The sequence below is a fragment of the Chrysemys picta genome, chromosome 3 (assembly GCF_011386835.1).
Source record: "Chrysemys picta bellii isolate R12L10 chromosome 3, ASM1138683v2, whole genome shotgun sequence".
NCBI classification, from domain to species: Eukaryota; Metazoa; Chordata; order Testudines; family Emydidae; genus Chrysemys; species Chrysemys picta.
In genome coordinates this window covers 172,411,778-172,555,956 of record NC_088793.1, presented here as the reverse complement: position 1 = coordinate 172,555,956, position 144,179 = coordinate 172,411,778, and the positions used below count along the sequence as shown (strand labels likewise).

Below are 144,179 nucleotides of genomic sequence, written 5' to 3'. Positions count from 1 at the left end.
TTCCAATTTTCCTTCTCCCTCAAACCAAGCTTGAACCAGCATTTCCTCCATTTCACTACTCCCTTGTAATGCCATTAAAGCCATCACCAACCTCATTCCCTTCATTGTATCACCCTCTAATCTCAATTTTACTTCTGGCCTGATTATCTGCCAGCCACCATTCCTTAACCAGTACTTATCATAGATAAATAGATAGCAGACCTTTCCCTGTCTCACTTAAAACGACAGTCTTCCAACAGCACAACCTCTCCCCTTTTTTTCTGAGGTCTGTCTCCGCTGACACTGGTTTTAAGCTCAACTTTTTGTTTCCAAGACCAGAAATCTTAGAATCAACTTTTGATAGCAAAATACACCTTCTTTGTTTGTTAGGGTGCCCATTGCAACATCCGAAACTTTGATTCTGCCCATGATGGAAATTCAGGGTCATGTCAGAGAGATTTTCCATTTCAGCTATTGCAATTCCATCTTGTGTGTCGTCCTAACCCGCTGCTCATTTCCTCCCAACTCATCCCAACGCTCCAGGAGCCCCTTCTCCCCATTGCCCACTGCAGTTGCATCTGGAGCACCTTCCTCACCCACTAGAGCACAAGATTCCTCTCTTCGCTTCTCCCGAACTTTATTTAATACATTTAAATTCTAAATGTAACATTTTAAATTTCCAAATATAGGTAAAGCAGTACAAAAACTGTGTGTGGACTAGTCCTAACTGACTTAAGCTAAACTTAAGCAGTAAGCCTGGTTTAAATTGAAATAAATGTCCACACAACCTTTTGTACCACCTTATCTAAATCAGTCTATCTGGTGTAAGTTGTAGACAAGGGCCGATATTTCAGGAATGTCTTTCCTTTTTTTTTTTTTTTCTGGAGGACTTCTTGGGTTAAATATGCTTTAGTTAAACACAAGTTATGGGACTCAGTACAATGGTAATTGGGTGAAATTCTATGTCCTGTGGTACTCAGTAGGTAAGACTAGATGATCTAATGTCTTGTCTAGCCTTCAGATCTATGAATCTCTGACTCAGAAATGTATATTGGGATCTTTTTCAAACCTTAATTGAGAGGAATTCTGAACCGAAAGCTTTTCTTCCTTTTGTTTATCTAAATAGTTGTTATCAGCAACCAAAATATTTTAAACAATCTGAATAAAAATTCATTTTCTTAACAACTTTCACTTCCATTGTACTTGTGATGTCATCACTGTACTGGCCCTCTGGTCAACCATAGAGTATTCCAGAGCAGAACATTTGGGAAGAGCCCTCTTCTGTTGGTCCTTTTTATTTTTTAGGGGTTGAAGGAAGCTTTCAAGTTTTCATTATGCATCATAAAAATAAAAAATAAAAAGCTAAAGAAAGGGAAAAATGAAGTGAACGTGCCATATTTTTCCTTTGGCTGTGACGTTGTGCATATCTCTCTATCAGTGTTATAGAGGGCGAACAATTTATGAGTTTGCCCTGCATAAGCTTTATACAGGGTAAAACGGATTTATCTGGGTTTAGACCCCATTGGGAGTTGGGCATCTGAGTGCTAAAGACAAGCACGCTACTGTGAGCTGTTTTCAGGTAAACTTGCAGCTTTGGAACAAGTGATTCAGACCCTGGATCTGTGTCTGGAGCCAAACAGGAGTGTCTGGCTCAGCAAGACAGGGTGCTGGAGTCCTGAGCTGGCAGGGAAAACAGAAGCAGGGGTAGTCTTTGCACATCGGGTGGCAGCTCCCAAGGGGGTTTCTGTGATCCAACCCGTCACAGCGATCACCTTTAAATATATAACTCTGCACTTGATTACCGTGAATGTTTAATTATTCTTTAGCTGCATATTTTTGAAAGGTTGAGACACTCATTGGCACTCAGTGAGACGTGTGCTTAAATAGCTTCCTGATCTGGGGTCTTAAGCCTGATCCAATGCCTATTGAAATCAATGGAAAGATTCCAAATGCCTGCAGTGGGCTTTGGTTCAAACCATTAGAGCGGTTTAAATCTGGGAAACAGGTCACACAAGGGAAATTCATTTGTTGCCATCTCATTTTAGTCCCCGCTCATCCTTATCATGAGCCTCCTCTATACACATGGGTTCAATTCTGCATGAGTGGCACTCTCTCTTCTCGAAAGGCCCGGGACTGGAATAGCAGGGACTGATGTAGTTCAGGACTGAGATTTAGTGGCTGAAATACATTTAGGAAGTTGGCTGGCACAGTGCCTGCCCTTGCCAAGCGTAGCTGAAGCCAGTGTTATCAGTCTCTTTCTTTCTCTCACTCGGACAGTTGAACACAATATATCTCAGAATCAAGAAGTAGCCCATCTGTGATATCATGTGGGATCCATGAGGGGAGCTCATGTGCCAGGTTCTGTTCTTGGTTACACTGATGTAAATCTGCAGGGGAATTCCTGCAGATTTATGGAGCGCAAAAGCTGACTCCATGTGATGACCTTACGCAGGAAACAAAAAAAGTCAATCGTAGTTCTAAAATTAATCTGGGATAACTACAATGGTTCCCCACTGCATCTGCCCTTTGTGCATGTCATGTTTTTATTAACTTTCCAACCGCAGGCTATTACCATTTTTCTGCTCTTCCTTTTGCTTAGTGGTTTAGAGTGGTCCCTTTATATCAGAACCTGCCTTCTTACTCAGTGATCTGCTAATTTGGTTTTAACCCTTTGTTCCCCTCTACTTTCCTTGAACAATCTTTCCCACCTTAGTGCCGCTGTATTTCATTTTTATCAATACAAGAAAGAGTAGTGAATGTGCTAACATGATGTAGCTGTGCCAGAGCAAAACCTTAGTGCAGATTTGCTGCACTTAGTGCAAAAAGTGACTTTGCTGGTGCAGTTTGTAAAGTGCTAAAAGACATACTGGCGCAAGTCACTTTTAAGTTAATGCAGCGTGTGTAGACTAGGATTTTGCACTGGTGAAGCTACTACATTGGTGTAGCTACACCAGTGCAAAACAAAAGCACCAGATAGATGTGCCCCAAGTCATACCCCTTATTGGAAACTCTACATTGGCTTTCCTCTGACCTCAGGTTTGTCATCCTCACATTCCAAGCCATGCATAATCCATCCCTGCCCTCATTTCCTCCTCCTCCCATTCCCACTGCATATGCTTCTCCCACCATGACTGCTGTAGTGCTCCTTTTGTTTCATTCTCCTACTTCGTGAGTTCATTCCTGTGTATCTCTGCCTTTGGAACTCCCTTCTTCTCCTCAGGTACCAAAGGCTCTTCCTCATCTATACTCCTCAAAACATGCATATTCCATGATGGCTCTTTATATAAATCCAGCAGTGTAAGAAGTTGTGTTATGGGCAGCTTTAAGCAGAAACTTAGCTGCCGCCATAATTATGAAGTGTCTGCAACCACTCCACAAATACAGGTATCTTCATTTAAAAATGCATATTTATGTCTACACTGCTTTCAGCAATCCAAAGCTGCAGATTCACCAGCCACTGGCTGCCTTTTGTGTTCAGAATGCCCTTTCAAACCCAATCTAGAGTTTAAGCTCATTGGCGTGGGGGCCATATCTTCATACTATATTAATAATTCAGCTACTGGTAGCATATACTATGGTAGCTGCTTCACACAAGTCCATGCATTCCCAAGTACAACCGATCTGATTCCCAGTTATGGAAATAGTTTAACTTGACAGAGTTACAAAATGTTATTTTGAGTATACACAAGTAGGGTGACCAGATGTCCCGATCTTATAGAGACAGTCCCGATTTTTGGGTCTTTTTCTTATATAGGCTCCTATTACTCCCCACCCCCTGTCCCGATTTTTCACATTTGCTGTCTGGTCACCCTATACACAAGGCATCAGCGTAGCTTTTTCACTTCTCTGGTTGTCATTTGAGCCGTTTGCTGCTGGGGTTCTGCTAGTGACCTTTCTGCATTAAACAACAATGCAGAAGGAATCACATTGTGTTAATCCAAGGCAAGCCAGAACATCACTATTAGAAATCTCTCAATTGTTCTGTTCCTGAGTACAGCTGTTTATTTAACCTTAGGGACAGTAGAATATTTTTCGGTGTGCTCTTTCCAATAACATGCGTAAAATAAAAACTCAAGTTAAGACTGAGCATGACACTTGAGAACCCAGTTCCAATGGTCTTTCCTTTCAATTCACTTTTGTAAATGAGAACCCAAGAAGCAAAGCAAACAAAAGCAGCATAAAGCCTCTCATCTTTTGTAGAACTGTGAAGCAGAAACCGCCAAATGCATGGAGCCCTCCTGTCCCTAAGAAAGGGATAGCGTCATGAATGGGTAAAGTGCTTTTTACAGTACAGGGTGTGAGTGATTCTCTGATTAATTCAGTCTTTTTGTTTCTTCCCAAACATAAATGGACACTTCTCAGCTTTCCTGGCTCCAATACTTAAAATAAGCAGCAAAATAAATTCTGTGGCTTATTTATTTGGCAATCCTACTATTAAAATAGGAACATTTAGAGAAGAGAAAGTTAGCAATGACAGTTTCACCAAGGGGCTTTTTTGCAGGGTAGATGTGTCACTGAAAGGGTAGGTAGCTATCTGTTTGCAACCACCGCTCAGTAGCTCACATTTACATTTGGTAGTGTCCGATCTTGAGCAATGCCGAGTGCCCACAGGTCTCTATGAAGTTAGTGGGAATTGAGGATGTTCAGCAACTGACAGGATCAGGCCCTACAGTGAATCATGGCATTGTGGTCGTCTCAGTTGAGATCAGTCAGCACCTTGCAGGATCATGCCCTTCTGCTGATAGTGATATCATCATTCTATTGGCCATATGTAGGTTCCCAGTCATTCTGTTTGGTCCAATTTTCACTTCCAGCTCTTTCTGTGTTGTTTATATTGAAGAGAAATTGCTTCTTATATTTAGCAGGCTTTCCCTTCTGCTTTTGTTCCCAAACTGATCCCTTGTAATGGCATGCCTGTGCCACTCCACAGTGTATAGTCCAGCCTTTAACAGGAGCTAACAGCTGCACACTTCAACCTTTATGGACTGTTTTAAGGAAAATGGGTGTATATGTGTGATGGGGTGTTCACCCCACACCAGCCATGAAGGGGTTAAGGTGGCTCAGAAGGGATTAGTTCACCTTATAGGTCACACCTAGGGGAGAGTCAGGCTTGAGGGAGCTGCTGCAGCTGGCCAGGGGAAGGTGTCTCTCCGGCCTCAGGCTGCTGCAGCAAGAGAGAGTTGGGGGGAGTCCCTCTTTTTCTCCACCACAGCCCTGGGGAAGCCTGCAATCCAAACCCTTCCGCCCCAGCCCCACCCCAGAGCCTGCACCCACAGCCAGAGCCCTCCCCTCCCCACACCCCAACGTTCTGCCCTAGCCCTGAGCCCTGTGGGTTCTCCTCCCACACTCCGAACCTCTTGGCCCCACCCCTGCCACACATCACCTCCACATTGGTGCACATAACAAAATTCATTCTGCACATGGATGTAAAATTTTAGAGGTAACATTGTGTGTACAGGAGGCAATTTGGGTCAATAGAAGGAAAAGTGAGGCAAGAGAGCTTTTCTATTAGCATGTCAAAGAACCTCAGAGCATCACAGAGAAATCCCCATGTATGTCACTAAAATCTGAAGAAGGAAAACAAGCACTTCTAGACCTTGCCTAAACTAGTCTACTTTTCTTTAAAATTTCCTACTGTTGCAACCACAGGTGGGAGCTGTGGCATAGATAAAGCATGGTATCCTCCAAGATTTTTGCTGCTGTGTCATCTAGATCTCCGAAGGCCTGGTGACAAAATGGCTGCTGCCTTGTCTATACTAGCACTCTTGTTGTTGCTACTGCCAGTGGATCTTTACTAGTGGTAGAATTTTTTCTTGGGGGAGGGGGGCAGTAGAGGGAGGAGCAGTCTAGACACAGCGGTAGGGAATATGGCTATTCTGCCTTGAAGATGGACCAGATGACCCAAGTGTTCTTTTCCACCTTAAAAATATCTGTGATCCACTGATTTTTTTTCCTCCGGTGCTATTGTTTATAACCTCATTCTGGAGATTTCCCTAACTAGAAAAGCAATCTTTTCCAGGCCAAAAGCAGTATCTTCTAATGTGATTAAAAGCTCAGTCCTGTTCTCATTAATGTCAACGGCAAAACTTCCATTGACATCAGTGAGAACAGGAAAGGTATCTACTGATATAAACAAGCTCTCTTAAACTCAGTCCTGTCTGTATTGTACCTCTCTGTATTGTATACATGCCCACATACTCCAAAATACTTTAAATCTTGCCAATCAGCTGCACAAGTTTCATTTTTAGTGAATATGGATGATAATGGGCACTGAAGCTAACCATTTCCTTATATGTGGGTGCAAAAAACCATTTTTTTTCCTTGAGAAGGATCTCATAACAAGGAAACACTAACTATAGCACTGCATCATTAGAGAAGTTTTCATATTTTCAGGTAAGCAGGCTGCTGCTGGGGAAAGAGGATAGCCCATTAACACCTTGGATCAAAACAGGCTAACTTCCTTTCAACACAGAATATATTTTTCATACAGGGCCTTGGTGCCTCTGCTGCATTCAGACTTGCTGTGTTTCAAACACTGTACTATAGATCGCCCTTTGTGAATGGGCTCGTAGGCTGTGCTGATGAGGTCACGAGTCTTGGATTTAAAATTCACTTTGCTCGCTCTCTCATCCACTGCCCTGTGAATTCTGCGGATGTAGGGGCAACGGGACCCCACATTTCAGGCTTAATGAAAGCAGGGCTTTTTTAGTTTCTAAAGCGCCACGTGTGTAACTTACAACTCTGAGAGCCTTTGGCAACACTTTATAAATGCTGTTAATTCACAGCTGGCATCTCATCCGTATGGGAAAGAATTTTTTTTTAAAAACAAACACCTCATAGAGCCATTGAGAGCATCCCAGCAGTGGGAAAAAGGGAAAAAAAATTATGCAAAAAGCCGTATTTGCCTCTGCAGAAGACTTGCCTGGAAGAATATTGAAAGCCCTTCTTTCTGCCACAGCACAGGGCTTCTCAAGGGTTTCAGGTGCCCAGCAACCACAGTTTGACTAGTGCAGCTACAGCAATGATAAATGCGGTGAGGTAGCAGCTGTGAGCACAGTTAGCACAGTAAAAATGATTGTGCTAGAGGTGAGAGGCCACAACTGCTGCACCACTAGAACCAAACCCAGGCCTTTGGAGGGACTTTCTGCAGCTAGATTTGTGGGGGTGCAACAACACACGCCATCTATGTCCTCTGCTGTAGTGGGGAGCCCAGTCAACTGGCGCACCCACCAAAGTGGGCAGGGTTAACTCTGGGGGTGCCGAGTCAAGCTAAGCTAGGGAGAGGGACTGATTCAGTCCATCCCCAGCAGCCTTGTCTGCATGATTACGTTAAAAATGCTAGTGACCGCCAATGTCTCAGCTATACTAGGACTCCCCTCATTGCTGTGACCATATCCTATGTTCTTGTACAGCCCCTAAAATGATTTATCTTTGAAAAGTGTGGGAGTACCTAGGAGCCCCAATCAAGGTTGGGGCTGATTGTATTGGGCACTGTTTAGTCACATTGTGAAGGTCAGGCCCTTTCTTAAAGAGCTTACTTTCTATTGCTGAGGTTCTAATTTTGATTAGAGCTTCTGGAAGCTACTGTACTAGAAATAATAAATGAATAATAGTAACCTAACTTCCTTGATCCCTTGTGGGCTAGCTGCATGCTCCAGTGGGCTTTGTAATAGATGTGGTATCACAGCAAAGCTGGTGCCAGCTGGCAGGACCTCAGAGGGCTTGTCTGTGTTCTTAAAGAAAATGTAATCTCCATTATGTACTGAATGCCATCTGCAAGAGGCTGTGGGGAAGAGAGGATGGTCTTGTGGGTGAAGCACTGGGCTGAGAGCAGGAGTTCTGGCGTCTCTTAGTAGCTTTGCCACTAACTTACTGCATGACCATAGGCAAGTCTTTTAATCTCTCTGCCTTAGTTTTGTCATTTGTAAGCTGAGAGGATTTTATAATATCTCAGACAGTGTAAATGCCAGGGAAGGAATATCAATAGCATGGCCTCAGTATGTACCCAGTGTTAGAGCTATGGTATTCTTGGCCTGAACTAGTCTGACTTTTGATGCTCAAGGAAGAGCACTGGCATCTCTCGTTAGAAAAATAAACCTGACTCATATTTGGCAAGGCTATGAACCATGGTGCCGGTGTCTGTTCTCATCAGGGACTCTTTTGTTGGCAGGCTGAGATGGGTTGTACAACAGAAGTGGGAGCTCTCTCATAATGGAAGGTAAGGGTAAACTGAAATTGCCCCCTTCCAAGTTTTGGATGCAGATTTGCAACACTGTTAATTTCTTGTGTATCATGCATTATTATCAGCTGTACTACAGCAGTGCCTGGAGGCTCCAACCAAGGTCAAGGCCACATTGTTCTAGGCTTTGTACAGACACAAAGGGACAGTTTCTGTTCTGAAGAGCTTATGCTCGAAATAGATAAGATTGACAAGTGTGCTAATGGACAAGAGTGCTAGTGGAAACAGGTGAAATGATTTGTCAAGGACGTACAGCAGATCAGTGGACAAACTAGGAATAGAACCTAAATCTCCTGATTCTGAAACCATTGCCCTGTCACTATTCCACACTGCCTCCCATAGAGCTTGAGTGAAACCCCCAAACGATTCTAGACGAATTTGCAGTAAGATTGTTGCGTAGCAAAACTCAGTACTGACTTTATTCCAGCAAACCCTATGGATTGGAACATAGAAATGCCATACTGGAATAAACCAGTAGTTCAAGTTATCCTGTGTCTGGCAATAGCCAGTATCAGATGCTACAGAAGCAAGTGCAAGAAACCCTGTAGTGGATTCTTATGGAATGACATCTCCCTAGGTGAAGTTTCTTCTTAATTCTGTTTTATGTCCTGAAGCATGAAGCTTTATATTCCTTCTAAAATGTCTTTGTTTTAACTGAACTAACATAACTCTGGATGTTTTTATTTCCCCATAAACATCTAATCCTTTCTGAATCCTACAGCTCTCTTGGCCTCAACGATATCTTGTGGTAGTGAGTTCCACAAGTTGGTTATACATTTTATTAAGAAGGGGTTCCTTATGTCAGTTTTAAATTAGTTCCCTTTCAATATCCTTTTATTCTTACATTATGAGAAAGGGCAAAAACATGTGTACAATTTGCCTTCTCAATGCCATTCATTATTTGGTGTGCCTTTATCATGTCCCGTTTTATTTTTTTTCCCTCTAAACTATCTTATTCCAATCTTTCCTTGCCTCTAATCATCTTCCCTGAAACCCCACTGTAGTTCTGCTACATCCTGTAAAGCACACCACCACCATCAGAGGATTTTTGCATTGACTCCATTCCCTGTGAAGGCTGTTTGAGAAAACCAGAATGGCTACTAATATCAGGACAGAACCGCCTTGAAGGAGAATCTATGGCCTTGTTAGCATTAATGAACTGAACCATTGCTAATAGCTGACCAGTATTCAGGAGTCGTTCAGCTTCAGCTGTTGTCAGTACTCGTTCCGTTTTGTAGTGCAGGTGACAAACTCACAAAAAGTAGGCATGCTATCCTTGCTGGCCATGGAATCAATACAATGGCTGCTGAACCTTTAGCCAGAGAAAACAGTCAAGCAGAAAGAAAATTCAAAGATGTTTTATAGAGTGTAGCCACTTGGACTATTTTGTTGCAGAATCTTGTGATACTTATTATTTTTCATAAAGTCGCAGCTCCTGGAGTCATGTGAATATATCAGAATCTCAAATTTAATAATAAAAAAAAGAAAGTAAGCTTCTAGCCCTCATGGTTGCAAAGAAAAGCTGGAAACAGAGCTCTAAAGGTTCAAACCAGAAGGCAAATAAAAGGATCCCCAAAGTTCTTGTTTTTTAAATCTCGTGATTTGTATGCATATCTCATGATTTTGGGGGCTTGATTCATGATTTTTGAAACCTTGGTTTTGGCAATACTGTTTACCCACCAAAAATACTCCCAAACAAACAAATTGAACCACATGTCCAAAAGAGGGATGTTAACAAAAGCCACACATAATAAGGAGACCGCAGCAACTCTTAGGGTATGTCTTCACCACAGAGAGAGCTCAGATAATTAGCATCCACGTTTGAGCACCTGCGTTTGCCTATCCAGGTGTGACCAGCCACTCTGCAAAGCCCCAATGGAGTTAATGTGTCCTCACTGACCCTGAGTGACTCATCTATGTATGTTGGCATATCTGGGAGCATATTCCATGATTCTCTGTGCTGTAGTAAGCTGGTCCACTCTATGATTCTTTCTAAGTTGACTGTGGGAGCACTTGTCTGTGTGTGCACATGGAGGAAGGCATGGACGGACTATCAACATTCAAATGATTTAACCTGCATGCTCACTGCAAGTGGGTGGGATAGCAGCCTGAGTGAAAGCATCACTTGGGTTTTAGCTTGTAATGCCAGAAGAGTCGGCTAGCCTTGGTTGAAGACACCACCAAACTTGGGTGAGACTTTTGTATCTGGACAGGAAGGGACTTGGGGTAAGATCCCTGGGCTAACTCTGCACTAATGTAAAGTGACTTGCACTTGTGCATCTCACCCAAATCTGAAATTGGGTTACCCCACACTAATGCAAGTTGCTTTTTACACCAATTCTACATATCTGCACTCGAGGCTTGCCTGAATGCAGCGACATTGCCACTCCAATACAAAAAGACGTCACGTACACAAGCCCTCGGTCATGCAGAATGTAGATGTCTGAATGAGCAGACTGGTGAGAAAATCCTTAATAAAAAGGTTTGAGATAAAGCAGAGGTTCTCAAACTCGGGGTGGTGACCCCTCAAGGGGTTGCAAGGCTATTATGTGGGGGTTGCGAGCTGTTAGCCTCCACGGCCAAGCCCCACTTCATCGTCAGTATTTATAATAGTGTTACATATTTTAAAAAGGGTTTTTAATTTATAAGGGGCGTCACTCTAAGGCTTGCTGTGTGAAAGGGGTCATCAATACAAAAGTCTGAGAACCACTGAGATAAAGGATCAAACGTCCAGAGAACTGTGCAGCACTGCAGAAAAGCAAACCACTAACATTAAAGTTGAATTGCAAAGAGAAAACAAATTGGGCTTGTGCCCTCTTTTGAGTTTATGAAGTACGTAAATAAGGCCTGAAAGGTAGACTTTTCCCTTCAAAGTAATTTTGGCCTGCTTATTTTAACATCTGAAAATCAGGTCTTATCTGTTCTGGAAGACTCTATGATTGGAGAACTAGTGAAATGGTGACACCACAAGAGTCAAGAGCACGAAAGTGGAACAACTAAAGGTACATATTTACTAGGAAAGAAGATGTATTATTAGCTAGTGAACACCTAGTAACTAATGAGAGGTAAACTGCTAGTGAAGACACAACAGCCTGTAGCTCTCACACCTGTTGGCAGGTTGAGATAAAGACTATGAGTGAGCCTAGGGTAGCATTAGTTTTCCTAGAGAAGACAAGGCTTCAGAAGGGAAGCGTTTTTTATTAGACTGTTTTTAAATGCTGTTCTTTGATAACACCTATTTTGCTTCAACAACTAATTAACATTTTGGATAAAGGCCATCTTTGTGAAAGATTCAATTCACCCACCTTACACTTCAGATATGATCACAGTAAAATAAATAAATACATAAATAACCCATTGACACATCCAGCTATTCCTCTAACAAAACCAGAGATGACTAGACTTGACCTTGCCAATGTTTTAAAGGCTAAAAACAAGTGTGTGTAGGGAGGGGGAATGACTTTAAAAAAAACAAACAAACTCTTTCTGGCTGCTTTTTTGGATGTATAAAGAACCCTCAATGGGCAAAGCCTATTTTTAAAAAAATAATCCTTTGCAAGTCACCTATGAAGTATCAGCATGCGTCTACCACCCCATAGCCACTCTGAATGAGTAGTAGCCTGGAATACCACTCCCAGTCTGTGCTGAGTAGGTGGTGTGTGCAGAATGATGGGCAGACTAGTGCTCCCCCTGTTTTCAGAATGTGAGAGCACACACTGAAATTACTCAACATACTCACACCCTCTTTAACAGTCTCAATGATATTACTATTTATTATTACTCCTTTTTTGCTGTCTCATATCTTTCACCCACATGTGCCAGCTGATATGGGAACTGTGACATACCACACCCCACAGGCAAGGAAGAGGGTCACATGACTTGCTCCCATTGAGAGCACTTTAAAGAAGACGATAAGCTCTATCTCTCCTTTAACTTGGCCTTTGGAAGATGTTTGTGGAAATTTCTGCAAAGGGGGTGACATCAGTTGTTGTCACAGCTGCTGAGAAAGTCTGCAAGACCATGCCTGTTGAGGGTGTGTGTGTAAACATATATTGTTAATAGATAAAATTTAAAACAAAAGGCAGCCCATATGCTGAAGGCTGGTATGTTTCATTGCTCAGGACTGATGCATATCAATAAAAACAAAACCTAATGCAACACTACAGTAAGTTAATTTGGAAAAAAAAAAAGATACTAGCTCTGGAGTGCTTAAATTTAATTTGAAACAAGACTTCTCCCAGGGGAATTCCAAGTGTTTAGCATGTGGGACATACTCCAGTTGCTAGCTGTACATACCTAAAATAAACTATGCAAAATTCCATATTCAGAGCCAGACTCTGCCAACTCTGAGAGTAAACCCAACTAGCTATCACAATCTTTTCACTTTGTCCCCCTTCCCCTCCACCTGGATTAGGATGGCAATAAGGAATTCTATTTGAAATAGACTCTCAAAGCTCAGTATTTTCCCTATGTGAGATCTAAAGCTTTTGTGTGTGTAATTCTCAAGAGCCTCTAAAGTGATACACACTTTTGTGTATAGTTACAAAGAATTCAGTAGGGAATTGTTCTTCTGCCTGTTGTAGGCATAGACAGGCTCCGACAAAAAGAATTAAAATGTAAAGAGTAGAGACAACAAAGGGTTAAAAAGACTAGTTCTAATATTTCAACCCTCGGTGACAATATCTCGGTACCCAGAGCACCATTGTAACCTGCTGATTTGCTCTGACAATCCAGCTACTTCTAAACTGTAGGATGAGACTATGGCGATGAGAGAATATTTCCCTTATTAAACCACAAACTTCAGAGGGACTCTGTTAAAACTGAAGAGAACCCTTTGGGCTTGCTGTTCAAATGGAAACATTTTAGATTGTGAATTTTTTCTTGACACCTTAAAGACACTTTATGTATAATTTGAAGCTACCAAATCTGCTATACCAAGAATCCAGAAACAGGACAATTGGAAGATGCACAAGTGTCAGTCCGACAACTAAACTGAGAATTGGGAAGGTCTTAACAAGTAGACAATAATGTTTGCCTTGTCTTGTGTTTTAGAGTCTGAATTAAAACTGTTTGGCTCACTAATAACTTTGTGAAAGTAATCTACTTTTGGATGGTGGGGGACGGAGAGGTGGGAAGGGTGGGAGGGTTAATGCAACCTATGTGAATCATTCCTGAATCTTTCTCGGCTTTCCTATGTGAAACTTTATTCATCCAGACTTCAGAATTTCTCTGCAATAAAACTTCCTGAACGACATACCACACAATGTTTAGGAATTTATTTAATACTAGTATTACTGTCAAAGCACAGAAGCCAAACTATACATACGGTCAGCTTGAAGAATGTGTAAGTAACGACATTACCCCAAGCATATATATATATACATATATATATATATATATATTTTCCAAACCAACAAGCTTTAACATCCAGAAATCTTTTATCAGGGTAGACTCTGCCCCACTATGGTTAGTTCTACACAATGCCTGAGATTACACTTCTGAACATATCCTGAATGCTTTGACAGAAGTATTTGTCACTCAAGGTATTTATAGTTCTAATGCTTTGGAAGACAGATAAATGCTTATTTTTACATGAAACAACAGCTTTGCGAGAGAGAGAAAGAGAGAGAGAGAGAGAATAATGGACTGACAAACCACCTTACTGTTGCCTAAATCCTTCATTTCACCATGATGACTGTATCATATTTTAGCTAATGACCATTTTGATTGGGACACTGCATCCCTGTTTTGTAGTCAGAACTCTCATTGTACTGTCAAGGTTGTATAAGAAATTCCAGTTTATATTATATTATATTATATTATATTTATTATATTATTCAGCAAGTAAAACAAAGATATAGAAAGAGAGAACATAAGGAATACACAAAAGGGGGCAGAGTTAGGGGTAAGCACTCAACTTTAACTTTTCAAATTTCCTGACTGTTGAGGATTTAATAACTCAACCTGAACATTGTATAACACTATTTTGGCATGGAATTTCCTTTAAAAATTAGGTTTAAAGAAAACCACTCGCAACATCAGCTTTTAGGCTCCCAGGAATTTACTGAATCTGGAGTTTTTCAGCTTGACACATCTGGAATGCAATCATCCTTAATGTAGGCCTGAATACTACATTGATTGGAACTATATGAATACCAGAGAGAAAAAGAGCTTTCCTGGTCTTAACCATCTGAAACCTTAGCTGTCTCAAAATCTTCAATCATCTCAAACCTAAATGGTTCAGCAGCCCCAGTGTTCTAAGCTTTTAAGGTTGATTTAAAAACAAAAGTGGATAGCAAAATTCTATTGCACTTGTTTGGAAAATTTCCCCATTTTGAATGCTCATAACTTGACATGATTATTTCTCAATAAGGTCTACAAATCAAGCCAGGGCTAATGATTCTGCCATTGTGGAGTTATCCATGGTTATCCATGTGCAAAAATGTTTGTTTGGAACATATGGAAGAGAATGGGGTGTTCTTCTGGCACACATAACTGGCAAATAGTTGGAACGGATTACACTCAAACTTTCAAGAACAAGCACCGCAAGAATCACCTCTGGGTTGAGATAAAACAAACATTTTCTCCCTAAGAATTAATTTAACACATTTTTGTGTAACTGAAAAAGGGAGGTTAAACTGAAGTTGGAACTCTTCCCTAACTACCAATCATCCTCCCTCCCCTCTCACTAATGGGGCCAGACTGTTCCTGACCCATGCATGAGTGTGCAGGGGTCCAAGGATTTAGACAGGCACAAGATACTTACTTTGTGTTTGTACAGGGCCTAACACAAGGGCCTGTTTTGGTCAGGGCTTCTAGGTGCTATTGTAATACTAATAATAACGAGCCTCTTCATCCTTGTGTTCCACACAAAGCTGTGGACAATAGCAGTTTACGTGCTTGGGGGAGTGCAGCCAGTGACCCCACAGGTAATGGGGAGCAGGTGTGGAGGTGGCCCTAACTCTTCCACAACACCATGTAGAGGGCAGGGGACTGGAATACACCATTTTAAAAGAGGAAGCAGTTTGCACACCTGGGACACCTCATGCTACAAACCTCCCCAGGTGCAGCTTGAATGCAGAGCTGTGTGTAAATGGCTTCATTTCTAGGCCATAATGATTCTTGTAGTTTAACCTCCATGTTAATGTCTGAATTTGTAATGGAAAATCTTGGAAGATTATAAACTAATGTTTCACAAGTTGTATTCATGACTGAGTTTGCTTGAGCTAGCAGTACCTCCACAGATCTAGTGCTTGCAAAAATTGAACCACCAGCCAAGCTAGAATTGTAGACTAGGAACAGCCATAGCTTCACCCGTGGTTCATGTATGCCACTACCTATGGCTGAGTCAGTACTACACATATCTCTTGTTTAGTGTGCCTCATTCTGTTTTTCTCTCCTTCTCTGCAGTTAGTATTTCATTATCAAGCAAAAAACCTAATACTTGCAAAAGTAGGATCAGTCGCTCAGTTGAGACAAGATGTTTGGGCTCCAGGCCTGGTGGTGTGAAAGGGCCTGTGCATTAATAGGAACTCTGCATTTTATCCAGGGAGACGATAGTGAGTGGGAGGGAGAGTATTGGTGGCTGGGATTGGAGGATAAAATGTTGGGAGTGTGAAATTTTGGGGTGGCTCTGCTAGCCATTTGCATTTAATCTACTTCTGCCATGTCGATTAGCTTTGCATTAAGGTCAAACTTAGAAAGAGGTACAATTGATGGTGAAAGAATGGAACTATGCTAGATAGACTATATATCTATGTTAAGTCTGAACCTGGGGAACACCTGTCTTCTTGTAGCTAAGGCCAGGTCTTCACTCCAAAGTTTTGTTGGCATAGCTGTGTCGGTCAGGGTGTGAATAGACCACACTCCCTAGCTGACATGGTAAAACAGCCAGCGTAGATGGAGCTATGCTGAGAGAAGAGTGCTTATGTCAACATGGTTAATATTGTTCAGGGAGGTGGTGTTAACATGCCGGCAGAAAAACTCCTCTTGTTGGCTTATGCTGCGTCTACACTAGGGGTCTCTGCCATATAGCTATACTGGCAAAGCAGCTGTAGTGTAGACAAGGTCTGAGGCAGAAGTTTTCCTCAACTCTTCTTAGTTTCTTGGGCCTGGCCTACATTGAAGATTTAGGTCAACATAGCTACAGCACTCAGTGGCGTGAAAAATCCACCCCTCTGAGTGCTGTAGCTATGCTGATCTAACCCCTGGTTAGGGTAGGTCAACAGAATAATGCTTCTGTCAACCTAGCTACCATTGCTTAGGGAGGTTGTGTTCCTAGAGTGATGGAGAAACCCTTTCCATCGCTGTAGGCTGCGTCTGCACTATGGGGTTATGCTGGCACAGCTATAACGCTGTAGATACGCCACTACGGTCCCCATAGTGTAGACATGGTCTTACCTGAAGATTTAAGCAGAAGAAGGTGGTTGGAGGACTGGAATATTTTTGAACGATGTTGCTAAGCTGTTGTGGTTGAATATTAATGATGATGAACAATAATACTTTGTGCTTTTATAGCACCTTCCATCTGAGATCTCAATGTTTTGCAAACATGAATGAATTCAGTGCCTCATGATACCTTTGTGATGAGACAGTATTGTTATTCCCATTTTACAGCAGGGAAAACAGATGCAGAGAGGCTAAGTGGGTTAAGCCCAAGGTCAATTGTTTTTTTTTATAATTAACTTCTCCTCACTTGTTAATTTCTATTGTACTGTGCCTAGGGTGACCAGATAGCAAGTGTGAAAAATCAGGACAGGGGGTGGGGGGTAATAGGAGCCTATATAAGAAAAAGCTCCAAAAATTGGGACTGTCCCTATAAAATTGGGACATCTAGTCACCCTAACTGTGCCATTCAGTATTTCCCTATACTTTTTTTGACTCATTAGTGTCATTATGAGTATTACAAATTCAGTTAAGCTGAACTGATGGGAGAATACTGTGTTGCACTGACCCAATAATACTGGAACGTGACTCATTATTCAGAGAGGAGCTCTGTACTGCAGAGAACTGATAAATGTAAGATCCTCTGTTTCTTTGTTCCTTCATAGTATCAGTGGCAACAGGCTGAGTAGATACTTGCCCTGATAACCCAGTTTTGCAGAAGACTGTCAACAATGGCTCCATCCTGCACACTCCAGCTTCCCTGGCATGGAGCATAAGAACAGCAGCCATACTGAGTCAGACCAAAGGTCCATCTAGCCCCGTATCCTGTCTTCTGACAGTTGCCAATGCCAGGTACTTCAGACAGAACAGGCAATCATTGAGTGATCCATCCCCTGTCACTCATTCCTTCTGCAAACAGAGGCTAGGGACACTCAGAGCATGGGGTTACATCCCTGATCATAGAGTCTGAGGCATCTGTGGCTCCTGGGGCTACTCCTACTGGTGAGTAGGAAGGATGCATACATCTAAAGACAGCTGAATACAGTTTATAGCCACCCAATTCCTCCCTCTTCCCACAAGCACAGCCTGGGACTCTTCCCCAGCTGACCTGGCAGATACAGTGCCTCTCTGATGCTGCAAAGGGGCACTGGCCTCTCCTTAGGGGACCACATCGCCTCACCACATCATCTTGGCAGTAGAGCTGATTGGAAATTTTTCCTCTAAATGTTTTTTTGGATGAAAAATGTCTTTTTGTTTAACTGGACACACTTTGAAAAATGTTGATTTTGATAAAAATTGCCACAGAAACAAATATTTTGAAACAAAAAATGTTTACAAACAATTGAGTGTTTGAGGATGCCGCATTATTTACACTTGTGGATTGTCATCAACTGAAATCCAGGGCAATCCATTTTGACTAACATTATATGAGAAAGAATGCTGGGAAAAGATTGGCCTCCGCAGCAAAGAGGGAAAGGAGACAATAAGGAATGGAGGCCTCAGCAAGACTGCCACATAGAGGCCTCTGAGGGTCTGCAGGGGGTAAAGGAATAACAGGATGACATCACCGTTGGCTCCTTGTGGGCAGTGGAGGACACTTCTCATCAGAATCAGCTGGGGAAATGTAGAGCTCCAGCAGGAGGAAAAAATAGAGAAGCCTGCTTTAGAAATCTTAATCCTGCTATAAATAACTGTTAAACCATAGGAGTTCCTAAAGAAACACAGCTTTTTTAGCCACTGTGTATTTAACCGTTTCCTTCCTGGGTGAAAGGTTTGCTGTCCCTTTCCTTGCTTAAGCCAGGGATGAGTGCATTTTTGGTACAGACGAGTGTTCATCATTGGCAATATAACATAAAAGGTACCAAATGGTTTAAAAAGTAGTTGTTAAACAGGTGTCCTCTAAACCAATCAAGAGCAAATCAGAGAGAGGGAAGAAGTTACAATCATGATTCATAGTTTCGTATGAAGAGAGGAAGGGTTATCCAGTGGTTAGGTTATTAGCCTAGGATTTGGGAGACATGGGTTCAGTTTCCTTCTCTGCCACAGACTTCCTGTGTGACTGTGCGCAAGTCACTTAGCCTTTCTGTGCCTCTGTTCCCCATTGGCAAAATGGGGATTATAGTATTTTCCTACCTCATAGGAGTGTTGTGGGAATAAATACATTCAAGACTGTGAGGTGCTCAGATACTCTGGTGAAGGGGGCCATACAAGTAGCTAGATGTCTGTTTATAGCTAAAAGTTTCCATTGGCTACCCTGGTGCTGTATGACTTGTTCCCTGGGTGCATTACTCAGGACACTCTTCTGGTGCTATTTCCGTCATAATCTGGCCCAATGTGCGTGTGGCTGCCTTTCAAAGCAAAGACTGTACACTTTTGATAAAAGATGCAGATGAAAAGAAAAATAATCGTTAACTTCTCGTATTTACAGAAAACTGCCAGCAGGATCTAACCACATTAAAATAAGTCTGTAATTTCTTGATGCATGTGGCTTAGGGAGTGAAAATTATAACTGGTATTAGAAAATGCTGTGGTCATTTCCAACTGTATCATAGATAAAATATAATGGATTACTTAGTACTGAAATGTAAAATTTTCCATTCCCCTTCGTCTGCTCTCCTCTGAGATCTGCAATCCACTAGTTAAGAAATGAAATGGAGTTATGTTTACTTTGTGCCACACAAGTCAAGGCTAAATTTCATAGAATGATTTAATTTTAGTATTGAGATGAGAGAGGCTGACTCAGATTCTCTGAGGGACAATTTTATCAGTACAGTCAGTCATGCAACTCTTGTTACAGTGACACACAGGAGCAAAAGAAGCCTTATGTGCTAGCTGAGATGAGCATAATACATCCCAGCTGAGTCTGGGATTGCTTGCTGTGTGTGAACTGAACCCCTGGCTTATTGGCTACGTTAACAAGACCCCCATACAGAGTTTGATACTGTGTGCTTCTGATTACCCTCTAGCAGCTGCCACTGAAGTCAGTGGCAGTGTGAGGTGCTCAACGCCTCTCCGGACTGGGCCCATGGGGGAAGGCCTTCACTTTGAATGATTCCACTCTAAATTAAATCAGATTTTGGCCCAGTGATTATTCCTTCTCTTTCTGAAGGGCTTATGTTTCACTGAGAGATAGTAAACACATAGTGGGAGAAACCCTGAGCTTGCGTAACAGGCAGCAAATTTCTATAGATAGCAGATTAGCATCTTGCTGAAACTTGAGGATGTGTTGAAAACTCCATTCCAATGTCCCTAAGTTATTTTCCTGACTATTCCTTTCAGCATTATAATTTCTCACTTTGTATATGCTTATCATATTTAACCATAGTTACGAATATGCAAACTGGTTCAGAGTGCAGAGTGTATGTCAGATCGAGTTAGAACTTGTTGTGAGTCTGTGAGTATTCTCCTCCTCCTTTTGCCTGTGGTGCTGACATGATGAGCCATTAGCCAAATAATAATATAAGCCAGCAGTTACTTAAATTTAAGGGTGCCGGTTGAGTTGTACCAATGCACAGTGTACAGCAGTCTGCCTATGCAGTGTAGTTCTAACTGTTGGTCCTAGGATGTTATAGAGACAAGGTGGGTGAGGTAATATATTTTATTGGAATAACTTCTGTTGGCGAGAGAGACAAGCTTTTGAGCCACATGGAGCTCTTCTTCAGGTCTGGGAAAGGTACTCCCAGAGTCACACCAAAATGCAAGGTGGATCAGATTGTTTAGCATAAGTAGTTAGCACATATTGTAAGGGACCATTCAAGGTAGAGTGGCCCATTAACACCTCTGCAGTCATAGGACAAAAAGAGGAGGTCAGTGGATTACAGATTGCTGTATTAAGTTATAAATACTGTGTCTCATTGTGAATCGCTCTCAATGAAGTCACATGGGATAATGATAAAAAGACCTGTGGGTGAATACTTTTTACAAAGCGAAAAGAACGAGTAGTACTTGTGGCAGCTTAGAGACTAACAAATTTATTTGAGAATAAGCTTTCGTGGGCTAAAACCCACTTCATCGGATGCATGCAGTGAAAAATACAGTAGGAAGATATATATACACAGAGAACATGAAAAAATGGGTGTTTGCCATACCAACTCTAACCAACTAATCTCGTTATAGTTGGTCTGGCAACACCCATTTTTTCATGTTCTCTGTGTATATTGTGACAAACCCAGACCAGTGGGGTACAGGAGTCTGGTAGAGGGCAAATATACTGGTCACTGGATGAGTAGTTTTCTGTTCCCTGAGTGACCAGAGAAGGGGCTGCACTAGAGTAATCAGGAACCTGCTAGAACCAGTTAAGGCAGGCAGGCTAATTAGGACACCTGGAGCCAATTAAGAAGAAACTGCTAGAATCAATTAAGGCAGGCTAATTAGGGCACCTGGGCTTTAAAAAGGAGCTGACTTCAGTTTGTGGTGTGAGTGTGAGGAGCTGGGAGCAAGAGGCGAGAGTGAGAGGGTGTGCTGCTGGAGGACTGAGGAGCACAAGCGTTATCAGACACCAGGAGGAAGGTTCTGTGATGAGACTAAGGGCTTGTCTATACTTACGCGCTGGTTCGGCGGCAGGCAATCAAACTTCTGGGTTCGATTTACCACGTCTTGTCTGGACGCGATAAATCGAACTCAGAAGTGCTCCCCGTCGACTCCGGTAATCCTGCTCGCTGCGAGGAGTACGCGGAGTCGACGGAGGAGCCTGCCTGCCGGGTCTGGACCGCGGTAAGTTCGAACTAAGGTACGTCAACTTCAGCTACGTTATTCACGTAGCTGAAGTTGCGTACCTTAGTTCGATTTGGGGGTTTAGTGTAGACCAAGCCTAAGGAAGGTGTTTGGAGGAGGCCATGGGGAAGTAGCCCAGGGAGTTGTAGCTGTCATGCAGCTGTTACAGGAGGCACTATATACAGCTGCAGTCCACAGGGCCCTGGGCTGGAACCCGGAGTAGAGGGCGGGCCCGGGTTCCCCTCAAACCTCCCAATTGACCTGGACTGTGGGTTCTTCCAGAGGGGAAGGTTTCTGGGCTGTTCCCCAACCCACATGGTGAATCTCTGAGGCAAGAAAATCTGCCAATAAGCGCAGGACCCACCAAGATAGCGGAGGAACATTGTCACAATATATATCTTCCTACTGTATTTTCCACTGCATGCATCCGTTGAAGTGGGTTTTAGCCCACAAAAGCGTATGCCCAAATAAATCTGTTAGTCTCTAAGGTGCCACAAGTACTCCTCATTCTTTTTGCTGATACAGACTAACATGGCTACCACTCTGAAACCTTTCACAAAGCTTTCACTCTATATGTGACCTATCTTTCCTCATCCTCAAAGGAAACCTGCACAACACTTTCAAAAGATGAGCCTGGGAGCAGGGCCATCCTTACACATACTCAAAGTACGCAGCTGCGTAGGGCACCAGGAAATTTGGGGCACCAAATTTCCTGGTGCCCTGCGCAGTTGTGTACTGCTCCAGCTCCTGCCCCGCCTCTTCCCCAGGGCCTCTGCCCCCACTCCACCCCTTCCCCAAAACCCCACTTTCACATATAGGGGAAGCCAGAGAGCTTCCATACCCAGCAAATCTCCTAGTTCTGGAGCTTACACTGACACACAGGGAAGCATAGGAGAGAATATAGCCTTAAGATATTTTAAAAAGTTATGTCAAGATTTGTTAGCCTAAAAATTGACCTATTTTCGTTTGACACTGGTGCCATCTGGAAAGTTTTTAGCCTGAGGTGTCCAAATAATTTTTTCTGGAACATTCTCTACACTGCTGCTCTTAGTAATAATACTAGTTTAAGAATGAAAAAAACAGGGATTTTGGGATTTGCAGCGAGCTTCACATTGAACAGGCTAGTAGTTTTGGGACATGTGAGAGAGGGGATGAATGTATCAGTGTTTTTATTACTAGTCTGACTTCAAGTCTTGAATTTGGTTTTAAAAACAGCTTGACAGAAGCATAGGCAGTTTTTAAAAAAGTGAATGGTTATAGTATATGGGGGCAACTGTCAAGGGAGGTCAGTTTTTCAGCCCATTGCCTTGACAGAGTTTCTTCAAGCAGGGAATTGCACTGAGTTGTTTCCTCATGCAACAGGTTGGAGAGAGACTGAATATTACATCTGCATTTATTACTTTTAGGCCTGCTCTTTGCTGGAGAAATTAAACCAATTAAGTATCAGGGGGTAGCCGTGTTAGTCTGTATCCGCAAAAACAACAAGGAGTCCGGTGGCACCTTAAAGACTAACAGATGTATTTGGGCATAAGCTTTCGTGGGTAAAAAACCCACTTCTTCAGATGCATGGAGTGAAAATTACAGTATAATAATGCCTGCATCTGTAATTTTCACTCCATGCATCTGAAGAAGTGGGTTTTAAGTCTTTAGGGTGCCACCGTACTCCTTGTTGTTTTGTTAAACCAATTAAAGCACGTAGGACATCTGTGAAACATTTTGCAAGCAACACTAAAATTCCCTAAACAGCCTACAAAGGGTCTGATCACTGGTTAGAGCAGACTGCCTTTCATCAGGTTTAGTAACTGGTTAAACCTTAACCATTTCAGACTAAATCAGTTAGTGCCAGTGTAACACAGACACTAAAATGATTCAACTAATCCTCCCACTATTTGCCCACTGTGCACTAGTCCTTGTGGACTCTTGCAGAATGCACGGCTGCTGGGAATTGTGAGACAAGTACCTAGAGGGCATTGTAAATGAAATGGTGTACATGAGTACTAGTGTGGGTGTAGCGTAAAACAAACCAATCAGCATGTATAGATGAATTATGTGTTCATACAAGTTCAGTACAACAGATTCAGTTACAAACAGTTCATGTCTCCAGTATAGGCAAGATTCTAGCGAGTGATCATTTATCTGAAAGCCCTCCCTGTCCTTATGGCTGTGGCTTTGCATCTTCTAATGTCGTTTTGCAGAACCATAAATAAAAACCAGGCAGATATTTCCCACCTCTAGTTGCTAGTAAGTACCTCACAAATAACTCTATGAAGGGGTGCATCATTCTTTATAGAGCTGGATTAATTTTGGGAATTCTCAGTCAGACAATGTTTTGTACTATATTCACAGATGTTAGTGGAGTGGGGATGGGTTAACTGATTTGGATAAAATAGAACTAACCCAAAGTTGAAATTTCCTGAGATTTGTAAAAATTGTTATATTTTTCCATTATTGCATAGCTGCACTACATTTCCTGCTTTCATAGCTAAGATGCTGTGGGAGGGGTTGTTCACAGGGTATTTCTGGTTTGACGGGGACAGCTTGTGCTCATAAAATTTCTAATCTGATTTCCAAGTCAAAGGAGGCTACATGCATTCAGGTAAACACCTTAATGTTTATAAGGCATTTATCGATGCCCCGTTTGTCTACTTACCGCACAGCTTCTCCGAAGCCACCCCCCATGTGGGTTTTTTCTTAAGAGCTGCTGCTAAAACAGTGCTCACAAGAAGTGTGTCAACTAGATAGTTATTTAAAAAAAACAACCAAAATTCCCACCATGTAATATTATTGATGTAACCCCTCTTCATCTTACTCTCACCCCACATCCTTCTGTTTTGTTGGCCTTTCATTGCATTGGCTTGGGAACTAGATTATGAACTCTTCAGAGCAGGGACCATGTGTCAGTGGCATAGCTAGGAGTGGAAATTTGGGTGGGCCCTGACTTTCAAGTGGACAGGCAATGACAGACTGTGCTAGCTCAACTTCTCCCCTGACACCACACCCTCTTCTTAGCCCTGGTGTCCCCAGACACAGGGCTTCACCTGCCGAGCTGGGCACGCACATGGGGCGGCAAGGCAGAGCTGCCGGTGCGTAGCTTTCTGAAGGGCGGACGCATGGTTCCACCCTGGATTTCAGCTGCCCGAGTGATGCTCCGGGCTGCTGTGGCAGCACTACACCCCTGCTCAGATTTGGCTAAACCCCTGCCATGTGTAAGTTCTATGTATTGTTAACAGTAAATAATAATACCTGAACTGACCCTCTAACCATTTTGAAGTTTGCTCATCATCACTAATTTCTAATAGATTTTCAGATGTTTATCTTCTCTGCATGACATGGTCACCTTCTGTATTTACTGAAGCATGACAGGAACTGTGGAGAGACTGGAACTGTTCACTAGCAAATGAGTGTTCCTGCAAGGACCTGCACTGCTTTAGAAGTGCCTTCATTCCTGGCCTTGGAGAGGAAGTGCCTTTTGATGTAGTTTTGAGCACCTTGAGTCATTGTTGGTAATTTATACAGTACAACAGGAAATTAAAGCAATTTCTGGCAAACATTTTGCTTGTTGGCATGATCTAGGTTAGAAGGGATTCTGAAAAGGAATAAGTGCATTTGTTTAGATTTTTAAATGGGCAGAAAGGCTGGACTATGAAGCCATCAATTTAATTTATCTTAAATTCTGGTACTTTTCTGTCTACTCAACAGATTGCATAAAAAAAAGGCAACCAGGAAAGTGACAGGGTTTAAAAGCTCTTGCTATAGTAATACATATACGATAGGACCTGAATCAAGGAGAGGCCTTTTACTCTGGATTTTGACACAAGTCTGTCAAACATAGTGGGGCAAATTCTGCTCTCTCATTTACCTGTGGGTATATGTAGCTGATTAGAACTTGCCCAATAATGGTAACAAAAAACATAAAGACTTTTATCTTTCACCTAAACTAATATATTAATAGTGTTTAAGCTTGAGATAGATTATATAAGTGAATAGTAACGAAATCCTACAATGAAACAAATGGGTCTGGTGGAACTAAAATGAATTTGGCAATGGCCAAAATAGCAGAGAGCAGTCTAGCACACATGCTATTTTAGGGTACATCTACACTGGCAGAGTTACGGCGCTGTCAGTTACAGCACCGCTCAGAGAGCACTGAAGGGAAACCACTGTTGTGTGTTCACACTGTCAGCTGCCTGCACAATAGCGTGTTCACACTTGTGGCACTTGCAGCGGTATTCGGAGCGGTGCACTCTGGGCAGCTATCTCACAGAGCATCTCTTCCTCTTCTGCCGCTAAAAGTTGTAGGAGGCAAACGGGGTTGTGGGGCATCCTGGGTCCTGTGCCAATGCCCCGTTATGCATTGCTTCGCATCCCAGAAATCCCTGTGCTTCCCTCTGCATTTGGCACCATCTTTCAACGGTTTGTGTACTATGCACTCTGCCTCTTCGGTCTGCAGGAATGGATCCCGAACTGTTGACCAGTATGCTGCTCGCTCTGACTAACACCTCACGAGTGGCAGTGGAGTTATTCCTTAAACTACAAAGGGAAGAGGAGTACGACATTGATCTTGCCACACGTACTAGCTACGACATGAGATTGGTTGCGGCATTCACGGAGGTTCTGACCACAGTGGAATGCCACTTTTGAGCAGTGAGTGGTGGGATCACATCGTTATGTATGTCTGGGATGACGAGCAGTGGCTGCAGAACTTTCAGATGAGAAAAGCCACATTCAAGGGACTGTGTGATGAGCTTGCCCCAGCCCTGCAGCACAAGGACACGAGAATGAGAGCTGCCCTGCCATTGGAGAAGCATATGGCGATTGCACTGGGGAAGCTGGCTACTCCAGACTGCAACCGATCAGTCGCTAACCAGTTCGGAGTGGGAAAGTTGACCGTTGGACTCGTGTTGACAGAAGTGTGCAGGGCCATTAATTGCATCCTACTCTGAAAGACTGTGACTCTGGGCAAGGTGCGTGTCATTGTGGATGGCTTTGCACAAATGGGCTTCCTTAACTTCAGAGGGGCGATAGATGGCACGCATATTCCAATTCTGGCACCAGACCATCTAGCTACCGAGTACATTAATCAGAAGGGGTATTTCTCAATGGTTCTCCAGATGCTTGTGGATCACCATGGGCATTTCACGGATATTAACGCAGGCTGGTCCGGAAGGTGCATGACGCATGCATCTTTTGGAACACTGGCCTATTCAGGAAGCTGCAAGCAGGGACTTTCTTCCTGGACCAGAAGATCATGATAGGGGAAGTCGAAATGCCCATTGTGATCTTGGGAGAACCTGCCTACCCCATAATGCCATGGCTTATGAAGCCATACATGGGACAACTTGACTGTAGCAAGGAGAGGTTCAACAATAGGCTGAGCAAGCGCAGAATGACTGTGGAGTGTGCTTTTGGCCATTTAAAGGCCCGCTGGCGCTGCCTATTTGGGAGACTGGACCTAGCCAATGACAATATTCCTATGCTTATAGCTATGTGCTGTACACTCCATAATATTTGTAAAGGGAAGGGTGAAAGCTTCACTCAGGATTAGACCACTGAGGCTCAGTGCCTGGAGGCTGAATTTGAACAGCTAGAGACCAGGGCTATTAGAGGGGTACAGTGTGGGGCCATAAGGATCAGGGATGCCTTGAGGCAGCAATTTGAAGCTGAAAGCCACTAATATTTGTTGCTATGCTCAGGAGTGCAGTGCTTGTAATGTTAGGAGGTGATTGTGATTGGTGCAGACGATCCAATATGAAGGTTTAAGATAATTGTCTGTTGCTTTGCAGGGCTCTGTTTGCTTTCAGTTAATAGAATAAAGTGGCTGCAGGGGAGAGCGGGCGCAGAGCTGCTCAGTTCGCAGTGCTAGTATTGCCTGGAACGTGTCTGCTTGGCGCTTCATAACATTTAAGAGCTGCTTCGTGGCTTCATTCTGGCATGCTGCATTCTCTTTTCGGTCCCTCGCTGTCCTGCCACTCCTTCAATTCTTGTTTTTTGGCCACGGAGTGCATCATGACAGCACGCATAAAGTCCTCCTTAGTTCTTCATGGCTGCTTTCTAATTCTGCGCAGCCGTTCAGCCGGTGATAACAAAGAGGGAGGCTGGGCTCCCAAGGTCATCTCTGTGAAGCCAAAATGCAACATTTTACAGAAGTAGTATTGTTTGCAACACACAGAACACTGTGATTTAAAACACAGCCAGTATTCACATACCTGTCACTAACTGGCTGACCCCAAGCAAGCACACACGAGCCACAAGACCCCCAAAATAGTGAGTAGCTGCAGGGGCAGGGTAAATCAGTGTTCCCGGACCCGTCTGTACACTGGGCACCTGGCTCTTGGGGAGAGCCAGCACTGTAGGGGGGGCCTGATAATCATTCCTGTCCCCACATTTTCCACAGGCTGTGTTCATTATGGAAGATATCTCGCTGCTGAGGGTGAGCAGGGAATCAAGGGAGGGTCTTCTCCAAGACTGCGGCTTCCACCCTGGCCCTTATGCGGCTCGTCTGTGTGCAGCAATGGTCCCCGCCATGACAGCAGAGTGGCACAGGAAAGTTACCATTAATGGGGCAAGAAACAAAGCATCTCTGCCAAAGAGCCTGTGGCAGCGGAGTGTCCAGTATCTCCATGAGAGTTTCCTGGAGATCTCTGAGGTAGATTCCTATTAAGTGAGGGAGTCAATCAACAGCCTGTTCCGCCACTCAGACTAGGCACGTGGTGGTAAGCGCATCATACAGACACAAGACTGCTTTTTGCAACCTTCCTGCCCCCAACAATTCGCTTCAGCAATTCCCCAAAACAAATCCACTTACCAGGGGCCTCCTTTCCTGTTTGTGCTTCACCAAAATCCAACAGCAGTGACTGGCTAGCCTCCTCTGGGGTAGAGAAGAGCTTGTGGCTGCATGCATCTCTGAGGCATCCTCTGCCTCTGGGTCGTCGTCCCCTGTCGACATCCTTGTCCAAGATTTCCTCCTCCTAGCTCGGTGCACTCTCGACTGGCACATGAGCCATCGAAGTATCCACAGTGGCCTTTGTAGTGGAGGTGGGGTTGCCACTGAGTATTGTGTCTAGCTCTTTGTAGAACTGTCAGCTTGTGGGCGCAGCACCGGAGTGGTGGTTTGCCTCCCGCACCTTGCGGAAGGCACTCCGCAGCTCCTTCACTTTGACCCTGCACTGCATTGTGTCCTGGTCATGGCTCCTTTCTGTCATGCATTGTGAAATCTGTCTGTAGGTATCACAGTTCCTACAGCTGGAGTGCAGCTGGGACTGCACAGCCTCCTCTCCCCAAATGCTGATGAGGTCCAGCAACTTGGCATTGCTCCAAGTGGGGGATTGCCTGGTGCTTGGAGCAGGCATGTCCACCTGGAAAGATGCGTTGAGACCACTGCATGCGTCACCGAGCAAACAGAAAGGGGACTTTCAAAATTCCAAAGGAATGTATGGGATGGGGAATGACGGTTGGTCACCTGAGGGCAGGGCAGTAGAGTTCAAACCGATGACCAGAGAGGTAAGAACAGGCGTTGTAGGACAACTCTCGGAGGCCAGTCGCAGCACTGCAATCGACCAGGATGTCTACACTGGCACCACAGCGCTTTAGCCCCGGCAGAAAGCTGTATGCCTCTCGTCAGGGTGGTTTTTTTACAGCACTGCAACTGCGCGGTTTCTGCACACTAAGTGGCTTGGCAGTGTGTACACCTCAGGAGTTACAATGCAGAAAGCTGCTTTACTGCGCAGAAACTTGCCAGTGTAGACAAGCCCATAGTTTAAAAGAGCTCAGAAGGTTGGCAGCCAAGTGGATGTGAAGGATTTGAATGAAAGTTGATCTGGTTATTGATTATAGTATATATGGATGGTACCAGATAAACCAGAACACCACACAAAGCAATGGAGACCTCTCCTGTGAATATAAATTACATGAGAAAGAATGAGTCTTTATTAATATAATAGGATTGTGTTGTGTTTAACAGGTGTCTGCTGCAGTATTGTATCACACGTCTGGCAAGATTAACTACCAACATATATCCTGAGAAGAGATGAAAAGATGCTGCCTTAAGTCTCAATTCCACTTATAAATATTCTTTTTTAGTAAAGTAAGAGTGGTAATTATTTATTATTGATTTGTTTATATAGTGCCGAAGGTGTAGTAGGTGTCTTGCAGACAAAGGTCTAAATTCAGCTGTGAGTCTAAGGGATAATAAAATGGTGTACTTATGACTTACTCTGGCTCCTCAGTGTCTGCCAGTATAGACTTGCTTAAGGCTTAACCAGCATCCACTGAAGTCATTGGAAAGCCTTCCATTGACTTCAGTGAAATCTGGATCGGAACACCCTCGTCCATACTCTGCTCTCAGTCGTAGGTAGGGGGTGGCTAGGGATAGAAGGGGTTCAGCATCCCCAAATCAATCCCTGCCAGGTGAAGCCACTTCCCTGCTGGCATTATGGAGGGGGAACCATTCCAAATTTGAGTGGCATTGCACATCAGCTCCTGCTCCCAATCCCAGACTCTCTGGAGCTGAGCCTGTATGGGGAGCAGAATGGAAGCAGTGACTAGGAGAAGCAGGACCCAGTGTGCCAGGTCGCAATGGCTCGTTCCTCATTGACACAGTCTCCAGCTCTGTCACACGCCACCCAGTTCTGATTACTTTCTCCACCCACTGCTGGGTGGTCCTGGCCAGAACCTGATTGTTTCTTTGGAACTGAGAGCCAATTAGTCACCGAGGAGCAGTAACTGGAGGTGGGTAGTGTGGGAGAGAGTCTGAGCCTGTATTGTTGGGGAAGCAGAGCCCCATGGAGTGTAGGAAGCAGCAGAAGCTTTACTAAAAGATTGCACCCCTCAGCGAACTGGCTGAATCTTTACATTTTTTTGAGGGGGGTGGGCTGTGACCCCCCTCACTTTAAGGATTGTGCCTGGTGCTCAGATTTGGGTGGGACATGGCCCAACCATGGCTATGCCCCTGCTGAGCCCAGCTGCCGATGCACTTAGTAACACCATTTTAAATACTGAAGTAAACCCATTGACTTCAGCAGAGTTGTTTTAGATTTACACTGATACATGGGGGTGGAATCTAGGCCCCTTACACTAAATTCTAGTACATTTTTTTTTAGCAAATAGTAATTTTGCCAAAAAAATGCATTTTTCAGGACACAAAATTCAAGTTGAATTTGGCGAATAGTTTTGGAGAAAAAAACTCCTGGAAAAAAACATTTGGGAATGTCAAAATATTTAGTTTCAACAGTTTAGAAATGAACTGTTTTGACATTTTGTTTTGAAACAACATTTTCTACATTAAATATGTATTTAAATCAATATTTTGTTTTAAAAAAGTCAATTTGAGCTGAAAAATGAAACATTTTGTTTAACGTCACTAAAATTTTTTCAGTTTTTTGTTTTGGTAAGAAAATGAAAAAAAAAATCAGTTTTTATTTGAAACTAACCCTCCCCCCCCCTTTTTTTTTTTGGATTTAGCCAAACTGAAAAATCAATTATTTGCTCAGCTCTAATTTCTATCAACTTACAAAAGTATAATGTGCACTACCTTTTGCATCACAGCTAAATTTGTCCTGTGGTCCCGACCATTAAGATCATACTCTAGAGTAGCAAACAGTGAATATTATATAGGTCTTGACATAAGCTCCCTTAGGTTATGTATTCATTAGGGCTGTCAAGCGATTAAAAAAAATAATTGCGATTAATCGCGCATTTAAAAAAATTAATTGCGATTAATCGCACTGTTAAACTACAATAGAATACCATTTATATGAATATTTTTGGATGTTTCTACATTTTCAAATATATTGATTTCTATTACAACACAGAATACAAAGTGTACAGTGCTCACTTTATATTTATTTTTTATTACAAATATTTGCACTGTAAAAACCAAAAGAAATAGTATATTTCAATTCACCTAATGCAAGTACTGTAGTGTAATCTCTTTATAATGAAAATTGAACTTACAAATGTAGAATTATGTACAAAAAGTAACTGTATTGAAAAATAAAACAGTGTAAAACTTTAGAACCTACAAGTCCACTCAATCCTACTTCAGCCAATCGCTCAGACAAACAAGTTTGGTTACAATTTGCAGGAGACAATGCTGCTCATGTCTTGTTTACAATGTCACCTGAAAGTGAGAACAGGCATTCTCGTGGCATTGTTGTAGCTGGCATCGCAAGATATTTATGTGCCAGATGGGCTAAAGATTCATAATGTCCCTTCATGCTTCAACCACCATTCCAGAAGACATGCATCCATGGTGATGACCGGTTCTGCTCGATAACGATCCAAAGCAGAGCGGACTGACACATATTCATTTTTATCATCTGAGTCAGATGCCACCAGCAGAAGGTTGATTTTCTTTTTTGGTGGTTTGGGTTCTGTCGTTTCCTCATCGGAGTGTTGCTCTTTTAAGACATCTGAAAGCATTCTCTACACCTCATCCCTCTCAGATTTTGGAAGGCACTTCAGATTCTTAAACCTTGGGTCGAATGCTGTATCTATCCTTAGGGTATGTCTACACTACGAGAGTAGTTCGATTTTACTTAAATCGAATTTTTGGAATTGATATTGCAAAGTCGAACGTGTGTGTCCACACTAAGGACAGTAATTCGACTTTGTGAGTCCACACTAACGGGGAAAGCGTCGACATTGGAAGCGGTGCACTTTGGGCAGCTATCCCACAGTTCCCGCAGTCCCCGCTACCCATTGGAATTCTGGGTCGAGCCGCCAATGCCTTCTGGGTAAAAAAATGTGTCGAGGGTGCTTTTGGGTAACTGTCGTCATCCGTCCATCACTCCCGCCCTCCCTCCCTGAAAGCGCCGGCGGGAAATCAGTTCGCGCACTTTTCTAGTCAGTGACAGCGCGGACGCCACAGCACTGCGAGAATGGAGCCCGCTGCGACCATCACTGCAGTTGTGGCCGTTCTCAACGCCTCGCAGCTTATCATCCACCTTTCCCAGAGGCAGATGCAGATAAATCAGGCGAGGAGGCTACGGCACCGCGGTGAGGGCCTGAAGTCTGAGAGTAGCACAGACCTGTCAGAAAGCACGGGACCCAGCGCCGAGGACATCACGGTGGCAATGGGTCATGTGGATGTTGTGGAACGGCGATTCTGGGCCCGGGAAACAAGCACGGACTGGTGGGACCGCATAGTGCTGCAGGTCTGGGATGAATCCCAGTGGCTGCGAAACTTTCGCATGCGGAAGGGGACTTTCCTTGAACTTTGTGAGTTGCTGTCCCCTGCCCTGAAGCGCAATGACACCCGGATGCGAGCAGCCCTGACTGTCCAGAAGCGAGTGGCCATAGCCCTCTGGAAGCTTGCAATGCCAGACAGCAACCGGTCAGTCCCGAACCACTTTGGCGTGGGCAAATCTACCGTGGGGGTTGTTGTGATGCAAGTAGCCAAGGCAATCGTTGATGTACTGCTGTCAAAGGTAGTGACCCTGGGAAACGTGGAGGTGATCATAGATGGCTTCGCAGCGATGGGATTCCCAAACTGCGGTGGGGCCATAGATGGAACTCACATCCCTATCCTGGCACCGGACCACCAGGCAGCCAGTACATTAACAGAAAGGGCTACATTTCCATGGTCCTGCAAGCACTGGTGGACCACAGGAGACGTTTTACGAACATCTACGTCGGATGGCCGGGCAAGGTTCATGACGCTCGTGTTTTCAGAAACTCTGGTCTGTTTAGACGGCTGCAACAAGGTATTTACTTCCCGGACCACAAAATAACTGTTGGGGATGTGGAGATGCCTATAGTCATCCTTGGGGACCCAGCCTACCCGCTAATGCCCTGGCTCATGAAGCCCTATACTGGCACCCTGGACACTGAAAAAGAACTCTTCAACTACCGGCTGAGCAAGTGCAGAATGGTGGTGGAGTGTGCTTTTGGCCGTCTCAAGGGGAGATGGAGAAGCTTACTGACTCGCTGTGATCTCAGCGAAACCAATATCCCCATTGTTATAGCAGCTTGCTGTGTGCTCCACAATCTCTGTGAGAGCAAGGGGGAGACCTTTATGGCGGGGTGGGAGGTTGAGGCAAATAGCCTGGCTTCTGATTACGCCCAGCCAGACAGCCGGGTGATTAGAAGAGCCCAGCGGGACGCGCTGTGCATCCGGGAGGCTTTGAAAGCTAGGTTCCTGAGTGAGCAGGGTAACCTGTGACTTTTAAGTTTGTGTACAGAGAAGCTGAACCTGCCCCCGTTTCTTTACCCAGTTAATGTTGACTATCCTCTCCAGTTACATACTCCCTTCACCCCCTTCCAACACATGTTTAGAAATAAAATCACTTCTACTTTGTTAATGAACACCGTTTTCTTTATTACTGTTTTTGCGGGAATGTTTTAAACCTGGGACGCAGACTGTGGTGGGGAGCGGGTGTAGTGTAGTGACGCAAATGACGCTTCTAAACTCCAGGAATGACAGGCTCCGCAGTGGTGGACTGGTTGTTTCAACGGAGCCTGTCACCCCTCCTGATCGGGACTGTGTGTATGTGGGGGCTATGTGACTTTGTGGCAGGGGGAGGACGGTTACAGATCCCCTGCTGCGTGGCTCTGTGATCCAGGATAAGGACCGCCGCATAAGATCTGTAACTGCCCTCCCCCGCCACAAAGTCACAGAGCAACCCACCCCCCACCACAGAACATGAAAACCACCTCCCAGACTGACCAGGGTAACTAGTGACTGCACTATGTATATGCCCTGCTGTTGGACCTGCCCCCGCCTATGTACCCTGCTAAAGGTGACTGTCCTGTCCAATTACCAACCCCCTTCCCCCCCTTCAGACAGACTCTCCTCCAAAAGAACATGATGGAAACAGTAATTAACAGAAATGTATTTTTTATTAGCAACTACACATGAAACTGGGGGGTGAAACTTGGACGGGGGCTTGTGTGAGGCGGGAAGGAAAGGACTTGTCAAATTTTGGGGAATTAGAGCCTTCTACTACTAGAGCAGTCTGCAGGGGTGGAGTGAGAGTTTGCACGGACTCTGCCGCCCCTCCTTCTTTGGACTTTGGGTGAGGGGGGTATGTGACTTGGTGGCGGGGGAGGGCGGTTACAGATAGACTGCAGCGGGGCTCTGTCCTCCTGCCTCCGTTCCTGCAGAACATCCACAAGGCGCCGGAGCGTGTCCATTTGCTCCCTCATTAGTCCAAGCAGCGTTTGAGTTGCCTGCTGGTCTTCCTGCCGCCACCTCTCCTCCTGTTCCATGTGTGATCGGTGCATTTGGGACAAGTTCTCCCTCCACTGGGTCTGCTGTGCTGCCTGGGCTCGGGAGCAGCCCATAAGTTCCGAGAACATGTCCTCCCGTGTCCTCTTCTTCCTACGCCTAATCTGCGCTAGCCTCTGGAAGTGTGATGCCAGGCTAGGTTGTGAGACAGTCGCAGATGTGGCTGTGGGAATGGGAAAAAGGGAGTGAATTCCTCAGAAAGATAAATGTAGTTGTGAACAAAGAACATAGTCTTTCTCTGTGAACAAGACCATGCACAGCACCTATCACATGCGCACTCAGGACAAGGTCGAATTCTCGGCCTTCGCATTCGGTGCCTGGAGTCTTGCACTGCAGATCTGAGAAGCGGGGCAGGACACCGGAATTTGTGTAGCAGGCAGACATGGTAAGCCGTAGACTTGTTGCAGCTTAAAACTTTAATAGTAGCACTGGCCTCCTTTCACATTGAAAGCAATGCCAGTCCCTGCTGCCAGCAATCCGGCAAGCAGGAACTCTGCCCCTGTCCCACCCCCTGGCGGCTGTCCCAGGGAAAGATCCCTGTAGCCTGCCCCTCTCCCGCCTCCACCGCGTGGCTGCAAACCGGCGGTTACAGTTCTGTAAAGGAACGGGCAAGCAGTCCCAATACTAACATTCCCCTACCTAATTCAAAGCAGGTCACCATGAGCGACATCACCCTGATGAGGATCTCAGACACTGAGAAAGAAAGAATGCTTCGGGAAAGCCTCCAAAGACCAGGACCGTATGCCGCCATGCTCTGCAGGGCAATGATCCCGGAGTACTTGATTGTCTCCTGGTGCGGAAACGTTTCATACCACGGAGGACCCAATAAGGCCGCTCTCCCCAGGAACCTGATGCAAAGGCTTTCCAATTACCTCCAGGATAGCTTCCTCGAGATGTCCCAGGAGGATTTCTGCTCTATCCCCGGACATATAGACTGCATTTTACTGTAGCTGCACTGGCAGGGACTAAACAGTAGAGCGGCTTGGGCAGAACAATCATGCTAAACCGGACATTGTTAGATTTTTTTTCAATAGTTGCATTGCCCAGGACTGAAACGTTAAGCGCCTAGGGCAAACTAATCATGAGAAACCCATTGTTGTTATTCTTAATATTCCTGTTCTGTTAAAAATAAATGTTTAGATGTTTAAAACACTTACTGGCTGATCCTTCCCCAGATTCTGTGTCCGGGTTAACGGCTGGGGACGGTTGGTAGGGGATCTCTGTAAGGGTGATGAAGAGATCCTGGCTGTCGGGGAAATCAGCGTTGTAAGCGCTGTCGACTGCCTCGTCCTCCTCATCTCCTTCCTCATCTTCCCCGTCCGCTAACATGTCCGAGGAACCGGCCATGGACAATATCCCATCCTCAGAGTCCACGGTCAGTGGTGGGGTAGTGGTGGCGGCCGCACCTAGGATGGAATGCAGTGCCTCGTAGAAACGATATGTCTGGGGATGGGATCCGGAGCGTCCGTTTGCCTCTTTGGTCTTCTGGTAGCCTTGTCTCAGCTCCTTGATTTTCACGCGGCACTGCGTTGCATCCCGGCTGTATCCTCTCTCTGCCATGGCTTTAGAGATCTTCTCGTAGATCTTTGCATTCCGTCTTTTGGATCGCAGCTCGGAAAGCACGGACTCATCGCCCCACACAGCGATCAGATCCAAGACTTCCCGGTCAGTCCATGCTGGGGCCCTCTTTCTTTTCTGAGATTGCACGGCCATCTCTGCTGGAGAGCTCTGCATCGTTGCCAGTGCTGTTGAGCTCACCACGATGTCCAAACAGGAAATGAGATTCAAACTGGCCAGACAGGAAAAGGAATTCAAATTTTCCCGGGGCTTTTCCTGTGTGGCTGGTCAGAGGATCCGAGCTTGGACTGCTGTCCAGAGCGTCAACAGAGTGGTGCACTGTGGGATAGCTCCTGGAGCTATTAGCGTCGATTTCCATCCACACCTAGCCTAATTCGACATGGCCATGTCGAATTTAGCGCTACTCCCCTCGTCGGGGAGGAGTACAGAAGTCGAATTTAAGAGACCTCTATGTTGAACTAAATAGCTTCGCGGTGTGGACGGGTGCAGGGTTAATTCGATGTAACGGTGCTAACTTCGACATAAACGCCTAGTGTAGACCAGGCCTTAGAAATCTCACATTGGTACCTTCTTTGCATTTTGTCAAATCTGCTGTGAAAGTGTTCTTAAAATGAATATGTGCTGGGTCATCACCAAGACTGCTATAAGATGAAATATATGGCAGAATGCAGGTAAAACAGAATAGGAGACATACAATTCTCCCCCAAGGAGTCCCCAAATTTAATTAATGCATTATTTTTTTAATGAGCATCATCAGCATGGAAGCATATTCTCTGGAATGGTGGCCAAAGCATGAAGGGGCATATGAAGGTTTAGCATATCTGGCACGTAAATACCTTGCAACGCCGGCTACAAAAGTGCCATGTGAACGCCTGTTCTCACTTTTAGGTGACATTGTAAATAGGAAGCAGTCAGCAGTATCTCCCGTAAATGTAAACAAACTTGTTTGTCTTAGCAATTGGCAGGACAAGAAGTAGGACTGAGTGGACTTGTAGGCTCTAAAGTTCTACATTGTTTTGTTTTTGAGTGCAGTTATGTAACAAAAAAAATCTGCATTTGTAAGTTACACTTTAATGATAAAGAGATTGCACTACAGTTCTTGTATGAGGTGAATTGAAAAATACTATTTCTTTTGTTTATCATTTTACAGTGCAAATATTTGTAATAAAAATAATAATATAAAGTGAGCACTGTACACTATGTATTCTGTGTTGTAATAGAAATCAATATATTTGAAAATGTTGAAAAACATCCAAAATATTTAATATATTTCAATTGGTATTCTATTGTTTAACTGTGTGATTAATTGCGATTAATTTTTTTTATCGCTATTAATTTTTTTGAGTTAATCACGCAAGTTAACTGCGATTAATCAACAGGCCTAGTATTTATATTAGTGTTCTTAGACTATGCAACAAGCTATTTGGATGAGAGCCCTGTGAGAGCTATTATAGCTGAGAAACTGAGATGATTAAAATATTTAGCAGGCTAGGGTTTGCCTGGAAAACATGCTAACAACTATAAGGAGCTGATGCACAAAAACGTTACTCTTGTGAGTAAAGTTATTCTTGTACAGAGTTGTTTATAAAATCAGGCCCTAAATTACTAGCTTCATGTCTTTGTAGATTGAAGGAATTATATGAACTGCTGGGTATTTCTTCTAACAATACTTCTTGCAGTCCACTCCAAATAAACTCTTCAACCTACATGTATTTCATTCCACCTTTGGGATGACAGCTCAGTGTTCAATAATCCAGATTAATGTTCTACAACCAGATAAACTAGTAAGAAGGCAAATCTGTGTCTGCATATTCCAGAAAATTCTGTATGGAGTTACAATTTGGCAGATTACACTACACCACATGCACTGCCATTGGGTTTTGTACAGTTTTAAAATATAAAATTGCTTGTGGGCTAAGGCATTCTCAGACTCAAGAAACCGACAAATGTCACTTCGTTTTACAAGGGACCCTGAGTTAGTGTTCACACTGTCACAAGACTCAACATAGGCATGGCCATTTATTTATTTATTTTTCTAGACTGAAGTATCTGTTGACCGCTTTCACTGCTCCCTTGCTGGATCCTGATCTTCTATCGAAGGTATTTATATGGCCCCCATTACTATAATATGTGCACGTCTCACAAATATTTAATGTATTTGTCGTCTCAGCACCCCTCTGAGGTGGGGGTATACTATTATCCCAATGTAAAAAAATAGGGAGTTAAGGCAGAGAGAGACTGTGACTGGCCCACACAGGGAGTCAGGGTCCATGTGAGGACTTGAGTCTCCTAAGGCCTAGGCTAGTGCGCTAAGCCCTGGACCATCCTTCTTTTCTTACAAAGCAGTTCCAGGTGCACATGAATGAGGCTCATTGCAGGATCAGGGTCTATAGTCTATAGGGTCTATAGTCCATGTCCATAATGTCCAATGCATTGCTCATGTTGTTTGATTTCATGCTGTATTCTACAACTTTTGCAAAATGGAGTTTCATTGTGAAGATGCCGTGAAGCAGTTCTGTGTGTCTGTTTACAAATCAGAATTCAGCTGTGAACAGAGAGCTGCTGCTGTTTAAAATTTTTTGGGGAGGATTCTACAAAGAAAATCCTTTTTAATATATGGTTGTTACCTTTGATCAGCATTCAGCTTCCCTAAAATGGCATCATAATCAACAAACATTCTTATTTCTTCTGCTAAACTGTGTAAACATAATGCTTTGAGAGCAGTTATTTTGTCCAGATATTATTGGGATGTATATATTTTTATTACAAAGATTCTTGGATACTTACTAGTAACCTACATTTTCCCATATGCATACTGTATGCTTATTTCTGACTGAGAAATCAGATCATTATGTATATTTTTATCCACTCTATGTTAGTTTGGATTAAAAAGTGCTTTTTGATGCTTTTGAGTATATTAAAGTACCCTACATGACAGAAATCTAAAAAGGCTCCTTTAGTTTGAAATCACAAAGCTTTTATTTTGAGGTTGAATGGTAGATCTTGGAGAGCTCGCTTTGGTTTGTCCTGAAACTTCCCCCCTTTTCATGTAAATAAAAGGAAACAAGGGACATTTTTGGGCTACCTTTCCATGTTTTCTGAGCAAAAGTGTCTTCTGAATACCTCTTTCGTGTACCTACAAAGACAGGACTCTGCTAACTAGAATCTCTATCGTACTACAGCTGAAGTTGTCAAAGGTTGAATAAGTTCATTGTCTGCATTTCTGCTCTGAAGCAGACTGAGAGAAATGAGTGTTAAGTAAACTCAACGACAGCCTTGCTAACGTCAGCATTCCAGGCTTCTACATGCTCATGCCTGCAACATAACTTCAGATTGTGACACCTCAGGCAAAGGCTTCTAAATTAACACACATCCAGCTGTCAGGGTTTTTATTTTCTCCTTTATGTTAACAGTTGAAAAGAAGGCCTAGCAAAAGGGTGGGCTCAAGTAATATTTATTACATTGTTTATTCTTTCGGTAACAAGGATGTGCCTTATTGAGTTAGGAAATGAATACAGCAATAAAACTTTAAATTTAACAAATCAAATGTGTCTTCAATTACTTTTGTCCTTTGCTTCTGGGCAACTGCAAAAGATATTCAGTGATACGTGGACACCTAGAGGAAATAGGCTTAGTCCTAGTGAAGTGCTGAATATCTCTTTCTTGCAAAGCACTGAGAACCCTTCAGCTGATTGAAGTCAGTGGAAGAGGAGTTGGCTGGGTACTTTGCCGGATTGGGTCCTCTGGACTTGTAGCTGACTGCTCTAAATTTTAAAAAGAAAACAGATGTTTATTACTTTAAACATAATTTTCTTGTACAAATATGCTGCTGTGGTGTTTTACAGTTCCAGGAAATCTCAATCTTTGATACTGGAGACTTTTGGAGGGCTGAAGCCCAGTTACCCTAGCTGATGAAAACAACAAGAATCCTAACTCCCAACTTCAAATGGAGGTTGCATATTGAGCAATTTTTAGTTCATAAAGAACAAGTGCCAACTTCAGAGCTTTTATTTCTGCTTGCACAAGAGAATGAACTATGTGAAATAGAGCCCTGTTCCTGTAAACACCCTTGTCCACACAAGAAAGTTTTACCAGTTATATCAACATAGTTATACCAGTATAACCCTCTGTGTAGACACTCTTATTACAGTATAAAAGTGGCTTTTTTTGTTTAAATCCCTTCCAAGTAATATAAACTAAATTAAATAAAAACACTCTTATACCAGCATGAGTGTCCCAGTCGGGAGTTATATTGGTGTAACTATGGTGGTTAAAATGTATACCCCAGGTTTTATTGCAAAATGTTTCCTGTGTAGACAAGGCCTTAGTGTAACTTTAAGTGCATGAACAGAATGTTGACTTCAATGTAACTCGTCATGTGAGGAAAGTTAAATACATGTATAAGTGTCTGTAGGAACTAGATTGGTCCCAGTCCCCCCTATACAGATGTGAATCTTGGATGGTCATGAGGAATACACATTGAGGCATTTTCTCTCCCCTGCTGCTGTGTGAAAGACCTACACAAACAAAACGGGGGGAACAGATGATCTGACTATATAGGGGAACTGGGCTAAACTGACTATGTATAAAGTGCTGGTAAATACATAAACAGCCTGAAAATATTTCACTAATCGATTTCCTTTATGGTCATCTTAAGAGTCACCTGTAAAAAGAGGCTCTGTCCTCCTTGCTCCTAGCTCTCTGTGACTGTGTGTACACTGAGGATTTTCTTAAAATTCTCCTAGCGTTGTCTTTGCTCTGGGGCAGTTCTAGCAATGGTACCGTGATATGGGGGATTTTAACTGCTGCATCTTCTAGGTTTGCTAAGAGTTAGGTTACATAAAACAGTGGTAAAAATGCTTGTGGGTGATCAGTACATATGTTCCTGCCATTGCTAGGCCCAGTGGAGCTGCACCAACGCGAGGGCAATTCACAGAGCTAGGAAGAGCAACCAAAGATGGTACATAGGCATGTTAGGGTTAGGGGGCCCTGTCTGCACAGCAACAAAAAACCCAGTGTGCTGAGCAGTCACATGACAGTCTAGGCCTCTGGCAGAGGTGGGTCACTGTTAGCTGCTGCAGTGTAATTGCATATTACCCAGGTAGGCTGTGGACACAAAACATGGTTTGAGCCAACCATGGCACTCAGGGTATGTGTGCAATGGGAGGGGTGATTGCAGCATGTTTAGACATACCTGAGCTAGCTTTGATCTAGCTTGATCAGAGCTAGCTTGAGTACTTATAGCAGTGTAGACATGGCAGTAAGGGCAGTGGCATGGGCTAGCTGTTCCAGTATGGACCCAGGGTTCTGGGCAGGGTTGTATGCGGGAGGCCTGCTGCCCTGGCTACACTGCTATTGTTACTTGAGCTAGCTTTGATCAAAGCTAGCTCCGTACGTCTACACATGCTGCACTCACACCTCCTGATTGCAGTGTAAACCTACCCTAAGTAGGTACAAACTCCATTAACAGCTGTAGTGTGGACAGGCACTATGCAAACATCCTTATAGGTCTGTCAGTGCCCCTCAATCATGACCTACAACACCAGTACTACTAAAGTTGGGGCCCCCTCCTGAGTGATCAGAATCAATCATGCTAAACTCTTTGGTGGTGGCTTTTTGGTATTGACAAATGTGGGCTAGAATAATATTGCAGTATTGATTTTCAATGGTGATGTACCTTAGCATTTGAGTTCAGGATTCCAAGCATTTATGGGTAGTGCTGCCTATCCTGGACCATCAATCCCCTTGCAAAATTTGCAAACCAAATACACAGCTTGGCTTAAATTTTCAGAAGTGTCTCGTGATTTGGGATACTTTAATTTTAGGGTGCTTAATTTAAGACCTCTTAAAGAAGCCTGATTTTCAGAAAGAGCTGTGTACCCACCTGTTGACAATCAGGTCCCTTTTAGGTGTTTCAGGTTGGGCACCCAAAAACTTAAGGCATGCAAGATCACAAGTCACTTTTGAAAACATAGGCCATTTAAAACCCTTTCCCCTTCCCACTTGCTTCACGTACATAGAATTTCTATCATTAGTTTTGGTTTCTATTTTAATTCGCCCTGTTTATATTTGAGTACTAGCTATTTTAAGGCTCAGGGAGGTTTGTTCAAACCTGTTTTTCAGTTGTTTAAACTGGATTGCCTTTCATGCATCTTGATCAAAGTTAATAGCAAAATCATAAAATCCCACAAGTCACACAATAGAGAATACAAACAATTAAGCTAACCTTTTACCTGGATTTTCCTTTAAAATAATTTTGAAAGACAGCAGCAAACATCTCAGCAAACCTGATTAAGTGAGAGAATATTCAAACTAACCTTATTGTAATGCAGTGTCCTTTTCAAATGAGTAGACCATCAGGAAGTGACTAGTACAAACTCCCACACTAGATAAGTTCATTACCCTGGATTTTCTGGTGTGTTGACATCAGTGAAATAGTTAACAATGTTGGCATTAAAATGGTCACAATTAGGCTTCAAAGTTAACACCCCATCCCATTGAGATAAATGGGAGTAGTTTACATTTCTTAGTGCTATTGTTTCAGTCTGGCTTACTACAGATTCTAAAATAAGACAACAGTACATCTATTTACATTCTGCTTCCGCAAACCCAGATGTGTTAGAAGCTTCATTGTTTTAAATGGAAGCTTAAGATTTTGGAAAATACAGCAAAATCCATGGGGTGTCGGTAGAAAGAAGACTCTAAATCCTTGTGAATTACAGAGTCATGTAGCACCCCCACCCCTCTCCCCTTGCCTGCAACTCTCTATTGTCTCAGCTCAAGGCAATAAAGCCCTGGGGGGGGAACAACATTTCATACATGAAACAACCTCAAATCAAGTTCTTAACTTATAAATTTTCTAAATATGGGGAAGTTCAGGTTTTTCCTTTCTTCATAGATAACAGGAGAGACTATAGATGAAGGGTGAATTTATAGTTACACTGAAATCAATGGCTAAACTCCCACTGACTTCAAAGGGGCCAGGGTTTCACCTGAAAATGTTTGGGACCAGATGCTGCTCTCTGTGGCTCACATGAGTAGAATCAGTGAAATCATTTCTCCTGTAAGTAAGTTAAGAAGAAATCTGACCATTGAAAGGTAAGTTTTAAAATATTTCCTTGCTGTTTTATTGAACAAGACAAGCCGGCCAAAGCCTGCCTTCATTTACATGCTGTGCAATCCCATGACTGACTTTAGTAGGATTGCAGGGGCTGGAAAGGATTGAAGTGAAGCCAGAATTTGGCAGTAAATGTGGTAGAAGGTCTCTATTTCCACAACCCCCCCACTAGCACATTGCTCTCTCTGCCCAACCTGAGGGTTTCTGCTGCGTGGTGAGCTGCAGTCAGAGGCCGAGCGCCATATAAGCTTCTGTGTGAAGACTTCCCACTGCATATGCTCAGTCAGTGCACTTCCCCAGCTGTCCTGGCTAGCCCCTTTCTCAGCCACCATCCCCCACTTTTACAGCTGTTCTGGCCCATGTGGACCCCTGTTAAGATGATAAGCAGTAGCACATTGTGCCACTGAAACCTCCTCTCTTTGGACTTTCTGTTACATAGTGCCTGAAACCATGGGTTATACTGGTGGAAGATAGTGTATCCAGCTCTGAACCTAGTCCAGTTCTTTCATTACTTGTAGAGATGGCAAGATGTTCATTGATGGCTCTCGTTGGACCTTCACATTCATTTTAACAAGACTAGTTCTATAAATGAGTCCTTTTAGAAGGAGGACATATCCCATGACTTGTCCAAAGCATCTTTTTTTATACAAAAGCAATTCTACAGGCCCAGGAGATATTCCAAAGACTTTTCAATAGTAAGACTCAACTCCTCTTTGTCCAAATGAAATGAGCTGTTTGCCTTTTAACATGGTGCCTCATGTTTCTCCTCACAAGTTACACTTGTATAAAGGAATGGAAACTTCACTAATTTCAACTCAAAGGAACAGATTCCCAGCTTGTGTAAATTTGAAGTCAGTGGAACTAAATCTGTTTATACCAGCTGAAGGTCTGTCCAATAGAGTGTCCTTGTCATGTTTTTGACAGTGTGGGAGGTTGATCTCAGTCTCTTCTGAAGAGACTGAAGGTTTGTTGGGCAAAGTCTGCACATCCCAGAGACCATCCTATGGAAAGGCCCATGTTTCTACATTGACACCCAGTGTCTATGTCTCCCTGTTGCTCCTTGACTGCACAGTTCCTTCTGGAGCAGTGACACCAGGGGCTCCACTTACTGACAGTGTCTCCAGATACCCGCCTGGAGGGTTTTCATGGCATGGAGAGGGAACCTGCACAATTTACTGTTGACATCTTGCTCTTGTGTTTGCCCTCCAGTTTTGTGGGGGGAGTTGGTGAAATGTGGTCGGCCTCCTTCCCCCCGTCACTGGCTCCTGCAGAGTCTCTGTGGTGGGGATTCTGTGGGGCTAAGGAGAAGGTGTGGAACGTGTTATGTAGCTGGCTCTTTCCCTGACCCCTGTGCTGTTGCACCTCCACTGGCTTGACCTGTGGTGTTCAGCTCTTCTCTGGCTACAGAAAGTAGAAGGGAGCTTGGGGTCAGCTTTTTGTGAGTTTGCCTGCAGCAACTAACTGGCTGTAAAACAGGAACATTTAATCATCATATACCACTTTGTAAATAATACCATGAAAACAAGTGTATCTGCAAACCACAGTCAGTCACTGGAAAAACCAGCTGTGGTTTGCGTTGGTTCAGCTCCCTGTTATATGGGTTTTACGGGGATGTATCATATTTCTACTTGTCCTGAGGGCCAAGGAATAATATCAAGCTTGGTGGTAGAGACTCCAGGACCATATCAGGCTGGAGGTTTTACCGCTTTCCCTCTCCAGGGGTAGTGCCAGTTATAGGTGTAGTAGACAAATGCCAACTACAGGCAGGTGGTTTTCCCACAAGTAATGTCAATTGTGTTGCCAGCAATCATGATTTTTGTTTTGTGACTCATAATATTTGAGATTTTAAAGGGGGTTTCATGAATTTTCTGATTTCTGACTTACAAGTGGAGTTTCGCCTTATCCAAAATGGCTGCCATCTCCCATTGCTGAAGGGAGGGACTGAAACCACAGTCTGCCCCTGGCAAGATGACCATCATCTCCCATTGTTTCCAGTGGAGCTGAAGCTAGCCTGTCCTAAGGGACGATGGTGGCCCTTTCATCACCATGTGAGGGATAGGCAAGGGACAGGAGTATGCCAAGGCTCCAGGAGTGGAATCATAGAGGCAGCTGGGAAGGGGAATTTGTTGGGAAACTGGACAAGACACTATGAAGAGACAGGAATGTGGGGGAGCAGGAGGTGAAATGGGTGGGGGGAGTACAGGGGAAAAGGGGGGCATGAAGCGGAATGAGTGTGGGAGTACAGGGGAATTGGGGAAGCAGGAGGTGGACTGGGTGGGGGAAGTAGAATCATAGAATATCAGGGTTGGAAGGGACCTCAAGAGGTCATCTAGTCCAACCCCCTGCTCAAAGCAGGACCAATTCCCAACTAAATCATCCCAGCCAGGGCTTTGTCAAGCTGGGCCTTAAAAACCTCCAAGGTTTTTAGTACAGGGGAATGGGGGGGCAGGAGGGAGACTGGTTGGGGGGAGTACAGCAGAATTGGGGGAGCAGGAGATGGACTGAGTTGGGGTAGTACAGGGGAATGGGGGAGAAGGAGGTGGACTGGGTGGGGGAAGTACAGGGGGATGGGGGCAGGAGGCAGACTGGGTGGGGGAGAACAAGGGAATAGGCGGGCAGGAGGCGGACTGGGTTGGGGGGAGTACAGGGGCATGTGGGGGTTGGAGGCGTGCTGGGTGTGGGAGTACAGGGGAGTTGGGCAAGCAGGAGGTGGACTGCGTCCGAGGGAGTACAGGGAAATGAGGGGGCAGGAAGTGGACTGGGTCTGGGGGAGTACAGGGAAATGGGGGGGCAGGAAGCGGACTGAGTCTGGGGGAGTACAGGGGAATGGGGGGGCTGGAGGCGGACTGGGTGCAGGGAGTACAGGGGCATGTGGGGGCTGGAGGCGGCTGGGTGGGATAAGTGGGAATGTGGTGTGGCACAGAGGGAGAAAGTGATGTGTTGGAGGTTCTGATGGAGAACTAAGGTAGAAAAGAGGGGGCACAAGTAAGTGTAGAGAGCGGGTGGCTGATAGGAGACTGCGGGGAAGCATGGAGTGATAATGTGAGTAGGGCAGCTACCGATCCTGTCTGGCTATGGAAGGGGGAGAAAAAGGATAGAAGGTAGCTCCCCACACTCCAAGGGATATGAAAGAGTAAGTGGAATCCCCTCTGAGCAGTGAACAATGAGATCAAATTTGTGTGTGTATTGAAGACTGAATTTTGACCCTGGAAGGATCACACACAAAGTGAGGGTGCTTTCTCCTGAATGCCACCCCCGAGCAGGTGGAAAATGTGATTTATTATTATTTTAAATCTCATGAGCTAATCTCCTCATTTTTGAATGTTTGAGGCTGGTGACAGAGTAGTGGCTTAGGAGCAGTATCAGATGGGGGATCCTTCAGGAAGAGTGCGAGTTGCTTGGAGCACTTTGGAACAGGAGCTGCTTGGTGTGTCCCTGCCCCTTTGGAAGATTCAGGGGCAGAAGGTGGAATCTGTCAGAGGTAAGGAACATAACCCTGCTCTGACAGGTGAAGAGCTAAGGGGGCTCTGAGTCCTACGGTAGCTGTGCCAATCTGGCCCTGCCAGTCATGCATGGTAGGGAAGAGGGCTTTAAAAGGAAGAAGCTACAGTCAGCAAAGTGGAAGCCCTGAGAAGAGAACAGCTGGAGTGGCTCCTGAAGCAGTAGGAGGAATCCCCATGCCAGAGACCCCCAAGCTCTGCCAGGAGTCCCCAAGGCAAGCTGGCTAGGGAGAGACTGACTTGGCTACCTGGCCATAAGGACTCCAGTAAATCTGCTACCCAGGCATCACTGAAGTAAGGTGGTGCACTGTCACTGACCTTCTTGCCCCCCCCTTTTTTTTTAACTCTGGGTGGGGCTTATGCTCAGTCTGAGTCTGAACTTTTGCGGTCCACCCACCTCTAAACGAAGTAAGCAGGCCTGCAAGGGTGGGGCCCACTGCAAGGGCTAAAAGGCTTTGGTCTGAACTGGGCTGAGCCCCTGGTGGTAACTGGGAGTGGCAAGGGGCCTTAACCCAGTTAGGGAGATGCCCCAGAGAGACTCTTTGCACAGACACAATAAGGATGATGATAGCAGTTGTCAGTGCTAGCATCACAGTTCATGCTGGGATAACAGAGGGAGCCTTAAAACAGTCACTACTTTTTAACAAGGGAAAATATTTCTCCATCTCCCCAAGCTTTCTTTGCAGTTCAAACATGTCTGTCTGTGATGTACATATAATATACAGCTTAATCATTAGAGGCATTGCAGCAAAGGTTACATGAGTATAATAAAAATAATTCTCTGCAGTGTGGTTTGGGTGGCGCAGGAGGGTCCTTCTAACACCAACACTTAAGATTTTTTTGATCTATTTTTGTCTCTTACCAATAACCAATCTCAGCTTTGTCTCAGGCTTTTAAATTAAAGGTGATTTGCAGAATAAAAAAAATAGGTTGGGCTTTTGTGTTCATTTCTGACATATCAGTAAGGCTTGAAAGATTATTTTTCTGCTTGATTTTTTTTTTTTCAATTAGAAATGCAGGATTTACCTAACCTATCTTTCCTGGTAGACCCTGTAGGTGACTAGAAAACTAGTAGGACTATGATGTCACATGGACCTGGATAGTTTTAGCTGGACTGTTTAAACTATTTATTGTTTTCTTAATGTCTTTATTTATTCAAACAGGTAATTATAGGCCTGTCAGCCTGACATTGATCCAGGGCAAGATAATGGAGCCTCTTATATGGTCTTGATTAATAAAGAATTAAAGCAGAGTAATGTAATGAATTCAAATAAACATGGGTTGGTGGAAAAGAGATCCTGTCAAATTAATTTGATATCTTTTTTGGATGAGATTACAGATTTGGTTGATACAGGTAATTGTGGTGACTTAATACACTTAGGTTTCTCTAAGGCCTTTGACTTGGTACTGCACAATATTTTGATTAAAAAAGTAGAACATGTGACAGACCCAGACCAGTGGGGTACTGGAATCTGGTAGAGGGCAAATATACTGGTCACTGGATGAGTAGTTTTCTGTTCCCTGAGTGACCAGAGAAGGGGCTGTACTAGAGTAATCAGGAACCTGCTAGAACCAGTTAAGGCAGGCAGGCTAATTAGGACACATGGAGCCAATTAAGAAGAAGCTGCTAGAATCAATTAAGGCAGGCTAATCAGGGCACCTGGGTTTTAAAAGGAGCTCATTTCAGTTTGTGGTGTGAGTGTGAGGAGCTGGGAGCAAGAGGTGTAAGGAGCTGAGAGTGAATGCTGCTGAAGGACTGAGGAGCACAAGCGTTATCAGACACCAGGAGGAAGGTCCTGTGGTGAGAATAAGGAAGGTGTTGGGAGGAGGCCATGGGGAAGTAGCCCAGGGAGTTGTAGCTGTCATGCAGCTGTTACAGGAGGTACTATAGATAGTTGCAGTCCACAGGGCCCTGGGCTGGAACCCGGAGTAGAAGGCAGGCCTGGGTTCCCCCCCAAACCTCCCAATTGCCCTGGACTGTGGGTTCTTCCAGAGGGGAAGGTCTCTAGGCTGTTCCCCAACCCACATGGTGGATCTCTGAAGCAAGAAAATCTGCCAATAAGCGCAGGACCCACCAAGATAGAGGAGGAACTTTGTCACAAACTATATAAAATTAATGCAGCACCCATTAAATCGATTAAAAACGGACAGGTCATTGAGCAGGGGTGTTTTCTGTCGGGTCTCACAGGGATTGGTTCTTGGCCTTTTATGCTGTTCAACATTTTTATGAATGACACAAAATCATTACTGATCAAGTTTGCAGATGACACAACAATTGGGAGTGATAAGTAATGAAGAGGACAGGTCAACTGATTCAGAGTGATCTGGATTGCTTGGTAAACTGGGTGCAAGCAAACAACATGCATTTTAATCAGCTAAATGTAAATGTATGCATTTAGGAACAAAGAATGTAGGCCACCCTTACAGGTTGAGGGGTTTTGGGGGGTTATCCTGGGAAGCAGTGACTCTGAAAAAGAGTGGGATGATGGTGGATAATTAGCTGAACATGAGCTCTAAGTGTGATTCTATAGCCAAAAAAACTAATGCAGTCCTGGGAGGCATAACAGGGGAATCTTGAGTAGGAGCAGAGAGTTATTTTACCTCTATATTTGGCACTGGTGCTACTGCAGCTGAAATATTGTGTCCAGTTCTGGTGCCCACAATTCAAGAATGGTGTTGCTAAATTGGAGAATAGTCTAGAAGTATCTACTTAAGGAGCAAATATTTAATAATGGGCTTTTCTGTCTAGCAGAGAAGGGTATAACATCATCCAATGGCTGAAAGATGAAACTAGACAAATCGACTGGAAATAAGGTGTACATTTTTAATGGTGAGAGTAATTTACTATTAGAACAATTTACCAAGGTCATGGTGGATTCTCCATCATTGACAATTTTAAAATCAAGATAGGATTTTTTTTCACCTAAAAGATATGCACTAGGAATTATTTGGGGAAAGTTCTATAGCATGTGCTATACAGGAGGTCAGACAAGATGATCAAAATGGTCCCTTCTGGTCTTGGAACTGACAAATCTATAAAAAAAACACTTGAAAAGCAGTGGGAAGGAAAGCTCATTTTGTGAAATAGCATAACTGCCCCTTTAATGAACAGCTGAGAAAGCTCCCACCCAAACTCTCTAGCAAGACTTAGTATTTCTGATGATGCAGGGATAAAAAACAAGCAAGGGAAAAAAATCTTTGGGGCCTTCTTTATACATCATAAAGAATCAAACAAGGGTGCAAGTCCATCTTTTTTCATGCTGTCACAGCCAATTTTGTGATCAATGAAGATTTTGCTTAAGCAACTGTTTTTTGAAGTCACTATTATTGTAGACGGGGCCAAATCCTTTTCTTGCTCCTACCATGAAATCCCATTAGACTTCTTGGGATTGGCTATGGGGTAAATCAGTGTAGTATTGGCTTCTGGGCCAAATTCTTCTTTCACACTGATTTTCTGCCAGTACAACTGTATTGAGTTCAGTATAGTGAAACCTGATTTACTCTGGTATCAGATGAGAATCAGGCCCTCCCATGGTAGCATTGTCACTACCCACGCTGGAGAACAGGCCCATGGACAGTTGAGAATATGGGAGGCATTACAGGTGCTTGGAGTCACCTTTCCCTCTTGTTCCCCACCCGCACTCCATTTCTTGTCTTGGATAAGTGGGGCAGAGTGGGATCATAATGGATTTGCACTGTGTGAAAAGAAAAAGAGGAAACTCAAGAGCAGTATTTATTTTGAAAGCTGCTCTTATGGGTTTATTTAAACCTCCTATTTAAAAACATCACCTCAAAATGAAAATATTGATAATACATACTTGGGGGAAAAAAAGCAATTAAAATGTAATGGAACCCCTACAGTGTGCAGTAAAAACACTCCATACCAAAGGCAGAGGAAAGGTGTGTTATTTAAACAAATAATGGGCTAGAGCAGAGAATCAAAGATACATTTGTTGGATTCATTTACACTTTATGATTCTCTGGTCCCTTTCTCCAAGGATCTCAAAGCACTGTGCAAATGTTAATTAAGACTCTCAAACCCTATTTGAAGTAGGTAGATATTCTGTTACTCGTTTTAAATATGGCTAAGGTGACTTCTCCAATGTCACACTTAGTCAACAGCAGAGCTGGAGATAGAACCTGGTTGACCAGTCCCCTATACTAACCATCAAACTGCACTGCCTTCCTGTATGATGAATGTATTATGGCACTCTGACCTTTTAGTTAGCAAATCATAGAAGATTAGTGTTGGAGGAGACCTCAGGAGGTCATCTAGTCCAACCCCCTGCTCAAAGCAGGACCAATGCCCTCTAAGGCTTGGTCTACACTACCCCCCTAATTCGAACTAAGGTATGCAACTTCAGCTACGTGAATAACGTAGCTGAAGTCGAAGTACCTTAGTTCGAACTTACCTTGGTCCACACTCGGCAGGCAGGCTCCCCCGTCGACTCCGCGGTACTCCTCTCGCCGAGCTGGAGTACCGCAGTCGACGGCGAGCACTTCCGGGTTCGACTTATCGCGTCCAGACTAGACACGATAAGTCGAACCCAGAAGTTTGATTTCCAGCCGTCGAACTAGCAGGTAAGTGTAGCCAAGGCCTAAATCATCCCAGCCAGTGCTTTGTCAAGCTGGGCCTTAAAAACCTCTAGGGATGGAGATTCCACCACTTCCCTAGGTAACCCATTCCAGTGCTTCACCACCCTCCTAGTGAAATAGTTTTTCACTCCAATGTGGAGTGTCTTTTTATAAGCCAAGGGAGGGGGGTGGTGGTAGTGGTGGGGAAAATAGCTTTTCACAACAAAATAAGAGCTTGAAAACAACTGCATGCACTCTCCCCCCCCCCCCCCCATTGTAGTTTTGTATATGGTGTTGTTGCTTTTTCTTTTCAATCCATATGAGAAAATGACTAACTGTTTTTATTGCATGGCAAAAACATGAAGTAGACTGAAATAGCCAACAGTACACTATGTGAATGAGTTAGGAACCAGAAATCCCACCATTTGAACAGTGGAGAGTAAGTGCAACTTGAAGGTGAAAATTATGATGTACAGGGCTCTGGTGCCCTACCTTCAGGTATCTCCCTCATATACAAGATGAAAGTGATATTGATAACAAAAATATTTCCCAGGGAATTAAAACCATTAGAAGCTTAAAATGTCATGATTAGAGCTGGTCAGGAATTTTCTGTTGGAAAGATTTTTTTGATGGAAAATGCAGTTTTCTTAACACTGAAATTGTCTGTCTGTGGGGAAAATCTTGATTTTTGCAAAGTTTTTGGGTTTTCCAGTGGGAAAGCCATAACATTTTGTTTTTTGTTTTTTGTTTGGATTGGTTCAATTGATATATTTGTTTGTTGGACTGACCAAAAATTTTTAGTTTCCAGTCAGTTTGGCATTAAATTGTATTTCCCTATTGTGGTGCATTGCCTCATGGGAGTTGTAGATTGGAGTGCCTGATGTCCCCATTCCTTTCTATGGGCTGGGATCTCTGACTGGATTAGATCACTTACAGTGCAACACAGTCTCTTCTGTGACCGAACAGCACCGTGCATCATGGAAATTGCTCTCCCATAGGGGGAAATAGAGGTATCAGACCTGAACTATAGCTCCTATGATGCAATGTGCCAGGATAGGGAAATTCAGCTTAACATTGAACTAACATGAAATGTTTTGGGTCAGTTCAAGAAACCAAAATGAAACATTTTGATTGGGAATATTAAAATGTTTCATTTTGACAGAAAATGCAAAACAATCCACTTTGCCATTTCCAAACTGAAATGTTTCATTCTGTGAAACATTTTGATATTTCAACTTTGTCCCAATTCAAGTCTAGTACATATCAATTCATGCAAAAAGGGAGAGGAAATAGCACAGATACAAGCTAATTAATCTAGTTTGTAAGCTCTTTGGCCCATCTTTTTATTCTGTGTTTGTATAGCCCAAGGGGATCCTGGTCCGAGAGTAGGGCTTCTAAGTGCTGTTATAATATATATAATAACTGTTATAATCACAGAGGGGAATGGAGCCAAACAGTGCCCATCCCATTACATTGGGTTTATTTAAATGTCGTAATACTGTCTTTTCATGTAATTAAACACAATAGTTGCCTCTGAAAAGGATGGTACAGATTTACTCACTGGTGGAACATAGGCCAAGATTTTCAAAAGTGATTAGTTATCGTAGGTGCCTCAGTTTTTTTTAGGGAGTCAAACTTGAGACACCCTAAGGGAGAATGATTTTTTTTTTTTTTTTTTTTTTAAAAGAAGTTCTTAGCACCCACCCTCGGAAAAATTGAATCTTGTTAAGGTGGCTGTTTGGCCATTCAAAAATGGAGGCATTCAAAATCACTAGTCATTTTGAAAATCTGGGCCTCAGTGATGGAAAGAGTTCCAGGTGCTGAGATGCAGTGGTGCAAGCTATCTTCAGCCCTTTACCATTGGGGCCTTGAGCTGGTTAGTTAGGGTGGATCCAGATCAGAATGTAGTAGGGCAGGCAAGCAGGAGATGCACTGATACAATGCCTCTCTTGGACATCCTTTCAGGTTGGGCTCTGGAGTAGACTCAATGGGGTTGTAAAGAATGTCTTTCTCTGGGGAAGGGCAGTGGTGATATCAACACCTGCTATTCTCCAAAATCAATCTCCAGCAAACTGTACCCCATGTGTCCACAATGTGGGTGGAACTGGCCCAAAATAGGGAGGAAGAGAGGGGAGAACACCGATTTCTGTCTTAAAAAGTGAGCTGCAATATGAACAAGGGAACCACCAGCACAGTCAGTTTAGAGTTAACTTCATTGTCAGATCTTCAAGTGCTCACCCAGAGATACATTATTTGGGTTGCAGGGAAATGTTTCCTTAAAAAATATTGAAGTTAAAATAATAATCATGGAGAGATTTCTATTATGTTAGCTTTTGCAGGAGCTTATTTTTAGGGCCAGATATGATCTGACAAGGTCCCTTTAAAGAACTAACCTTGGATTCAAAGAGAAAAAATAAAATAAAAGTTATGAAGACTTAATTGTTAAAGGTTAAAGAATAGCTTAAAAAAAGAAGACTGCACAGCTTTCCCTCATAGCTGGAGGAAAAGACACTTTCAAGGAATGGGTGGATGGGGCCTAAAGAGGCAGCAGGGGAGATGAAAAGGAATCCTGTAAAATGAAGGGATTAACACTATCTCCTAGTAAACAGTTTATGAAAGATCCTATAGGCACTAAGAAAATATGATGATGAGTACGGTATAAGAGCCTAGGCAGGTAGGCTAAACACCAGCAAAAGCTGGGAAGAAGAGACAGATGCATAAGTGAAATTGCAGGTATGACAGAGGCGCTGACTTTCTGGTTTCCCTGTGGGTGCTTGACCCCTGCTTCTCCCCAGGCCCTGCCCCCACTCCACCCTTTCTCCAAGACCTGCTTGCCCCACCTCTTCCTTCCTGCCTCTTTCTGCCCTGTTCTGCCCCCTCCCCTGAGTATGCCCCGCCCTCCCTCCACTTGTTCCTGCCTGCACTCCTCCCCCACTCCCTCCCCCCAGCACCTCCTGTATGGTACTGAACAGCTAATCACTGTAGGGCAGGAGGAGCTGATTGGCAGTGCCCGCTGGCAGGCAGAAAGTGCTAGGGTGAGGGGGAGAGGAGCTACTATTTTTTTTTTTTTTTTTTCCTGTGGGTGCTCCAGCCCTGGAGCTGGCACCTATGGTAGGTAATCCAGGACATGGGGTATGTCACTTGTTCCTAAAAGGTGCCCCCTGCACAGTGTTCTCTAAGGAGGCACCTCTATGTCTCTGAAGTTCCAATCTGTGCTACAAGGAATTCTTTTCTGACTCCAGATATGGTGCTTGGAGTGGGATTGAAGACACTAATGCTTGATGAAGAATAATCATACTCAAGTATTTTATAATCCGTTTCCCCCAAAATCATTGGTATTGATAGGCAAGTGATTCTGCTAATATCAATTGAGGAAAGGAATTCCAAATATTGATAACCCTGTGGTGGTGGGGCGAATAGTCCCTAGAACTATTTAATTTACAGTTGCAAAGAAGTTTCCAGGAGCATTACGTATTTTCATGTTGCTTAGTTCAAACAGATCCATCCAAATCCTCATGTCTCCTAAGAAAATTCTCTTCCCAACCCAGTATAACAAAAATCAAATGAGGCTTCTGAGTTTTCTGGCAGACTATCACAAATATCAGTAAAATTCTGTTTTGGTCTAATCAAGGAAGACTTAGAGAGTACTTTCCCAGTTTCCTTTTTATGTAACATTGAATCTCTCTGTGAAAGATCTGACATTGTTCTCAACTGTTAAACAGGGAGTGTTAGGTGCGGAAAATATAAGCATAAATCTGAGCCTGATTTTCATCATGAAACAGATTTAATCTCAGTTGTTCTGTGCAGCTCATAATCCCTCCTTTCAAGTTTGCCCTTTCCCCATGGATCAACAGCAACCCCATCCCTGATGCATCAAATCCAGAAATTTGCTGAGATTGTCATTATCCCTGGCAGCATCACACAATGGAGATCATACTTATTTGACTGTAATAAATAGCAACCTATTCTCAGGGTCTGTGTATACAGAGGATATTTGTACCAATGTAGCTACACTACTATCTTGATCCCAACCCCGCAGTGTACATGCATCGCACCAGTACAAAATGGGCCTTAACTTGTCTAGTTTTACCTCAGTGTCAAGCTGGGGTAAGTGTGTGGGTTTTTCTCCCCCTCCCCTTTCATGAGACTGTTTTGTTTTTGCATCAGGACCCTGATCCAGCTCCATTGAAGTCAATGGGAGCCTTTCCATTGGCTACAGAGAAGGGTGAGATTGGGCCCCAGGAATCTTTGCTAGCTTTTCTGAAGCAGATGTACAATCTACGGTTCTTTTGCTGGTGTAGTCTGGGTAAAACAGCTGTATCTTTTTAATGGCTGCTATTCTTTTGCAAGAGTATTCTGATGTTTCAGATGCTTCCCTATGGCCTCGACTACATCAAACTCTTCCTGTCACTACGTTGTCCTCCATACATCTCCACTGGTGCTAGCAACATTGGCCAAGGGCTACTAGTGATAGGTTGACATGGCATTTAGAACTTAGAGTTGGTTTGTGTCTTCCCTGTATGGATACTACTCTTTCTCCCATTTATCTCAACCATGCAAGCAGAGGCATGATTTAGCTCTGGGCACCTCAGCTGTCCCCTCACTAAAATGCCCATCTATTGTTTTCAGCCCACATTTTCTTCAATTCCCAAGCAGAAGTTGTTTTTGGATTTTTAAATGGTAAACCACTGACAGTGTCTGACCCCATGGAAAATATTATTTTTATTAAAGAAATTTAAACACAATTTCATTCTTTCCTCTTCTGCTGTTCTTTTTATGTGCCCCTCACTTTGGATTTTTAATTGTTTGGCTTCCCATCTACACCTTAGCTGGTGAGCTGCTTGCTGCTGTACATCAGTAATATCATGTTCTAGAAGAAATGCATCTTCCAGGAGAAGTGCCCTACTCATTGCCTTCTCTCTAGAAAAATTCATATGTTGATGGAATTCTGTTCTGGCAGTTAGGAGACTTGGTGTTGTGGGGGAGACCTTTTTGTTTCTCCCCCTTTAAAAGCAAAGGAAGGGGAAAGGAACAAGCTTGACGGTCCTAGAGACTTCATAGAACAGTCACAACACAGGCAATTACAGGGTTAACTTAACTACACTGCTTTGCCAATGAAGGGAGTGACTGATGGTGAGAGGAAGATTCAGCCCCTTCCGCCCGCCCGCCCTCCATCCTTGGCCTCTCTGTTCTCTCAACCAGTTGTACTGGTGGTTTTTGCAATGACCACTAGAAATTGGAGTAGGAACTTGAACTCATCCACTAAATGACCCACAAAGGCTAAAGGAAAGCTGGTGCTATAACAGCTCCCCCAGAGTTAGGCTGGAACAAGTTGGAAGTCTGTGTGTGGGATATATATTGTATTGAGTTTTTTTTATTAGAATTTTTCTTTTTTTCTCCACTGTGCTCTATTCCCCTACTACTCCCACTGCCAACAGTTTCCCTGTCTCTAAAGTAGAATAAAAATCTTCACATATTTGAGTCTGAGGTGAACTTTGAACTCACATTTTTGAAATTAGACCAAGTAAATGTGCCCATCTATAGTTACTGAGGACATTAAGAGTTTCTGGAGTGGCCTTTCTGTGTAGTAAGTGCTAGAGCCCATTAAAATTAACTTGTTCTCTTCCCTAATCACTAGCATGTTTTTAGAGCTGTGATCTACTATAATATCATAAGGTTGTAGTTACACAGCCATACCCAAATAGAACTATAAACGTACTGGGTGCAATTCTGGCCCCATTTTACGTCCATGGCAAAACTCGCATTGACTTCTCTGAGGCCAGGATTTCACTGTTAGGTCTTTTTCCAGTTCTAATTTCTATTAGGACAACTGGGTCATCACCCTCCAATGCAAGATTACTCTCTTCTCAACTCTGTAGAAACTGAGAAGATAGAGGAATACACCTTATTGGATGATACCCTCACAAGTCCAAGATCAATAGTTCCTCACCCAGAATAGGATATCTATCATTGTCCACAAGTTCCTTACCAGCTCAGGGCTCAGTTAATCAAGATATTTAGGTGCATGCCTATCTTTCAGCATATGTTTAAAGTTAGGCACATGCTAAGAACTTTGCTTGATTTGGGGCCTTAGTCACAAGAAGTGTCATACCTGGGTGTCTAAATTGTGGTCATTTCATTAACCCCATTTATTTCCTACCTTAGTAAGGTAACGCCTCTAGAAAACTCTCTGAGCTCTCCATAACCAGACATGCCAATTGTAATCTTTCCAATATATGAAGTCAATGGAGCTGCAGCTGGTTAAAGGGCTATGCAGGGTAAAAACTGGTATTAGTGGCTAATAAAGGCTAATTCTTTTGCAAGCAGAATTAGCTCGCTTCACTAGCTTGTTATGACTTGAAGTGTCTGGCCATTGAACTGTGCATTTGGCTCATTTGTTGCTCTCAAAGAGATCACACCCTGACTGACAGCTGTAGTGGACTGGAAAAAGTAACCCAAATGAGTGAGAACAAGAGGGCTTCAGCTTGTGTGACTTTAGGATAGTAACAATCCATAGAAACTACGTTAATAAGCAAACTTGACAAAGACTGTGTGTGATATGGATACTGGTTCAGGGCACTGATTTTTCTTTGACTGGTTTATAATACAAAACATTCCATACTCCCCCTGTTTCTGCCTCCTAGTCATGTTATAGTGACACAGAAGCTGTGGAAAGCTTAGTTGTGGCAACCCAAAATAATCAGTAGAATTCTAATGGACACTCGATTTTCAGCTAGCTGAAATCTTGCCATGATTCTGTAATGTGTTTAGACTAACACCAGGCATAGCTTCATTGAATTACTGGCTAGCTCTGTGTTCACATTTATTTTTGTTCACTAATGTTTTGGGGTAAACACCACATCAGAATGCTTTTATTATCAGAGTTCCTGTTCCTGCACAATGCAGCTGTACCTATTCTAAACTGGGCCATAATGTTTCATCAAAGGAGGCCATTTCCTCCTTTTATCTCAGATCAGTTTACACAGAGCAGTTATCCTAACTTCTTTAATCCTAGCCATCATAAAACCCTGTTACACATTCCTTCCTGCATCATTCCTTTACCTAGCATGTGCCTAGAGACGGACGTGTGTGTGTGTGTGTGTGTGTATATATATATATATATATATATATATATATATATATATATATATATTCCTTTGAATGAGCCCACTTTATTTTTCTCTGTTTCCAAAATTTCAGGATTGTGTGAGCATAAGCTTGACAAGGCACCAATGAAAAAAGTTGCTGTGTGGTACACATTCCCTCATGTGCTTCAGCTAATGCACCTCAATTCTGATCTACTGTTAATGCCCTTGCTGGTTTTGTCTTATGACTTTTTGAGGAGAGATTGTGATGGGGGTATTTAGGGTTAGGGATGATTATTTTTTCACCAGGGTAATTGTTTTCAAATGTGACTTAAGCAGAATTTCAAGACAGGTAATCAAGAATGAAAAGCTAGTTCCTTAACCTGTTGTGCCAACTGCTAGACCCTTGAGTATTACTCTTCAGTTCAGAATTTGCAGGGGCCATGGAATATTTGTGCTTTTAAGTTCTGGGTCTCATGCTCCTCCTCATGTCCATGAGTGTAGGGAGAGTCTTTGACCAATGAATGGGGGAGTTCTACTTCTGCAGCATGCATCTCACACTCTTTCCCCTTCTTTTTCTTCTTTCTTTATCCTCCCACACCCTCAGGTGCATAGGACATCCATCAGCTTCTGCCTTTTTATTTTGGTTTTGCACTGGTCTGTTCAGGCTTTTGAGTGTCATGTTGATGGATGTAGTGTCTTTCCTCTATTAATATATGTAATGGTTCTCTGGGTCACCCTCTTTTTCTCTTTGCAGCTAGTCTCCACTTTATCACTTGACATGGAAGTCATGTTGGTGACATCCTTCAAGCATGTCCTAAATAGGTCCATCATTGTTTGATGCTTTAAGCTCTACTTAGTATTTCTAATAAACGCTTTCCAATGGACTCCGAAAATCTTCCACAGGTGTTTACTTTGGAATGAGTTCATCTTATCAATTGCTGTTATGGATTTGCATGACTGTGCTCAGATATTGCTGATCGTGCTACTTCTTAAATTTTTTTCAAGTTTGTGAAAATTATTTGCTACTTTTGATATCCGTTGCTTGACTTCTAGCATGGTGTCACCATCACTACACATCTCACTCCTCCAGTAGGTAAAATGACGTACTTGTTTCTGTCTACTCTGATGGTTGCTTTTGGAACATCAATAGCCATGTATTTTGTGTGTCCCCTTGTTGATGAACAAGCCAACTTGTTTTGCTGTATCTGGCAAAAGCACACCCCCCCCCCCCCCCCCAAAGGGCTTCTGTGGAGTTTCTTCTCCCTAAAGCTTACAGAGGATGAAACTGAAAGTGAGAATCCAGCGGAGTTCTTCTAGATTCTTCCCATTATCCTGAAACCTGTGAAGAAAAGAAGTGCAAGTTGCAACCTGGAATATAAATCTCTTAATATTTACTCAAAATGTATTTAAAATGTGTAAAGTTACAGCTGACCAAACTCTACAATGTAGACTCAGTCCCGTTTTGTATTTAAATACCTGGTTTTAAAGTTTTATACTATAGACCTAATCACCTTGATGTGGGAATAGCCTACTCTGGAAAGAAGAAACATTAGCACTGAAAACAACAACAAAGACCAGGAGAACAGTGATTAAAAGCTAGTCCTGAATCATCTCATGTTTCAAAATAAATAGGGCCCTACCAAATTCACAGTCCATTTTGGTCAATTTCAGTCATAGGATTTAAAAAATAAATTTCAGTTATTTAAATATGAGATTTCATGGTGGTCTAATGGTAGGGGTCCTGACCCAAAAAGGAGTTGTGTGGGTATCACAAGGTTATTGTAGCGGGGGTTGTGGTACCTCTACCCTTTCTTCTGTGCTGCTGGTGACGGTGCTGCCCTCAGAGCTGGGCTGCTGGAGAGCGAAGGCTGCTGGCCAGGAGCCCAGCTCTGAAGGCTGAGCTGCCACCAGCAGCAGCGCAGAAGTAAGGATGGCATGGTATGGTATTGCAATGCTTACTGCTGCCTGCAGAGCTGGGCCCTCAGTGAGCAGCCAGCACTCTCTGGCTGCCCAGCTCTGAAGGCAGCAGAACAGAAGTAAGGGTGGCATGGTATGGTATTGCCAACCTTCTGCGCTGCTGCCGGCAGGGCATTGCCTTCAGAGCTGGGCGACCGGCCAACAGCTGCGCTCTCCAGCTGCCCAGTTCTGAAGGCAGTGCAGAAGTAAAGGTGGCAATACCACAACCCCCTTAAAGTAAACTTGCAACCCCCCTGCAACTCTCTTTTGGGTCAGGACCCCCAGTTTGAGGAATGCTGGTCTTTCCCATGAAATCTGGTAAAAGCACACAAGACCCTATACAATACAAATTTCATGGGGGGACACTAGATGTCATGGTCTGTGATGCATTTTTCATGGCCATGAATTTGGTAGGACCCTAAAAATAAATTACTGTGAAGGTTTGGCCTAGTACTCCAACCACTGAACGTTCAGTGGAGGTTGGTGCTAATGAACTCCAATGCAGTCAGTAAGATTCCATCCACCTAGATGCAGTTACTGTTACATTAGTGGCAAGATATCAAGGTGCTGAATTGCTCAGGGCCCAGACTGCAGCTATTTGTGAACCTCTGGTCTTAGAAGTACTAGCAGCAAAGACCATAGAGACCTGCTTCCCATTTGAAAATCAGAAAAGGGAATCTCCATAACTGTGTGGAAATAGCTACTAATATTGACTCTTCCATGGTGTACAGTGTAGGCTGGCCCAATTCCCTACCTCTGGTCCCATGGGCTCTGACTTCTCTCCCATCATCACCACAACCTCCTCAACTTCCTCTCAAAACTGGCATAAATCTTCTTCTTGGGCCCAATCCTGGGTATTGAGGGCACATAGCATTTCTCAAGGCTCTCCTCATCCAGTTCCTCCCGTGTTGTCTGGTTCCTCCCGTATTGTGAGCTGGATTTTAACATTATTCCCATCCCCTTTACTTCTCCTCCATCTTCTTCTCCAAAACATTTACCTTGATACATGACCTCTTTATCTTCTGCTCTTTACATCTCCTCATGCCCTCCTCTGTCCCTATGGCCATGTCACTGCCCTCTGCCTCAGTGATCCCTGCTCTTTTATCCCCAATTCACAGGCTGGGGCCGTGTCCCTTCTTTCTCCTGCTACAGCTTCTACTTTGAAGTCCCCTGTATCCTTCTGTTTTCTCTCCATCTCCTTTGAAGAATTTGCCAATCCCAGAAAAAAACAGCACACAGCAATGATGGTGCTAAGTTGCTAGTGGATACAGGGCTAAAGCATTTTAACTGCTGTGCCTTAAAATCTTCTCTGAGACCACTTCCATGACATGGTGATAAGAATGCCTGAGCCTTGTCAACACTGCTTGCTGACACTCTTCCTACCCCTAGTACAGCTGCATGCTTTGTGGCTGTTGCCATAATACGGGTACTAATTTGTCTCTAGCATAGACAAGGCCTGAGTGCCTACTGCCTCTTTGTCTCTCCCTCCTGGTTTTTCCCTGATTTGAATGCTTGATGCAAATCCCAGGATGACGTGCACTTAATTTTACTGTCTGGGCCTGGAGTCGGCAACAATACTTCAGACACAAGTCACTTAACTTTGCTGGTATTTAAGGCCTCACCTGCTTTCCTATTAAAGAAACTCTATACTGCAGTCTAATAAAATATCTTGCATGTCAGAAACAGGGTATGTTTATTGCATATTAATCCCCTTGTATACTCCTTTTACTTGCTGTAATAGTCACTGAACCACTTCCACCTTTTTTTCCCCAATGCCTGTGGTAGATTCAATATGAAAATAATTCTTTGTTCTTTTGGAGAAACCATTAGTCTGAGATTTTTATTTTTATTTTTTTTTATTTTATTTTATTCCCACTTCTTTGGGAATAACAACTGTCTGGCATCTGCTGTGTCATTTTTAAGCTATTAGTGACTTGGATGGAGAAGCAGTTGTCAGTCAAAGCTGGTTCAAAAGAAACCACAAAACCTAGCAGGCCATATGTCATTATGAGTAATCCGTTGCACCAAGTGAGACGGGTTTTGGCCATTTGGGGTGTCACCTGATGTGCTGGGATGCCACTGAGTCAGCCTATTCTGCCAGCCTAGGTCCCCTTTAACTGGCCTTCCTGGGTTAGGCCCACAACCCAGCACACAGGCAGGGCCACACCAGCTGCACAGAGACAGAGATCCGCTCTGGAAAGATTCAGACTTAAAGGCTTACCCCTACACCCTGGTGCCCACTTCCTTTAAAGGGTATGAACCTAAAGGTTTTAGGAAATTCGCCCCCTCCCTCAATGTGGAGGGAGATATGCAAAACTTCTTGCTCCCCCAGTTAGAAATTGCATAAACTGGGTTTATTAACTATCAAAGGTGGATTTTAAGTGAATATAAGGCCTGGTCTACACTAGGTTATGTCGAATTTAGCAGCGTTAAATCGAATTAACCCTGCACCTGTCCACACAATGAAGCTATTTAGTTCAACATAGAGGTCTCTTAAATTTGACTTCTGTACTCCTCCCTGATGAGGGGAGTAGCACTAAATTCGACATGGCCATGTCGAATTAGGGTAGGTGTGGATGGAAATCGATGCTAATAGCTCCAGGAGGTATCCCACAGTGCACCACTCTTGACACTCTGGACAGCAGTCCGAGCTCAGATGCTCTGACCAGCCACACAGGAAAAGCCCCGAGAAAATTTGAATTCCTTTTCCTGTCTGGGCAGTTTTGAATCTCATTTCCTGTTTGGACATCATGGCGAGCTCAGCAGCACTGGCAATGATGCAGAGTTCTCCAGCAGAGGTGACCATGCAATCGCAGAATAGAAAGAGGGCCCCAGCATGGACTGATTGGGAAGTCTTGGATCTGATCGCTGTGTGGGGCGATGAGTCTGTGCTTTCGGAGCTGCGATCGAAAAGACGTAATGCAAAGATCTATGAGAAGATCTCCAAAGCCATGACAGAGAGAGGATACAGCCGGGATGCAACGCAATGCCGCGTGAAAATCAAGGAGCTGAGACAAGCGTACCAGAAGACCAAAGAGTCAAACGGATGCTCCAGTTCCCAGCCCCAGACATGCCGTTTCTACGAGGCACTGCATTCCATTCTAGGTGCGGCCGCCACCACTACCCTACCGTTGACCGTGGACTCTGAGGGTGGGATATTGTCGATGGCCGCTTCCTCGGAGATGTTAGCGGACGGGGAAGATGAGGAAGGTGAGGAGGAGGACGAGGCAGTCGACAGCGCTTACAATGCTGATTTCCTAGACAGCCAGGATCTCTTTATCACCCTCACAGAGATCCCCCTATCAACAGTCCCCAGGCATTATCCTTCCCCTGACTCAGGGTCTGGGTTCAGTCGATAAGTGTTTTAAACATGTAAACATTTATTTTGAACAGAACAGGAATATTAACAATGGGTTTTTCATGATTTGTTTGCCCTAGGTGCTCTACTTTTTAGTCCTTGCCAGTGCAGCTACTGGAAAAGAAGGTCTATATGTCCGGGGGTAGAGCTGAAATCCTCATGGGACATCTCCACGAAGCTCTCCTGGAGGTAATTGGAAAGCCTTTCCATGAGATTCCTGGGGAGAGCAGACTTATTGTGTCCTCCGTGGTAGGAAACTTTTCCTTGCCAGGCTATCATCAAGTACTCTAGGATCATTGCCTTGCAGAGCATGGCGGCATATGGCCCTGGTTTTTGCTGGCTTTCACGCAGCATGCGTTCTTTCTCGGTCTCAGAAATTCTCAGCAGAGTGATGTCACTCATGATGACCTGATTAGAATTAGGGGAATGTTACTATTGGGACTGCTTGCCTGTTCCTTTACAGAACTGTCACCGGCGGTTTACCGCCACGCGGTGGAGGCGGGAGAGGGGCAGCATACAGGGATCTTTCCCGGGGACAGCCGTGAGCAGGTGGGACAGGGGCAGAGTTCATGCTTGCCGGATTGCCGGCAGCAGGAACTGCCCAACAATAGGAGCATTGCTTTGAACGTGAAAGGAGGGCACTGCTCTAACAAAGTTTTAAGCAGCCCAAAGTCTACGGCTTACCATGTCAGCCTTCTACCCGAATTCTGCTGTCCTGCCCCACTTGTCCGATCTCCACTGCAAGACCCCAAGCACTGAATGCGAAGGCCGAAACTTCGACCTTGTCCTGAGTGCGCATGTGATAGTTGCTGTGCGTGGTCTTGCTCACAGAGAGAGACTATGTTCATTGTTCACAAAAAATTATCTTTGTGAGGAATTCACTCCTTTTCCCATCCCACAGCTGTGACTGTCTCCCAACCTACCCTGGCATCCCCCTCGCAGAGGCTGGCGCAGATTAGGCGGAGAAAGAAAAGGACACGGGACGACATGTTCTCAGAACTTATGGGCTGCTCCTGAGCCGATGCGGCCCAGCAGACCCCAGTGGAGGGAGAACATGTCGCAATACCAGCGAGCACACAGCGAACGGGAGGACAGGTGGCGGCAGGAAGACCAGCAGGCGACTCAAACGCTGCTTGGACTAATGAGGGAGCAAACGGACACGCTCTGGCGCCTTGTGGATGTTCTGCAGGACCGGACGCAGGAGGACAGAGCTCTACTGCAGTCTATCTCTAACCGCCCTCCCCCCGCCACAAACTCCCATACCCCCCTCACCCAAAGTCCCAAGAAGGAGGGGCGGCAGGGGCCGTGAAAACAGTCACTCCACCCCTGCAGACTGCTCAAGTACCAGAAGGCTCTCATTCCCAAAAATTTGATAAGTCCTTTCCTTCTGGCCTCACCCAAGCCCCCGTCCCAGTTTCATCCCCTAACTGTGTAGTTGCTAATAAAAGATAGTTTCTGTTAATTACTGTTTCCATCATGTTCTTTTAGGGGAGAGTGTGTTTGAAGGGGGGAAAGGGGTTGGTAATTGGAGAATTGGAGAGGACAGTCACCTTTACCAAGGTACAGACACAGGGTCAGGTTCAGCAGAAGGTCACACACACATTGCAGTCACTAGGCACCCTGGTCAGTCTGGGAGGTGGTTTTCATGTTCTGTGTGTGTGTGTGTGTGTGGGGGGGGAGGGGCATGTGACTTTGTGGCGGGGGAGGGCGGATAGAGATCTTAGGCTGCGGTCCTTATCCTGGATCACAGAGCCACGCAGCAGGGGATCTGTAACCATCCTCCCCCGCCACAAAGTCACATAGCCCCCACACACAGAGTCCTGAAAAGGAGGGGTGGCAGGCTCCGTTGAAACAACCAGTCCACCACTGAGGACCTCTCTAGGAGCAGGAGCCTGTCATTCCTTGAGTTTAGAAGCGTTCTTTCCATCACTATGCCCGCTCCCCACCACAGTCTGTGTCCCATTTTCAACACTTTACCGCAAAATCCATAATAAAGAAAATGGTGTTCATTAACAAAGTTCCTTTTATTTTATCTTTAAATGTGTGTTGGAAGGGGGGGGGGGGATGGGGTATGTAGCTGGAGAGGATAGTCAACAGTAAGTGGGTAAAGAAACGAGGGCAGGTTCAGCTTTTCTTTAAACAAACTTAATAGTCACAGGTTACCCTGCTCACTGAGGAACCTAGCTTTCAAAGCCTTCCGGATGCACCGCGCGTCCCGTTGGGCTCTTCTAATCGCATGGCTGTCTGGCTGGGCGTAATCAGCAGCCAGGCTCCATGCTCGCAGTGCTGGCTCCATGCTCGCAGTGCTGTGGCGTCCGCACTGTCACTCACCAGAAAAGTGCGCGAACTGATTGCCCGCCGGCGCTTTCAGGGAGGGAGGGCAGGAGTGACGGTTGGATGACGACAGTTACCCAAAACCACCCTCGGCACATTTTTTCCCCCCAGCAGACATTGGGGGCTCGACCCAGAATTCCAATAGGCAGCGGGGACTGCAGGAACTGTGGGATAGCTGCCCACAGTGCACCGCTTCCAATGTCGACACTTGCCCCGTTAGTGTGGACTCACAAAGTTGAATTACTGTCCTTCGTGTAGATACACACGTTCGACTTTGTAATATCGATTCCACATATTCGATTTAAGTACAATCGAACTACTCTCATAGTGTAGACATACCCTAAGAGATAATAGACAGAACAAAGCAGATTAGTGAGAAAATAAAGCAAAATACACATGCTAAGCTCAAAATACTTAAGAAGCAGGTTACAAAATGTAGTTTCTTATTCTAAATGTTTTAGGCAGGTTGCAAAGTTTCTATGGTTTAGAGTTCCAGTTATATTTCTTTTTGGACTGGACCCCTGTCTCAGTCTGGACTCCCTCCCCCCCCTTCACTTCAGGTGGCTTTAGCAGTCTTTCTTCTTGGGCACACAGGCCCAGGAGAGGAGGAGTCATGTTTGCCTTCCTCCCCACCCTTAAATAGGATTTACATAAGATGGGAATCCTTTGTTTCCCAAACTTGACCCCCCCCCTTCCCTTCCAGTGGAAATTTACAAGAAGTCCCAGGTAATGTTTAGTATCAAGTGACAAGACCACCTGACTCTGTAGTATCACAGCATCCATGAGTCAGTATGGAGCGTCCGCAAGAAGACCAAGCCTTTTCACAGTCCATTGTCCTCGCTGATGGGCCATCCACCCCATCTGGCTTTTCCATTGCTGTATCTGAAGTTTTAGCCGTGGGCATCACCCAACGTAGCATGGTTGAAATAGATACATAGACAATATTCCTAACTTCAGATAGAGAAATTATACAGGCATACAAATTGGATAATCGCATTCAGTAAATTATAACCTTACCTTACAAGAACCATCTTGCATGAAGTACATCTCAGTTATGTCATATTCATATCATAAACATATTTTCATAAAGACTATGGAGTGAAATGTCACACCAAGTCTGACAGAACATCATCCGCGTACTTTGCATAGGCAAAGATACCTCTTATCCTTGACAGTTTAGTGATTGTTTCACACTATAGTTCTTATGTGAATTTCTTAAAGGATATACAAGAAAATGTGTCAAGTATCAGGGGGTAGCCGTGTTAGTCTGTATCTACAAAAACAACAAGGAGTCTGGTGGCACCTTAAAGACTAACAGATTTATTTGGGCATAAGCTTTCGTGAGTAAAAACCTCACTTCTTCGGATGCATCCGAAGAAGTGAGGTTTTTACTCACAAAAGCTTATGCCCAAATAAATCTGTTAGTCTTTAAGGTGCCACCAGACTCCTTGTTGTTTTTTTAAGAAAATGTGTCAAACTCTTATTTGCACCTTTGTGGCTCTGATGGTAGAATTTGGCCCCATGTTGGATTATCTCAATTAATTTGTTTTTTAATCAAGAGACAAGTTGGTGGGTACCTTTTCGGCTCCTTAGAAATTGCTGCTCTAGACTAACATGAAAATTTGATTTGAAGTTGAGTGAATCACTGTTGTAAGAAGCTGATTTCAAAATGCTTTAGTCTCCTTCTAGCATTTGCATTAGGTATGGTTGCATTTTGTTACCCATTGTTTTATTGTCCTCCTCTGAATTTATTTTCATAGGGGACAGTGGGGGATTATTAATCCTAATGGACCCTTTCCTATTTTTTGTTTAGCTTGCAATTGTATGTTGTAACCTCTACATTCAGGGAATAAGTGGTTGAAGAGAAAGCTGTGGACATCTAATAGTGATAACAAAAAGCCAGCATAACTTGTATTGTTGTAATACCAATGTGTCTTCCAACATTTGCTGCTACTTCTGTCATTAAATATGTCCTGCACAGAAGATAGTGCTGTTTGTTTTGAATTTTTGTATGTATGAATCTAATATTCTAGTTTATTTTGTAAGAGCTAATTTTTCAAAGCATTTTCTTTAAAAAAGTGCCATTGAAAATTGTGGCAAACCTCTGCATGCAAAAATTGCGTACCACAAACAAGCAGTTTTCCCATGTGAATAACTGAATATAAAATGCCTGTATGCTGCAATGTGGGTTATCACGCGTGCAAATGGATATGCCTTAAAGTCTGATAGGAATGTTTTCATAAGCCCCCTTGAGAATATGTCTCTAGCCCATTCAGTGAAAATATCTGTCTCTCCTTAAAGCTGTTATGTCAGTGGATCTTCCAGGCTCCTCCATTGTAATATTGGTCCTTTAATGCCCTGTTCACTTCTCAAAGTTTTAACTTTGGGCAGAGTACCTCTTGTGCCCATGAAATTAAAGAAATCAGGCAGTTTGTTTGTTTCCACAACATGTATTTTAGATAAGTAATACCTTTCCCTAAATAACCCTTTTGCAGAAATTATGAGTCACTGTCTCACTGATGTGAAGTGCTTTTATTGCTTTACACGTGAAACACACAAGCCATTTACTTCTAAGCCTTGGTGTTTAGGAAGTGTGACCTAGTGGATATCTCACTGGACTCGGACTCGGGGCTTCTCTACACTACAGACAGGGCCAGATTTACTGTTTTTGCCGCCCCAAGCAGCGCACCGAATTGCCGCCGCGGACGGTGAGGGAAGTCTGTGTGCCGTTAGGGCGGCATGCGTGTTTCCGCAGCGGCGGCAATTCGGTGCGCTGCTTGGGGTGGAAGACAGAAGCTGCCGAATTGCCCCCGCGGGCAGCTGACCATAGAAGCTGCCGCCGAATTGCCGCTGCCGCGGAAACGCACGTGCCGCCCTAACGGCACATGGACTGCCCCCACCGTCCGCGGCTGCAATTCGGCGCACTGCTTAGAGCGGCAAAAACACACGGACTGTCGCCACTTGCAGATTGCCGCCCCAAGCACCTGCTTGGAATGCTGGTTCCTGGAGCCGGCCCTGACTACAGAGGCACAGCTATGGCACTGCAGCTGTGCCACAGGGCCGTGGGCACTTAAGAAAAGGGTTTTTCCATTGCTATAATTAATCCGTTCCCTAGAGAGGTGGCAGCTAGGTCAATGGAAGAATTCTTCCATGCACCTAGTGTGTCTGTACCAGGCCTGAATTATGTCTCTCAGCTAGGTCAATCTAAGTTTTAGGCATGGACCAGGCCTCAGACGCGCTGGGTTCTATTTCAGGACCTTCAGGTAACCTGCTTGGTGACCCTGGACCATGAGTGACCATGTGAAAAAAGGGGGCATAATGATAGTAGCACATTTTGAGATCTATGGATGAAAGGAACTAGATGTTAATTATTACATTGTTGTTACTACTAGAAAATAGAGTGATCGAACTCTCTCCCCACACATCCATGGTGAAGGACCAAATACTACTAAATTAGCAGAGGTTATAATGAAGGAATGCTGGTAAGAGACTTGTCTTTAATTCCTGACCCCAGTCATATTACATGGGTACAGGTTAGAAAGGTCATGTCTTTGCCACATGGCAGGACTCAGGAACTGCTAACTTTGGAGAAAACTGTAACAAGGGTGGAAAGAAACAAAAATTTATTAAGAATTTTATAGAGATCTGTTGTAAAAATATCTTGGAATTTTTCAGTGGAAAAAGAAATGTATTTCCTGGAAACCGCTTCAACACAATTTTGTCTAACCTCTATTTTTCCAGACAGCTGTCCTTTTGCCAAAGACACTGAAATTTATCAGAGGGCACATGCCAGAAAGCTGCTTCATAGTTGCACATACTCCGTATATTACAAAGGGAATATCAGAATTCTTGGAAGAAGAATCAATTTGTCTTCCTGTTTTCTGTAGGATTGAGGGTCAAAGGAAACTTGAAATCACTTTAGATTTTATCTTTGTCTCTCTACAGGGTCTATTTGCTCTAGCCTTACAAAATTTGCATGTAGCAATTGAAAAGGATCTTGCATTCAACCTTTTACCCTTTAAATAAGGCCTATGCAATTTGTATCAATTGATTGAAATCTAGCTTGATTAAACATGAGTGCTTGTTTCCAGTTAGGCTTTGTTCTCCATTTTTGTGGTAAGGCAGTGAAGACTGCAGAGTGGAGAGTGACACCACCCTACTGCACCCACATTTCTTCATAAACAACTCAAACAGTTATGAGGGTTATAAATAAAACTGCTTACAGATAGTGTCACTTCCTCTCTGCAGGTTTCTGAGGTTGAGGTGAAGAAATCTCTTCTTCCATTGTTTGGCATAGCAGAGGACTCTCCGTAGGAGAGAGGAGTGGTCTAAGAACAGGGTGGGGAGCCAGGAATTCTTGGAGTTCTAGTCCCAGCTCTGACACTGATTTCTTCCATGTCCTAGCAGAAATCACTTAACCTCTGTGTGCTTGATAAAATGGCAATAACCTGTGCCTACCTTACAGGGGTGTTTTGAGGATTAATGTTTGCACAGTGCTTTAAATACATGGGCTGGGAATTTTCAAAAGTGCTCAACACTGACCTAAGTCTGCTCCCACTGATGTCAGAGGGAGTTTTACAATTGACTTCAGTAGGTGCAGAGAGAGGCCAAAGCTGAGGTTGAAAATCTCATGCATAAAGTATTCTTGTGAGTGAGATCTTGAGTCTGCTCTCACTTGTACTAGCACTACCCTGCTAGTTTATTTACTTTATTTATTTACTTAAATTTACAATGTCTCATGTCTCCCTGATACTAAGGAGATCAGAGACCTTCATAGATCATAATTGCTTAAATTCCACCTGGAGACCAATAGACAGCCAGTGCAGGTTGCAGAGCACTGGTGTCATGGTCCCAGAGAGATGTCCCACTCAATAACTGAGCTTCTCTGTTCTGCACCTGCATCCTTCTCTAAATGGTTTTATAGTCACATGAAGAGTGCACTGCATTAGTCTAATCTTGAGGAACAAAAGCATGGGTAACAGTGCTGCATCCGAAAGTGAGATGGAGATGGTAACATCCTGAGTGGGTTACTGCTGCAATATGGTCATAAAACAGCAGCTGGGGTCCAACATCAGCCCTAGACTGTGGTGGGTTGCTAACTAATGGTGGATACACTCCCTCAGTCAAAGGAGCTGGTATTACTTGCACCATCTTCTCTGCTGCTTCCTCCAACTTATCGCCATCCCCTGAGTCTTGTCAGGCTGAGGTTCAGCCAGCTCTTTCTCAGCAATGCCCCCAATCTCATCTAGACACTGGGTGAAGTACTGAGCTGCACTGTCTGAGTACAGTGACAGTTGGGTGTCATCAGCATACTGAATACAGCATGCCTCCTTCCTACCCCTCCTAATTGCTCCATATGCCCTTTCCCCAGGAGGGGTAATAGAGGCACCCCACACTTGAGAGCTCTTTTGGGAAGAGGAGCCCACAACTACCCATTGCAACCTCTGGGAGAGAAAAGAACAAAGCTACTGAAGAGCAGCTCTGAGTGTCTACTCTTGTCTACGTTTGCAGCACCACGCTTTAACCAGGGGGCTAGTTATGTCATGGATGCAAAAACGAACACCACATTATAGCAGGAAAATCTACGTGCTAAGGTAGGTGTTACAGTAACAGAGAAGTTTTCTCTGGAGGGCTAAACCTCTGCTTCCCATTTCCTGAAAGTAATGACTACTGTTTCCTCTGTTACCAAGTGGCCTGTATGTAATGTGCGTGCTCAGCACATTATTGTGCTTTGGTGCTGCTGTCTTGGATAAGGTTGACTGAGGGACCACAAGGAATCCTTACAGTTTCAAGAAAACTTTCAGACTGGAGTGTTGAGATTTTGCCAGTACTCTTCTCTGAATCTCAGCCCTCAGCTTCAGAAAACAATCCCCCCAGTAGGTCACAGTGTTCAAAGGCTTTGTATTTTTTCTGTAACCGAGTTGATATTCTGGTTTCAAAACTGCTGCAGTCACTGAGGAGTGTTACACTGATACAGGTTGGGGTGTGTGTGTCTAAATACTAGCTCTAGTGGCTTTGCAGAATTAGTCAGACTTCCTTTATTTTAAAAAAAGAAATTACAGCCCCTGTCTTAAAAGTGATAGTATTTTAGTGAAAAGGCAAATGCTGTAATCCACGCATGGTGATAGAAAACAGCGTGATTCACTTGTCACATTAGGTTGGCACAAGGAAATGTCTCTAGAACATATTGGTGCAGATCCATGTGCAAAGCTTACCTAGTTCACAGCTCACCCACTGGAGTGAAAATAGGACCTGGACTGAAAACTACTGTTGCTGCCAGTTCTGAGGCTTGTGTGAGCTCATCTACTCACGGGCCATTACATTACTAATATGAAATAACTGTTAATTGTCACCACAAGGGATGAATGCCCAGATGGAAGCAGGTCTCTTGTTATTTGAACTGGCTAAATTGCTTTTGGTGGTTGGAAGTGATTTGATGAAATGGTCAAAAACATTTTTGATTGTTAGGTATCTTGGGGCTTCTATTTACAAAGCACAAGTGATTACTTGGTAACTGTAAGGATAGATATCAAGTTATTAGCATGTGTGACTCTGCAAGTGGGATGATGTAATGTGAGCATGGGAGTGACCCTGTTAATGCATGTGTTAAGCCACTGAGCATGTTCAGTGAGAACTAGATGTTTCCAGAAGCCTGAGCGCAAACAATCTGAGCTGACTGCTCGCACAGTTAATAAAAAGTAGTGTGCTTTTGTAGCCCACTGTTCAGTTACACATCCCCTTCTGTGTCTGAGCCAGAAAACTACAGCTACCAGTTAGGGGACTACCTAAAAGTGCAGGTAGGCACCTAATGGGATTTTCAAAAGTGCCTAGGTGCCTAACTTCCATTAATTCAATGGGAATTAGGGGACTAAGCACTGTTGAAAATCCTACTAATCTCCTAGCTGCATCTTTAGACACCTACATAACTTTAAAAACCTGGCCTTTTAGTCCTTCAGCTCAGCTTGTGGAGGTTATAGGTTCGGTTCCCGGTGATGACTGAGATGACTTTGCCTGACTCACTGCAATGTTTGGTACATACCCATAACCAAAGGGAAATTTCCTTAAGAGGACTAGGGAAGAGAAGCCTCTGGGTCTTTTTCTAGGTTTCACTTGTCTTTGCATCTGCTATTTTTCTTAGTTTTGCCTCCCATCTCTGTTCCTAGCTGCAATCTGGTGCCAAGCTCTTCTTCTGGTGCCTGAGGTTCTACCTCTGCCTCACTGTGTCTTTGTCCTTGACGCGTGTTGTTTTGTTGTCAGATCAGATTCTAGTTTCACTTTGCGTGCCCTGAATGTTTTGATGCAAGAACCAAGATGCATATCAAGATATTGTTTGAAAGAAGAGCAATGAACATTTCTATAGGACTTTTCATCCATAGTTCTCCAAATGTTTTAGAATTATGGGCATATATAGCTATCCCTGTTTTACATGTGTGCTAACTGAGGTACAGCAAGTTTAAGTGACTTGCTCAGACACACCATGAATGTCCTAGAGGGAACTGGGCTTTTAAGGAGTTAGGTCAGAGCTGGGACTTCATCTGTGGTTTTCCTGCAATTCAGGTCATATAACCAAGAGAGCCAGGCCTGCTGGGAAGTATAAGAGGCATCTTGGTCTCAGGGAAAGAGCTGGCAGGAACAAACCTTTTCTGGAAGACTTCTTCTGTAGTTTCCCATTGCACAAACCCCTTCCAGGCCTTTGCTGTAGCCTGTGTCTAGGCCTTTCCTGGGTTCTGCCACCGCCTCCCTTTCAGCTGTCCTTTCCCAGACCCCAGTTCCTGTGCTCCCATCTTTCCAACCCTGCCTCCCAGGTTGCCAGCTACTTAGCCTTCCTTGGGGGAGCTGACTTCTCCAATTTCAGTCAGGAGACCATTGCTGGGCCTAACAGACAGGGTTCTAATCTCAGTTTTGTCACAGACTTCCTAGCTATCCTTCTCAGGCTGCTGTCTCCAGCCTGATGTGCCTGTTCTCTGCAACCTTTGGCTCCTGCTGGAGCCCGGTCCACTCTAACCTCTGGCATTACTTCCCTTTCCTGTACTTCAGGGGTTTTGGAGTTCTCTGCTAGCTGGATGTTGCACTGGGGGTTAACACAGGGCTCACCAGTGAGATAGCAGGTGGTTCATATTGGTCAGCAATCCTGTCACAAAAAGGGGCAAAGGTTGTATTGACTTGTATCCACTCTAAAGATTCATGAATTTTCAGGCCTAAAAGGACCACTAAGGACATCCAGTCTAACCTCCTCTACAACACAAGCCATGTTACATATTTATATGTAACAAGAAGTATAGTCTTTGGCCATCATTATGGTCATTTATGGCTGTGAATTAAAATACTGCATTCAGTTTTAGACATTCCATATTAAGAAAGCCTTAGACTAGGAAGACTGTAGGGAAAGTAACAGACGTTATGGGAAGTTTGCAAAATAAGACCCGCTGTATGACCGCAGTTGAGCAAACTGAGCATGTTCATTCTACAGAAAAAGAAGACCATGGGGACACACGATACTGTCTACAGATACCCAAAGGGAAGTTATAAAGAGGATAGGGATCAAATATTCTCATTAGTTATGGTGGAAGAGAGAAAAAAAGAATGGTATTGAGCCGTATCAGGGAAAAATTTAGGTTAAATGTTAGGGGAACATTTACTGCTAAATGAACACTTAGGCAATGGAACAAGCTGCCAAGGAAGATTTTTGGAATCTTCATCATTGAAGATATTTGAGGCTAGATTAGATGTTCCTCTATCAGGGAAGGGATACTGAAACCAGTCCAGCCACAAAGTAAGGAGATAGACTAGATGAGCCATCAGAGTTTCCTGCCAAGTTCCAACCAAAATGATTCTGTGATTATTAGAATGGAAAAACCAGGCATTTTCACATGCCAGATCTGTCACTATATACTGTAATCATAAAGGCAGGCTTTCATTTGACATTTTTTAAGCTTATAGTTAATAGATTTTTTTTTCCTAAAGTTGCTTATTTGCAACACTAATTCATAGAATTCTTAGCCGCCTCCATCCATGACTTAGAATATTTTAAATTGTTCTAGAACTAAAAATACAAACTATTGGAAGAGATAAAAATAATATAAAAGCCACCCCAAAGGAAAATAGTAGAAAATTATAAATAGCTCTGAAAATGAAAACCCCCTTTACCTAACACAATATATTTCCCCAAGTGTGCCCCATACTACTTCAGATCATTTATATTAGACCCGAGGAAAACTGTAACATAGAGACACTTCATTTTTTGCAGCCTCCAGTTAGAGATTGGTAAAGGCTACACAGCCTTTCTCCTCTATATTACAGATTCAAATATAGGATGTTTCTCACTCACCATCATCTTTGCAAAATGAGTTGGCTGATTGTAGTTCAGTTCCTAGAGGATAAGTGGCATCATCTTAACTGGTACTATTCTGATTGTTTCACTGGAGTGACATGGCAGATTTGGGCCTGTGGGGAGTGGGTCAGATTTTTAATGGTGTTTAGGTGTGGAAAGATGCAGCAAGGTACTTCTGGCCAGATTTTTAATTGCCTAGTGCAATTTTTTTAAAAGCACCTAGATATCTACATCCCAATGAGATAAATGGGAGTTAGGCAACTAGGTGGCTATCTGCATCTTTAGGAACCTAAATACCTTAAAAAAATCTGTCCCCGAGTCGTCTGAAAAGTTTGAACCTCCGACCCAGTGCCTGTACTGACCAAGCCTCAATAGTCTTCTCTCTTGCATGTTTATATCAGTGCATATTGTGGAGGTGGAGATGAATGAAATAGGTTTTTGAAAATCTAAGTACATTATATCCACCGGATCACTCTTGTTTACATGATTGTTGATCCCCTCAAAGAATACTAGTAGATTGGAGAGGTATGATTTCCCTTTATAAAAACCATTTTGACTCTTGCCCAACAAATGGTGTTCATCTGTGTATCTGATAATTCTGTTCTTTACTATAGTTTCAATCAATTTGCCTGGTACTGAAGTTAGAGGCTCCTCACCATCACCTGTCCTTAGAGGGAAGAAGGCTTCCCTGGTGCCTGCTGCAGCTCAGCTTCCTGAAACTAACAGCCTCTGGCCACAGACAAGCATTGATTTGTCTCTGCAGACCTCACCCAATCTTGTACAGGCTAGTGACAGATACGCATCAACTCCCAAGAACCTCTGCCAGCATCCCTCTCTGTAGTATCCAGCCCTATCACTAGATACTCATAGAAATAACCAGGTAAACTGTTTTTGAAGACACAATGTACACTGAGCTTGCCTGGTACAACTCAGGATAAGGTCCTTTATAACAACGCAGCATTGGAATTTACTTATAGTGAAAACAAATTGTTTACTTACAAAGATTAATATTTAAGAGATAGTGAGCAAGGATAATAAGAACAACAGGTTAGATGTAAAACAACTTTAGACTCTACAAAGCGAGTTATCCCTTTTAACTCTAACAGGCTAAAATCCTCGTCTAAAGCAATTTCTCACCCAAAGCAACCTCCCAGCGTCGCTAGCCTGCAGTGCCAGGATCCAGCTTTTTCACGAATGCAATCTGCGCTATCTTTTTCGCTTGTTTAGTGAAGGATAAGGGGCCCTTTTCCATCATCTTTAATCTGCAAAGCCTTTGAAATGCCCCATTTTGAAGTGCACCCCCAGATGAGACTCTTTTCCCCCATTGCTTGTTCTCCAGTGTGCTCCTCCGGTTGGTTTCACATCCCCCCGTCAGCCTGTTTTTCCTGTTGACTTCACATGCAAATGGAGCTTCCACTGTGTTGGCTTGATTTACACGAGACAGAGATATACTTTGCATCTCCTGTCTGAAAAAAGCCTGTTTGTCAACTCTGCCTGGTTACACCGTTTAAAACTTATTTTAATGGGCACACATAACTCCTTGCACACCAACCACACATTCATCTCGCAATGCTTTATTATGACCAGTATGAGGTAAGCTTTCACTTGATAACTTACAAGATACTTTTTGGATAAGTACAATGAAAGCAGTGTGTTGGATGTAATGAATTTGGCAGGTGTGATAGGAGTTGCTGACATAGAATAGTGAACCTGTTGCCATTTGGCACCATTGGGCCTCTTTTCTATATTAGGATTTTAACAGTGTTAGCTCATGCACATTAACGTATTTTTTCCTAGTGTAGTCATAATCAATGTGTTTGTACAGTGTCTAGCAGAATGGAGCTCCAATCTTAAATGTGGCTTCTAGATGCTACTATAATGCAAAAAATAATTATAAAAAAGTGAGGAAGTTACATAAGGTGAAAACCAAACTCTGCAAAGGACTAAATTTGGCATGGGCCTTGTGTTGCCTTGGCTCTAGATTCCACAACTCAGATAAATTGCCCCAGCATAGGAAAGCCAGATAGCAGCTGTAAATGGGGTTGGAAAGAGTCGATAGTGGAGGAAGGATGGTAGCTAAAAATCTAGAGGGGAAAACACCATAGTAGACAGGTGGGTAAAATGAGAAAAGTTAACAAGAAGTTAGGACGCATGACAAAGGTAATGAAGAGTGCTCGCCACAAGTGAAAATGTGAATATTGTAAGAGGAACGTCAAATGTATTTGAACCTTTTTCAAGGGTCTGTCAAAGCTTCTTTTCAGAAAGGCTCTTTCTCTCTCCTCCTCAATGGAACTTTTGTTAGCATTAGCTTCAGAAAATTGCCTGAATTACTTGTTGTATGTAATGTTGTTGTAGCTGTGTTGCTCCTAGGATCTTAGAGAGACAAGGTGAGTGAGGTAGTATCTTTTACTGGACCAACGTTCGTGAGAGAGACAAAGCTTTCGAGCTGACACCAAGAAGACCTGAAGAAGAGCTCTGTGTAAGTTTGAAATCTTGTCTCTCTCACCAACAGAGGTTGGTCCTGTAAAAGATATTACCTCACCCACTGTGTGTCTGTGAATTATTTGTTGGTGGATATACATTCATATGTTCAGAGGTAGGGGAACTATTCCAAACAAGTTCAACCCTAGACAAGTGGAACATACAAATAGAACAACTGGCAAATTCTTACTAATCTTCAAAAGGAGCCAAGCTCAGCAGTCACCAGCACTGACTTACTGGTTTATTATAAAAGCCCTCATTGTATGATAGCCTGACTTACCTGTCGTCAGTACCACAGTGTCCTATTTAGGCTACTTAAAACATACAGGTCCATTTCACAGCATGTGTCTGTGTGTGCACATGAAAGCGTGTCAACATAGCAACAGTCATGTCTGGATAAACGTGAGCTGCTGACACTGACAATGAGTCTATTCAAGAGGAAATGGTACATTCTTCCTGTCATGGTGGTTTCCTTTAGCTGAAAAAAAAAAATAGGTCTCTGTCACTTTCAGAAACAAACTCTTTGGTTTTTAAAGTCAAATATCTTCCTGCCTTGTATTTTACATACATATTTACGAACTTCAGGGAATGTGGCTTCCCAGAGCTGTGCAGAAGGGACACTGGCAGAGGGGGAGGGGAGGAAAGGCAGTGGGGAGCCAGAGCCTGGTCTGATGATGGTTGGGAGGGCAGTCTGAGAAAGGAGGTGGTGGATGACTGGCATTTCTACTGGGGCAAGGGAGACCCTGCATTGTCTGTGGTGGTTGTGGTAATGGTGAGATGTGTGTATCTGTGGGTGGAGGAGCAGAATGATGGCTTAACTTTTCATTTCCTTGCTTTTGAGGCCATGTGTTAGGTATGTTAATCTTAACTGATACACAAAGTACAATTTTTGTGTGTGGATATATGTTATATATACCCAGATATATAGTACTTTGAATATCTTTAGTAAAAAATTATGCTAGATTTTTGAACCTCTAATATTAACTGCATTTTAATTTTCACATCCACTTGATGAACCTCCACTAAAAATAAAAAGGGAGCGTCTGTATATGGAGAGACTAATGGACTGAGCATAAGAATGGTTGCCAGGAATCACAAATGTTGCTGGTTGTGTGTCTATTAGTAATAATACATCCCCTGGAAATCAAAGCAAACATATTTTTAGAAAGAATCATTAAAATTAAATTCCAGCTTTCCACCCAGAAACATTTACCCAATGTATTGTATAGCGTGATAACTTTCACTTGCATGTTTGTGATTCCAATGTTATACCCTTTCTTATCTGTCTACTATGGGGTAATGTGACTGAATGATTTCATTCTGTTTTCCCTTTTCAATAGTATGTAACAGATATCAGCTAGTCATGCTTCTCTCCCATCATGTGATTCTTATTCTCACCATACACAAATAACTTGGCAGACTCATTTTTGCAGCAACCATCTTTGTTCTATGTGAGGCTGTTTCTTAGAATCTAGCATTATTTTTTACAACATGAAGCTAATGAATGGGAAGGCTGCACAGTATTGCACTTGGGGAATATTAAGACTTCATGTGTTTCACTTCAGAAAATAAGAAAATGTGCACATGCAAATTCCTTGATTTAGTTTGCATATTAATATATTAAAGATCAACAAGGTCCCTCACCAAAGGCTCTTAAGCACAGTAAGCTGTCATGGGGTAAGAGGGAAGGTCCTCTCATGGATCAGTAACTGGTTAAAAGATAGTAAACAAATAAATGATCAGTTTTCAAAATGGAGAGAGGTAAGGAGCGGTATCCCACAGGGGTCTGTACTGGGACCAGTCCTATTCAACATATTCATAAATGATCTGCAAAAAGGGGTAAACAGGGAGGTGGCAAAATTTGCAGATGATGCAAAACTACTCACGATAGTTAAGTCCAAAGCAGACTGTGAAGAGTTACAAAGGGATCTCACAAAACTGGGCAGCAAAATGGCAGATGAAATTCATGGTTGATATATGCAAAGGAATGCACATTGGAAAACGTAATCCCAGCTATAGCTACCAAATGATGGGATCTAAATTAGCTGTCACCACTCAAGAAAGAGATCTTGGAGTCATTGTGAATATTTCTCTGAAAACATCCACTCAATGTGCAGGCAGTCAAAAGAAGCTAAAATAATGTTGGGAATCATTCGGAAAGGGATAGATAATAAAACAGAAAATATCCTATTGCCTCTATATAAATCTATGGTACACCCATGTGTTGAATACTGCCTGCAGATCTAGTCGCCCCATCTCGAAAAAGATATATTGAAATTGGAAAAGGTGCAGAAAAGGGCAACAAAAATGATTAGGGGTATGGAGAGATTAATAAGACTAGGACTTTTCAGTTTGGAAAAGAGACAGCTAAGGGGGGAATATGATAGAAGTCTATAAAATCATGACTGGTGTGGAGAAAGTAAATAAGGAAGTGTTATTTACTCCTTCTCATAACACAAGAACTAGGAGTCACCATATGACATTAATAGGCAGCAGATTTAAAACAAACAAAAGGAAGTATTTCTTCACACAACACATAGTCAATCTGTGGAACTCTTTGATAGAGGATGTTGTGAAGGCCAAAACTATAACAGGGTTCAAAAAATAACTAGATGAGGATATGTCCATCAATGGCTGTTAGCCAGGATGGGATGGGATGCAAAACCATGCTCTGCAGTGTCCCTAGCCTCTATGTGCCAGAAGCTGGGAGTGGATGAGAGGGGATGGATCACTTGATGATGCCTGTTCTGTTCATTCCCTCTGAAGCACCGGGCATTGGCCACCGTCGCAGGACAGGATACTGGGCTAGATGAACCATTGGTCTGACCTCATATGACCATCTTATGTTCTTATATTTTCCCAGTGAAGTCAAACCCATACTAAGCTCTTTCCTGCCCCTAAACACTTCATAATCTAAATAGACCAGACAGACAAAAGGTGGGAGGGGAAAGAACAGGACAGAGAATGGAGTGACTTGTTCAAGGTAACACAATTAGGCAATGGCAGATCTGGGAATAGAAATCCTGATTCCCAGGGTGGTGCAGTTCTCCATTCCCTAGGCCGCACTGCCCCGCTCCCCCTACAATGAAGTCTTCCCTTCACTGTGCGTGTGTTGCTACAGCTTTTTTCCAATCAGGAGAAAAGCTTGGCTAATGTAAATATCCTAATATGTGTGTTGTTGCAGAGTTTTAGAGAATGAATAGTATGTAAAGTACTGTCCAAAAAAACTACCAAGAGAAGTGTAGATTGAGAATAGATGTAGTGAAGCAAATAGGAAAGAGTTCCAGTATTCTTTCCTTTTCTAAATTACATATTGCAAATGCAGTCTCATTGCATGATTTTTAACAAATAAACACCCTTGCAAAGAGACCCCAAGTTTCACTCTTTTATTAAAGGATAAACCAGACAATATAGGTCCCCTTGAAATGCTGATCCTTGTGGGCAAAGTAGGAGTGTGCAGGAATATTTATTCTACAGTGTATTCCTCTTATAGGATCAGTAAAACAAATCTGTGTTTGCTTTCTTCAGAATTAACAGTCCTCCGAAGATAGAACAAAACTTTCTTTCCCCTTTGATTTTTGGTGGTTTTCTAAAGAGTTTGTGCGAGGCAGGGGATTCAGAGCTGACAGCGCTGATTCAAACGGATGATCTGTGTGCAAAGTTTAGGTATTTCAGTAAAGTGATTTATTTTTTAAAAGCTTTGGGAACTTAAAGGCTGCAACCAAAATTTAAAAGTATGGGCTTGTCTAGATTAGGAAACTTTTCACCCATATTGGTGCAAACCCCTTATACGGACATATTGTACTAGAACAAAATGGGGCTTAAGGGAGCTCTCACTGATAACATTGCCTTTTCAAAACAAACCTTAGTCACTGGAAATCCCCATTTATTTTTTCACTAACCTGGTTATTTTCCTATTGTCTCTCCTTATTTTGAAGCGATTGCTTTTACTTTCTGATGAAAAGCCAGGGTTGCTGGCCCTGTCCTAATAATACAGGGGCAGCAGCACTACTTAGCAGGAGAGAGACAAGCAGGGTTCCTGCTGCTGTGCCCTGTGGAAATGTATCCCACTCAGGATATCTCCATATATATATATTATATTACATTATCTCCTAGAACTGGAAGGGACCCTGAAAGGTCATTGAGTCCAGCCCCCGTCTTCACTAGCAGGACCAAGTACTGATTTTGCCCCAGATCCCTAAGTGGCTCCCTTAAGGATTGAACTCACAACCCTGGGTTTAGCAGGCCAATGCTCAAACCACTGAGCTATCCCTCCCCCTATATGGAGCCAGAATACTAGTCAGAAGATTCTGAAGTACTAGTGCTTGCATCAGTGGTCAGGAACCACTGATTTAAAGACATAACCCTGTTAAGGTGCTATGAAAACAGAATGCACAGGATGTTGCTGCCTGTTTTCAGTTCAACTCAGGGTATGTGACATTTAGATGAAAAAGACAAATAGTGCAAGAAAGAGGTGACATATCACATCAGCTGCACTATCTTTGTTTTACAGTGTTCCCCAGTGAAAACCACAAATTCGCTTTGGTTTAACGAGCATGCCCTGATGACGTCAATAGATTTACACCCTTACATGATCGGGACAGGAGAGAAACTAGTCTAATCTTACCAGGGGATTTTAATTAGGTAGTTGTATTTTTTGCAGGCTGTAGTTGTGATTTTTGTTTTTGTTGGTCTACAAGTTCCCTCCAAAGCTCAAACAACAACATTCTGAGAAAACCCTGATGTTTAAAAATCTTGCATCAATCTACAAACTCTGTTATTAAGCAGCAGTCTTAATTAGGAGGTTGACATTTAATGGGCGTGAGATGTAAATCAGCACGTCACTGATTTTAATCACTGTGAATGCATGGTTTTCTTTTCAGCCTAATGAAGTATTTGAAATTGGAGATCACAGCACATTTGGATCAATGTCAATGTTCATCTCACACATTTCCAAGGTGGCTAAGATGTGGCTAATAATAATACCATGTGTTGTCCTTTTCTCTCTCAGCATGGGGCACAAAAGTAGTTTGGCCATAAAGTGATGTATTATTTACATGGTGTCAAGAAGACAGCCGGTGGGATGGCAGAAAGCCAGATTAAATCACCTCTGATTTTATATGCAGGATGTTTAGTAATAATGCTGTGTCACGCTTGATGACACTGGAAGCTGGCAAACCAGCAAATAGCACTATATGCCAAGTTCATTTTTATAGCCTTGTTTTTTATATTTGGTGATGAAAGAATCAGGCTGAACACAAAAGACAATATGTAATGTAATGTAACCCTTTCAATACTTCCAAGCAAAGCAAATGTGCCCAGAACATAGCCACCTGTTGATTAGGAGGAAGTGTAGACTAGAGCAGTGGTTCTCAACTAGGGGTTTGCGTACCCCTGGGGGTACGCGGAGGTCTTCCAGGGGATACATCAACTCACCTAGATATTTGCCTAGTTTTACAACAGGCTACATAAAAAGCGAAGTCAGTACGAACTAAAATTTCATACAGCCAATGACTTGTTTATTTTGCGTTGTATGCTATACCCTGAAATGTTAGTACAATATTTATATTCCAATTGATTTATTTTATAATTATATAGTAACGTGAGAAAATGAGCAATGTTTCAGTAACTGTGCTGTGACATCTGTGTACTTTTATGTCAGATTTTGTAAGCAAGTAGTTTTTAAGTGAGGTGAAACTTGGGGGTACGTGAGAGAAATCAGACTCTTGAAAGGGGTACGGTAGTCTAGAAAGGTTGAGAGCTATTGGGCTGGAGCACTGCACTCAGTACAGTATTCCTGACTCTGTCACTAATCTATTGTGTGACTTTGGACAAGTCATTTCACCTCCCTGCCCTTTGTCTGTCTTGGCTTTCTTTAGATTGTAAGCTCTTTGGAACAGAGACTCTCTCACTATGTTTATACAGTGCCTAGCACAATGGGACCACAACCTCAGTTGAGGCCTTGCTGTGTTACTATAATACAAATAATACACAACATAATCTGAAATTTCATTAATTGGAATGGTTGCCTCACTAAAATTGCTGTGTCAGAGTGTGGGAGCCAAAAAGGGGTTAAGAGGAGTATCCAAAATACTGGGCTTGGATTCATTTTTCCATGTCACCATAATACCCTTCTTATGAAACTAGAGCTATACACGCTCATAAAAAGCTTTGCTTTTTGTTTTAAAGGATAACGCAGCCATTGGAATCTGTGCATAGTTCTTTCAAGTTAATGCTTAGTTCAACATTCTACTTCCATTTCCTGGTAGAAAATGTTTTATATGAAAGCAACTGCAACCTTTCAGAAGGGTTCATTTACTGTTATGTTTGGTATCAGCTTTCAAAAAAATGCACTCTGTGTTTGGAATATTACCGTTTCAGTTTTTAATATTATGTTAAAAAAGTCACGTGTCGTAAGTCAGAAGTAAAATATTATGCCAGAAGTCTCTCTGCATGAATTCAGCTTGTGAGTGAGTAGTTTATCACCAAAAGTGAAGATTTGGGCTTGATCCATCAAGGAGTCTGTGGGTAACAAATAACACATTGAACCCTTGGCTACAGGAAAATGTTAAGTTGCCGTTTGATAGATGACTAAACTCTTTCAGCTTCTGAAGCACAAGAGAGCATCAAACAGACATTATAAAATATAGTGCACCTATGCTGAAGATATTTTAATAGCGATATAGTCCAAAGGTCTGGACTAAGCTTTCATTCATAATTTTCTGCTTTCTGTTTATCAACTACTTCTGCATTGTTGATTTTTGTTTGTTTGTTTTACATTGCCTAAAATTAGGAAGAATTTTTTCATAGTAGATTAGTGTGTATGTGGCGGTGGTGGGTAAGGCACGAAGGGGGTGCAAATCTGCTGCAATCTCTCACAACACAAGTTAGAGGGGTATGCATAAGGTCCCTGTGTAGGCTACTCAGCCAATGGGCTGGAATAGCTTCCACACTCTAGGGGAGAGAATTCACAGCCCCTGGCCTCTCCCCAGATCTCAGCCTGTCTATACAGGCAGGGGACTGAGTTTGTCCTGTACTGTATTCATGCCGGGTGGTTCTTTGGAACATGAAGGGTGAAGAGTCCTGGCCTGTAAAGAAGTTACTCAAATTGTTTAGTCTGATCTCATCAGAGAAACTGTTTTGTTTTTTCCCCCTCTCCACATCATAATGGTACCAAGAGATGTGTGGGAAATGTAAAAATATTAGTTGCTTTCTCGATATTGTTTGTTTATTTAGTAAGTGTTGATGTTACTGTAAAAAACATGGCGTGAGACGTAGTTCAAGACTTATAGGCCACACGTAGACACTGAGCCTGAACCTCACGGGAATCAGCATCCCGCACACGAATGCGGCTCGCAGGACTGGGCCTGCTCACTGCCATGCAGATGAGCCTGATCCTGTGCGCTGCGGAGCACACACAACTCCCAGCGAAGGGCTCAGCACTTGGCAGGATCACGCTCCAGAGCTCAGGCTGTGGAGTTGTGTGTGGGGTGTCACAGCCCAACCAGTTTTAAGCAGCTAGGGTTGCCACCTGGCCGGCTGGTTTTGTTATTGCCTTGTTGATTGCCAGTTGCAAAGGGCTGGGTTTTTTTCTGTCTTACAAGTGTGTGGGGGGGAACAACCCCCCCCCCCAACCCTGGCACATTGCAACCAGCAACAATAAGCTGTGTGCATGCAGGGTGGTGCCAGTGGCTGTGCAGAAATCTTTTAACTATAGCAAGCAGGTCACAGGGCTGGGAGCTCTGCCGTGCAGCTCCGGGGTCCTGCTCTGCTGCTGGTCTGAGGGGTCAGGCTGCTGGTGGTGGGTGTCACCTGAGACTGGGGAAGAGGAACTTCAGGCTGCTGGGTGTGTGCAAACTGTAGGGAGTAAATCTGTGGTCCCCCACTTTAAATAGCACTCTAAAGTCGTCGCTTCAGAGAGCGGGACTTCCAAAAATCTCAGTAACAAAGTCTTGTGCACATTGGATGAACTACAGCAATCTAAATTTAGCATTCATAATTATAATAGAATTATTTATATTCCATTAGTGTCTAGTTGCCCCAATCGAGACTGGGCCCCCATTGTACTGGGCACTATCCATATACCCATAGCATAGTATGAGACAGTCCCTTTTGCTAAGACCTTACTTTTCTCTTGCCATTTGTCTTGTCAGTTTAGGTTGTATGATTTATTTGAGGTGGCTGAAGAGGGCCAATTATGTTTCATTGGAAATTCTGAAAAAAATAATTCCTCTCCCCTAAAATTTCCCAGGAAAACATGTTGGTTTTTCAACAACAACAACAAAAAACAAAACAAAACAAACTAAACCCAAACAATCCCCCTCCCCTCGAAAATCAAGAATATTTTCAAAAACTGTTTTATTGGGGGGGGGGGGAATTACTCCTAAAGTTTACATTTTTCAGTTTCAGAAAATTTCTACCGAAATGAAAAATTTTCCATGGAAGTGTTCATTTGATCAAAAACACATTTTTTACTGTTTTTTTTTTTTTTTGTAGTCACTATTATTTATACCAACTTTGTCGATAGGGAATTGAGGCATAAAGAGACTTTCTCAGGGTCACACAGAGTCTGTGAATGAATCTAGATCTGTTGGGTGCCAGGCCAGTGCCTTAACCACAAGACCATCTTACTTCATGAACAAGGTATTGATAATTTTCTGAATGTCTCAGCATTTAAACTCCACCCATTCTTTTATTCTGTCTGTCTTTGATGAACTCAACTCTGAGATAGTTGAGCATTAGTAAAGATAACATCATTAATATTTATTACATATATTATTCATCTGCATCTGTAATGCATTTTCAGTGCCTTGAAGATGTAACGTGCTATAAAAGTGCTCTCTATCATTATATCTGCAAATGTGATTTGTGGCATCCCAGGAATTACTCACACAGAACTGTTTATTTTGCAGTTTTGATTCCTTTTTTGTGCATGTGCAGGAGTACTTGTGAATGCATCCATCTGGGAATGATTTCATTGTGAGAAGAAACCTTCCACTCTACTAGGAGAGAGGGCAGAATGAAAATCATGGAATGCATGAGAAGAAAGCGCTAAAGTCATTGTTTGACAGCACTGTGGGTCCACCAGAGATGGAAACCAGAATAGGGATTTTTACATCTAAATTTTATATGCTTCAAAAGATCCAAATGATGAGAAACAAATGTACAAAAGTTCACAAAAGGAATGGCTGCTTAAAATAAATAAATTAAAAAGCCCCAACTAGCCAAAAATAAAAACAGAAAAACCCACCCGCAACCCCCCTAAAAAATCAGCTAAAAATGACTCTTGCTGTTAGAACAAATAGAACCTTAGAAAAGGATGTCTGTCTGTACAGCTATTCTCCAAAGCATCAAAATGTAAAGATTTGCAGGCATTCTCAATATATTTTTGATCTCACATGTTTGTCAATAAGTTATTTTTGCAAAATGTTCTTGTCAGTTTTGATTAGCGTTACACTCATTCATTAACTACTAGTAATAGTTGTGATTAGCCATTGGAACAAACTACCAAGGGAAGTGGTGGATTCTTTATCACTTGAGGTCTTCAGACCAAGACTGGCTGCCTTTCTGGAAGATATGCTTTAATCAAACACAAGTTATTGGGCTCAGTGTAGGGGTAACTGTCAGGAATGGGGCCTGCAGCAGGCTGCCTGATTAGCTGCAGAGGCCAGCTCTTCAGCCAGCCAGCCAGCTTCCTGGCTTCTCAATATTCATGCCCACCATTGAGCCTGCTGCTGTGTTACCTTGTTCCTGCTGCTCCTACCTGGCACCCAGCCTTGCCTCTGCCCTGCCCCTGCCTTGAACCCCTCCTTACTTGCTAGCCTGCTCACTCCAGTTCTTGACCTCTGGTTTGACCCTCAGCTCTGGCTCTTGACTACACACTCTGACTTGACCCTTGGCTCTGGTACTCAGTTTTGGTCTTCCAGTTTTATGCTTGGCCTTGGCTCCCGATGACTGACTATGGCTCTGACTCCAGCTGCTGGCCACGAGGTCTGCTGTGTGCTTTGGCCACAAGGCTAGACTGTCCTTGTGACGGGTTGGATCACAGAAACCCCCTTGGGGCTGCCAACTGATGTTCCAAGACTACTTCTGCCCCTGCTTTCCCTACCAGCGTGGGACTCCAGCACCCTGTCTTGTTGACCCAGACAAGCCAGTCTGCTCCAACACAGACCCAGGGTCTGAAACATGTGCCCCAAAGCTGCAGACTTAACTGAAAGCAACTTAAGAAGTGTTCCTGTCTCTAACACTCAGATGCCCAATACCCAATGGGGTACAAACCCCAAATAAATCAGTTTTACCCTGTGTAAGCTTTATATATTTATAATTTATAACCTCATAAATTGTTCGCCCTCTATACCGCCGATAGAGAGAGATGCACAGCAGTTCCTCCCTCCCCCAGGTATTAATACATACTCTGGGCTAATTAATAAGTAAAAAGTGATTTTATTAAATACAGAAAGTAGGATTTAAGTGGTTCCAAATAGTAACAGACAGAACAAAGTGAATTACCAGGCAAAATAAAATAGAACACGCAAGTCTATGTCTAACACAGTAATAAAACCCCTCCTTCTCAATAGAAATGCACCAGGTTAAAGATGGATTCCAGTTCAGGTGACATGATCACATGTCACTGTAAGACTTCATTATCCACTTGCCCGCACACACGTATACAGGAAGACTTACAAGTAAAACAGAGCCAGCTACAGTCAATTGTCCTGGTTAATGGGAGCCATTAAGATTCCAAACCACCATTAATGGCCCACACTTTGCATAACTACAATAGGACCTCAGAGTTATATTTCATATTTCTAGTTTCAGATACATTTATACAAATAGGATGACCACACTCAGTAGATTATAAGCTTTGTAACAATATCTTACAAGAGACCTTTTGCATGAAGCATATTTTAGTTACATTATATTCACACTCATCAGCATACTTCCATAAAATCATATAGAGTGCAACATCACAGTCCTCATCCTGGTTGACTGACTGGGTGAAATTCTATGGCCTATGTTATATAATAGGTTAGAATAGATGATCAGATGCTCCCTTCTGGCCTTAAACTCTATGAATCTATGACCTGGACAGAGTCTAATGAAGTGGTAATCTTGTCTTATGACTGTTCTTCTTGATATTGAGAAAGCATGACTGAAAAAAGATATTCAAGCCGGATGCTGAAAAGATCGTTGTTCCTGGCTATCCTTAAATCTTTCAAATGTTTTTCTCTCTCTCTTTTTAAACCATTCTGTCACATTGGTTTCATCATCAAAAGTCGTTTTGTCCCATTGAGGCTATAGTCAAGTACAAGTACTCATACAATACTTTTGATTTCAGGAATATCTGCAAGCCTCGGTCTGTGCTGAAACATACCTGTTTTTAAAAGTCACATAACTTAAAAAAACCCAACTAACCAGCCAAAAGTCCCCCTGACGCAAACATTCCCCTGCCCTCCCTCTGAAAATAAGGAAAGATCGAGAATTTGAATGGATCTAGAGACCAGACTATGGTCTCACCCACAGTCGTGGTCCTTCAAGTTCATTGTTGAGCCTCATTAGAAGGGGAGTGTGGGGAAGCTTGCGCTACTTGCTTGTTGTGTGGACACAGAGAGAATTTAGGCTTTCAATATTTTCAGGAAGGAAAGTTTGAGCCACAGCATCCTTATTACTGCCATATTGTGAAGCATGGGCTTTGGGTCAGGCTCCATATGCATTGCTATAATAAGGCAATAACAAGAGTTTTGTGGCGGTCTTACCTCAGACTCCTCTTGATTTTGTGCACTTGTGACATGACCGTTGCTATTTTTTGTATCATATTCTTTTTCTTCTTCTTCAAAAGTGTAAAGTGCAAAATAGCCTGTGGATTTACAGCCAATAAGCAACTACATGTCACCATTTTAATGTGTGCTAGAAAGCAATAACTTAAACCATTGGGCCAGTTTCTCCTAGTCTTTGCAATGATTTTACACATCTCACTCTATAATGGTGTATGTGGACTTTGGCTAAAGGCCAAGTTTGCCCTAATCCTGAGTTTAGCAGAGAACCAGGGCATTCTGGGGGATTTAACCTGCAGGAATTGACTGGAAATGTAGTCCATTAATGATATGACTGTGAGCTGGGACTAATATAGTGCAAGTTCTTGCTCAACCAGCAGACCAGGAATGAAGCCCTCTTGATCAATGTGGGGGACGGGAGGCAAGCATCTCAGGAGGGGCTCTGGAAATGGTTCTGGGAAGAGACAGGAATCCCAGGGAGGTTTAAATTGTGTGAGGCATTGTCCATGGCTGGAACCCTGTGAAGGGGCTTAGGAGGAGGCCTACAGTTAAACAGGTTGCGGAAAGATCCTGGTGTGTGAGTGATGCAAGAGGCCATGGGCAAAGGCTTGGGATGGTAGTGTAGCGTTAGCATCTTGTTTGGGGGCCCATGACCAGGGTTTTCTGAGACCAGGATAAGGCCAGGTAGAGAGAGTGAACTGGAAAGCCTGGGGAAGACAATAGTAGAAACTGTTTAGCCTGTGGAGGACAAACTATTATCATTATTGAGCATCCCTGTGTGTGAGGTGAAAGCTGTACCCCTGGGAGGAATGAAGGACTATTGAGGAAACCCTGCCTCAGTAGGACTGAAAGATTGTCTTGTTTGGTTTTTTACATTACCCTGGAAATGAGGGACTTTATGGTTTGGCTGAATGGCCAAACTACTGTACCAGAAAAGAAACTGAGGCACAAATTACCTTACTTTTAGAAGGAGACAGCCTCCAGGGTGAAATGCAAGGAGGCACAAATGAGGAAGCTGAGGCAGCGATGCCAGAAACTTAAGAACCGGTTACAGATTCCATTGTCTTAATGGATTTATTCCTGATTCTCACACTGTGAGAAGAAAATCAGAGTCCAGAGATCTGAGAACAGGTGTGATTTTAGGCAGTGAAAATGGGAGAAGTCTCTGCTCTAGCCCTTCTCTTTCTCTCTTTTCCAAGTAGGGAGTGTAATACAATATGCACAAATTTCCCAAGTATATTTTGTTCCCTTTCTGATTAATAAAATACCAAAGTTTTGTATAATAAAAACCTCAGCTTTGCAGTTGGGGTGTACTTTAAAAACCCGTTTTTAAAAAATTCCCATGGTTCTAAGACTCAACTATGTTTCTGAAGACGCTAACAATGGGCCCAACTTCAGAATTAGTTCCAAGTCCATACCGCACAAGGTGTCTCTGTATGACTATTCTTAGCATATCCATGCAAACGAGCAAATATAGTATGTGCATATGTTCCTAGGAATCTACTATTCTAATATCAGAGGGGTAGCCGTGTTAGTCTGGATCTGCATCTGACAAAGTGGGTATTCACCCACGAAAGCTCATGCTCCAATACATCTGTTAGTCTATAAGGTGCCACAGGACTCTTTGCTGCTTTTACTATTCAAATGCATTGTTTGCCTAAGATTATTGTATTGAAACCAGTAGGAAAACATTTCCCATGGCAAACATATTACAGACTGTTCACAGAAATGACATCAACCTACAGATTAAAGTAACCCTGGGACATGTTTGCCTATCATTTAATGTTACAGTAACACATCCTTAAAGTATGATGGCATGTTATTAGAGCTGGACTAAATCTGGAATTTTGAACCTGAAATCTTTTGAATTCAAATGGTGTGTGTGTGTGTGTGTGTGTGTGTATGTTCATATTGTACTCTCTAGATCAAAACCTAACCTAGACTTTTGATTTTAGATTGGATTCAGAACCAGAAGAGATTTATCAGAGCAGAATAGCTTATGTTGCAAGGTTTTAGTCTAAAATGGTGAAAATTAGAGGGAACCACGGATTTAATGAGATTTCCATGGTGTTCAAAATCTCATGAGTTGCTGGCACAGTTGAATCTGAACCCCAGCTGAGACCAAGGGCTGGTCCACACTAAGCCCCCAGTTCAAACTAAGATACGCAACTTCAGTGAATAACGTAGCTGAAGTCAAAGTATCTTAGTTCGAACTTAAAGGTACTTACCACAGGTCCACACGCGGCAGGCAGGCTCCCCCGTCGACTCCGCCTACTCCTCTCATGGAGCAGGATTACCGGCATCGACGGCGAGCACTTCCGGGATCGATTTATCGCGTCTAGACAAGACATGATAAATCGATCCCAGAAGATCGATTGCTTGCTGCCAAACCAGCGGGTAAGTATAGACGTACCCCAAGTGAATCTAGACAAAGAATTAAAAAGCAAATGTTGCTGCTACCTCTTTTTATCTACCTCTGGCCAAGCACAGGACACAGATCTGATGTGGACTGTGTAATTCAGACTATACTTTTTTTACCCCATCCTTTTTTGCTGATCAGTAGCAGATAAACTAGGGTCCATGCAGTAACCACATATTACACTGTCTCTGTGGGAGAGAGAGGTCCTCATTGCTACTGCCAGAGAGTCGAGGACATACCCATTTTCTCCTCTTCAGTGCTCCACTCTTGAGGCCATATATTGTGGGTGTAATCCTTCTGAGCAGGGAATGTAACTGGACTCTACAGAGCTGTCAGCACCACTCCTTGGTCTCCAGAGGGAATGCTTCACGGTACCTCCTTTCTCACCCCGTGGCTGAGCACCGGACTCTTGCAACATTCCTTGCCAGGGAGGTAGAGGCATGGGTTTGATTTTGATTTTGTTTACACCAGTTTAAGGGCCCAATACAGCTCACACAGAAGTCCCCTTCATTCCCACTAAATTAAGAATAACGTGGTTGAAATCTTTGGATTTGCAAGGATTTAAAGCTGATGTAAGTGAGAGGAGAATCCGGTATATTACTGTAGTTAAATTTTTTTGCAGTACGTTATATGGCCTATTCCCACATCTTATTACATACAGCGAAGCAGCCAGTGGTGTGCTTCAGTAACAATATTTATAACCACAGAGAAGTGTTCTAAGTGGCATATTAGACCTTTAATAATGTGACAGGGAACCCAGATGTATGCAGGAGTTCACCCCCCTGCAGTACAGTCCAATCCATAGAGCATTCTCTCTGTAATATACTGCTTTTGATACTAAATTCAATTTATTTTGCAATGTCCCAAATCCTAAATTCTGTTGTGCCACCAATATTTTTGCCCGGACAATGAGTAAATGCGTGGTAGAAGCTGTGGAGGGAGACCTGGGCAGCTGAGTAAGCGGCTGCCAGGAGTATGGCTCTCATGGTGCTGGCGTTGGGGTTTGGAATCCCAGAGGCTGCTATGGCTCTTAATACTGGGGAAGGAACGTACTCTTATTTAACTCTTCTTTCTGGACTTGGGCAGAGGTGACTCTAAACTTGAGGGGAGAGGAGTTTGAATTCCTTGTGCCCCATCTCAGCAATAACCCTTGGCAATAACTAGCTGCCCCACTGCCTCTTTGCCAATATCTACCCTTTATGTCCAAACTGACAAATCAGCAAATCCGCTTGATGGTTCTGCTAAACTGATGAGTAGAGGAATTATTAATGTTGACATTTAAATTATCATCAGATTTCAGCATGAACTCTTTGCCACCATTTCCAGGCTGTCTGCCGACACAGGCAGACATCACTACATCAGTTCAAATTTAACTCCATGGCTTTCTTCACAGCCATGTGAGCTAGAGTCTTCATTTACTTAAAAAAATGAAAGTTTAGTTCCTTGAGTACAATTACACTGCAGGATTGAGTTCTTGATTGAACACACACCAGAAGGAGGTGCCAGGCTGATAAATGGCATGAGTCTAGTCTTAATTTATTCATCACTAGAATAAAATAGAAACTCTGGACCTCTATGGTTGGCTTCCCTAAGGGGGAAAAAATAGATTTTCATGGTTTAAAGGAGGAAAGCAATGTTGACAAGCAATGTCATAATACAGGGAAGTCGCATCTTACGTGGGGGTTAGGTTCTGAAGTCAGCGCGTATGGCGAAAATCGCGTATAGTCAAACGCTCATGGAGTGGAATGGCAGGTGGAATCGCCCGCACTCCAGGTACAGTATTTAAATTGTTATTTTTCTCTTTGTTTTTGTTTTGCCGAGTGCGTATAGTTAAAATCGCGTAAGTTAAATGCGCCTATGATGCGACTCCACTGTAAAGGCATTTACTTGCAATGCTCTTCTTTACTCTGTATGAGGCAGTAAGAACACTATGCCCATTCCCAGAGCTGATCTATATTAATGTACTGAAAGTGAAGTGCAACCCTTTCCGTTACGAAGTCACATTTTTTAATGCCTGAAGGATGATTTTCCCCCTCTTCCCCACAGGCGCACAGCCTCCAAACTCACACCACTACTCAGTGGGACTTCTAAATAAAGCTGGGCAGGATTTTGTTGATGACATTTTTTTCTTTGAAAAATGCGAATTCGTCAAAAATGAAACTGTTTGCAGGAAAGTTTTTTAATGTTCAATTTGTCAAAATTGAGAGTTTCAAAACAAAATTCACTTTTATCAGTTCAAAATTCTTTTGTTTTGAAATTTAAGTAATTATAATAAAAACAATATTTTTTTATTAAGTTCGATACTGAAAACAAAGAGTTCTATGGACCCAAATGGAATTTTTTTTTTCAGATTGAGAACTGACAAACTTTTGAGATCTTTCATTCCAATTTGGAACAGGAAAATTTTTCAAAAAGTTTGGAAGTTTCCCCACAATGGGAAAACTATTTTCTGCCCTGCTCTACTCCTAAAACTGTTGTTCAAACAAAAATGCTTGCTACCATAGAATTGTGCTGACCTGACTCCAGCATTCTTTGGCTCCTGCCTAGGTCTTAAATTCCTACACGGCCATCTCAGGAGTTAGACTCAAGCCACTATCAAGGGAAGTAGAGGAGTCGTCTTTCTAAGTTGCCAGGAGGTGCTCGACCCCTTCTCTGCCTCAAGCCCTTTCCCCAACCCCCACCCCACCTCTTCCCACCCCCTTTCTGTCCCTGCCCTATCCCATCCTGTCCTCCCCTGAGCAAGCCTCATCCTCGCTCCTCCCCCTCCTCCCAGTGCCTCCTACACGCTGCTGAACAGCTGATCTGTGGCGGGCAGAAGGTGCTGGGAGGGAGGGGGAAAAGCTGATTGATGGGGCTGCTGGGGCTAGAGGGAGGAACTGATTGGGGGGACCTGCTGGTGGGTGCTGAGCATCCACTATTTTTTTAACGTGGGTGCTCCAGCCCCGAAGCACCCATGGAGTCAGAACCTATGAAACGAAGCTTTTCATAATGACTTGGAGGAAGAGAAGACTGATTTTGGATTTGGAAGAGGTAGATTGTTATGCATGTGGTGGAAAAGAGGGGAAAGAAATCCAAGTATCTCCCCTCACCCCCCAGAAAGCCAATTTGACAACTCTGAATTGAAAAGAAAAGATATGAGGTTATAATGGCTATACTCTGAGATGGCATTTTCCCTATTTTTTCTGGAGTGTGGCCACAGAAACTAAAGACCAGGTTATACTATGAGATTGTACTGAGCATGCTACTCTACAGAGCAGAGACTTGGCTGATGACAGTGTCTAACAAAAAGAGATGGGAGACAGCCCAATGCAGATCACTGAGGAAGATATTATGCATTTCACGGAAAGACAAAATAACCAATGTGAGAGTAAGAGCTGACAGAGCAAGACATGTTAGAAAACATCAACAAAGAAAGAAGGCTCTGGCAGTTGGGACATATACACCATATGGAAGATGGGAGACATGCTAAGCAAGCATTGAATTGGGTACCAAGGGAAGAAAGAAGGTGAGGAAGGCCAAGGAAGAATTGGCAGAAGTTGGTGACAGAGGATATTGAATGCATGGGCATCACCTGGAAAGAAGTACCAAAGCCAGAAAGCTACTGTAATCAGTGGAGGAACTGGACTGCCCAATGTGTCAGCAGCACAGGAGGAACTAAGGTCTATGGTAAATCAAAGTGGGATGACCCTTAGCTGTTAAGCATGGGTTCTTCTTTACTACTTCTGACTTGCTCATATACGAGGACTGATTGTGATCTTATTTATGTCAGTTTTGTCTTGCATTGAAGTCACCTATGAGAATAAACTTATCTTCCTTGGCTGTGGCAGTCAGGACTGCATCAAGAGCACAGTAAAACTGTTCCTTGTTGTCTTCACCATCGTCAAGTGTGGGAGCGTATGCACTGATGACTGTGGCATATTGGTTGTTACTAAGCTTAAGACAAAGAGTCATGAGATGTTCATTGATACTATAGGGAGTTCTAAAAGTTGGCCTGCAATCTTGTTCTTGATGGCAAAACCAACCCCATGAATATGTCTCTCTTAAAATGACTTTCCTTTCCAAAAGAAGGTATAACCAGCTACATCTTCTTTCAGTTGGCCTTCATATTCCTGATGGGTCTCATTTAGGGCAGTAATATCATTGTCATATCTTGCAAGTTCTCTAGCTATTACAGCAGTTCTTCTTTCAGGACAGTCATTGCTTGGGGAATCCATGAGAGTGTGACCATTTCAAGTGGTGAACTCCCCAAACTCTGGAGAGGCACCATTGGGAAAGAAGGTGTGGGGAAAGTCAACACTAATGGCATTATTCTCCTCAGCAAATGTGTGGAACATGATTTGCTTATCACAAATACCATCTTTAGACAGAGGGACAAATATAAGACCAACTGGAAACTCCCACGTTCTGGCTATCTTTTTGACTGTCACCATCAGAGCCTGTGATCGTATTGATATCCATATTACATGAGCCATGAGAGGTACGGATGACTGCTGGACAGACCATTGTTTGATCAGATCAATCATAAACATGTGGCTTGCATCACAACACTGTAAACAATCAAAAGGAATGCAGAAGAGATTTAACATCAGAGTACTCCAAATCATGCTTGTCATGAGATCTTTCAGCAATGCCTCATTGAGAGGCTCTCTGACCTACCTGACAACATCAATGATATTCAAACACATGTGCCGGATCAATTGGATATTCCATTCATCACCATCAGGTTGGTTTGTGGGAATGAGGAAATCTAGCATTTATTCATCAGAAGAGAAGTGCATTTTGCACTTGGCAAAATGAATCCTCTAACCAGCAAAAACGAGAGACTTATCATCAGCTTAAAGCTGAAGTTCAAAGGAGGTTGCATGATGTCAAGAATCAGTGGTGGTAAGAAAAGGCCATGGAGATCCAGAGCTTTGCTGATCAACATGATATGAGAAGCTTTTTTCCAGCAACAATGTTTTTTTTTCAGCAGCAATGTTATTATGGGATAATTTCCAGATGTGGACACTTCCAGAATATAAGTGACTCTATATTCCAGAATAATTACTCTGTTTTGGAAATAGAATAATTATATTCTGGAGAAAAGTTAACTCTTATTTTGGAATAATGTCCATAGTTATTCTAGTATTGCTATGACAGTTAGTTTTCCCATGTAAACTATTCTATTCTGTTTTGTATAGGTTTTTATTCTGTGTTCATCATCTTAGTAATTTGAACTTGGACACACCCACTCACTGGAAGGTGTACATTACATTTTTGTCACCTCCTTCTGGACTTTCTCAGGTCTGGGCATACTGCAAGGGTACGCCAACCTAAGTTGACTTGTGTTAACCTAGTTGTTAATGTTTCTATACCTAAATTAGTTTAAAGAACAATGAGACAATAACACCATTTCCCCAAATGAGTAGGGGATCCATGCAGAATACTTTTTTTTATCTGAGTAGGGATGTCCCTTTTATCCTCTTGAGAGATCTTGCATGTGTGGTATGTACAGTACCTGTTTAGAATGATAACCTATGAAGTACATATGGGTATTTTAATAAGAGAAATGAGGTCTGGACTGATATTAAAAAGGAAAAGAAAATAGTGTAAACATCCCATTGTATTGGGCTAGTTATTTTTTAAAACTTGAGTCACTATGAGCTATTTGCCTTCCAAAATACAATTCTTACAGGAGCCTGCAAATTTCGCAATGCCCTTTACAGCTCTTGCTGAGTGAGCCAAAGGGCTATGGTCAAAGGGGTATCAAAGATGAGGTTCCTTCTTATGAGTTTAATGAATTTAAGTTTTCAAACAAAAGTAGCTGCCTCCTCCTGAAAAAAAGCCTGTTGAGAAGGGATATCTACTTCATTTCAACTCCATGCTAATTCTAAAGAAAACCAGAAAATGGACCCAATCTTCAACTGTTATAAACTGGTAACCCACGGAGCTATGCCAGTTTCCACCAGCTGAAGGTCTGGCGCGCGAGGTTCACTGGGGCTGAGAAGACAATTTATTGTGATCTGAAATAAAGTGTGAGACAAGAACGTGCATTTTCAGTTCTTTCTGCCCTAGTTCCTTAAAGTAGATGGTATTTAAGCACTAGAGATAGGCCTCAAATATCCCTACCTTCTGGGGTAATCCATAGCTAGAGCCAAACCTTACAGCTCATAACCATCTCTAATTAGTACTACTTTTGGTTAGCTGCCTTATTCTAAAGACCAACAAGACTCACATAGACCTATGATAAGGTATTTGATGTGGACATAGAAGCAATGTGATGTTCACCGTATGTGGAAGCTGCAACTTTACTTAAAACGTTTACTTAACAGGAGCAATCACCCCCAACTACCCGCCAGGGTTGATCAAGTGGGGATCTCAATTGGCACCAATGGTCCCGTTGTACTACAAACCTGAGGCTGGGTGTGGAGGGGAATGCCCCTTCTACAGCCTCAGGCCTACCAAGGGACTCTGACTGGAACCTTGTCAAAACTGTGCTAGAACCCTGTAGGAAACAACAATGTTTGAAGTGATTTAGCTGAAACATAGTTTTGCTCTTCAGCTCTGTCCTGAGAATGGGGCCAGTTCTGCTGACAGCTGCCTGCTCACTTGCTCCACTGAGTTCAATGGGAGGCAGCAGAAGATGCTCAACACTTTGCAGCATTGAACAAGGCTAAGTTCATAAATATCTCTCTGAAAATCTCCCTCATGCAAATAGTCACAGCAGCAGCCTCAGCTGAATCCCGTGGGTCTGCCAGTTTGGGCAGAGAAAAACTGTGGTGATGTCAGAAAGGGATGGCTTCACTAAGCCCTGTTAAAATCGTAGCAGATGCTTCTGAGCATTGCAAGACGGGACTTTTCAATCAATTATAACTTTTTAAAAAAATCTGTCTTCCCCCTAACACAGCCTAGCATGAACTCCTTATTAAAACAACACCAATGCTGAGTTTCACATTTCAAACTTCAGCTGTTTCTGCTGTAGCCCTGCTCAAAAACAAGTGTGGTTAGAAATGTATTACAATGGGAAAAGTGTGTGTATGTGTTTGTTTCCCACTGTCCCACAGCACAAAACAGCTGTAGGGATTTTGTTCACATTTTCAGCAAGTTTTTTTTTTTAACCTTCAAGCAGAGGCTAAGCATAGAGAAATTCAGCCTCAAAAATGAATGTTTTGGAAAGTTATGAACATAAGGGGCTATAATGGAAACTATTTTGCAACTTTAACTATAGTTGCTGACACTAATAACCACTGTAATTCTTTGCTGTATGCTTTATCTGAGGATCTCAAAGCACATCTAAATTAAAGGTGGCATTATTATTTGGATTACAATAGCATCTAGAACATGGGTGGGCAAACTTTTTGGCCCAAGGGCCACATCGGGGAATAGAAATTGTATGGCGGGCCATGCAAGCTCACAAAATTGGGGGTGTGGGAGGGTGCACATGTTCTGGGGTGGGGCTGGGGATGAGAGGTTTGGGGTACAGGAGGGTGCTCTGGGCTGGGATCGAGGGGTTTTGAGAGCGGGAGGGGGATCAGAGCTGGGACAGGGGGTTGGGACGTGGGGAGAGGCTCAGGGGGTGAAGGCTCCAAGAGGCGCTTACCTCAAGCGGCTCCCGGAAGCAGTGGCATGTCCCTTCTCCAGCTCCTACTCGGAGGCATGGCCAGGTGGCTCTGCACCTTGCGCCATCTGCAGGCACCGCCCCTGTAGCTCCCATTGGAGCGTGTAGGAGCTAGAGCGGGGCCATGCCGCGGCTTCTGGGAGACCCGCATGGTGTGGGCCTCGACCCTGCACCCCTGGCCGGAGTGCCGGAGCGGGCCGAGACGCGTGGTGCGGCTGGCGGCCCGGCTTAAAATGGCTCGCAGGCCGTAGTTTGCCCACCCCTGACCTAGAAGGTCCAGCTGAAATCAGGTCCTTATTGTGCTATGCAGAGGCCTATGACAAGGTCCTCAGGAGGCAGCTTTACATCTTTCTTCTGTTGTGCCTGCACTGAAGGAACTTCCCCTGGATGGATGGGGGACTTTTAGGGGCCCTCGATGCAGTTCTGAGGTGTAAAAGGGCTAGAGTGTATGTGTAAATCATAAGAGACAGTTGCTGCCCTCAAAAATTTCGTCTAATTTGAGAAGACAAACAAAGGGTGGGAGAGACAGTACTGTCCCCATTTTGAAGATGGGGAAATGAGTTGAACAGACACTTGCCAAAGAGCACACAGATTAAAGCCAGGAACTGAGACCAAATCTTGGGAGTTCTTTAACAACAGGACCAGCCTTCCCCTTAAAGGAGGGGAAAAACTTTGATTTTTATAGCTGTATAAAGAAGGCTAGAAAAATTCTTCTCTATGGTTTTTACACTAGAAATTCTCCTCTTGACTTCCGTGGGAGCGGTGGGTGCTCAGTACCTCTGAAAAGCAAGCTGCAAGGTCAGGTCTATACTCAAAAGTTAAGTAGACCCAGCTACGTTGCTCAAGAGTGTGAAAATCCACACCCTTGAGTGATGTACTTAAGTCGACCTAACCCCCGGTGCAGACAGTGCTAGGCCGACAGAAGAATACTTCTGTCAACCTAGCTACTGCCTCTCAGAGAAGTAGATTAACCGTGTGTGACGAACTGGGCCTGTTCTTACTGTGGTGTGTGAATGCTGACAGGGGAGTGTGGCTAGGATAGTCTGCATTGGAGGATGGGAGTCTGCCCGAAGGCGAATACCTGAGCGTGTAACATGAGAACCCAGGAAGGGGTTGGAGGCCAGGTGACACCTTGGCCCGGGAAACTGAACAAAGGCTGTGGGAGGGGTCGCTGAAGGCAGAGTGCTGGAAGTGGGCTGGAGAGAGGGCTGGGAGGCAGAGATGGCTCTGACCCCCCAAAGGGGGGTGGGCTGGATGCCCTGGGACCCCAAGCTGGACCTAACTGAGGGGGGCCCTGTGGTCTGTGCCTGCAAGACCTGTCTTGGACTGTATTCCTGTCATCCAAATAAACCTTCTGCTTTACTGGCTGGCTGAGAGTCATGGTGAATCGCAGGAAGCCGAGGGTGCAGGGCCCTGAGTTCCCAAATACTCCGTGACAACTGGTGGCAGCGGCGGGATCTACTGCACCCCGTGGACGGCGCTTCCTGCAGTAAGTGACTGGGGAGCAGTAAAACGAAGGGGGATTGACGGGGACCAGGCGTGCTGAAGAGTGAGAGAGAGACGGTTATTACCCCTGGGAGTGTGGGACCAGCGAGGGACTTTTGCCGTAACAGGGTCCCCCGGGGGGATCGCAGCGAGTGGTCCCAGGGGCGGAGGAGTCTGCAGCTCGACCCTGGCAGAGAGGTGGTGACCTCGAGAAGGGCTGGCACACTAGGGGTCCCCCTGGGAACTGTGGGGAGCTGTGAGCACGCAGGCCGGTGAGTGGCCAGCAGGAAGATGTATGCCAAGCGGCTTAAGAGCGACCTGGTGGAGCTGTGCAAGCAGAGGGGGCTGCGCATTGGGAGGCTCACCAAAGAACAGCTCATTACCCGGCTGGAGGCGGAAGATCGCGCGAATGAACTGATCCCTGTGTCTCAGGGAAGCAGCCTGGCAAATGCAGCGCAGGCACCAGTGTCTGTCCCAGCTGGAAGTGGTCAGCCGGCTGCTGTGGGCTGCCCGAGACCCCTCCTTCCTATGCCTAGGGGAAGGGTGGGGAGGAGCCCAGCAAATACCGAGGGCGCCGTGACCCCCCCGGCCAGCAGGGGATCCTCCCGGCGAAGCTCGCCGGCCAGCAGAGGATCCTCCCGGCGACGTTCGGCATCCGTGGAGCGGAATTGGCTGGAATGGGAGAAAGAGCTAAAACTGACAGAGCTGGAGGATCGTGAACAACAGCGTCAGCATGAAGAGAGACAGCGTCAGCATGAACGGGAGGAGAATGAGAGACAGCGTCAGCATGAACTGGAACTGGCGAGATTGAAGGGCAGCGAACCCCCGGCTGCGGTGAGTGAGGGGGGACCCAGGACTGCACGGAGCTTTGATAAGTGCATCCTGGCCCCACGCAAGGAGGGGGAGGACATGGATGACTTCCTGGAGGCCTTTGAGACGGCCTGCGAGCTGCACCGGGTTGATCCCGCGGACAGACTCCGGTCTTTACCCCCTTACTGGACCCCAAAGCCGTGGCATTGTACGCCAACTGGAAGAGGCAGAGAAAGGGGACTACGAACTATTCAAAAAGGCCCTGCTACGTGAGTTTGGGCTGACTCCTGAGATGTACCGGGAAAGGTTCCGGAGTCAGGATAAAACCCCTGAGATCTCATATCTGCAACTAGCCGTCCGCATGGAAGGATACGCCAGCAAGTGGGCTGATGGGGCCCAGACGAAGGAGGACCTGATCAAACTGCTGGTACTGGAGCAACTGTATGAGCGGTGTTCATCTGACCTGAGGCTGTGGTTGGTGGACAGAAAGCCAGAGAACCCGCGACATGCAGGCCGGCTGGCCGATGAGTTTGTAAAGAGCCGGTCAGGAGATAACAGGGAGGAGTCCCAAAGGAACAGTCCCACCACAAGGCAGAGAGAGAGTCACCATGGGACCTCCCCGTGGGAAAAATACAGAAAAACCCCATCAAAGGGGAACATCCGGCGTCAGGACCATCCGACCCACTCGGGGGGACCCATGGGACATGGGCTGCTAACCACTGTGGCCAAAAAGGCCACATACAGGCCCAGTGCCCCAGGCTCAGAGACAGACTGAGCAGACCGAACCCACAGAGGGTTGACTGGGTAGAGACCCAGCCCGGCGAGAGGCAGCATTCCCAGGGAAGGGGGGCTGGCAGAGTACCACCTGCTAAGGAGGGAGGAGAGCTCCAGGCCAGCTCCTCTAGGGGGCTGGATGCTCCAGACTCAGGGTTTTTGGTTTACACGGTGGGCGCGGGGCTGTCCCTCCGGAGAGAGTACCTTGTTCCCCTGGAGGTGGATGGGAGGAAGGTCAATGGATACTGGGATACGGGCGCGGAGGTGATGCTGGCCCGGCCCGAGGTGGTGGCCCCAGATCAGGTGGTGCCCAACACCTACCAGACCCTGACGGGGGTGGGTGGAACACCAGTCAAAGTGCCCGTGGCAAGGGTACACCTGAAGTGGGGGGCCAAGGAGGGCCCCAAGGATGTGGGGGTACACCCGTATTTGCCCACTGAGGTATTGATGGGGGGGGGGCCTGGAGAACTGGCCAAGCAACTCCGAAAGGGCACTGGTTGTGACCCGCAGTCAGAGCCGGCGAGGGGCACTGCGCCCTGGCCTTGGGGGGGGTGCCTTGCCTGAGGCGCAGGACCCTAACCTGGTGGGGAGGGAATGCCCAGGGACACGGCTCAGGGAGGCTGCAGCTTCAGACCCAGCCGGCGAGAAAGAGCAGGTGGCCATCCCTGTCCCAGCTGCTGAGTTCCAGGCCGAGTTACAGAGAGATCCCTCCTTGCGGAAGATAAGGGACCTGGCCGACCTCAATGCGGTACAGACCATGGGACGAGGTGGCTGGAAAAGGTTCCTGTGGGAGAAGGGGTTCCTGTACCGAGAATGGGCTCCCCCAGGGAAAATGGAGTCAGGGGGGATCAGGAGGCAGCTGGTGGTACCCCAGAAGTATCGCCGCCAGCTGCTGTGCCGGGCCCATGACATTCCTCTCTCAGGGCACCAGGGTACCTGGCGTACCCAGCAGAGGCTGCTACGGAGCTTTTAACTGGCCTGGGGTCTTTGTTACTGTCCGACAGTACCTGCGGATCCTGTGACCCCTGTCAGAGGGGGAGGAAGGCCTGGGACAAGGGGAAAACAGCTTTAGGACCCTTGCCCAGCATAAAGGATCCTTTCCGGAGGGTGGCCAAGGTTAAAAGGGCGGCTCTAAACCAAGAGAGCCCAAAGCACAGACCTCCAGACTGGAGCGCTGGGAGAAGACCACAGCCCAGTTGGAACCCCAGAGGTATGGGGGTGGGAAAAGGGCACAGGCCGCATAAACCTTCCCACATGCGAACTGCGAGGGCCATCAGGCACCCCCGACCTAAGGGGGGGGCGTGAAACTGGAGGGGCCTGGTGTAATTCTCACCAAGGAATGGGAGGGATGCGGGGGCATCCATGGGAACGGGGGTAGGTTCGAACTTCCCCGGGTCACTGGCTAAAGTGACCCTGCTCAGTTCGGTCTCAAAGGGGGGAGATGTGACGAACTGGGACTGTTCTTACTGTGGTGTGTGAATGCTGACAGGGGAGTGTGGCTAGGATAGTCTGCATTGGAGGATGGGAGTCTGCCCGAAGGCGAATACCTGAGCGTGTAACATGAGAACCCAGGAAGGGGTTGGAGGCCAGGTGACACCTTGGCCCGGGAAACTGAACAAAGGCTGTGGGAGGGGTCGCTGAAGGCAGAGTGCTGGAAGCGGGCTGGAGAGAGGGCTGGGAGGCAGAGATGGCTCTGACCCCCCAAAGGGAGATGGGCTGGGATGCCCTGTGACCCCAAGCTGGACCTAACTGAGGGGGGCCCTGTGGTCTGTGCCTGCAAGACCTGTCTTGGACTGTATTCCTGTCATCCAAATAAACCTTCTGCTTTACTGGCTGGCTGAGAGTCATGGTGAATCGCAGGAAGCCGGGGGTGCAGGGCCCTGAGTTCCCCAATACTCCGTGACACTGTGCCACTGGGAGAACTGTTTTCATCCCTCTAGTGAGTGTCTACACTGACGCGCTACAGCGGTGCAGCCATGCTGCTGTAGTGTTTCAAGCGTAGACAAGCCCTGACTTTCCTTAAGGCTATGAAGTAAGTCAGACACAAAGCCAGGAAATAACATAGGAGTCCTGGTTCCCATTCCACAATGCCTAACGTTGTTACAGTATGGAGAATCTTCTATATTTATGGAGAGCACACATCCTTTCTTTGTGAATTGGTTCTGACAAATCTCATCCCAGACACATGGGATGAATTATTTACTATTTGTTCACTTTATTTGTGGGATGCTGGTACTCAGCTGATACATGAGAACAATTCAGGTAGGAAGACGTGCTGCATTGATGTCTCTTGGGATCTTTGGAAAAGCCCCCTTCAGTGCAAAACATACTTTCACTAACCATGATTTAGCAATTCCTTTGTACTAAGTGTTCTTCCAAATGAGCCATCTGAAAAGCAGAATGGGTATCTGGGGACCTTTTAACTGGAGCTATAAAAAGTCTGTGTCAATAAAATCCTGTCAGATCTATTCTCCAATTCTGTGATTCCGGGTTGTGGGGGCGGCATTAGCCAATGTGACGGCAATATTCCAGCCAGTAATCTTCTCACACATGGTCATGTTTCCTCAGATAAGAAAAATCACCACTCTGGTGTCAGTGGAGATGGGGTCAATGACTGGGAACAGAGTTCTCATTTTTTCACAATGGACGGTTGTTTTGTATCTTTTTCCTGACTAGGTAAATTATGACTATGGTTACTGAGTAAAGTTTGTTTCTGGAGGAAGTAGGTAACCATGCTTGTGCAGTAGGCGGTATCGGGACAGCAGAAGATTATGGAAGGAAGGGGCCATAGGGCAGAGGCAGAGGGGATGTGATGAGGAAATGTGATGAGATATGTCTTGTGGATTTTGGCTTGCACTCCATGGGACGCTTCCTTTCAAGCTGCTTGTGTGCAGAAGAGGAGAATAGATGCTAATAGATAATACAGCACCAGTGTAAATTACTTTAAGGGCCAGATCCTCAGCTTGTGTAACTGGCATAACTGATTTAAACCAGCAGAGAGTCTGGCTTAAACTTTAATTGCCTTTGCCTGCTAAATTCTGTTTTCTTAATGCATACACAGGCTATCCAAACAGTGCCAACCACTGTACTTTGGCAAACTCCACTCCTGTTGCTGCCTTTCAGTGTTCATTACATTCTTTCCAAATGCTGCTGCAAAGTGACTTTTTTTATTTCATGTTTCTAATAGAAAGTGCCCTAAACAATAGAGCTGGTTTTATGAATGCCCATAACATTTAAAATTTTTCTTTCCTCTCATTAGATGATCAGTATAATGCTGGCAGGCTCGAAAATGTATAGTTCATTTGACCAAAAACGTATATGGTCACTGCACAGTCTATATCCGATTATTTTAAATTAATCTTGTTCCAGGCACAGCAGATATTATTGTTGGTATTACAGTAATGCCTAGAGGTCCCCATTGAAATCAGGGCCCAGTTATGCTAGGCACTGACAATTCCTGCTGCAAAGAGTTAACAGTCTAAATGGACAAGGCAGGGAAAGGGTGGGAGAAAAGTATAATACTTATCTTACCGAGAGGAACTAATTCACAGAGAGATTAAATGGCTTGACTAAGAGTACATATGAAAAGTATGTCAGAGATGGGATTTGAACCCAGGTTTTCAAAGTCCTAGTCCACTGCCTTAACCTCAAGATGCTAACCACTTTGGTGTCGTTCTTATGTCGTGCTATGTTTATGTGCTGTTAGCCATAGCTCGTTTTTGATTGTAGGCTTCTTAGGGCTTCTGTATTCATGCAGTGCTTAGCAAATGGAGCCATGGTGTCTGATGGGGACCCATAGATTCTATAGCAATACAAATATATAGTTAATAAATCTTTGTGATTTTCTTCACTGGTGTAAATAAGTATTGGGACTCATGAACGGTTCTTGGGTTCCTGAAACCCAGTTGGTACAGTGTAGTGTGTTGGCATTGTACTTACAAACCCTGTGATCTTGATCACCTCACTGGCATTTAGGTGGGGCGGCGGGGGAGGGGGAATGAAACACTGAAAGATACTGCACTCCAGCAGTCTTCCTTGAGTAGAATACAGTGGTGTAGTAGCCTTGTTCGTCCCAGGATATTAGAGAGGCAAGGTTGGTGAGGTAATATCTTTTATTGGACCAACTTCTGTTGGTGAGAGACAAGCTTTTGAGCTTACATAGAGCTCTTCTTCTTCTTCTGTTCATTCCCTCTGAAGCACTTGGCATTGGCCACTGTTGGAAGACAGGATACTGGGCTAGATCAACCTTTGGTCTGACCCAGTATGGCTGTTTCTTATGTTCTTCTTCTTGAGTAGAAGACCACTGATAACTTTCTCAGAAGCTGGGACCCTGCTCATTTATAAGGCCAGCTCTGGAAATAAGGGACCTATGTTCAGTGACGCATCTAAATTGATATATATTAGCCCTGGCAAAATAAAAGAACCAGGTACTGAAAGACAAAGTTTGCTTTAAAATGGTCAGAATCTACTAGCTTAGTTCCAGGAAGCCTGACTAAGGAGCTATGATAATTATTCTGTAATATGGTACCATATGTTAGAAGAATGTGCACTGCTTAGTAATGCTTGAGAGCCTGAGCTCCAGCCTGAGTCACAACTTACAATAACTAAAAATATCTGTGTGTACCCTGAACCCTGGTAACAAAGTCTGTGGACCTGGGCTGGGAAGCTCACTCCCAGATGTAGTGTAGACATACCCATTGGTTCTCTGTGAAATTAACATGCTGCTCTTAGAACCATAGTAATGCTTCACACTTCTTACAGTAGCTCTATAGAATCATTAATCCTCAACATGCTTGAAACAGTGAGTTGCCTGATGTTGCAGCGAATCAGGTCAAAAGAGCTGGGATTAAATCTCAGGAGGTTCTGACTCTTAATCCCATCCTCATTTGTCTAGTCCAGGCTGTATCTTTGAGGGAGCCAAACAGATTGGAATTTGGGTCATTCCATGCTCTTAATCCTTGTTTGGAGCTTTCATTGATGTCAACAGGAGTTGTGTGAGGGCAGTACAGTGCACAGTTCTATGTCTGTATTACAAATCATGGACTTGCTGCAAAATTGCCCCATGTTATGTCTCCTAATTTACATTCTTCTTTTTTGGGTAGTAGTGGTGCCCAGATGTCCCAGTCAGGATTGGCGCTGCTTTGTGCTAGGCACTGTCCAAATACACCTCTACCCCGATATAACGCTGTCCTTGGGAGCCAAAAAAATCTTACCGCGTTTTAGGTGAAACCGCGTTATATCAAACTTGCTTTGATCCGCCGGAGTGTGCAGCCCTGCTCCCCCGGAGCACTGCTTTACCGCGTTATATCCGAATTCGTGTTATATCGGGTTGCGTTATATCGGGGTAGAGGTGTATCGATTAGGACATGGTCCCTGCTTTCAAGAGCTAACAATTTAAGAAAGGAGCAAGAAACTTTATTCTCAAACCCATAAACAACTAATCAATCTTCCCCCACCCCGCTCCCCACTCTTAGTTACTGGAGGCAAAGCAAAGTTAGTTGCCTGTTGAGCTTGCTGGGAAGACAAATACCTTTTCTCATCTTGGTATCTAGATCATGCAACAGTCACTGGCAGAAATGCTGGAGCCATGTGTGTCTCTGGGAGCTGCTGCTGGTGATGGTGGTGGGGAGAATTGTCTTAGTCTTTTTATTCTGAGACAAGTCTTTCTATTTGTAACTATCAAGAAATACACACTTGTATGGGGGACTTAAAAGTACAGCCTCCTTTAACCCTTTGGATGCTGCAGTGGTGATGTGTGAACGTCAGCAGCCAAATGGAGGGCTCGATTGTATCCTGAGGACAGGGCCCACTGCACATTTTACTTGCACCAGGGGCATAGTAATTTGCTGGTGGGTTATACCAACAAATAAATGCCCCCTCTGCCTCCCGCAGTGGTTTGGCTCTGGTGGTTGGCATGCTGTGAATATTGGAGATGGGGGAACAGAGCCAAGGCTCCATGCATTTGTGTTGTATCCACCAAGCAAAGTATTAACAACTTCAACAGAACTTTATTTACAGTGGAAGTCTCTTTTCCAAGCTGTAGCTGCACACTCTGTAACTCTCCCAGCCTCCTCAACTCCTCCCCCCTCCTTCCTGTTTCCTGTCCTTTCGGACTCCCAACAGCCAGTGCTCCCAGTTCTAATAATCACATGCAGCATCTAAACACCATATTCCCTCCTCTCTTAAGAGACTTTCCAAATTAAAATAAACATTGTTGTTCTAACCACAGGAACAAATATGAAACAAGACACTATACTGTTGGCAGGAATATTACACTGAAAACACTGTAGATACTACATAACATAGTCTTTAGTCCAGGCAGGTGGTCATCTGAGTCTGACAGGCTGTCTCTCAAGCCCTGGTTCCAGTGCAATGTCTTGTTGTGTTGGTTCTACAGTGAAGTCATCCAATGCAGACTGGGTGTTGGCATAATCTCCTCTTGGTGCATAGGAAGGTGCAAGATAAGAAGCATTCCGTACCCGCCCATCAGAAAGTCGATAGGTGTAAGGTCCCTTCTTCTCTATGATTTAGTACAGACTGCAGGTTATTGTCATGCTCCTCAGTAGTATTTCCAAACACAATAATATCATCCAAATAGCACTGAACTCCATGCTGATTCTTCAGAATCAATGACATCATTTTTTGAAAGGCACTTGGGGCTGATGCGAGACCGTATGGAACACATTTAAAACGAAATAGTCCCTCATGTGTAATAAATGCTGTGAGGTCTCTGCTATCTTCATGCAACATAACCTGGTGGTATGCGCTCTGCAAATCAAGAGTAGAAAAATCTTTGCTCCACGGAGTTCTGCAAATACTTCCTCTATGTGAGGAAGAGGATGGCTGTCAATCACAATAGCTTTATTCGGCTCCCTTAAGTCTACACAAAGGCGAATGTCTCCACCCTTCTTCTGCGTCACTACTATAGGTGAAACCCATTCTGAGGAGTTAATCTCTTCAATAATGTTCTTTTGAACAAGTTTTCTAAGTTCCTCTGAAACAGCTTCCCTGGCTGAAAATGGTAAGTGCCGTAATTTCTGTCGTACAGGCAACACATTGTTCTGCATTTTAACTTTATGCAGAAACCAATAAGCACAGCTGAGTTTCTTCTCAACCTGGAGTTGGGTCCCAGCTGAAACTGGTGTGTGTACCGCAAGAGTGCTTTGCTGAGGAAGATCAATTCATCCATTAACTACCCTGAGATTTAAAGCAGCTAATAAATCTCTGCCAAGGACAGGAGTGCCTTTGTGAACAATGTAGAATTCCGCAGTTACGCAGCGATCACCGAAAGGAACTATTGCTGGCAGGGAGCCATGTACTGGAATATGGTTTTTCAAATAGCATACCAAGTGAAGTTTGGGTTCAGTAAGAGGCACATCTTTAAAGTAACGCAAATAGATGGAATCAGGTAGTATAGATACTGCTGAGCCAGTGTCCAACATTAGCTGAATAGAGTGTGATTTGCCTGAGGGTATGGCAGAAACATTTACAGTGCACTTTATCTGTTCTGGAATATGTGCAGTAGTGATTTTGTCTACACTCAGCACAGTAACATCTGGTATTGTAACTGCATGCACCTGTTGATTGAACTGGCTACTGCGACATACTTTAGCAAAATGCCCAATCTTTTTGCAATGATTGCACTGAGCTACTTTTGCTGGACATCCTGTGTAGCTTGCAAGATGTTGTGGGGATCCACAGCGAAAGCATGCGTTTACTGTATTTTGCATTTGCTGATTCAGTGGCTTTTTATTAGTTTTCCTTTTGCAATTGTTTGTCTGCAGTGATAGTGAACTTTTCTGCAAAGGAATCACAGCCTGGACTGGGCCTCCTATACCCTGGCTCATTATTTTGGCTTCAGCTATAGCTGACTCAATCTGAGTAGCAATGGTTATTGCTTTTTCTAGTGTAAGTTGTGGTTCTAGAAGTAAGCGTTCTCTTACATGAAGCATTGTTGTTTTCTCAATGAGCTGGTCTCTAATCATCTCATCTGTCATATTCCCAAAGTCACAAGTTACAATCAGGCCTGGTCTACACTAACCCCCCCCCCAATTCGAACTAAGGTACGCAACTTCAGCTATGTGAATAACGTAGCTGACGTCGACGTACCTTAGTTTGAACTTACCGTGGTCCAGACTTGGCAGGCAGGCTCCCCCGTCGACTCCGCGTATTCCTCTCACCGAGCAGGATTACCGGAGTCGATGGCGAGCACTTCTGGGTTCGATTTATTGCGTCCAGACAAGACGCGATAAATCGAACCCAGAAGTTCGATTGCCTGCTGCCGAACCAGCGCGTAAGTATAGACAAGCCCTCAGACTCCTCAGGGAAGCCATATACTGCATTATAGTCTCCCCTGGTTTCTGCTCACGCTGGCGAAATCTGTAGCGATTAGCTACTACATTCACTTTTGGCACAAAAAAGTTCTTTAATGCAGTGACTGCAGTCTCATATTTATCATCTGCAAGGAGAAAAGTGTAGAATATATGCTGCCCTTCTGCTCCAAGGCAGTGGATTAGCAGAGCACGCTTTCTTACTTCAGAAATCTCTGTAGTACTGATTGCAAGCAGATAAGTCTCAAACATACGGATCCAGGCAGTAAAAGCAATTGGAGGCTCACCTGGGCTTTGCAGAAAAGGTGCAGGTGGGTTCAGAGGCAGAAGATCCATCCTCGTCGCCAAAATGTTGTATCAACCAAGCAAAGTATTAACAACTTCAACAGAACTTTATTTACAGTGGAAGTCTCTTTTCCAAGCTGTAGCTACACACTCTGTAACTCTCCCAGCCTCCTCAACTCCTCCCCCCTCCTTCCTGTTTCCTGTCCTTTCAGACTCCCAACAGCCAGTGCTCCCAGTTCTAATAATCACATGCAGCATCTAAACACCACAATTTGCTGTGCTGGCAGTAAGTGGGTGTGCGGCACCTCTCACCCTGGGCACCACACTCAAGGTTCAGAGGGCTTATGCAGAGGTTGCTATCGGGGGCAGGAGGTCTTGTGTCCCTGTGTGGCTGCCCATAGGAATTGCCATATTAGATCATACCTGTGTTGCAACTTGACCAGTACCCTGTATCTACAGGGACAGCACCAGACATTTCAGAAGAAGACAGAAGACATGGAGTTATTAGCCCCCTATAAGGTCTCCTCCTAATCTCTAATAGGTAGAGTTTGGCTCAAGTTCTGAAACATGGTTTTATCTGCCTTCCAAAACTCTTTTGGTTAACGTTAAGCGTTGTAACTCCAGATATTCTTGTTATACACATAAACGTCCAATTCCTCTTTCAACTTTACAGATTTTAAGGCCACAGGGCACTACTACGATCATCAAGTTTGACCTCCTACTTACTAGAGGGCATAGAACTTCACCCAGTAATTATGCAAAAAGCCTATAATGTCCATTTGAGCTATAGCATATATGTCTCTTAAAAACATATTCAGCCTTGATTTAAAGACTTCAAATGATGGAGAATCCATTATGTGCCCAGGCAAATTGTTCTAATGGTTAATTACACTTAAATTCTTGTTAATTTTTTTCATGCTCTGGTCTAGTGTCTAGCTCAGAATTCATAGCAGTTGTTTCTTTCCAAGAGGAAGAGATTGACTTGCTCAGCTCAAAATCCACCTCAAAAAGTTTAGAGGTTTATCTAAAATACCTGACCCTCTTGCAGCTGTGCATCTGGAGTTGGAAATCTCAAGGAGTAGTGTCACAAGAAATTTCCAGCAATTCTGACTTTGCCCTGGTAGCAAGCTACAAAAACATTGACTAAAGCAGTGTCTACACTAGCACTTTTGTCGGCAAAACTTTTGTCGGTCAAGGGTGTGAAAAAAACATCCCCTGACCAACATAAGTTTCACTGACAAAAGCACCAGTGTGGACAGCACCATGTCGGTGGGAGACTCTCTCCTGCCAACATAGCTACCCCGCTCGTTGGATGTGGTTTAATTATGCTGACAGGAGAGCTCTCTCCTGTTGGCATAGAGCGGCTACACAGGAGACCTTACTGCGGCGCAGCTGCAGCGGTACAGCTTTGCCACTGTAAGGTCCATAGTGTAGACACAGCCTAAATGAGCAGGGTTTTCCCAAGGCTAAGGCACTGGAGTGGAAGTGAGGAGAGAGGTTTTATTCCCAGTCCCATAATTATCTCTGTACGGCCTTGGGCATGACATTTAACCTTTCCCTGCTTCCATTCATAAAACAAGTATAATGATACACCTCTACCCCGATATAACGCTGTCCTCGGGAGCCAAAAAATCTTCCTGCGTTATAGGTGAAACTGTGTTATATCGAATTTGCTTTGATCCGCTGGAGTGCGCAGCCCCGCCTCCCTGGAGCGCTGCCGCATTATATCAGGGTAGACGTGTACTTACCCACTTCTATAAAGAAATTTGAGATCCCCAGACAAAAAAGCACCAAGTTTTCCATCTGTTATATATATTATATCACAGAACCTAAAAAGTGTTTAGTTCAAAAAAGCACGAGTAAAGACCCAAATCACTTCATTTTACCCAAACTAACTCCCTTATCCCTAGGGAACATATTCTAGATATTCATTTATTTCCCCCCAAAGTTAACACTACAGGTGCACTTGAAATGGTATTTGCATCTTTTAACCTCCATCTGTGTCATTTACAAGAGTTTTGATAACACTGCTGCAAGCTTCCACTCCCATCCCCATGGAAACTGGCATTGAACTGCCAAAAACGGGGTAGGGTGCTTTAAACTAATCACTGTTTCAAAACAGGAAGGCTCTTTTTTTTAAGATCCGTTTCCATGGGATCGGAAGCATTGCCGGCCTCCCAATTGTTTGAAATCTTGTCAATGGCACAGGCACAGGCTGAGCCCTTGCAAATGCCATTTTTCCACCACGTTTCTAAAGAAGTTAGAGATTATGGGCCCGATTCTTCTCTCATGTACATGGGTGTAAATCAGAAATAACTCAGCACCAGCCTCAGCCTGCCTTCCCCCCATCCTCTTGGCCACAGAAGAGTGGGAAGGGAACTGGAAGCAGGTAGGAGGGGATTTGGGGCGCAGTGTGGGTGGGGCCACACCAGGCTGTTTGGGGAGGCACAACCTTCCCCTGCCTATGCTACCCGCATGGGTCTTGGCCTTTTCTTTTGGTATTGAACAGCTAGACATAGTTCTCTTATGGTATCTCAAGCAGCCACATTAAGACGATATACAGTAGCCTATATAGGAGTATACAATTGCCTCTAATCTTTTCAGAACATCAGGTTCTGTGTACCTGTAATTACTCAAACTGCTAACAAGACAACCAAACATGACCACAACTATGCGTGTAAATTCAGATTGTTCCCAAATGTAAGCAGCATAAGGAAAATCTAACTTTGCTGCAATATTTGACAAGGAAAATATTACAGTGATAAATACAAATTACAGTGATAAGTACGAAATAAAAGATTAACCTGAATAAATATTTATTCATTTGGATCCTTCATTCTCACAATGATGGTTATTTCAATACATGATGTTGCTGTTAAAACAAGTGATGACTCATAAACATATGAAAATGTAACTAAGTATATGAGCTTCCCACCACAAGTCTGCACTGTCTTTATTGCAATGCCTGAAGGAGAAGGAGGTTTGAAAATAATAAAACTGCTGACAAGCTGCAGGTTATGGGGATTGATTCCTTCCTGAAGGAAACTCAGAAGGAAAAAATTAGAGCTCTGCACGTGTAATCCACTGGTCAGTGGGTCTTACATGTCCCTTCTATGCCCAATCCACAGAGCGGATGTGAGCCAATTACTGCTCGCAGCTTGAAAGGCCAGCTGCATAGCTCAAGCTGCCAAACTCACATTTTAAGCTGTGGTGGTTCCTGATTTTGGCTAAGATGGCAGCCATCAGAACCCTGGCTAAAAAGCAAGGGAGAAGCAGAGAATTTGGGGCCAAACGATTTAGGGTCCAAATAAACAGGATGCTGAGAGTTTTGCAAGAGGATGAGCACCCTCAACTTCCACTGTTGTCAACTGGAGCATCACCTCACAGAATCAGACATGGGAGTTCATGAGGGGATGTGGTAGTTACAGGTTTGATATTCAGAAGTGTTGAGCATCTGCAACTCCAGTTGAAATTACTAGGCACTGCGGTACCTTAAAAAAGAAAACCACAGACCCACATGTTTTCTAATAGGGGATGTCTACACTGCAGAAAAAGGTATAACTCTTGTTAGCTAACCTGAGTGAGCTAACTCAGGTTAAAATAGCAGTGAAGACACTGCAACTCTGCTTTTAACTTGAGTTAACAGCTCAAGTTTAACCAGAAGTTGAACTTGAGCTGCTCACCCAAGTTAAAAGCTGAGTTGCTCTGTCTTCACTGCTATTTTAACCTACATTAGCAATATGCCTTTTCTTTTCCAGTATAAACATAGCCCCAGTGAGAAATCATTTCACAAGCCTCACCTACAGTAGGAAGTGGATCTGTGTTTGACAACAAGTGTGAAATATGGCTCCCATCTGATCCCCTCACAACAACAGGCATTGAAAGTAGTTTGTTCTCCAAGCATAAACATGGTTAGACTCAAAAAGCTGTTGCATGAAAGTTGAGTCTTATTAGGACTAAGATGTTAGAAAAGAGGTTGACCATAGTATTTTACAATGGGTAAGAAACAATAAGTTAAAAATTCTGAGAAGCTATACTTAGGGTGAGTGAATAATGACTGGATACTCTCTTCCCCAGCCCGTGTTCTTCTCCCATCCTCTCTTCTAGGCCTTCATTCACATGTCCCAACTCTGCTTGGAACTTCCTTCCTGACCCAATCCACCATGCCTCCACCCCATGCCTACATGTCCCTGCTTACAGTATTCCATATAGATGGTCCATTCACCTTGGCTCAGGCTAGAAAAAGCATTAACAAAATTAGACACCAGAAAATCTTACCCAAAACAAAATCCCACACAGAAATCCTGGAAGTGAGTGAAACATATTGAATGCCACTCTTTAATCACACTGCATTTTGTGGCCTCTCATCTCTAACCTTGCCTTCAGATGTTGTCGGTTTACATGACAAGCTCTTTAGGGCAGGGGCTTGTTTGTAAGGTGCTATACACACCATTTCTGATATATAAATAATAAATGGCCGGAAGAATAGTCTCCTTGCACCTCCCCTATCAGTTAGATTAACTGGTAAACAAAATGCAAATATAAACAATTTTATCTCGGGCCATATTAAAAAATGGGTCAATACTGGAGTCCTTACTCTTCTTTTGAGTTGTCCTTTTGGTAAAAATCATATTGACTTCAATGAGACTTTTGCTCCAGGATTTGGCCCCATAGGACTATCTCTTTACAATTGACGTTGTTCGTCTGTATCCTCTCAGCAAGGATTCTGGCATCTGGTTGCAAAAGTCACTTTTCTGGGCCTCTTTGATGTGGGTCTTTTTGTACAATGTGAGAAATATTTGCCATTGTTTTTTATTAACCAGTAATCAATATACATCAATGTCTTGCTCACCTGTTCTTTCTAGGAGACAGTTTCTGTCATTCCCGTTGACTTGAATGGGAGCCTCTTACACACCTCTGAGAGTTTGTCCTTCCTGAGTGTGGTATTTTGTTTTGTTTTTCTTCTCCAAAAACCAAATAATAAAAAAAAGACAATAAATGGGGAAAATAAATTGTAACTAAATAACAAAAAAATGGGCTGTTATGGGCCATGTTTCATGTCCACATAAAGAAGAAATTGGATGAATAGTGAAAAGGAAAGGATCTCTATAATTGGAATCCTGCTGTTTTATGCAGGCCTGCACATCTGGAAGGGGGGGGGGGAATAAGAAACAGAGAAGTAGAAAATGCTCAAGTTGTCTCACTGGAGAAAACTGTGGAGTCAGGAAAGCACATTGTCTGGTTTCTTAAATTACAGAGAAAGTGAGCACTCAGCAAAGAAAAAGCACAGCAACGCCACCTTTCTCACCACGTCCCCTCCAGTTCAGAAACCATCTTAACTCTTTTAAGCTGTCCCTCAACCTCCTATGTTAGTTACTTTCTATAGAGGTATATGCTGCTCTTCTTCTCTACCAACCCCAACAAAAACAACAGCAGCACTTCTGTGGCAAGGCGGCTTTCTTCCAGCCAACCTGCTAGTTACAGATTAATATGAATAGGTCTGAGATTACAGAGCGAGCCAGAAAGACAAACACACTCATTCACCTGTTTGATAAAGAAGTGCATTTGTTTTTTGTTAAAGAATCTATTAATGCTTTTCCTAACATGGACATTGAAAAACAAGTTATGGAGGTTTCGTTAGTAAGAAGCAAATCCTGTCCCTTGGCAAGGACCATAGAGGACCCTGGCCCAGCACAGACACTATGATGTCATGGGGAAAGGATTTGGAGACCTCACCCAAGTGGTCTGCACCCGCTGGACTTTGGAACTCTATGGGGGCTTCTACTTTATCTCAGCCCTCAGGTAACTTGGGGAACAGGAGCAGAGCTGGTTTATCTGCAGTTATGCAGATCACTATCTATTCTCCCCCCGTGAATGGGTAGTGCACCAGCCCTTAGGCTGCATCTCTGCTGCCCCTCCACAGTCTGAGAGTCTGTGTAGGACTTCTTCCCTCTTCTACCTCTCCAAAGAGTCCTCAAGCACAGCCAAGCCACCTGGTAGTGGAGTCCAAGACAAAGGCAACAGATACAGTCTGTAGAATATATACCACTGTAGATCAGGAACAAGTTATAAGAGAGCACTGGCATTCAAGTTGGAGTCCTAAACAAAGAGGTTACGGTATGTTGGACCTACACTGTAAGGAAGTATTGTATACCCCCAGCACTATTATTCTTATTACCATTATTTTGTCATCTCAGTCCTATTCAGCGACCCACTTACAGCCTCAAATTCCATTACACAGAGTAATTATGTTCAATCTTCAATGTAAAAAACTGAATTAGCTCTCAAGTTACATTACAGAAAGCAAGTCATTCTTAGAAGTTTCTCAACTGAATCGCAGGCAATTAAAACATCTAAGAGTATTCCAGTTAATTTTCTTTAACAGGAGGAAGTCTTGGAGGTATGGTCTGTCACAAGCTGGTTCTAATGGCAATATAGCACAGGAGTGACAAAGTCCTATCAATAGGCCAAATGCAACCTATGCAATGCTACCATGAAGCATGCAACTTTTCTCATTAATACAGGGAGCCCCCAGCATAGGAGACTTAACCTTATTCTGAGCACAAGGCTGCTTGGATCATGATAGAGCATTGCTGGGACCCATAGTGTCCCCGGGCTGCACCTCTATGGCTACGTCGACACTGCAGACTCCTTATGGCGGCATGGTGAGTACATACACTGCATGCCCTCCCCCTCCCCCCCCGCAAGAACAGGTATAAATAACGATATATAGACAGTGAGGCACTGCTTAGGTGAGCAGACTAAATACGCACCTGAACCATTAGGATATGTACCCTACATGGCTCTCTACATGCCCAAACAGTGCCTCCCATATCTACACTACTGTTTTTAGCAGTGTAGTGTCCTACTGCCTCCTTGAAGGGAAAGGCTCTGGCAATGGGGAAGGGCTCCCACAGGGGGAGGAAGCGACAAAAGGCTCTGGTAGCTCCCCTCTGTCTCCCCACAGACAGAGCCTTTCACTGCCACATGTAGCTACATGCTGCAGTGTGGACACAGTCTCCTTTTCACTGCAGTGTGTAGCTACACATACCCCTACGTGCAGCCATCACCGGGGTGTGCAGTATAGATGTACCCTACAATGAAGATGAGGGGAAAAGTTAGGTGTCTCCCTCAGTGGTCAACTGGGTAAAGTCTAGGCACCCCGAATAGAGAACACAGACCTTTTAACCAAATCATCTCTTCATCACTAATGCCACTGCAGCAGTACATTTATCAATTCAATACTGGAAGATTTTGCAATTAGGAACCCTTTTGGATCCTGACATTTTTTCATATCTGTGTTACAATTGCCGATCCATCAGCCTCTTTGGTGCAGCAGGAATCACAGTAATTCTGATGGTACAGCCCTGCCATCAGCACCATAAAATGAGAAAAAATAAACTCTGTTCTACCTGATTGTTTTAAATACATTTAGAGAACAAGATAGCTTGGAAACATGGTGTGTGGCTTGGCTTGGGATTTGTGCTAGGTTTTGATTTCTTCCCCTCCCTACCCCCTCTTCTGATTAATGGCATACTTGAAAACAAAATGCAGGTTCCAATATGAAAACAAAAACTTTGCTTTGCATTAATGTTTGCTCAGGCAGGACTGACTCACTCGCTTATTTTGCTACACTGGCTAAGCTGGGTGCTGTCAACATAAAAATATAAAGTGACTTTGCGCAACCCTGGTAGGCCAACTAGACAAAACATTCTTTGTTTTCTATGGAACCCAGAACACTACATACAATAAATATTTGAGTTGAAGGTGTGGGGCTGATACGCTTGTATCCGCTATCGCTATTTTATCCTGCTGGTTTTGCTAGTTTACAACCTCCCTCGTGGTATGGTAAAGTCATCCAGACAATTGCTTGGCAAGCTGCAGTGCAAAACATTACCCTGCTCCATAACATACACATTGCATCAGATGATTGCCACCTCAGACAGTCTGATAAAAATGTCACTACATTTTTAGTAGCTGAAGTAGAATATGTAATGCATTACAGTGGCTTCCCGGACTCTCTTTGAATTCCAGTACCCATTACCGTCACCTTTAACTCCACCTGCGGGAGGGGCTTACCATTCAGAAAGCAGACACTCCTCTTGTTTGGAAATTAAGGACCAGATTCTGCCACACATAGTTATGTTGAGTAGTACATTACTGAAATGGTCCTTTACTACCAGTAGAATAAGGTACTACTCAACATAAGTAAGAGTGGCAGAATCTGGCCCTCCATTAAAAGCTTAGAGGAACTAATTCCCTTATGTAGTATAGAACAAAGTTAAATATTAATTAGATTCTGCCACTGTGACTCAAGTCGAGTTGTACTTTACTCCAAGAGTACTCCAGGTGTGAGCTGTATGGGGTTAACTGAGAAGTAAGGTACTTTTTCATGTGAGTAAAGCTGGCAGAATTTGCCCATATGATTTAATCCTATTTTTTTTAAACTATCACACAAAATTGTCTCCCATCATGTCAGTCTTGCTACCATTCAATTAGATGTCAGGAACAGCCAAAGAGCTTCAAAATCTGCCTCTTCTCATTCATGCCTGTGTAAATTATAAACATTACTGAAATCTTACTGGGAACTAAATACTGAACAATGGTATGTTATAACACATCCAAATATAAACTAATAATGCTTTTGGCTTTCTAGCACTCATCTATCCCCAAAACAGTCCAAACACAAGTCTTTAAGTAACAAAATGTTATTTAATCTCCTTTTGCAGTTTGTGCAATGTGCAGTTTCATCACAAAATATAACAGTTTTCTAAGAATCAAGAACATGTGGGCATCTGAATCAGACCCTTAGAATTTTCATCCACAGTGCACAGGATGTTCCAAGTATAACTCGCATGGATCTTAGAAGGCAAGCAAACACTGCCAAGCAAACATACTCTTGGACTGACACGTACCACAATGGGTGCATCTACACAGGGAGCGGCAGCTCATGGAGTGAGTCTCAGAATCCAGGTCAACAGACTTGGGCTTGTGGAGCTCGTGCTACCGTATTAAATATAGCTGTGTAGACACAGCAGCTAGGGCTGAAGCTCAGGCTCCACTGTCTACCAGCTAAATCTGCTCAGCGATATTTAATGCAGTGGTCTAAGCCCTGTGAGTGCGAGTTTATTGACCCAAGCTCTGAGGCTTGCTGCCATAGGCTGCAATTTGCTGTGTTGCTGTGTCCACTTAGTCCTTACCCAGCAAGCCTCACACTGACTTGGTTGAATTTAGTTTGAATAAAGACTATAGAAATTGCCCCTGTTAAGGACGAGTGAATCCATCAAGTTAAAAGTGAAACCAAAGCTTGGGCCAAAACTCAAACATTTTTGGAAAGTCAAATAATTTGGTTAACGTGGGGGATTCATTTCTTCTTTTACTTTGAGTCTCTGCCCATTCCAGTTCTCCAACTCCAGATGCGCAGCTGCAAGAGGGCCAGGTATTTTAGATAAACCTCTAAACTTTTTGAGGTGGATTTTGAGCTGAGCAAGTCAATCTCTTCCTCCTAGTATCTTGCCAATTCATTTATGTTAATTTAGGGGAGAATACATTCTAGATCTCAGTGATCAAAGTGGAACCTGAAACTCCCCCTGTTTCAGATAACACAATCAGCTTGACATTTGGAGGTTTCAAATTAGTATTTGCTTTGAGATTTTGGGGTTATTTGAACACATAGATAATTATGGGTCTGGGAATAAAACCTCTCTCCTCACTTCCACTCCAGTGCCTTAGCCTTGGGAAAACCCTGCTCATTTAGGCTGAGTCTACACTAGGGACCTTACAGTGGCAAAGCTGTACCGCTGCAGCTGCGCCGCTGTAAGGTCTCCTGTGTAGCCGCTCTATGCCAACAGGAGAGAGCCCTCAAGGCAAAACACAGGGAGGAGTGTGTGATTTTACAAAGATCCCAACTGAAAAAATTTGCATGAGCCCTTGCAAACACATCTACTACACTTCTACTTGCAATGTGAATCTACTCACCTTCCTGTCCCCCTCGATCTCCAGTAAACTAGCCAGCTGATAGAGCTCACTGGACAGTCTGCAACAAATGTATCCAAAGAATTTAGCCTCTTTCTGACTGTGGAGTAGTCTGCCATCAGATTGCAATACTTGGAAATGTATTTATAACTTGAATGGATTTTACCAGTATTTCTTTGAAGGCTTTTTACTTTGTGGATTGATCATGACTATTCTAAATTCTGTTGCTTAGTTGTGATTTGTCAAATAAGTTATGGAGCATTGCTTCTCTTGCTTGATTGGTTTAGTACTTCCCTTATTTATTTTGGGAAAGCCAGTGATATACAGGAGGCCAGACTATATAATCATAAAGGTCCCTTCTGGTCTCAGAATCTATGCTGTGTACAAAGTTGTATGTATATCACTAATATCATTCTCTCTACAGAGAATTAGAGCTTTCTATCCCTGAACTTTCCACCCTCTGGCTCATTAAGAAATTAGCATTATGAACGGACACAGCTAGTGGCTGAAGAATCTGTAGGTATATGATCTATAGCCTCATAAGTGAACAGCGCTTGACTAATTTTGCACACAGTTCTAAATAACTGTTTGTATTTTTTTTTGCAGAATTCAGTTTGGCCACAATGGGGGGCAATTATGTTCACACTCCCTGAACATTTGAGCTTTCAAGTCTTCCTAGCGAGTGATCGCTTTGTGAAAAGTGTACACCTACAGGTGGCAGGGTGTTTTTGTCTTTTATCATTTTCCTGTGTGAGTTCATTTGAGAGCGTGGTTTCACCTACATAGTTGTTGTTGGGGGCATTGTTGATTTCAATAGGAGCTGACTTGGACCTTTAGAGCTTTATCCTGTTAGGTGCTGAGCTTTTTCAACTTCATTCGTGTTCCGTGGGAGTTGAAGGTACTGTACATCTTTCAGGATCAGGCTCTTAATGTATATATGCCAGCTTTGAGTTGAACCATTGGCCTGCCCCAAATCACATGTATAATTTGAGCATATCAAAACTAGCATAGAAGAGAACTTGATAACAGACTGACATGTAAAACAAACCAAAAACCAACCTTATTCCCCACCCACCAAAACCCCAAACAAGTCAATTTTAAAACAAAATAAATATTAGTGGGTTCAGTTTCAGATACACTCTGCACTTTCAAAACTCAAATGGCTTTCTTTTTCCTCTGTGGGTCTGCCATGTACCTATTGCTACCCAAATGAATTCCAGGTTTTCCCTCCTAACACACACCCTGGCCTTCAATCTATCATTGTTATGCTTCCAGCTGAGGAGAAGTCCTTTGGAGCTCTTGGACTTTTGTGTATGTGGTCTGCTTTGGCTGGATCAGGTCTCAAGGCTGGAAACTGCCCGCAGGTCTCTCTCATGCTCAGTTATCCCACTAAGCATGGCTTAGGGGTTTATATCTTTGATCCTGTAAACAATCATGCACATGAGCTGTCCCCTTGAATCCAATAACGCTAACTCATATGTGTAAAGTTACTCTTGTGGGTGAGTGTGTGTGTAGAATGGGGCCTTTGTTTCAACGGCTGAATAAAATGGAAAAGAACAAATTATCTTATTTAGGAAACCAATTTCTGCATCAGAGGGGTAGCCATGTTAGTCTGAATCTGTAAAAAGCAACAGAGGGTCCTGTGGCACCTTTAAGACTAACAGAAGTATTGGGAACATAAGCTTTCATGGGTAAGAACCTCACTTCTTCAGATGTAAGAAGTGAGGTTCTTACCCATGAAAGCTTATGCTCCCAATACTTCTGTTAATTTCTGCATGAGTACTAACTTCCTCTCCCCATCATAAAGATGTTAGCTGCGTTGACATATCAGCTGCTCAGATGTGTGCCTGACTGTTACGTCAGGAAAGTGAAAACTAAAAAGCCTTTCAGTAACCCTTGACACGATAAATCCTAGCAGCTCTGAACCAGCCATTAGTCTGTCATGTCAGGAGACCATGTACTAAGAGCTCCAATAGTTCTGACTCTTGACACTGTTGACTGTGATGTAGCAGTTCCTAAACATAGATTTACCAGACTGAGTCAGTTAAAATCAATCAAATCAATCTGCATTTTAGAAAGTATATAAATCTATCTTTTTGTGCTTCTGCTTGTGCTATTGACAAATGAAAGCAGGTAACAGAATTTTGGTTACTACAGGATGTTCTTGTAAGGGTCCTTTCAAGGTCTCTTTGTGTATGGCTATTTACCTAAATCCTAATGTCTGATTTTTATCCTGATAGTTTTCCATAACGTGTGCACCTCTCTGTTATACACACAGAGCACATTTTTTCTAGTCTAAAAATAAATTAGTATATTGAACAGGTCTATTTGTTGCATTGTACAAAGCTGGGAGGACATTTTTGAGCACTCAGCATTTGGCTTCACACACAGGAAATTCCTTCTTGGGCTGTACAAAGCAATAAAGAGACCTCATGTGCATTAACAAACATTATGTTTCTTTTACTTTTAACTTTGGTTTTAGTGCCACAGTGAGCAGTATGAATTGGATCTGGGACTACATTTTATGAACATTGTGGTTAGTTATTTTTTTGGCTGAAATTCAGGTAATAATAAAAAAGCTTAATCATAATATACCCCCAATCTCCTCTAAAAACTCTGCAGACATTTGATATTAAGATAGGGGGGTTGGGGCGAAAGGCACAGGAAACAGAGCCGTGGATAACCTCCTTTCATGCCAGATGAATTTCTCTTTATGTTCTAAACATTAGCCCTGTGGTCTGCACAGCTCTGTCAAATGGGACTGGCATATGGAAAGGGGGGAAAAGTCAGGAGAAAGGTTATTCTACACGCTGTGAAACAGTTATATTGTTTCTGAAAAAGCTTGACTGCCCTTAAAGAGAGGCTTTCATCCTAGGGAAAATGTGCAAGGGTAGCTTCATTAAAACATAGGTTAATTTCCCTTGCATCTGCTTTTAATAATTTTCTTTGTCACTTCTATTAATTATAAAATCTGTTTGTACTGGCAGGAGTCTTCTATTCCTTTGCCCCTCCACTCCCTGATTGCTCATCAGCTCCACCTACAAAATCTTGTGTCTAGATTCCAAATGGTAAATTGATCATATTGCAACTGCTTTCACAGCAGCCAAATGCGATGTATAATAAAAATATTTTGACATATATAGTGCTTGTTATCTAGAAAGTCCCCAAATGCTTTATATAGAATAAACCTCACAGTCTTCCTGTATGGTAGGTAGAACAGTCCACTTCAAATAGGAAACATTCTCTTGGTTAGACTGTTGTAAATCAGGAGTAACAGAACTCAATTGAAATCATGTGAGTGTAAAACTGGTTAAAGTGGGATCAGAATCAGGCCTACTTGCTTTCCCTGAAGTGTTGTGTTCAGTTCAAAGCTCTTTGAGATCTATGGATGAAAAGCTATTAGCACACGCAAGGCAATTCTTAAAAGAGCAACAAAAATGATCCAGGGGGTTGGAGAGATTGATCTAAGGGTGAGCAGCATAAGCTCCCCAAAGCGGTATCTGAAGACCATTAGCACCAAGGAGGAAGAAGGATTTCTGTGTGTGGAACATGGGAGGGATGAATAGTATAACTAGCCCTAATAGGATGAAACTAAGGTGATGTCTACACACAGCGGTAAGTTGACCTACACTACGCAACTCCAGCTATGTGAATAACGTATCTGGAGTCGATGTACTTTAGGTCGAATTACTGCGAGGTCTACACCGCAGGGGGTCAACTGGAGAAAATCTCCCGTTGACTTACCTTACTCTTCTAGTCGGGGGTAGAGTACAGGGATCAGCTGGAGAGTGATCGGCAGTCAATTTGCCGGGTCTTTACTGCCGGTGGATCGATCTCAGAGCGTCGATCCCTGCCGTAGTGTAGACCTGCCCTTAGAAAGGGGACATTGAGGCTTGGGAATTATTTCCCATGGGAAGTGGAGGAAGCCCTGTTTCTTGGAGCTGTTGAAACTTGAGTGGACAAAGCACCAGAATATGTACTGAAAGGGACCAGTGAGAGGTGGACTGAATAACAAATAGGTCTTTTCCATCTCTATGTCATAGCATAATATGTAAGATGATAAAACCTAACTCTTATGCAGTGCTTTTTCAGCTGAGGAGCTCCAAGCACTTTACAAATTATAACTGAAGCACAGAGATGAAGTGACTTGCCCAAAGCTGCCCAGCAGGCCAGCAGCAGAGCTGGGAATAAAACCCTGGTCTCCTGAGTCCTGGTCCAGTGTTGTTGACACTAGACCACACTACCTCCCAGTAATATGGCATTCAGAATATAGAAAATTTGCACTTTATCTCCTTGACAGCCATGCCACAATAAGGAGAATGCTTGTGGCACCTGTTTAGAGCTATGTATTCTCCTTCTCAATACCGCTCCAGTGGGACTATTTGCTCATGGAGTCTGAATGCAGAGTGAGATTCATCACATTTTTCTACTGAGATCGGATGGGCTTGGGTTCCAGCGAAGGTGAAAGGTGCACTGTTTTTTTCAAGCCTTTAGCAACTGAATCTTGGAATGACCTCAGTGAAGGGGCATCCTGGCCTATTCTTTCTGCCTGCAGATATGGCTCCATAAAGATGGCTGTGGATGAGAGGGGACTATGGGGCCTCAAAAAATTGAAGTGGAAAGAAGGGATTATATGTATTAAATAGATTCCTAGAAACAAAAATAAAAAAATCTCAACACTTCAGTAGCAGAGCTGATTGGAAAATGTAGTTTTCCCCATAGAAAATATTGAGGTTTTGGCAAAAACATGAAATATTTTGTTTGAAAACTGAAATATTTCACTTAAGAAATCCTGCTGTGGTGGCTCATGGGAGTTGTAATTTGGCTGTCTCATATTCCCATTTTTCTCAATAGACCAGGCTTCTTGTTTGGACTACATCTCCCATGATGCACCCTGGTCTTCCCTCAAGTTGATGGAAGGCAGTTGCATGATGGGAGTGTGTGGTTGTGGTGCATTATGAGAGAATCATAGAATGATAGAACATCAGGGTTGGAAGGGACCTCAGGAGGTCATCTAGTCCAACCCCCTGCTCAAAGCATCTGTCCATTTTGCCCCCCTGATTTCCAGTGCCCATTCTCACCAGCCTTCTGCTTCTCATCCCCTGCTGCAATCTCCCTTCTGATTTCTCTCTCTGTAGTCCTCTACTATTTTCCCTTTCCTGGTCTTTCCCATGCCCTTCCTTCTAGCCTCCTTGGCCTGTCTCAGTCATTGACTTCCTTTGGTTATTTCCTTCTGGTCCATTGTGTTTGGTCCAACCCAAATAAAATCTCTAAAAAGGTCTCGGTGTAATATGGACATCTGGAGAAGATGGCATTTAAGCCTCATGTATCCATAGTGTTATAAGCATACTGTGCATGAGAACTCAGTGCTACTGGAGCTCTGAAGGTGGGGAGGGGAACTGAGCTGGTGAGGTGGATGATACGCATGAGACCCTTCAACCCTGGATGCAATATATTTCTAAAACAAATAAAAGAAAAGAAATAAGAAGTCTAAGGGCTGGGCAATGCAATCCTATTTTTTTCATTAAAAAAATACCCTGTAAGATTCCATCTTCCTCTGAATGGAGTTCCCAGGACAGTGCTGGCTCAGGTGAGGAGCTCTAGACCTACAACCCGAGGATGCTACCAGGTTTTTGGGGGCCCTAGTTACTAGGAACAAGTTGAAATCGCTCCAGTGCTGGGTAGTGGAAGCTGCTTCGTGCTGACAGAGCTCTGGGGGCAACAACTGGATCCCTGTAGTGATTCAGGGTGTCATGGTTCTGGCTGGGACACAGCACAGGTTTCCTCCACTGCTGCTTAAGAGGAAACCTCCATTCTCTCTTCCCCCAAATTCTCTGTATAAACAAATCAACCAAGTTTTGGACATATTGGTGTGGTCAGTGGAGACGTAGACCCTTGAGCGGTCATTATACAAGAGCAAAATGGGTATAAAATGCTACCAGGTGGATCTGGCTGCATTTTTCACTCACTTCACACCACTATAAATATCTGCTGGAGATGCAAAGCTTTGGAGAATCAGGCCTATTGATTATACTCCCTTCAACTACACTTGGCTGGCATGGCTAAGAGATTGGAGATAAGGATGCAAATGAACCTCAAGGTTGCAGCTGGGAGAGGAGAGGTCCCCATAATTGACACTTTTTGGGGGGGATGGGGGCGGGGCAGGGAATTTGCTTGAACTGTCCCTGTCTCCGTGATAATTGCCTGTATTTCTGTTGAGGAAGGAGCCTCTACAAATAGCCAGCAGATGTATGTTTTAACGGAAAACCACCCTCCTGCTTTCAGCAGCTTGCAAAAGTAATCTCTCAAACAACCATGTCTCTGGAGCCCTTGACTGCACAACTGATTAAATACAGAGTTCATAGAAATACAATTATGAGGCAAGATTTTTAAATGGACTCTAATTTTTAAACTACATTCATGTTCACTCCATATACCTCTGCCTTCCCATTTCCATACTTGAAATGGATACTTGGATGCATCACTTAAACCAGGTATGTGCTTTATTTATAATTAATCTGCTCAGAAAATGGAGCCTCAGTTAATTTGTCTCCCAGACAACTTTGCCTGCAAGGAGTCAACAGAGCTCCACAACAGTGCCTGTAACTGTAATTCTCAATCCAGAATGATATAAAGAAATTGTGGATTTCTTTTAAAAACACACGTTTGTCCTCAGCAACCTGCTGTTGTGGATTTATAAAATCAAGGTCTGAAAAGTTTTTGGAGAAAAATCTGAGCTTTCCTTCCCCAACCCCTCCGTTACCGCAACAATGCTTCACATAGTGGGTTTGTTTTGTCATTCTCTGGGCTTGTATTAGGGAAAAAATACAATGGGGTAGGAGATGACGTCAGCTCCCCAGTTAGCCAAAGATACAGTGAGTGTGTGTGTGCATGTTTTGGGAGCGGGGAAGAGATACTGGCTTTCAACCCAAGTTAGCCAGCTGTATCTGCCACACCATTACTGAGCTGGATCAGTACTGAGAGGGGAAAAATAATCTTTTGGATCCTCTACCAGTGCAGCTGTCAGACAAAGGTCTGAGCTTCCTGCGAGAGCTATGAAGACCTCATCTTTCAAAGATGCCAGGGAAAGCTTCATAGAATCAGAATAAAAGTGGGGAAGGGGGGGAGAATGTTTTTATTCCCAAATCATTTGTCATTAGTGGGGGCCGTGAAGCAGATCCATGCTGCTTTAACATCCACCAGTGTTTTCCTGTACCACGAATGGAATTGTTTTCCATACACCCTCCCTGCACAAAGTGAATTCCTGTACACACGACGGGCCATATCCTCAGCTGAGGAAGTCTGCAGAGTTCCACTGAGGTCAATGGAAGCGTACTGCTGTACACCAGTAGAGGCTCTAGCTCTGGGTATCATTGCCCACCCTTTCTGCTGTACTCAGCTTAGAAAGGAAACAGTGTTATGTTGCTCTGGGTAGGCTACAAATAAGTGAGATGTTCATAAAGCTTTGAAGCTGAGGAGCTTTCTGAAAAATGTATGTGAGGACTGCAGAAGTTGCACATCTTTAATTAATTTGTAATTGTGTATTACATAAAACTATGGTGTGAAGTGTATTGAGTCCTAGCAGATTGCCAGAGCAGATTTAGAATGCTGTTTGTTCCAGGGATGGAAGAAGGTGGACATTCAGCGTTATATGTTACGTACTACAATGAAGAATGCTGGGACAGGGCAAAGTCCTCTGGGAAAGTGCAATGTTTATTCTGCTGGTCTGATTTTATGAAACGTGCAGTTCCTCACATTTGTTAGGCGTATTTATTAACTCTCCCCCTCCATCCCAAATATGGATTGTTATCATTTTTGGTTTTGTATATAATTTTTGGGCCAGTTTTTCTGCCAATTTACACCAAATGAGCATCTGGCAGAATGTGGAGAATCTACTCCAGAGTCTGTGCAGAGGACATGGTGTGAACGGTGATTGGGTGGAGGAGGAAGAGCAACGGATTTCTCCTATGTGAAATGAACTTTTGAAAACAATAGTTGGGAATCTCCCAAATTATTGAGTAATGTGCTACCGAAGATTTGGGCAACGTTTTGGCTTACAAGTGAAAAGGATAATCAGAGGGCAACAGGAGAAGAGGAGAAATCACTAGAAGTCAGCCTTGGTACTGCTGGCAATTAAACAAAATGCTTCATAAGAGGTGCTCACTCATTCTCAACATGTGGTGCAAGTTAAGGCTGTCTATTCAAACACAACATAGAAGAGAGTCTTACTAAATTTGGTCTCACTTAACATCAGATAAGGGGGGTTTCCAAGAGGGAACCTTCTGGGCTAAATTTTGAAAGGGTGCTTGGCCTGTTCTCTATTTTAAGGTTGTGGTTTCGAACTCTCAGTTAATTTTAGGTGAAAATATTAGGATTTGGGTGTTTGCCTGATTTGTAGGCACAACCAGGTAGTGGGGGGTCATTTGAACATCTGGCTCCAAATTTCTAAATAGTACCACTCACACCCACAAAAATGGAAGCCACTGCAAATCAATCAATCAATTCCTCTAACACTCTCCATCTTCCAGGTTCCACACAGTCTGTGCTTGTATATCACAGATGCTAGTCGTTACTGTTTACCTTGAATAACTCTTCATTTTTTTATTATAGTAACAAAGCAAAGGTTTGTCATGTTTCCAAGAGCCTGACCCTGTGAGGTGCCGAGCACCCTCCCCTGCCATTGAAGCTATTTAACCGAATGGGAGGTGAAGGTGCTCCGTAGCTCACTGGATTGAGTCCCAGCTGTTATCCATTCTGTATGTGTTTACTGGAGGCAGTGGAGGATTTTGATGGGATGATTTCATAATTAGCTTTGGCTCTAGAATTTTGTAGCTGCTGTTATTTATTTACTGCACATCAGGCGGGTTACATGGCATTCTACAGACAAATAAAAAATGACAGATCTCCACTCTGAGGAGATTACAGCTGAAGTCCTGATCTATGAGGCTGGATCTTTGAGCCCCTATGATGCCCTATTAACTTCACTAGGCACAGCAGTCTGCCTGTATCTGGGATCTGTATCATTTGTATGTGGACACAGAATATCAGTGGAAGTCTGAGGAATAAAGTCAAGGGATCCTTGCTCCCAGACCCTCCAGTTTAACTGCTATGGCCAGGACATCTGAAAAATCACCTAAAGCTCTGGGATGAAGGCCATGGTCAGTAATTCTGCTTCTCAGGCACAATGGCACTTATAATCATAAAGGTAAAGCTTGTCTGGTGGGAAAGAGAGGCCGGGGTCAGTAAGAGACTATGGAATGAACTCCCACAGGAACTAAGGACCATTAGAAACCTCTTAGAAAGCAGGAAGGTATGGACCTTCCTCAGGATACTTCCATTCAAATTATCTTGGGTCTGTAGGACCAAAAGGGGTTATTTCACTAAAATGTGTTGTTGTCAGTGTTCCTGGCTGTGTATGAGACCTCATCAAAAACTTCTGCTCACTGCCCAAGAACATAGTACTTAGAAAAAATAACTTGGCTAATGTTTTTATTTTAAAAATGGAAAAAGCCAGTCAGCGCTAATGGCTTGGTGCTCACCACCACATCCGAGCTCTGCTGCTTCGGTTGTTGGCACAGAGGGGTGCACCTACTCCTGATTTAGCGACACAGAGACCTTGAAGCTGGAGAGCAGAGTATTTCAAGCTTGGGCAACCACCCCATTGATTTCTGTAGAGTAGCAGGTCGTACTACCCTGCTGTTATGGGAATTCAAGAAAAAGGGATTCACACAGATCATTTTCAAATGAGTGTGCTCACAGAGACTATGGCTAGTGCATGGACTATCAGAAGCCAGTACTGATTCAATCTATAAATACTAGAAATGGAAACTCAGTGGATTCTAGTATAATACCTACCTTTGTCATGACAAGAGGCATTGACTCTGGATCCAGAGGTTAGCATCCCGCACCCATAACTTTATGCTAGATATGGATGCAGGTCCAAGTTTCCCAAAAATCTAGGAGTGTTTGCAACTGGGGTTTTGGTTTGGCCTGGCCCCATCTCTAAATTATACTTTGCAGTGTGTAAAGAGGCATAAGAGACATACTATAACATAGGGGTGATCAATTTTTTTTTTCAAGGTCCAAATTTTTTGGTCAATGGATAGTCAAGGTCCAGGGTTCAGAGAAAATAATAATAAACCCCCCAATAATGATAATAATAAGTACATAAAAAGCATTTGGGGTCCCATTTGGCAGTCTGGATTTGGCCAGCAGTCTGCCCATTGACTACCCTGCTATAGAGGCTTTGCTCTGCATTGGGTCTGTAGGCCACAGATAATGGTGGATTTTTTTCTATTACAGCAAATAGCTGCTTAGTTTCTTTCTTTCTTTCTTTTTTTGCTATTGGCATAGAAAAAACAACCCTACCACAACCCCACGTGGAATGCACCATCTTCTATCCCTTCGTGCATTAGTTCAACAAATTTTCCTGTCCAACATACAGCTTTTTGCTAAGGGTAGGCGACATTCCATATGCTTTTGCTTCAATATCTCCCTTATATATCTCTGTCTGACATGGCATTCAATGCACATTAAGTGCCTAAGCAAAGTACACACTATGGTGTGAAAGAGATATGTTACAGAAGAGTAGGGTGACTAGACAGCAAGTGTGAAAAATCGGAACTGGGGACGGGGGGTAATAGGATAATAGTGTAATAGGGTAAGAAAAAGACCCCAAAAATCGGGACTGTCTCTATAAAATCGGGACATCTGGTCACCCTACATAAGAGGTCTGTAAGGCTTCCACAGTGCTGGGCTGCAATATAAACTGTCCAGGGGGTGGACACAAAGCATCTCCCAACCTAGGATTAACTTTGATTCTTGATTTGAGAGAGCGGGGGAAGAAATTTGCATGTGTTATTTTAGTGCCTTACTGGCTACATAAACCACGACTTGAAAGTATGATGTGTATAACAACCACCATGCCTCAAATGCATTTGATAAAAAGGGAAATGAGTGCTAGCCACGCAGGGTATCTTACTGCCTCTTCACGTTCTGTAGCTTCTTCATTTGGCCTGTAAGGTACAGCATTTTCCTCTGCAGTTAACTTGGCAACAGTGTGTGCCTTTTGCATATATTGGTCATATGGATCTGGACTTCTTCTCCCTTTTTTTCTGCAGCACTGGAGGCAGTGTGAGAAAAGCAAACTCTTCACATGATGGGTTATGTCAGATGTTTCAGTCAGCTGATGACCTAATATTAAAGCAGACTTATCCAATCAGCAGTAGCCCTTATTTTGCAAATGATCATAGCTAGGTAAACTGGGAGACTCATGTTCCATATGTAACTGCTCTGCTATGGCCAGGACATCTAAAAAATCACCTAAAGCTCTGGGATGAAGGCCATGGTCAGCAATTCTGCTTCTCAAGCACAATGGCACTTATTATCATAAAGAGAGGCCGGGGTCAGTAAGAGACTATGGAATGAACTCCCACAGGAACTAAGGACCATTACAAACCTCACCACCTTCTGCACCAAGTGCAAGGAGCACTTCTTGACTTTGCCTTCTCTTAATATAAACATGTATCAGAGTGTATGTAAGATCCCTTCGTCCCAAACAAACGCAAACCAATCTTACAATCCACTGCACATGTGATTCCCTCACTGAGGAGACGATGAGTCAGAGAATAAACCATACATAACAGATTAGTCATGTTGCTAATGCACTCGCGGAAGGCACTCGGATTCTACATGGAATGAGGGTACTACAAGTATCTGTTGAGAATAGGATGAAACTACAGGATCAAAGGGAGCCAGTGATAGCTCTAAGTTCTAAGCTCCTATCAGCTGCCTGTTTTACAGAGGGACTGAAACTCTGGTCTGTAGTCAGAAAAGCCAATACCTTATGCTTAGTGCCCTACCAAATTCATGGCCGTGAAAAATGCATCACGGACTGTGAAATCTGTTCTCCTCCCGTGAAATCTGTCCCCCCTCCCTCCATGGAATCAGGATATTGTAGGAGGGTTGCGGTATTGACACCATTACTTCTGAGAGGCCTTCAGAGCTGGGCGGCTGGAGAGTGGAGAGTGGCAGCTGCTGGCCGGGCACCCAGTTGTGAAGGCAGTGCCGCCACCACCAGCAGCACAGGTGGCATGATATGCGGGGGTCATCACTTTTTTTGCAGGGGGCCAGGGTGCTGTGGTTGGGGGGGGGGTGCTGTGGTCACCCCTCCCTAGGGTGACCAGATAGCAAGGGTGAAAAATCGGGACAGGGGGTGGGGGTAATTGGCACCTATATAAGAGAAATGCTGCAAAATCCTACCTCAGCGCCTCATTGTGGTGCAGCGGTGACCCTGGCCATCTGACAACTATGGTAGCGGGGCATATGCCCTGGTAGGTCTAACCATGCTACAAAGGTGTCGGATTATCTAATCCAAGGAGGGGGATTGCTCTCTCAGAGGAAAGAGCATTTTTCCTTCTCCTTAGAGGTTGAAGGCTAGTTAAGCTTGTGGAGGTACATATGCCTGCCCGTCTAGCCAATGGGATGGCTTAAAGTTAACGGCTAAAACAACATGAGTAAATGGGTCTTGGTTCCCTGCGTGTCATCAAACCATTCTTCGGTGGTAGAGTGAAAATTGAGTGACGAGAGGTTGCTAAAAATGTCAGGTGCTAGGCCAACATGGAAAAGGACAACCCTCACTGTGTGTACTTACAATTGTAGGTCGCTGGCGAGGGAGGAAACATTAAACCATCTGATGGAGGAGAAGAAAAGGATAAGATGCGATATCCTCAGTATTTGCGAAACCCGACAAAAGAAGGAGTTGGAAGTCAACTGGAAGGATGGAAGCACTGTGAGGCTCGGAAAGGGAGACGGCGCTAGAAACGTTGGAGGAGTCGGATTTATTGTTAGTAAGGATTGGGTTTCGAAAGTCATATCATGCCAGCTAATATCATCACGTATTGGTATGCTGCATCTTCAGATGGAGTCAAAAGCTATCCTCAAGGTCATCCAGGCCTACGCTCCCACAAGTGCAAGTGAGGATGAAGAAGTGGAAGAATTCTACCAAGGGCTCGAAAGAGCCCTCGCGCAAAAATCCACTTACACTGTCACGATGGGAGATTTCAACGCTAAGGTTGGGCGAGGGAAAGCTGGCAAAAAGTTCATAGCGAGATACGGCAGCGGCGAAAGAAATGAAAGGTGAGAGAGGCTGGTAACAATGGCAGAAACGAAAGAACTGTACGTGGCAAACACCTGGTACAAAAAGAAGATTGCAAAAAGGTGGAGATGGATCGCGCCAAATGCGAAGAGTAAGAATGAAATCGACTATATTTTAGTCAATAAAAGGCGCATCATTCAAGATGTCTCTGTGGTGCAGCCCTTCAACACCGGCAGTGACCATCGCCTGCTTAGAGCGAAGTTGATTTTCGATGAAGTAGTGGAAAAGAAAGCTTTACAGATGGCAAACAGGAAACAGCGCCCAAAGACATTCGATGAAGCAAAGCTGAAGAAAGCGATTTCTGGGTTTGACTGGAGCCAGACGGAAAAGTGTGATGAGGACTATAGTATCTTTGCTGATAAGCTAAGACGTTGCATAAATGGAGCTGAAATTGAAAAGATGAAGAAGGCAAAGGGAAGAATCTTGAACAAAACAAAAAGCTTGTTAGAGAAGCGGAGAAATATGAAAAGGAGCTCTGATAACAACCTCGAGTACTCCACTCTGTGCAAGCTTATACGGCAAAAACTGAAGGATGAATTTGAGAACTTCCAGAAAGAAAAGCTCCTTAAAACAGCTGAATCACGCAAGAGCCTCAGGACATGCAAGTGGGAATTGGTGCAGTATAGATTGAGCGTAACAGCATTGAAGAACAAGGATGGAGAGACAATAATTGACATAGCAGGGATGGAGGAGGTCTGCAAAGACTTCTATACAGAACTGTTCAAATCAAGAATCAACGTCCCTCTCCCAACGCTCCAAGAATCAGAAGAATGCGTCCCCCCAATAATGGTCAGTGAAGTCCGAAGCATACTACACCAGATGAAGAAGGGAAAAGCTCCAGGCAAAGATGGAATAATATCAGAAATGATTTCTGCAGGAGGCAAAAAACTTTAGAAGGCCCTCGCTTTAAGATTCAGTCGGTATCTCGAAGAAGGAAAAATACCATCAAGCTGGAAGGAGTCGAATACCATCTTGCTGTACAAGAAGGGGGAATCGAGAAAATCTTAAGAACTATCGCCTTATATGCCTGCTCTCTCATATCTATAAACTCTTTACAAAGGTGATAACAAACCGACTCTCACAGAGTCTGGATGAACAACAGCTGAGAGATCAGGCAGGATTTCGAAGAAATTTCAGCACGATTGACCATATATTTACCCTTAGCCAGCTTCTGGAAAGAGCGAGGGAATACAAACTCCCGCTGTGCATTGCTTTTGTCGACTATGAAAAGGCCTTTGATAGCGTCGAGTTCAACGCAATATTAAAGGTGCTTGCAGAGCAGGGCATTAATACGCAGTACATCAGTTTGTTGAAGGAAGTGAATACTGGATGTACAACAGACATTACTTTCCTCGAAACCCCCCTCCGCATCCCAATCGAGAAAGGTGTAAAGCAAGGAGATACGATTTCACCAAAACTATTTACCGCCTGCCTTGAAATGGTTATGAACAAGATCAATTGGAGGAGTGGTGTTAATATAAATGGAGAACGATTATCTCATCTCAGATTCGCAGACGACATCATACTAATTGCCAAAAGCACCAACCAACTGCAGAGCATGCTACGAAGACTCGACAAGACAAGAAGTCAGGTCGGTCTGAAAATGAACCATTGCAAAATGAAATACATGCGATCAGACGTCTTAAGAAAAGCCCGAATAACGGTAACAGGAGAAGAAATTGAAGTGGAACAGTATGTATATTTTTGGGCCAAGAAGTTAATATGCACCAAGACATGAACAGAGAACTCTCACGAAGGATTCGGGCAGGATGGTGTGCATTTAATTCCATCAAGGACGTCCTCAAAGGAAAAATCGACAAGACCGCATGTACAAATATCTTCAATTCAACAGTGCTGCCAGCCATGCTGTATGGAAGTGAAACCTGGGCTCTGATGAAGAGAGAACAACAGCGGCCGTTGGTAGCTGAAAGGGCAATGGAACGAGCTATGTTGGGAATTTCCCTTCTGGATCGTATCCCAAATGAAATGATTAGAGAACGCAGCGGTGTGAAATATATTGTCATGGAAAGCAGATATAATAAGATACGATGGGCAGGCCACATAGCACGGTTCACGGACAATAGGTGGACCGCAATCATTACTGAGTGGTACCCGCGAGAACAGAAAAGACCACCTGGTCGGCCTCCAAGAAGATGGGAAGATGACATTGTTAAACGTTTCGGACGAACATGGAGAAGAAAGGCAAGAATGCAAGAAGAATGGCGGATGTGTTGTGTCTTAACGACAGCTGAAGACCGATCGATCCAGGTGATAAGAGAGAGCCCCAAATATCAGGACTATCCTTATAAAATTGGGACATCTGGTCACCCTACCCCCTCCCCCCAGTCAGCCCAAGGCCTCTTTTACTCCCAAGGGTTGGGCCAAGAGCTGGGGAGGGGTAGGCTTGGAGGCGTCCTGGCCAGGGTCTCCTACCTTGCACTGGGCTCCAGCTGCTAGTTCCAGCTGTGCTGGGGAAGGATGGGACTTCCTCTTCCCCTGCAGAAACCGCTCCCAGGGCCATGTCAGACCCACCTCCGGACACCTTCCATGGTTGCAAGAAACTCCACAGCTGCTGGCTGGGAGCCCAGCTCTGAAGGCAGCACCATCATCACCAGCAGCAGCAGGGCAGAAATAAGGGTGGCAATACCGCATCCCCCCCAAAGTAGCCTTGTGACCCACCCCCACAACCCTCTTTTCAGTTGGGACCCCCACGGCTACAACATTGTGAAATTTCAGGTTTAAATACCTGAAACCATGAAATTTAAGCTTTCTAAGATCCTTTGATTATGAAATTTACCAAAATGGACTGTGAATTTGGTAGGGATCTACTTAGGGTGGTCAGAAGTCCTAAAAACTGACCTGGGTCCCAGCCTAATGGTTGCTAAGCAACTGCAACTCCTGTTCATTTCAACAGGGGTGAGGGTGCTAATCACTTTGCAGGAGGTACTCAGCACCTAACAGGATTGGGCCTTTTGGAAACAGATCCAATGGGCAAATTGCCTGTCAGATTTTAAGGGTGAACTCTCTGCAAAGACATTTTTAATGCCAAAATACGCATGTTAATTTGGTGACTTCCACCCTGTCCAAGTATCTCATTTCTCCTTGTCAGCTTGCTACCAGAGAGACACAGAAAACTGTTATGGAGATATGAATAATGGACTCAAATTGTATCCAGCTGGAATACAATGCCTACAGAATGTTTAAGAATGAAATAAATTTAAGATGCTGCAGAGTGTCTCCAAAGGCAAAACGTGGCCTGGAAAAGCAAAATCATTTGGAGCTTTGAGTTTTTTTAATTGTCAAATGCAAAATATTTTTGAACATCTTGTTTACTTAATTTCTGGCTCCCCACTGCTCCACATTCATCAAGGGAAATTTTTGATGCTGAGCATATCTTTCAGCATCCTGCCGACTTGCTGTTCCGTGCATGTCACAAGACTTAACAAATCATGATTTGCACAAAGCAACAGATAAAACTGCTAAATATTATCAGTCAAGGCATCTTCAGCATTTTTTTTTCATTCCAGAAAAAGGGCTGAGAACAAGCTTTTTTATGGCATTGCATATTTACAGATATATGCAATATGTACTATGAATGTACTAAGTCAACAGAACACATCTAGAGATATAAGGTCAGACTGTGCTAGGGTGACCAGATAGCAAGTGAGAAAAATCGGGACAGGGGGTGGGGGGGTAATAGGAGCCTATATAAGAAAAAGACCCAAAAATCGGGACTGTCCCTATAAAATCAGGACATCTGGTCACCCTAGACTGTGCCTGGTTCTATGTGAACGTATGAGGGGTCGGGTGGGGGGAGAGGATGCAAAGAAACTCCCTGTCCTTGCATTCTTGCACAAGGGAGAGGCACACACAGGCTTGGGAGTGGAGGCTGTGACCTTAGGGTCTGGTTTCTCAGAGCTATTGAGCACTCAAAACCCCAACTGACACCCATAGGTCTGCATGTTGATGTAGCCATCTGAAAAGGGAAGAGAAGGGTAGAGCGTGGGCAAGGCCAACCTATACCCTTCAAAACGTGTAGGAGCACGCACTCTTCCAGAGCCCTACAAAGAATCTGACAGAACTCCCATTACAGCTCCAGCTACTGTGAAGCCTGCCTAAATGTCCTTCAGTTTTGGGCATGGCTTAAAACCTGTACAGTTTGTATTTGGGTGTAAATTTATATATCCTGTCTCTGTCGCTGCCAATCTAATCTATTTATATCAGGCACTTATGCATTGGTAATATCCATATAGTAGATTGCAGGGCCGTGTCATAACTTATATTTATCATGCACCTTTGACTGCCTCACTTGCACTCTGCCCACTAATTCATGAGCCCTGAGACTATTTCTGAACAGTCATCTGCCATTTATTCTCTAAATCCGTCTGCCAGAGAAGTGTTCCTACCTAAATTATCCTGGTCCAATGACCTGGATGCACTTTACTCGAGTCTAGACCAGTGACAGATTTCAGGGCTGGTCTCTCAGGAACCTGCAGGATTAGAAATGGCAGGGCTTTTTTCCAATAGAAAGGAGAGATTCCCAGCTTTCCAGTGAGACACACAACATTGGCTTCTTGCCATAGAATGTCTCAAGGTATCAGATGTTAAGATTACAACTCTTTAAGGTATTGTGTAAGCCAGTGGTCTGAATAAACTCTTTCCTGCCATCTGGGGGAAACCACCTGAGGAGCAGACTCTATTTGCATAGGCACACCTACTTTGCCTAGATGATCAATAGACATACCTGTTTTTCCAAAGTGATCAATTCTGGCAGTTAGGGATAAAAATTTACTTAAATCTTGGATACAGGGGTAACGAAATGTTGTTACTCATATTGAATGACTAAGGGATGGCAGAACTGGACTTAAGGTGTGTATATATATCTCCTCAATATATGTTCCACTCTATATGCATCCGAAGAAGTGGGCAGTAGCTCACGAAAGCTTATGCTCTAATAAATTTGTTAGTCTCTAAGGTGCCACAAGTACTCCTGTTCTTTTTGCGGATACAGACTAACACGGCTGCTACTCTGAAACCTAATTGAGGGGGTCACTCTAACTTTAACTTCACTCGGTAAGCGTGAGGAAGTGAAGTAAAGCCAAGGGTGGGGTAGAGAAATGAAGTTAAAGAGAAAGCTGACCAGACCAGACCAGACCAGACTCATTTGAGACTCCTTGTCTTTTTTCAGTGATCACTAGAGCTGAAGTCATTGATGAGCTGGTTTATGGACTGAGCCTTAGTTCTCATGAAGAGGTACTGTTCTAGTGAAAGACACTATTGAGGAGGTAGTAGCAATGATGTTCCCAACTACCCTGTGAAATCACTAAAGCTGAAATCACTAAGAATTGGGCTAGATGTTGGAACCTCCAAACATAGCATCCTAGCTAAAGCTCTGATTACTAATAGCTGTGGTAGGTGGTTGTAATGCTGTAGGACTGGACTGGACCAAGGACACAGCAGTAGCAGAGGACATGACTCACCCCTTCCCCCCCCCCCCGCCCCGGGTCTTGGAGTGAACCCACCTCAACGCACAGCTGGATTTCGTGACTTTGCTGTTCTTGGACAACAAATCATGAGTGGGGTGCAGTGGGGGAAAGAAGGAGTGGTGTGATAGAGGGACATTCCTCCATGGACTTTCACACCGCAAGGTGGGAAACTGAGGCAAAGGACAATGAGCCAGATACTTTGATGTGGGTGTTTAGTTATTGTTTACATTCTTTTGAGTCATTGTGGCTGTGATTTCCCAGTTCCCTCTCCCCTGATAAAAGCTTCTCCCCCCCCCCACTAGAGATAGACTCAGTGCTCCTGAGTGGGGAGAGGAGCCCAGGTGTGGTGTTTAGTTTTCCCAGATTTATGAGTGGGAGCTTGAGCCTGTTTTGTTTTGTAATTTTAAGAGGAACTTTTAGATATGGAACCCAGCCCTTGTTGCTGTCAGCACCACCTGGCAGAAGGGTTACACTAGAAAAGCTATTATAAGGTAAAAATTAAAGTTTTAAAAATGTATTAGTTATATTTTCACTCTCCCTCAGAAATACGGGATCTCAGGGCATGGCAGTAAGAGATTCTAGCTGCAGAGGTAAAAAGGACACAATACAGTCCCATTATTATTTTTTTCTTAAAGTAGACATTTCTAAAATGATGTGTCCTTTAAATAGCTGATGTGTATAGAAAGCATGATATGAAGTGGTATAAAGGTTTGCATTCCTTTGAAGTGACCTGCCTTACACATGTGTGCCTTTGCCACCTGTAAGTATTACAGACCTTGCAAACTCTTTCAGCCAGAGCCTCACCACTTGAGCATGTGTTTCCCATCTGTCTCTCACATACATATATTAAAATGCAGGATAGATTTTTCAAATGAACTCCGGGCCAGGTTTTCAAAGAGCCCAGCTCCCATTTAGGCACCTATATAAGAGACCAATTTTTGACAGTGCTCAGAACCTAACAAGTCATTTTGTGACACTTAATTGTGAAAATCTGGCCCCTAGTGGTGATACCCACAACACAAAAGTAGCCCCCTCTGTAGGAGCACCTTCCTTGATAAAATCCTGGTCACTACTAACGCTTAGTGTAGAGTTGCCTTCTTAGAAGAACTTTTTTCCAATATGCTTTGCTTGTATTGTCTGGGGCTGGCCTTTTAGACAATGCAACCGCAGCTGTAAAATAGCCATTTTGGAGCTGGCTTCTACTTGCTGCCTCTCCCTCTCTTCCAGATGGTAAGTATTCTTAATTTCTTTTAGTTATGGATTTTCTTACTTTTCCCTTTCTTATTTCTGAAGAGGTGGCTATTCTTGTGTATATATATATGTATTGCCATTCTCTATACAGGAAGTAGTATTTGTGTGTGTCAGGGCTGTATCCCCACTTTGAACTTTAGGGTACAAATATAGAGGCCTGCATGAAAACTTCTAAGCTTAACTACCAGCTTAGCTCTGGTCCGCTGCCACCATCCCAATGGATTCCCTCCCTGGGAAGCCTTGAGAGACCTTCACCAATTCCCTGGTGAATACAGATCCAACCCCCTGGGATCTAAAACAAGGAGAAATTAACCATTCCCCCTCCTTCCTCCCACCAACTCCTGGTGAATACAGATCCAACCCCCTTGGATCTAAAACAAGGAAAAATCAATCAGGTTCTTAAAAAGAAGGTTTTTAATTAAAGAAAAAGGTAAAAATCATCTCTGTAAAATCAGTATGGAAAATAACTTTACAGGGTAATCAAACTTAAAGAGCTCAGAGGACTCCCCTCTAGTCTTAGGTTCAAAGTACAGCAAACAAAGGTAAACACTCTAGTAAAAGGTACATTTACAAGTTGAGAAAACAAAGTAAAACTAAGATGCCTTGCCTGGCTGTTTACTTACAAGTTTGAAATATGAGAGACTTGTTCAGAAAGATTTGGAGAACCTGGATTGATGTCTGGTCCCTCTCAGTCCCAAGAGCAAACGAACGCCCAAACAAAAAGCACAAACAAAAGCCTTCCCCTCCTCCCCCCCCCCAAGATTTGAAAGTATCTTGTCCCCTTATTGGTCCTTTGGTCAGATGCCAGCCAGGTTACCTGAGCTTCTTAACCCTTTACAGGGAAAAGTATTTTGGAGTCTCTGGCCAGGAGGGATTTTATAGTACTGTACACAGGACAGCTGTTACCTTCCCTTTATAGTTATGACAGTGTGTGTGAGAGAGAGAGAAAGAGAGAGATTTTAGGCGGTGCTATTATTAAGGTTGCCTAACCTTTCCCATTATAAGACCTTGTTTTCAGCTGCTTATAACTTTGCCAGACTTTAACTACTAGGGCTGGAATTTTCCATGCCAGATGTCTGCTTCAGGCTGGTTTATTTTCAGAAAATTTCAGTGAAAATGGTTCAGTCAGTTCCATGGATGAGACTAGTAAAAAATGTGTTTTGCCCATGTTAAAAAATTCTGGCAACCTTTTCTTTAAGAAGCTTTAGTGTCCCCGTGGTTTGGAGCAGGGGCTTGAATTGGGAGGGGGCTGGTGACTGCATCAGGGATGTGCCTTTTGCTTTCCTTGTGAAAATTGCCCCAAATTTGGCCAAGTGATAAGACTTTGAAAAATCTCAGTTCACACAGGCTCTGTGGAGACTAACTAGAGCATCACCGTTAAAATCTCCAAAGATTCTCTCTGTGCTGAGTATGCTCTAGCCTGGGGCCTTTCCTGCAATTGTAGCTCTAGGCTGCTGCAAGCTGGGCCAGGCACCTGAACTGAAAGCAGGGAGCCTGTCTGTTCTGTGCTCTCATTTATAGCTGAACCCCCCCCCCCCCCCATTTCTTGGGGGGGTCTGGGGTTGGCCAGGCCCTTTTTGGCAGTAAGTGGTTTATGGGCAGTTTCAGCGAACACAGGCCTCCCATAAATAAAGACATGAAATGTTTTACACCCGTGGCCAAAGGGCAAAGCCCCCTTCTCTGTTTGAGCAGATTGACACTTAGTTTTTGTTAGCACCTGTGACTCAGAAGCCATTGGTCTCCAGTTTTGAACATACTGTTGTAAGAGGATTGTACCAATACTCTCCTTGGAGGCATCCGTGAGCAACTTAGTTTTGCTCTTACCATCACAGTACCTCAGGACTAGGGTCTCTTTAATTAACTCCATGTTTCTGAGACTCTTTATTAAGATTGGCATCACATGTCCATTGGACGTGTTTGCAGTATAGTTCTCTCAGATTGCTGGTTTGGGTGGCTATGTTAGGCACAAATTTCCCTGTTTAGTTCAATGTTCCAAGGAATCTTTCCACCCTTTCCTTGTCTGTTGGGGCAGGCAGGTAGGTGATGGCCTCAATCTTCCTGTAATCTGTCAGTTCACTGTGATTTGTTAACCTGCCTCACAAGCATGTTACTTCTGTTAAACAGAATGTATATTTTTGTTCATTGTTCAGCAGCTCTGGTTCTTTCCTAAGGTGTTTGGTTGAGCCTCTGGCCATGATCTTCTACTGTTTTTCCCCACATCAAAATGTCACCCATGTAATCCTTAGTACCCTTTATACCCTCAAGGGGTGCTGAACATAATCCCAGTGGCAATCTATGGAAACAGTGTCTCCCAAAGGGGGTATTGAATGTGCACAAATATGATGCATCTAGCCTAGAAAAATATTTGGCATCAGCTATATCCCCCAGAATTTCTCCCCTTGTAGGTAGTGGAAAATATTCCTTTTTTACCTAAGTGAAGTACTCTGTTTTTTTCCCTACGGTGACTGAGTGCACCCACTCTGTTGGTTCTTCTCTGCTCTCTATGATTCCCAGAATAAGTACCCTCTCCAGCTCCTCTTTTAGCCTCTGCCATAGAGTGAGGGGAACTTTCCTTGGGAGACATGCATTTTGGGGTGGTTGTGCTCTTTCAGCTCTGTTCCATACTCTGAGTGCTTCCCTATCCCCTGGAAGATGTCTTCAAACTTGTCCTCAATTATTTTCATCCCTGCCTCTCCAAAGAGTGCATCCTCTTGATGAGACCAAGGGCTTGACATGCTTTTCACTCAGTAATGGGTGAACTGTTCCCTGGTACCATTACAAATTTTATCTTTTCCAAGTTGTCACTTACCCATATATTTAGTTCACATATGCCGTTAGAGGGCATAACCTCACCACTGTACACCCTCGGTTTTACTCAGTTACCCTCCAATACCTGTGGTTCTCCTATTCACACTAATAACACTTTTAAGGACTGGGAATGGCTGAGCCATTACAAACATTGAATCCATCTCCCCTTG

General features: G+C 43.7%; 1 protein-coding gene and 1 long non-coding RNA gene across 3 annotated transcripts; one reads left to right on the top strand and one right to left on the bottom strand.

Annotated features, from left to right (window-relative positions):
- Positions 1-34,042: 34,042 nt before the first annotated feature.
- On the bottom strand, positions 34,043-36,201 carry LOC135982522 (uncharacterized). The gene is made up of 2 exons (XM_065589550.1): positions 35,699-36,201; positions 34,043-34,704 (listed from the first exon to the last, which is right to left on the bottom strand). Exons 1-2 carry the CDS (start codon positions 36,099-36,101, stop codon positions 34,244-34,246), a joined length of 864 nt encoding a protein of 287 aa, XP_065445622.1. The 5' UTR covers positions 36,102-36,201; the 3' UTR covers positions 34,043-34,243.
- An 11,955-nt stretch (positions 36,202-48,156) lies between these two features.
- On the top strand, positions 48,157-87,574 carry LOC135982069 (uncharacterized). 2 transcript variants are annotated; one of them, XR_010599277.1, is made up of 4 exons: positions 48,157-48,537; positions 71,419-71,641; positions 86,356-86,502; positions 86,772-87,574. It is a non-coding gene; the product is annotated as an uncharacterized LOC135982069 (long non-coding RNA). The 2 variants fall into 2 exon arrangements; XR_010599276.1 differs by having other exon boundaries at positions 48,160-48,537; positions 86,800-87,574.
- The last annotated feature ends 56,605 nt before the right edge of the window (positions 87,575-144,179 follow it).

Bases quoted from the DNA above. Each gene is read 5' to 3' on its own strand.
- LOC135982522 (XM_065589550.1), bottom strand. From the start codon at position 36,101: ATGGCAGAGAGAGGATACAGCCGGGATGCAACGCAGTGCCGCGTGAAA. The intron at 34,705-35,698 runs GTAAGTGTTTTA...CCATTCCCACAG, and splicing joins ATCTGGGGAAGGATCAGCCA to CCACATCTGCGACTGTCTCA.